This window comes from Hydractinia symbiolongicarpus, chromosome 10, assembly GCF_029227915.1.
Source record: "Hydractinia symbiolongicarpus strain clone_291-10 chromosome 10, HSymV2.1, whole genome shotgun sequence".
Classification (NCBI taxonomy): domain Eukaryota; kingdom Metazoa; phylum Cnidaria; class Hydrozoa; order Anthoathecata; family Hydractiniidae; genus Hydractinia; species Hydractinia symbiolongicarpus.
The window spans coordinates 20,445,275-20,577,890 of NC_079884.1; the positions used below are offsets into that span (position 1 = coordinate 20,445,275).

A 132,616-nucleotide genomic window follows, 5' to 3' on the forward strand; every position below is an offset into this window, starting at 1 on the left:
ACTCCACATGTGCTCATGTAAAAGTTAATTGAAAAGCTATACCGATCAAATTCGAGTATAAATACCTAATATGCAAGAAGTACACCACACAATACTTGCAAGTCAAAAATCTTCAATATTATGGTATCTGTTGAAAATCAGTGTTCACTGCAGTCCCGGGTAATAACACTGTTTAAAAACTTATTTCAATGAAATTAAAATACTACTCACAACGCGTTCACTTACGTGGCAGCTCAAAGGTAAGCAAACTATTTTCTTCAAAAAAGTATTTGTGTCCCCCTTAAGGTAACAGTGCAATATAACTTACTAGTTCTCACCTGGCAGTCTGTTTTTTTTGTTAACCTACAATTGTTGACCTACAATTTATATTACATCACCTTTCAAATGGTTTATTTACTAACGACGTTAATGCTCCATTTAATTCAATACAATTTATTTCCGAAGTTTAATGGAAGCATACAATTATTTTAACTGCAAATACATTCCTTATAGCTAAATGTCTACGAGTTTACCTTAATGGTAATATAACGCGAAGCTCTTGTAGTACCATAAACTTCATCAGAACGTCTGTTCCTACATCACTTCGCGTGAGAGTACCTGGAATATACGTTAGTGATATTGCTATATGGTATGCTTTGTTGTTAGATGAGCAAATTCTTCAGCTGTATCGGTCAGGTATTCACTTATTTGACGAGTTAGTTTTCTTTTTATCTTATCAATACAGATCTCTATTGCAAATTCCCGCTGTAAACTTCCCTAATAATCGAGAGAAAAATTAAAAAGTTAAATCGGGTTTTTAAGTAGCTACGTAAGAGAAGACATACAAAGCAAAAGTTAAACTTGAATAAAAGTTTCGAAAATCAAATCGGGTAAACAACTATATACGCCCAGTAAAGTTGAAAAAAATGTGCATTTCTTACCGGAATGTTCAAAGTTATGAATCGACTTTTTCAGCGTTTATTACGATTTTTTTTTAAATTATTGAACTCAGCTATAACGTACTAAGAGTTTCTTTCACGAAAGAATTGACTTAGATTGGTTTTCGTAGATTCCTAATACAAAATGATTTGGCCTAACATTGTCCTAAAAACAAAAGTTTTAACTGTAAAGACTGCTTAATCTCGTGTTATTACAGGGAGGCGTGTATTCTGTATTGTACGGATATAATAACATGTCGCTATTATAGACAATACTGCTCCCGATTGGCGAAAGAAATTTAACTTTGGTTCAGTGACAGAATCCTCATGCGAAGAACTGAGGAGACAACGACCATACACATCTTCTGGTTATTACTGGATCAGATTAAATGGAAAAATGATAAGTGTCTACTGCGACATGGTAACTGATGGAGGTAGGAATTTGTATCAATAGAAAATCACAAGAGATGATGCGTTTAAATTTAATATTTAATTCTTACAAGCTCTTAACTTCGTACTGGACCCATTATCTATGCAGTATGACGTCAACCATTATTTTAGGTCATAAAAAGACAGTATTTAAATATTACAACCTATAAGTCGTAATCACGTGTTCAAAACTTCGATCTCAAAATGAAAAAATGCAAATAATATAATTATCATTGTTTTTGCCATTTTATTCAAGCGCGAGCAAATAAATTAGATAACTAGAGTAGACGTCCGTTAATTCGAACACGCAAGAGACTAAATTTTTTGTTCGAATTAACGAATGTTCGGATTATCGGAAGTTCAGAAAAAACAAGAATTTTAATAAACGTTTAAAGGTTTTATGCTAATATAACTTTATTACAACTTTACTACAACCTTTTTTTTTTTGCTTGGCGATGGGCAAGGCCTCCAAATTCCATGTAAACTTCATTTTATTAAAAATGCCAATTTAATTGATAAATTGAAGGAAATTTTGCCACCATTGATGCAATAAAAATGAATAAAAATGAAAACGTTTTTTTTATTTTTCCATAAGATTTTATTTATCGATACACAAAAGTTCGAATTAACGAGCATAATGCAGACTTGGGATTAAAAAATTGTTCGAATTAGCGAAATGTTCGAATTAGCGGAATTCGAATTAAGCAGCTCAAAATATAAGATTTTATTAAACCAAACTCAAGGGACTTGGCAATTTGTTCGAAATAGCGGAAAGTTCGAATTAAGCGGCATTCGAATTAACGCACGTCTAATGTAATCCATTTTCATTTCTATCAACAACATTATATTGTTTTGGCAAAACTATTTTCGTAGATTTAAGTAATTATTCATTCTTTTATATACTTTTATTTACCTTTAGGTGGATGGACACAAATAACTCATTGGCTCGCATCAAAAAAAATTTATCACGTTGCAAATATCTATGAAATGAACCTAACCTCCTCCAAAAACAGCGCATATACTTCTGGTCACTTCCGTCACTTAAAAACAATTCTTGATTTTAAACAATTTCGAATACGCTGCACCAAACCAGCATATCATAACAGAATTGTTGACATAGCAACCACAACGTCATCTGTCATCGATTACTTTACCTTGGCGACAAACGAAAGACCATACGCATGCGGTGGATTCTATCCATTGGAAGAAGATAACTCGATCTTGTCTGAGAGATGTCAAGAATGGCTAGATGGAAAGTTCTCAGATCCCCTAAAAGTTTCTTCTGGTCGATTTTTTCGTCATTTGATGCATATACCGAACGTAGCAACTGTAGATTTACCCGAAGCAAGATGTGATGATCTTCAGGGTAGTGATATTATTTTTCAAATGTACGTCCGTTGAATTTGCACTGATGTCAATGAACTTATTAAATCCGACAACTACAGAAACAGGGTTAAAATGAATTTTAAGACTACCATGTCGTTATGTTACCTGCATTTTTAATACTGAATCAAATTATTATTTTTGTTGTTGTTGTCGTTGTTGTTGCCACTGTCGTTTTTGTTGCCACTGTCGTTATTGTTGCCACTGCCGTTGTCGTTGTTGTTGTCGTTGTTGTTGTCGTTGTTGTTGTCGTTGTTGTTGTTGTTGTTGTTGTTGCCACTGTCGTTATTGTTATTGTTGTTGTTGTTGCTTCTATCTAACTATCGAAAATGTAAATAGTAACTTACACGACCTGTTTGTGTGAAACATGATTTTTATTTTGCACGCTTTTCAAGAATTTTTTTCTTCTTCTGAAATTGCAGCAAATTCAAGAAAGTTTGAAATTTTTTATAGACGTCAAACAGGCTACTTTCAAAAGGTGCTTAAAGTCACAATGGTTTTGAGAAAATAGTACAGAAAATCAGAAAGAGGTATTGTAAAATGATGCGTTTTATGTTATCGCGGGAGCCACGTGTCACGGCATGAATTCCCGCGACAAAGTTCCACAGGCGCCTTAGTTTTTATAGGCCTTTTGGAACGTACACGCAAAAATGTTAAGTCCCTTAGCGTCCCCTTTTCTTCTCTATATAAGTGAATGTGTAAATATAATTAGTTAGTTAACAACAAGATTTATGAGTTCTTCAAATCCATCATCAAATCAAGTTGACTCCACGCGCAGCGTAATATATGTCAACTTTTTTTTTTCTAGTAATAAACAGATTTAGGCTGGTATTGTTCCAATTTTTAACAACAATTAAAACAAAATATATGAAAACAAGACAGCTTAATCGTCTTACGAATATCCGATTCTACCTTGCTGAATATCTGCTTCTTATCATGCACCTCACGCGGGATCATCTGATGGAATATTTTTGGATATTCGTGCAGTCGTTAGCCGAGAGTTGAAAATCTCAGCCGATATCCCAAATCAAATATCTGCTCGAGATATTTGATAGTTTCTTTGGCACGCATATTTCGCTTATATATATATAGTTCCTTTATAAAATTACATGCAATTCAATCATTGGAGAGTTAAAACTAATTAAAAAATAAAGAAGTTATCAAACAAAGGATGTATTATATCGCACTCTACCTTTTATTGTTCTTGATAGAAGTATACAAAAGATAAGAAATCAAATGATATGTTTTGGAACAACAAGAAACAAGAAAAACGAAAAAGGCAAAAACAAATAATAATCCAATGACGCATGATAAAACAGATATTCAGCGCGGTAAAATCAGATATCGTAATTATTCATTTCTGCCCAATCTTCCTCAAGTATCATCTAGGAACAAAATAAACAATAGTGTAGTATCATAATGATGACAGTACAGTATCTTTCCAAGTGAGTCCCATAGCGATTTGATGACTGCGTGAAAATAAAAATAATAACCAGTGTTAAACATCGTAACATTTAAGCCTAGTTCTCACCAAATGCGTTTATTATTAAACATGTGTTTATTACTAAACTGAATGATTTTATTTTCATCTAAATAATTGACCTAAACCTTGTTCATACCCTAGTTTTAATCTCTCTCTTGTCTGCCCATTTCCTTATTTCCATTGTCTACTTTATCATAGAGACAGCTCAGACAGTGCTTTCTTTGCCACTATTCCTAATTTAGATTTCATCATGTATTATTATTTTCGTTTTTTGTCACTGTCGTTTTTTCTACTCGTGCAGTGCTCTCATGAAAGCCACTCTCACTTTGAGCATTGGCGGTAAAAACAAAAGATTTCTGTGATGTTGAATAAACTCGTGTTTATTGCATGTAAAATCGTCATGCGTTTATTTTTAGCATTCTCACCTAAAGTTTAACTTTAAAACTTTTAAAATATACAGTTTGTCAATAAACGCATTGGTGGGAACCAGGCTTACAGTTGTAGTTAACTTTCCAGCAAAATGAAAGATTGAGGAATATAGCATGTCAAACATGGCTTATTTATGAGAATTATTGCGCCTGCGTGCGTGCTGCGCACTGCGCATGTGTAGCGGAAACGATAAACATTCGTGCAGAATCGTCAAGAAAATCGATTTCCGACTATCTTCGATTGTAGAAAATTCCGTGTCTCGCTTATTTATATTCGATTCCGCTGCGCGTCGTCGAATATCACAAGCTCGACTGAATAATAAGCAGATATTTAACAAGGTAAAATCGGATATCCGTAATTATTTAGTCGAGCTTGTAATATTCAACGACGCGGAGTCGAATATAAACAAAGCTGAATATCTGTTTTATTATGCACCATTGGAAAGGAATCATTATCTTAAGCGGCGAACCTCTTCATATTTTATTTTATTTTATTTTGTTTTGTTTTTGTCTTTTTCGTTGTTCTTGTTTCTTGTTGTTTTAAAAGTTCGCGCTTCAGTTATTTTCAGCTACCCATCTGATTGCTTATCCTTTGTGTACTACTATCGAGAACAATTAGAAGATGGAGTACAATATAATACATTCCTTGTTTAGTTTTAACTCACCATCTGATTGACTTGCAAGTAATTTTTTAAAGAAACTATATATATGAAAGAAATATAAGTGCCGCAGAGACTATCGAATATCTCGAGCAGATATTCGATATGGCATATGGAAAAAGTGGGATGCGGGATGCGGGATGCTGACCGGGACACGGAATGCGGGATGTAGGATGCGGGATTCAAGATGCGGGATGCGGGATGCAAAAAATCATCGAAATAAAATAATGACCGAGCCAATGTTATTTTTCCTCGCATACGAAAAACTTGATAATGAATGAATACATTTTGTTTATTTTTAACAGACTTAACAAAGTATAACGAAAAATTTTAACAAGTTCAAAAAAATGTTAATTATGAAAAACACAAAGGATATAGGGAAGGCAACTTTGCTTTAAAAATTTTTAAGTGGGTAGAAAGGATATCCTTCAAAAAGGGATTACTTCTGGCTGGTATTAATCAGTACAAATAATAACCAAAATTAATTTCTGACCTTTTGAAAGAATTTTCAAACTTTATATAAGCATATTTCAATAATAAAGTGAACCAAGTCAATTTCGTTTCCATGGAATTATCAATAAAAAGACAAAAGACAAAATGAAACACTGTGTGAAGAGCGCGATTACGACATATTTTTCTTCTTCTTCAAAGTTGCAATGGTCCACCTACTCATTTTATATTTTACTCATATATTTTATGTATAACAATCAATCATATTTACAAATAGTTCTATCAAAGAAGTTGCTCGCGTGTTTTTTGATGATGAAAAAAAAAGATTTTGCAGAAGCATTCATTTCTTTCGTTATGGTACACAGCAAATGATCAAAAAAGTTGCGCGAAATCAAATCGAAACCAAAATATACCATGTGCATAGAAACCAGGTTCCTTGAAGAAAAAAATGTCTAGACGTAGGTGAAAGTTGGGCTGTCTATAACACAGTAGTCGTTAGCCCGTGAAAAAATCCACGGGTTCGCCCGTCCTTTAAATTTACCCGTAGCAAAATAGATAAAAATATATCGCATTTGATATTTGTGTTTCCGTAGCACGATATTCTAACTCAGCGGGGGGTCCGCGCAGAGACAGACAGACGAAGGCTATTATTATAGAGACTCGCGGTATTTTTTTAAGCACACGCTCAAGTGGAGAGCAATCAATTCATCAATAAATAGTAGTTACCTGTGTAGCGCAAAACCACATAAATTCAAAATGTGTAAAATCGTGCCCAGTTCAAAAGCTAAATCCAAAAACCAGTTACAAAATCATGTCCATTAGAACAATCAAAATGTGTTCAAAATCAAAATTCTAAAATCCAATTACAAAATCGTGTCCAGTAGAATAATCGAAATGCGTTTAAATCCAGAATCGAGTTTCACAATACAAAATAATATTCACAATGATAAAAATAACAGCTTGCAATCATAAAACGCCTCAAACACACTACACTGGCAAACTATTTGCGCGTGATTAATTTTTCTAATCATTTTGATCGGAAGACCGTAATTTGTAGCGCGGATAGTTGAAAAACGAGAAAACGAGATGCAGAGTTGTGTCTACCTTCTATATCCTATAAGCTGTGAAAACCTGGTTTTTACTTCTGGTTTTTATTAAAAAGAAAAAGGGAAATTTGTATTTACGAAAATTTTCTTTTTCTTACTCAATGAAAAAAACACTTACACATAGACTTGTTTCTGTTTCTCAGAGTGTATAGCTCGAAAGCACTACTTTTTCAGATCGGAGGCATTTACATTTGTTGATTGACCTTCACCTCGCCAAAGGATACTTAAAAGTTCAATGTCAAACAAGTTGTTTCGTAGGTTCACCAACCAAGCGAAAAAAAATCAAGTCATGCATTTCTAACTGTTACATTCTTTTTAGAAAAATTCCGGCGTAGTATATTATAATGTAATTATATTGTCTTATATAATATATATATAATTATATTATATTATATTACATTATAATGTCTACGCGATGATCGGTAACGGCATGGTCAGTATTTTATTTCGATGAATTTTTTGCATTTCGCATCCCGCATCCCGCTTCGTTCATCTCTCATCCGGCATCCCGCATTCCACTTTTCCGATATGCCATTCGTTATCGGATATCTGTTGAGATATTCGACTCTCGGCTAACGACTGCACGAATATCCAAAAATTTTGTGGCTGTTAAAAAAGATTTTTTTGTTCGTCTCTCCTTTAAAGAAAAAATAATTACAAATCTGTTTTTAAAATTCAAAAATACTTTTTGCCCTTACAACCCTCTTAAGCAAAATATGCAAAAAGTTTCCGCGTAGAAAAACACAACGTGCTATGTAGCTCTCTTTCGGCGGGGCACGATGATGATTTTAAAAGTCCATGTAATGAAAATAACAACGTTTTCATTTGAACATTTTTTTCACATTACCTGCATCCAGAAATATTACTGATACTAAAACATTCTAACAATTTTTACATGCAATTAATTGAATATACTTCTTTTCGGAAGAAAAATCAAAAGTATATTTCGCACAAAAAGAATCTAAATTATTTATTAATTTTTAGTTGCTTTTTCGGATTTTATAAACAATGTTAAAGTTACATATCCAGACTCGATAAAGGTGAAAAGACCTCAGGATGCTAATGCAACGGAAGTGGTCAAAATATGTTATTAAACAAACGCATTTCAGTAAACAAAAACCGAAAAAGGTTTTTCAATATTAAACAACAAGTTTATAAAAACAGTAATTTGAGGTATAAAGCTGGATTTACAACGAGAATACCACGTTTTGTATCGCTATGCATTACTTTGATATTATTGGTTGGCTAAAAAGATATCTTTTATTAATTATTATCTTGTTCAGATAACTTCAAATCAACTAATTTTCTTACGAAAAACTTATATTATTATTTTCATTGGTAATCCAGCTTAGAAGATTCAAACGCAACTTTTTAATGGTCATACTGTAAATAATGGTAGGTAATAAATGTAAACAAACCAAATATTTTACCTTAACTACTAAAACCTGACAAAATAATCTATACATGTAGGCCCCCTGAAATGATTTAGAAAGTGGAGGGTTCAATATAGTGAATAAGGATAGTCGCACCATAGCTGAAACTGCCTTAATATTTTTTTGAAATTTAACACTTCCGGGCTAATTGCTATTCAGGTTTAAAGGTTTACTGTGTTAAGAAGAAGAAAAAATGTTTTCTAAGCTATTAAAGCTGCCTCTGAAAATCAGAAGCGTGGAGTACCTCCCTATTGTTGTCGGACCTTCTATGACAGCATAAATTCGTTTCACATTACATACCAACAATTTCTTCAAAGCGAATTCGAAGTTACGCAATAGAATTTACTCTTGTTCTATTGTTTGAATATTACAAGTACGCAACGAATCTTCCGTTTTCAGAAGTATGTCTAGAGAATTTCAACTTGGTGTGAAAATCAAAGAAGAATTCATGCGGCACATCAAGGATATTGAATACAAAAGAAGTTTTTTTCAGTTGGTCGTCTGCATTACACATCCTGTTTTTCATTTAACTTGTAGAAGGCGGCTTCAACACTAAATGTAACATAAAAAGTTGTTTTGATTATTATTTGTGGTCTAACAAAAGACTCGTGGGTTTTTTTTGAACTTGTCGATTCACGAATTGAACGCTGCTTACTTTATCAGACTAAAAAATTAGAACGAAACCAGTTAATAGCCGGTGGCAAACCCATGAGGAGTTTTGTTCTTCGTATATATTTCGTGCATCTTTTACATAAAATAGCGACAGTCATTTCAACAGCCATAAAAGAAATCTTTATATGCTGTTTCTAATGAAAAAATATATTTCCATATACTTACACTTTGGTAGATATCTGTTCATATATTCTTGCTTTTGATAGATTTCTTTTAAGCCTGTTTTCAGTCCTTTCCCAAATGCGTCTTGTTTACCTTCCACGCTACCTGTTGTATTCAAAACAGATTCGAGGATAGACATTTGACTTCTTCTGTCATTCTGATGATATTTTTCTTCAATCTCATGGACGACATTTTCAATTCCAGTCAAGCGTCTTTCAGCGATATGAAGATTAGAAAGCGCATTGTCAAGTTTATGATACTCTTCTATATTCTCTGATGTAACGACCTAATGAAAGATGTCAAGAAAAACGTAGGGAATTCAGAATTCTGACAGCAAGATACATTCAAAAGACAAAAAAAGACAGGCAAGATAATATGATTGTTATTTCTTACCAACATTATTTCGCACAATCTTCCAATAAGGACTGGGCATATGAGAGCAAATGTTTAATCGCTCGGCCCTGCATTCAACTCGTTTTTTTTTCAAAAAACTACCGTACGTCTGAAAAACTTATTAACAATACCATAAGATATCTTCAGTGACCTCAAGGATTTCGGTTTTTTGATTGGTTGTTATTAAACCGTTGGGTGTCGATGTGTACTCCAGTACTGCAAACATCTTGGTTTTAAGTAAAAGCTTTTCTAATACTCCACAACAGTTTAGAATGGACATATATAACACATGTATTTTTTACATACTACGAAAAACGAGTCCTGTGATACACAATATGGACATCGTCATTTCGTGTATCCTTAACATGAAGTAGCGAGCCGGCTATGATTTTGAGCAAAAACAAAGGGAAAGATACTTACCAGAGGATTGCAGCTTTTTTTATAATAAGAAGCAAGTTTAGCTTTATCTCTTTTGCTCAAATTCTTCTCCAGTTGCAACACAACAGAGGCTTGTAGTAAAGAGGCTTCTGCAACACATTGTCTGAAGTTTGTCGTGAATTTTGACGTAATTAACGCCACAAAAACCGCAAATAATATAAATGTTCCAAACACGTGGAAAAGAGCAATCAAAATTTGTCCTGTAATTTTCTCTATCAACGCATACTCATATATAAGTTCTTGACCAAGCGATGATTCGTATACAGTGTAAATCTAAAACAAACAGTATTTTAACAACAGTCTGTAAAAACGTCGGCCTAACAATGTCGGCAGTAGTTTTTAATAGGGAAAAATATGAGTCACTTTTTCACTGACCAACCTTTAATAACACAGTTTTCCAACTATATTTAAGATAATTCTTTTTTTTCTCTAAGCTAGGACAGAATTAAAAATGTATAAATAACATTGAAATAAGAAATCAAACAAGCAAAATAAATTCAATCCCCTTTTCATATCAAAAATAGTCGATAGCCCATAGAAAATCCACTGAGGCAGAAGAACAATAAAATAGGTCGCAGATTTAAGGAATTTTAAAGACGTCAGCAGTGTATATACTTCCATGATTTAGAAATTTGTTAACCCGTTGCATCCATTATTTCCACCCGTCTTAATTTTATTTGGTCATAAACTTAAAAGTGTGCAGCAATGGCTTCATAAATGTTTTTTAAAAACATTGACGTCAATCTAACATATAGACGTTGCAACGTAACGTCAAAAAAACTAATCTGTCACTTGGCAATTAAGATATAGTTTCTCGCTTATTTTCAAGGGAAAAAAATGCATGTCAAATTTCCCCTCAAAAAATACACTGAAATTATTAGAAGGGACTCTGGAACAATCCACGTAAGCGGAGGAACAATGTTTAAAATAAAAGTTGGTTTAAGAGTTTTGATAACGTCAACATTATATTCACAAGCAATTTATTTTAAGAAGTTTGTTATTATAGGGTAAATTTAGGCTAATATAGGTTCTCGACGTCATTCAACTGATATGAGGATGCCAACAAACTATCTTACTGTTCTATAGTATTTTTATATTTTTATGGATGTGTTTATTCAAAGAATTGTTTCTTATGAGGAACAATACAATATTCATATTCCAGTCACTTACTATTGTATCAAGGTTATTTAAAGTTTGAAACGTGTCTATGTTAATGAATGTACTGCCAATATTAAAAGAAGTCGTCGTGTTGCTTGAATTGACCAGTACCCGATCAATTTTTTTCTGACCGTTGCTATCGCCGAACATCAGCCAGAATGCAGCTACAAATGGGACAAATAACTGTAGGTACAGAAACGTGATTTGGATAAATGATGTGATGGCGAGACCTAAATTGAAAATATTACGTAAAATAAAACAGCGATGCGCAGGCATGCACGCACACTGGCGCATATCTGTAGTTGTTGCATTTACACTGTTTTCTTTTGTGGTAGCGGATATATGTTAGAAAGAGGACCAGATTTCTAAAATTTTCCTTATGTTTTAATATGAGTTTTGAATCATACCGTTTTGAGATTGAGATTTTTATCATATTATTTAGCTGAGGACAGTCAAAACACGGACATGACGTCACGTCTGTTGCCATGGTGGTCCATCGGTTACTTGGTGGTGGTCAGGGGGGAAAATCAGACATGCTTTCTCTTTAAAGAAACCTAGTAACAACTCACACTAAAGACTTTCTTATTTGTAACATATCGTATCGAAAATATGTTTCATCGTTCTGACTTTTTTCAGTTTCAAAAATATACATGAAGACATTTCTTAAAAGAATGACATCCTTAATTTATTCAAAAAACAAATTCTCCACCATTGTGCTATGAAACATTTTTGTGTGAAGTTTCGCAGCAATACGATTCATTACTTTTATATGTCTGTGGGCTTTTATAAGTTATTTTTTTAGATTTTAGATTTAAATTGATACTAATTTTTCTTAACATTTGTACGCCTTATTTCTTTGAATTTGCGGATTTTTATGTTTTATAACTTAGCATTGCAAAAATTGCGACTTTTATTGCCATTAAGCTAACCTACACCACGCTCAAAGTATGTCCTGTACAATCTAGCTATCGGCTGCAGAGTACCAGTCAATTCATCCTGCTTGGCAATTTTGAAAAACAAATAAAAAAAATTTCAGTCTAATTCTACTTTAAAAACATTTTTACTTGCCTATTAACCAAATGAAAAAATGACAGTTCTTAGGGTATTTTTCTGTTGGAAAAAATCTTTTTTTATTTTGTGACGCCAATGTACGGTGAAATGGCAAGATACTTCGTCCCTGTAACAATAATGGACAGGGCGGGTAAATGTGCAAAGAGGGCGGGTGAATGTGTAAAGAGGGCGAATGAATGTGAAGAGGCCCAACCATACCAACCAACCATCGAAACTGAGACATAAGCTGAAACGCTATCCCAATTCAACTCTGATGGAACATATTATTAAAAAGTGAATTGACAAAGTTGAAGTAAGTTTTATATTTTCTATCTTGCTTGCTTTTTTGCTGGAGCCTGGCATGATTAAGTTTAGTTAGTTTAGTTAGTTTAGTTTTGAATCAATCCGAGCTCTCAAACACACCGACATATATACTTCGTGCTAGTTAAATAGTAGTTCCAGATATCACAGAATGTTAAACTTACTGGCTATTTTAAGGAACACAGCAAAATATCGGAATCGGATACAAATTTTTAAGACACGAGCGAACGAGACTAGCATTCCCAAACCAAACACACATTTATGTGCGATAAACATTCCAGTTTCGTCGAGTAACATGTCTAAAACTCGTGTGATGATGATGGCAGCTAAAATGATCAACATAATCCACTCATAAGCAAACCAAAATTTCTCTCTTCCTGCTAAACTTGGTACAGAACGAATCCTTTCTGTTTCAGATTCTAAATTTTCTCGATCACCTGGCCACGCAGGATGGCAGTTCAGGTAATTAGATCGAACCAAATGTTGTCTCCATTCAACCCAGGCTCTGTGATACTTAATTGCATCTTTCTTCACAGCAAAATCCTAAAAACATAAGAAAATAGTCTCAAAAGCAATCAAATTATCTACCCTGGAACATTTCTAGCACGTGTTCAATACATTAAAACAAAAAATAACAAACTGTACTATTTTTAGTAGATTATTCTTAAACACGTGTAGAAACAAACTTCACCTTATAAAAGAAATAGCTGGCAAAAATAATTATCAACGCCTCTGGTACAATTTTCCATGCATATTTATCATAGGGTTTATAATATTCTCTTTCCTTGCTGTCACTGAATGTAGAAGCAAGAATAAGCCAGCAAGTCAAGTAGAGGAAGGTTATGAACAACTTTCGCAGAGTGTCGTTTCTACCAAACAAATTCCACTTGACTTCAATCGCTTTCTGTATGACAGGATGCATTATCAAGTTGATATCTTCATATATTGTGATGATCTAAATACAAAAACAATTCGGTTCATTACCAGCGTATAGTTCATCTAACAAGTCGTGTTCATTAAAAGCGCTGGTGCGACGCTTTATTTAGGTTTTACGGTTAAGGGACGCAATAAATTTCCCGTTTTTTTCAGTCGTTTTTATAAGGAATTCCATTGCACAGTGATGATTATCCTATCCTATCCTAAACGTCCTAAAAGTTGTTACAATGATACGACTATTTACATGCTTTGTTTACTTTCGTGAATGTTAATTTTACCTCCAATGGGCTTTTAGATACCATGGCAGCCTTCCCCTTTGTATTGCTTTCCAAATAGCTTAAATACATTTCACTTCGTTTCGACGACATATTTGTTATAATGAGTTGATAAAGTGCTCGATTCGCAACATGTGGCATTTTTTCTAACAAGTGACCAATCAGAGAATTTCCTTCACTGTCATAAACTCCGGCAGGTGCACCAATATCCAGCAAAAATTTTGCGGTTTCAATGCTTCCTAAATAACAGTTAATATTATATTTTATTTCGTAAAATTTCTTACTAAGGAATTAGGGTCAACAGCTGATGAACCACAGCTAGTGGGTTACAACCAACCTACATTCTTGCACCCTTATATCTGGAGGTGAGGGGAGGGGATATGGTGAGGGGTACAAAATGCACGCGGCAACTTTTATTAGGTATAACACTGCATGACACTAGTAGTTGTTTTGACTTTTTCTAACTTTAATATAAATCCTGATAATTTTCTGGAATTTTCCATCATTTTATTGGCATTAAGTGTACCCAACCAATTGTCAACAGGAGCATTGTTACGTTGTTATGTTTCTTTATATGCTAATGAAAGTCGTTACCAAGAATATATGCCAGTCAATGTATATAATGCAGTTGTTCCATCATTGTCACAAGGTACAGCCCATAAGCATTTCTAGTCCAAGACACGTGCGACACGGACCAATGAAGCACAGGTATATTAGGGTTTAAATTATAGCTTACTTACTTAAGGATTTTGAATTTTTTAAATTGTGGGAAACCTTCCATGCAGGAACAGGCGATATATCCGCTATTCAGTTAGAAAGTATCGCATTATACAGGTAATTCTAGACTGTAGCCAGAAGCCGTTGTACCTTTGACATAAGCTTACCTGATTCTGCAGCTAAAAATAAGACCGTCTTATTCTTCCCATCCCTTTGAGTGATACTTGCTTGGAATCGAATAAGCATTTTCATGGTCTCTAATGAGTTGAATTTTGCGGCATAATGAATTGGTGTTTGATTGGTATTTTTTGTTTGTACATCAACTCTAGCTGAAAAAAGAGAGTACGACTGAAAAATAAATAAGAAAATACAGACATTATATGTGTTTTATTACTTCGATTACCAAGATATCGCTAAAACGTTGTTATGACGAACCGATAGGAATGCATATAGTCAATGTTATAATGCGAAAAAAAGACTACTATTATCTTGTTTTTTGCATTCGTGGTGTTAAGAAGCATCAAAGCACGATATAACCAAACATGTACTGGACGAGAATTTAGTATTGACTTTAGAACGGTTAACCAAATGCCGCGGGAAGCCTAGTCGCAAGTTTTTTTATAATTTAGAAGCAAAATTTCAAAAGAAAATAATAAAAACTTTAAGCAGCGTGCCACGCCCAATTTCTAAAGTATAATTCTATATATTTTGAATTTCTAAAGTATAATTCTATATATTTTGAATTTCTAAAGTATAATTCTATATATTTTGAATTTCTAAAGTATAATTCTATATATTTTGAATTTCTAAAGTATAATTCTATATATTTTGAATTTCTAAAGTATAATTCTATATATTTTGAATTTCTAAAGTATAATTCTATACATTGTGAATTTCTAAAGTATAATTCTATATAATTTTGAATTTCTTGTGGTGTTGGTACATTTATAGCCAGTGATATCACGGCGAGTTATCGACCATGAAAAATCTGCGGTTTTGGTGATATGCGAAATAATTGGAAATTTTTTGCGTCTTGCATTTTGCTTGCTGTGTGCACGCAATTGTTTATGCATAAAAGAGTTTTTGTCAAGGTATAGCATGTGATAAAAAAGTTCAGCATACCGTAGCTTAAATGAGATTTTAATGATGTTTTAGGAACATATTAAGTCCAAACATTTTGATGCCAGATTCTTGGTTACATGATTTTTATTTGCATTGTGTTGCACATTTTTGTGTTAAGTTAAAAGGTTAGTACGAAATTTTGACCACCCACCGGCATGGTTAATGCAACGCGGAACTAATTTTGCTACGTTCTACAATTATAATTAAATGTTTATGTAGCTGTAACGTAATTTTCCCATGGCTAAATTATTCTGTTTTTTTGTGTATTCGCTTGTAATAGATAAATGGTGTAAAAAAACAATCCTAGCTGAAAACTAGCGTTTTACCTATCTAAAAAAATCGGCAGGTACATGTAAAAATTCTATATATTCTATAATTTTTTTAAAGCTGTAAATTAATAATTCACGTGAGTCACGTGATAAAAAGCGTGACGTCAATAGTACTTCAACATTCTCATTTTGGTGCAAACCCAAGGTACACTGCCTTCTCTTATCTACTGCAAGGCAACTACTGTAGAAATAACCTCTACATACGACTTTATCGCTGGTAAAATAAAACTCGCTGGTTTACCAATATTTATTCATTCCAAGCATCTTTCTCTCGTGCCACAATCTTTCAATATGAATATTTAACCTTAACTTTTGCGCAAGTGCTCTCGCATTTGTGATTTCATCATCTTAGAACTTAACCTCATATCTCCCTTAAAAAGTGTATAATTTTTTGGTAACACTTCTATTTTTATGGTAGGAAAATAATTATAAGAAAAAATTAAGAAGTGAATTTTGACCTCCATTCTCCTTTAGTGAATACATGTGTAAATAAATAGAAATCACGTGACAGCAGAAATAACGAAAACAGTTGATACTTAAAGCATTAGTAGCAAATTAAATAAATAATGGTTTTCTTTATTAAACTTTTACATTGAACGAGGAACCAAGAAATTTTAAATTAATCAGTTTGGCAGCGCCTCTTACCTCCATTTAAGAGTAAAAGTCGTGTAGTTTCAGCTCCGTTTAGTGCTGCTGCCAGATGCAAGGGTGACCTTCCCAAATTATCTTGTGCATTCACATCAGCATTATTCCGTATAGCAAATAAAACCACGTCAGTATGCCAATCTCTTACAATAGCATGTAAAATTGTCTGCCCGTGTTCGTCACGGCAATTGATATTGACACCTGAGTCAACTAGTGACTGCAAAAAACTCAAATCGATTTCTTGTTTATCATGTTGATCTGTGAATGTCCACATGTACGTTAACAGACCAAATTCAAGTGACTTTGAATGGGGATCTGGAATGACTGACAACTTAGCTGGTTTATGCTCGTCAACATAAGCCAGTCTTGATTTTGTGATAAAGGACGGACCAATGCGATATTTTCCAGCAGCATCGTAGCGTCTCTTGCGGTTATACTTATCGTTTACATTTAAAACTTCAGTTTTAGTGGACTGAATTAAAACCGACTTTAAATTGTTTTTCGTTTTGTATGAAGGTACCGGATACTTACCTTCATTCACTTCTGCTACCTGTTTATTATTGCTAGTTGAATTTGTAATTTTCTTTCTGAACTGGTCGATCTCGTCTAGCAAGTTGAACGATTTGTCGGCTTTCTCATCTACCACTGCTTCATTTACTGTGCCGATGGAATCTTCGTCGTCGGCCTCAGACGAAACGTCGTCGTTTCTACTTGTCACGATAGAATCTCGTGAAGATCTTCTGCTTGTCATCTTCCTAATAGTGTCCATGTCTCTATCCTTTTTTTGTAAATTTCATATAGCATCGATCAACTTAAGTTTACAAAATGTGCTTCCATCGTAGTGTTTTTATCTAATAATTAGAATTTAATACATGCTGTGTTTGTTCTGTGAGAAGGAGAACTATTATTTATAAAATACATTACGGGTACAATAGAAGCTGAATAACTTAATTAGCCTGTGTATTCTAAGTACTAATTGATAGTCAGTTGCCATTCACGACAGTATGAAATGAAATGATGCAGAACGCATCTGACTTATGTAAAAACTATTAGTTGATAACACATTTAGGATTGTTAATCATTAGTGGTGTTTCCTTCTCATAGTTGATGCGAACTTTTCCTTAAGCTTTTAAAAATGCGCAAGTGAGACAAAATTCGTAGATTCTTTCATTGATTAATTTGCAAATACAAACACTCTTTTCGTGTATCTACGAAATACAATTTTTAGTTTGTGGGCTTTTTCCACAAGCTTATACTTTGCATTTCGAAATCATACTCTTCAAGCAAAACAGCGGGAAAAAAATTACGCTTGATCAAACTTACTTTAACAAAATCCAATATGAATCTGTCTTCGAGTCAGCTGCTTGAAGTTTAAAGCTCATTTTTCACTTTAAAACGAGTTGATTTCAAACAAAAGAGCTTGGAGATTTGCCTAGGAAATGGATCATAAAAATAAAAAGATTCGTGCATCACTTTCCACGCTATTTCATGGTAATCAACTTGTTTTTAACAGGTAGCTAAGCTGTATTTAATTCAGTATTTAATAATAAGGGTGGTGAGCCTAGTATTTCATACCGAAAGGACTCTTGTAAAAAATGATGCAAAGTAACTGGAAGTGTATTTTCTACCTTTAATTATTAAATTAACTTATAAATATCATAATACAGCTACAATCAGGAAATGAGGATTACGAGAAAGAGAAGAAATTTAAAGATGGTGGCCACAAGTACGCTGTTTCTATATTGAATCAGAAGACGTGGAAATTTCACGAAAATTCGCACGTTGCATCAAATTCTATACAAAATATTTTTTACTTTTAGTTTAGGTTTCGTGCGTCGTGTAGAATGATCCGGCTATGTTCGACAGAGAGACAACGATTATTAATATTGACACGCCCAAACCTTATGTTCTTAATGCCCATAACGAACGTATTAGTTCGTTTATTAGTTGTAAAGAATGGTAAGAATGACATTCTCTTGTGCGACGTTATCATGTCCCAATTTTTATCCTGACTCTACGAACGCGTACAATGTTTGTATTGGGTGGGTGTAAACGGGTAAACAACTCAATTTAAAGGCTGCTCACTTGGATGCATCTAACAAAAATGGCTGCACAGTATTGGTGATTAGTTGTGGTTTGTAGCTTCTTATTATGGTCAAAACTTTCGCACGAATTTCCGATCGAAGTTATGTGATTCGATATAATTTTTACTCGAAACTATTTTATTAGGAAACGTGTTTATCATTTCAATAAACATTCCACTTGAAATTATGACTGCTTGTAATTCTGACAGGGTGACATATTTTTCATAAAACATTACTCGAGTTATTATATTTATACTACCATATAAGAATAGTCATAGTAATCTAAAACGTGGACCTTCTGTTATCAGATATTGAAATAAACGATGGAAAAACAGGGGGAACAGATTTCCCTTTCATTATGTAGAAATTCTAATTAGTTTCTGCCTGCAGTATTTACTGCTAATAGAGTTTCAATTGACAGGCAAAATTCGTCCAAACAACCTCTACAAACTCAGCTAAGTTACATTATTTGTATAGCATGCACAAAAATGCAAAACTTTAAAAATAAAACAATATTTCAAGTTGCAACCTACATCAATGGAACATTAGTCACCAAAGCAGGTGAGTACAATCCTTAAAAATATTTCCTTATCCTTACTGATCTAATTTTTCATTTTCGCTTCTCATTTCTTTCTCTTCTTCATGGAGAAAGTTACCAATAATCGCATTTAATGCAACAACCCTTAAAACATGATTTCCAATGATAAAATAACCACAATATATAAATATTTGTTTGTAATATCATCAACGTTTGTGGTAAAATAAATTACATTTGCTATTTCCCAATATATTCACTTAAAGATATGTCCATCAGCAATCATCCTAAAAAAAAATACATAGTTTAGCCTCCAAAGTTACCAAAATTTAATAAAATTAAAAAAAATTATTATGTTTTTATAAAACGATTTTTCCAAGGTCGCATTTAAGTAAAAATATCATAATTTATTATGTCAATTAATATTTTACCACCAATACACTTTCGGTCATGATTCAATAACGAAACATGAGTGCTTTTTGAAACAATATCTATCCTATTTTTTAACTTAAGGGTTTTTATTTCACATTAGGGAAAAGTTAGGTGGACTATACTTTCTGTCTTTTTTTTCATTATATGCCCTGCACGAACTGCGGTCTCAAATTCTGCATACTTACATAATATTAAACGAAAAAAAACTTACATTCTATGATCGGGTTCACATTTTTTTATATAATCCTTATTTGTCGGTACAAATGTAGCTACTTTTGAGCAATAACCAATTTCATCGTATTTTGTTTTAATACAGTTATAACGCCATCGATCTTTGTATTTAAATGGAAAAACACAACCTTCACCTCCTGTAAAAAAGTGTATCAATGGTCAAATTAACAAAGAAAGTAAAAAATTCAGTTGAATTTTTGATAATTTTGTTTACACAAAACTAATTGAGGCACCAAATTAAACAGTTTACTGGATTAATCCGTGTTTTTGAAAAAGAGAGATAGACCAGTTTATTTTTATAATCTCATAAGTGCAATCGATGACAATATAGACGGGAAAGCTATTACTGATACACGGTGCATTTGTTGCCATTCGTTAGACCAAAGTCATTATATTCTTACCCACTGGGCATTTTCTTCGTCTACCTTTGTAAAATTTATCTTTAGAACACCACGCCCTGCCAAAATCTTCATGAGTGCAAGATGTAAACACCTTTCCATTGTAATGAAATGGGAATATACAATCTGTTTCACCTGGAATATTGTGAATCATTAAGTATGAAACTGTTACTAGGCAGGCACCATGGCTAAAGGTGGTCTGCTTAGCAATAAAATAACAATTTGAAAAGAGGAAAAGATTACACCAGGCACAGAAATTGTGAATGAATGTATAGTACAAAAAAAGTTAATAAATTATTTCGTTTTACTTGAAGTGCATTTCTTAGACCTTCCATCAAAAACAGCGTCTTGTGAACACCATAAATCTTCGCCATTATCGCGCGTGCAGTCATTGTAAATTTGACCACGATACTTGAATGGGAAAACACACCCTTCACCACCTACAGAAAATAGACATATGAGTTATATGCTTGCTAAATGACTTTTGGGAGGGTGATATTTGCAATTTCTCATTATTTTGTAGTTTTTTTGTTGAAGTAAAAACAGTTAATTGTTTTGTTTCGGAAATGATGCGAAAGTGGAAAGAGTAGATAAGGAGGAAAATCACTAGAAGCTTACGCTAGATATAAATTCTTAACATTGTTTGACATAACTAATTCTGAACTCTCTTTAACTGTTTTACATAACGCAATGACAAAGTAGAACAATAGACCAAAATTACAAAACGATTTGAGCATACTTGTACGAACAGGTTTATCATTAGCTAAAATGGACAATACCTCTCGGACAATATTTCCATTTATCTTTGAATACAGCATCTTTTGAACACCAAGGTTTTTCTGAATCTCGCATTGTGCATCCTTTGTATTCAATACCCTCATAGATGAATGGAAATACACAATGTTTGTCATTGGTAACTTCTAAGTCTATAAGAATATTATTTTTTCTTCAAACGTCATTTTTTAGGTCCCTTTTATATAAAGAAGTACCAAAAAACAAATACCTTCCTTGGACTTGCAAAATTTCCAGTTGCCCATAAACACTGGGTCTTTAGAACACCATAGTGATTCTCTGTCGTTTGTAATGCATCTTTCATACCATGTTCCACGATAACGAAATGGGAAAACACAATCTTCTCCTCCTAAATATTTATTCAAGGTGAATTTTATAAACAAAATCTAAATTGTTTTTAAACTGACTACCACACTGCACAGTATATTCTTGATGTACTTATATTATTACAAAATCTACAATCCTGTGCAAAATAAATGGAGGAAAGGACAAATTATACTTTCTTTTTAGCTAGTCGATGTTTACTGCGATCACATGAGATTTCGCTCTGCAATTTTTTGGTTTGATGCAAAATCGTAAGTGTAGTCGATTTTGCTGACGTCAGCATAGTTACGGGTATTCGATATTTATGCTCTGTTATGTTGTCATGTTGGAAAATGAAACAAGGCCTTTTTGTACACTGTTTACTTAGTAAATATATCTTAAATTAAAACAGCATACTGGCTGCTGTGTGATTACTAGTTTTTTTTGTATGACAGTTTTGAGAAATTTCCTTAGAAATAACTATTCGCCTAATGAACCAAATATTCTTCCTAAATTGAAGTTAAACTTAATTAACAAAATAATATATGTTACAAAGATATCACAATGTGTTGATGAACCATTTGTGATCACCATATATTGGAGGTAAAGCCAGCATGAGCGTGTTTCTTCAAAAATAAAATTTAAAAAGAATTTAAAAAATTAGAGAATAAAAGGTGACGTTAAGATTCTTGTCACCACGCATGCGTCAATTACCAGAAGCTTGTTATTAGATGCATAAAATGCATATGGATAATATAACTACCTGATGGACAGTCTTTCCATCTGTCTCGGTACTTAGAATCTAAAGAGCACCACGCCTGACCTTTGTTTTCAACCGTTGTGCACGATTTGTATGTGACGTTTTTGAATTCAAAAGGAAAAATGCAATCCACCTCATCTAAATAAAAGAAAGAATGAGAAACAGTTATTTTAAAAATTCTTTAAATTCTGCATTTATCTATCTTTTTAACCACAAAAATAGAGTAAAACAGAAGCTAAAGAATAACCATCTGCGTTATATTTTCTACGCGACATATTCTATAGCAAAATGTGGGACTGTTCTCATATGATACCTAAGACTGTAAATTATTGCGGAGAAAAATTATTTCGACAAAAATTATTGCGTCACAACGATAATAGTTTTTGCCTAAAACATTGTACGTAAAATGCAAGCTTTTTTCATAAACACCCAAAATAAAATTCCTAAACCAATAAAAAAAATAAAGAAGCCGAAATAATGTCGTAAAATGAATAAAAAAATGTGTATTTCATTTCTATTGTTTTAGCAGGTAAAGATTTTTATTAATAAATGAAAACATTGACGATGATACCTGATAAACAATTCTTCCAATTATTTTTAAAAATTTTGTCCTTTGAACACCAGAGTGTGTAATGATCCTTTCTAGTACAAGTTTTGTATATTATGCCTTTGTAGCTGAACGGAAAGACACACCCTTCTCCACCTAAAAAATAAAATTATATATGCTCCGACACTGATTGTCTACTACAGAAAATTATATTCAGTTTTGAAGGTTATATTTTTATTTTATTGATCTTACAAGAGTGCGATATTGCCTTTTCAAAATATTGATATTGGTAATTTTTTTACTCTGTCGTCAATGTATTTATAACTTTCTCATATTCCTTCTTTACGTGCTGTTTCAGATTAATATCAAGGCGTTTTAACTATAATTTTTTTAATGTTTTGAGTGTTTTAAGAAAATACAATGTTGGAAGAAGCTTAATCTAGTTTTTTTAAGACCTAGTTCATAAGATGCTCAGATGTTACCTAATATTGAGAATAATCTCAGAATATGATCAGCCTGTGATCCTTTATTGCTTATAAGAACAACATAAAATAAATAATGAATTACTAGGAAACAATTGTTTTGGAACAGCATTTCATTGTATACTATATCTTTTGCAACAAGTTTTTTTTGTCATCTATTTTATGCAATCCTAAAAACACTCATCATCATAAAGAAATTTGAACAATTTGTAAACTGAACATCTATCCCTAAGTTTTCGGAAAACAAAAGATAGGAACATTTATGGCTGAAAAAGTTGCAATAATAACAAGCACATCCAACCTAAGCTGAAATTTTAACATTGTTATAAAAAAAGTGTACAGACTTTCATAGTTGAAATTATATCTGGACAAAATCATAAATTAAAATTATTAGGACCACTTAGCACACGTCATGATAATAGTACCTGACATGTGCTTTACTAAAAAAAAGAAATCGATAATTACAACTAAAATATTTACCGATAGGGCATTTTCTCCATCTGTTATTGAACACCTTGTCCACAGAACACCAAGGTTCGTCCTCTGAAGATAATGTAGTACATGTTTGATGACTCCTTCCATTGTATTGAAATGGAAATTTGCACTGGGTGACGCCTATTGAAAAATTTATTTGACAATTGAAAATTAAATAGATGTCTTACTGGTTCGCAAACGTAAATAATCCCTCAAAAAATACCGCTGCGGCTTGTTGCAAAATTTAAAAGACAAATTAGAAGAAGTCGACGATCCACCCACGTACAAGAATAATTAAATCGAAGAAATGAACATGGAATTCTACAACACACTCCAAGAAGAGTTTCGTCTGGAAATTTAAGTCGAACGTTTTTTATTAGTCTCTATGTTTTTTTCCAGGGATTGTTATTTCTGTCTTTATGACATTATTTAAAATATGCCGTCCGCAAAAACAAGTATTCACGAAGTAAGTCTTATCACAGACTCAGTAGAGGTACAGCCACGCCGCAGATTATTTTTTCTCCCAACACTCACTTACTTGCGTAGCATGTTTTCCGACGGCCTTTGTAACGATAACTTGGAGAACACCATGGTTCACTTTCATCCTTTGTTCTAATGCAGTTATAGTATTTTTTATTATTGTATATAAAAGGAAATTTACATCCATCGCTACCTAAATACAAACAAACAAGATTTTTTGATCTTATTACTTTCAATTAAGTTTTTTCGAATATAAGAATTTTATTTATGTGTGGAATAAAAATTTGTAACTTACCTATCGGGCAATTTTTGTATCTGTTCTTGAACGTTGTATCAATCGAGCACCACGCGCGATAATGATCAAAATCAGTGCAACCATGATACGTTTTACTCTTATATGTGAATGGGAACTTGCATTCTGTTGATCTGGCATCTAAAAAACAGAAAAAAGGTGTGTCTTTTAAATAAGCATTTCCCTTGCTCCAAAAAAGAGAATCCATTTAAAGTTCTGAGTAAATATTTAAACTTTTAAACAGGCCATTTCTAGAAATCAACAGAAGAGACAATTGCAATTTAATGACAGGCTGAGTTTATTGGATGAAATCGCGTGTTGGGAAAAGTGAAAAAAGCGCGACTAATACGAATATAAAACGTTACATACAAATTTACGGGAATTTTGTTTAAGTGAAAGTTTGTGTTTTAGTGTTTTCCTATTTTCATGTTTTGTGATATAGTGGCAACAAGCAAGTTTCCAAGAAGTTTTTAAGTTTACACGAAAAAAAAAAATCCAATTATTAAATCATAAGTGACGAATTTGCATAGCAAATATAATCTAATAGAACCACAAGAGATGTCTTTTGGTCAGCAGTATCCCCCATTTTAGAACATTCTTACTTTTAAAACGTTGGAAACAAGAGTGAAATGCGTCTTATTTTTTAACCTACAAACACGGCTTCAATAAACTAAGGTTCGCTTTCTATTACGGTGTTCTTGGATTCACATCCCAGCATTTAGTATCTGGCTTTGTGTATGAGAATTTTTTCTTTGGACGCAATGTCTGTAGGGAACTGTGGAACTTAAGACGAGTCAACAATTCAACGTTTACAGACAGACAGTTTTTCAGCGACCAATAAAAACTCGAAAACACTACTGTCTTTTATGTAATGTTTATACTCTGGAAGATGCGGCGATGAATGCAGCCTTAAGCTTACAACCTCGTCCACAGGGTATCTTTTCACTTTTCTGACACCAGGACGGCGATACGAACATGACCATGGTACAGGCCTGTTCACGTGACCATTTTACAATTCAGAATCTGTTATTATATTTATTAAGATTTTTCTTAATAACGGAAAAGTGGTGGCGAAACCAAAAGCTAGTGAAAGGAACAGTATGTTTTTTCTTCAAAAAAACAGAGTTGGCCAGGATCATACTGATCTTTGGTTTTGTTATGTTACGGCGATAAAAAAAGTATATATACATTTTAAAATATGTTGTGGCGAAAATTAGGTTAGCTACCTATCTATCTGATACTACTGTAAGCTAGTTAGCTGTAATGTTTTTTACTTCTGTTAATTTTAGTAACTATATTCAAGGTTTTTTTTTCTAAAATTTCAGCTATTGAGACAGTGTAGAAGTCATTTTCTGAATATCAAAAATACAATAAATTGAGATCAACCAGGGTTATTGACTTGAACATTGTTATGAGGTGATTTTACCTCAATGTAAATAAGTTAGCTTGAAAAAATGTTTTGTATCAGCTATATTTTCTAAGTTTCAGAATTTAAACATTTTAGGGGATGGCGATAAAATCTTACGAAGAAAAAAGTGCTTTTGATCAAATAACAAAGATATAGGTATATACAATTTGTTAAACAAAATGATTTGTTCAAAGCCAGTGCATAACGCTTAGACATTTCAGTCAAACTGTGCTTGCTAGCATCTTTTTGGGCCAAATGGTAATAAAGCTCAACTTGGCACATTTTTATATTTCTTGACATATGGTAATGCATTATAAACTACAATTCGATTCATTGTATCTCTTACTTTTCAGCTATCACATGTCGTCACTAAATACTGTGATTAAAGGGTGTGCTACTTCAAGGTCTGGATTAACCACCCCTCCCTCCCCGCTTATTTTTGGGGAAATTTTTCGGATGATACAAGATTTGAGTATTTGTAGAAAATAAAGGACCCTCAATTATGAACTATGTCTTTTAAACAAATGAAACATAAAGAAAAACTTAAAAATCTGACATTAGAAATTTCGTTAAAAATTTATTACCGTATACAAGCTAGCTATTTGAATTTCCGCGCCCGAAGGCGTAGGAAATTCTTTAAAACCGTCGTTTTTTTCTTTCGGAGCATTTTTTGAGAAAAAATCGACCATGGAATTTCACTTTGCTCAGTCACAGATGTAAACTTCGTACCCAAGCTCCTTAACTACTGGGAAGTCTCGTATTGACGTTTCAGGCCAAAATTGGTATTTGTTTTCGACAAAATTTGGCACAGTTAACAAAAAGAGTATGCTGAACATAATGGTGACATAATAATTTTGATTTTTGTCACCTAAATGTCATTTTAGGCCAACATTGGTCCAAAAATTAAAACTACTTCATTTTCAACAAAAATTGGCAAAGTTAGCAAAAAAAGTATGCTGAACATAATGGTGACATCAAAATTTTGATTTTTGTCACCTAAATGCTATTTTAGGCCAAAATTGGTCCAAAAATTAAAACCACTTTATTTTCGGCTAAATCTGGCACAGTTAACAAATAAAGTATGCTGAAAATGATGGTGGTACAAAAGTTTGATTTTTTGTCACCTAAATGTCATTTCAGGACAAAATTTATCCAAAAATTAAAACTGCTTTATTTTCGACAAAAATTGACACAGTTAATAAAAAAGTATGCTAAAAATGATGGTCACATCAAAATTTTGATTTTTTGTCAACTAATGCCGTTTAAGACCATAAACGTTTCAATCGCAAGACTTTCAACCATGAATGATAGGCCGTATTTTTTGTTAGCAATTTCTTTTAAAATGTGAGTTTAATGACACGTTTCGATTTGTTTGCGTTTGTTGTAAGATATAATGTCAGTGGTATGCTTTATCTTCAGAGGTTCATGCACCGAACCCCTTCGAATGTTTGGCACAATAACACAACGAATTAGCAAATAATCAAATATTTTGGTAGCGCGCGGAAATTCTTAGAGCCCCCAGGGCTTCTTGTTCAGTATTAGTATTTAATCAAATTAGTTGCGTTGATATTTAAAAAAAAATTGTTTATATGTGTTTGAAATCTTCTGTTACGTTTTTCTCTTCTAAAGTTTGGTATGTCAAGAATACTTACTTAGTGCGAAATTGGAATTGAAATTTCGGTATTTCACGACTCATTTAAAATAGAATTAATAGCCTGCGTCGTACAAAGCTGTAACACAATTCATTGAGAATCTTAGTCTCTATAATAATAGCCGTATTCCGTCTGTCTGTCTCTGCGCGGACCCCCCGCTGAGTTAGAAAATTATGTTACGGAAACACGAATATCAAATGCGATATATTTTTATCCACTTTGTTGCGACGGGTAAATATAAAGCACGGGCAAACCTGTAGATTTTTCCACGGGCTAACGGCTAGTTTTAAAATAATATCCATCATTAAAGCCTCCAAAAATGTGTCAAAAGTAATCTTGTAAAAATAATACTTCTACTTTGTTTTATAGCTAAAACTGCGGTAACTAATATTATAATCACTATTGGAAAGTCCATAAAGAGTTTTTGATTGGCATAAAAATAAGGCTGTCAAAACGACCATACTTGACAAATTACACTGCCGTTAAAAAAGTTATTTATCCATACTCTGGTCAGCAAAGACATCTGTCTAGTACCTTCTACTAACTATACTACTAAGGACTTACTTAGGTGGTATATGTTATCCCTGACCATTAGAGTTTTTTCTCCATATTTTTTCCTAAAAAGAATATGATCTAACTAGCTATATAGCTAGTCAGCTAGCATGCTAGCTATATAAATTACTTAACTGTCACTTTTAAATATTTACACCAATTAGCTATACAAAATATCGAACACTAGATTTGAATTGCCCATAATATTTTTTTCAATTTTTATGGGTAAAAACAAATTCGATTATCAAAAGTTTCTAGCTAAACCTCCATTTGTCTTTTATTTTAACCACGGCGGAGGATAGCAATTTAATCAAATTCGCCACGTTAACGCATAGTGACATCAGTCCATCCAATCACAGCACAATACATAGGCCTGCGCGAGGATCATGTTCGTATCGGCATTCAGGTGTCAGAAATATACAAGATGCTTATACAAGATGCTTATACAAGGTGATTATACAAGATGCTTATACAATTAAAGTAAATGAATTTAGGATAGGGTGTTAAAAAAGTAAATATGTCGCATCCCTTTTGCAATGTCTTATTATCGCCTACACTTAAAAAAAACTCAAGTAAAATCTCACTTTCGGTACAGTTTTTCCAAAAACCATTATAAACTTCATCTCTGGAACACCAAGATTTTTGCATTCCAGGTCCCGAAGAAATTTTGATGCAGTCATTGTAAAGTTTGCCTTTGTATTTAAAAGGGAAGACGCATCCTTCCCCACCTAAATAAAAATATAGTATATTGGAAAATCTCAATAAAAAACATGGAAACATCGATAAAAAAATGGTTTGATACTTTTCTATCTCCTAAACACAACATGCACTTTTACTTTAATCATGGTATATATCCTCCATAAATGTCTTCTTTATACGTCAATAATTCCAGTAAAAAGAAACCCCCAAAGGCTCTAATTGTACCAATTTGCATATTTTATTATTTATAACATTAACCTTTAGGACAGCTAAGATATCGGTCAGTGTAAACTTTATCCAAAGAGCACCATGCTTGTCCGTTGTTATCTGCAGTTGTACAAGTTCTGTAAAGTTGACCCTTGTACATGAAAGGAAATATGCATTTTTGATCTAGGAAGAAAATATAATACTTTAGCAACCTGTTTAGTGTTTATTTACAAAGCTATCTGCTACACTGCTATGAAGAAAAAAAACTTTTATACTTACTGACATTGCATATGTGTCGTTTTATTTTAGTAGCATCCTGCGAACACCAAAATATATTTCCTTCTTTAATGCATTTGTTATGCTTCTTCCCTTTATATGTGAATGGAAAGACGCATCCTTCGCTTCCTATAACGAGTTATTATATTTATATGTTTAGGTGTGGAAAATTATTATAATTGGAACAAATTTTTTCAATTTCGCAACGTCTGCTAACTAGATATCATACTCTAAATTCCACATATCCATTATGCTTTACAATCATAATTGGATAGATAACATACCAACTGGACAATTTTTCCATCTGTCATTTCTAAACTCTGCATCAAAAGCACACCAAGCTTGGTCATTATCAATTCTTGTACATCCTCGATACACTACACCATTGTATTTAAATGGGAACACACAATCTAATTGCTCACCTATTGAATATCCAGTTGAAACATTAACGTAAAGTGCTTTGCAAGTAAATTCACTCTTACACAATTGTGAGTAGAAGCAATGGAGTTTCTAGATCTATATTGGCCGGCACAAAAACATCGCAAAGAGGCTGTAAGGACGTCCGCTTGAAGACGAAAAACAGCGTCGGCAGACCTTAAAACGACGTTGTAACTATGTATTAAATGTGGCAACATAACAATAACATCGTGTACCACCTTGGACAAAAAACTTGCTGGTAATAAACTAACTTAACCCACAGTTTCTACTTACCTTCTTTTGTTGCCAATAATAACAACACCACTTTTAGAAGAAGAGTGTAGTTCATGTCTTCAAAAGTAAAATAACAAGTTAGATTTTAAACATCATAATAATTTTAACAAGTGATGAAAGTAAAAAATTATTTAACGCTCAATCGATTTTTGTAATGTGTTAAAGATGAAATCACGGTAATGAAGAAGACAATCAGAGGAAAGCGAACCTAATTACTTGATCTTTCGTAGTTTAAGAAATTCACATTTAGTATTATTACTATTCAAACATATTTTTTAACATTTGTCTGTCTAATTAGTTTATAAGACACCACCATTTACTTCACAGTAAAATACGGTAGCTGTTCAGCTGTGAATGCACTGGTCGATGAACTGGTCATTTAAAAAAATGCCAGGGTATATACGACTAATGGTATTGTTTCAAACATTTTATTAAACTTTATTGAATGCTAAAAAACTTTGAACGGTCTACCATAAATACAACTACCTTTGAATACGAAATTCCTGTGTATCTTGTGATGTGCTCGTACATTTTAGTGAAAATAACAATACGATAAGTTTTCTTTGTGATCAACATAAAATTCCTGAATTCCTACTTCCGGGTTTTATTGCAGAATGTGAGAAAAATGTTATCACGTGAATCCAATAAACCGTGAAAACATGTGGCTTATCAACTAAAATCTCTAATTATGATTTCGTGAAATACTGTCTCAAAAGTAAGATTTTTACCTGCCAAATTGAAGTTATATCACTCACATATGAGAGAGATTAAAGTTACAACATCCACATGTTAGAGAGATTAAAGTTACAACATCCACATGTTAGAGAGATTAAAGTTACAACATCCACATGTGAGAGAGATTAAAGTTACAACATCCACATGTTAGAGAGATTAAAGTTACAACATCCACATATGAGAGAGATTAAAGTTACAACATCCACATGTTAGAGAGATTAAAGTTACAACATCCGCATATGAGAGAGATTATAGCTACAACATCCACATGTGAGAGAAATTAGAGCTACAAAATCCACATGTGAGAGAGATTAAAGGTACAACATCCACATGTTAGAGAGATTAAAGTTACAACATCCACATGTTAGAGAGATTAAAGTTACAACATCCACATATGAGAGAGAATAAAGTTACAACATCCACATGTTAGAGAGATTAAAGTTACAACATCCACATATGAGAGAGATTATAGCTACAACATCCACATGTGAGAGAAATTAGAGCTACAAAATCCACATGTGAGAGAGATTAAAGTTACAACATCCACATGTGAGAGAAATTAGAGCTACAAAATCCACATGTGAGAGAGATTAGAGCTACAAAATCCACATGTGAGAGAGATTAAAGTTACAACATCCACATGTTAGAGAGATTAAAGGTACAACATCCACATGTTAGAGAGATTAAAGTTACAACATCCACATGTTAGAGAGATTAAAGTTACAACACCCACATGTAAGAGAGATTAAAGTTACAACACCCACATGTAAGAGAGATTAAAGTTACAACATCCACATGTTAGAGAGATTAAAGTTACAACATCCACATGTAAGAGAGATTAGAGCTACAACACCCACATGTTAGAGAGATTAAAGTTACAACATCCACATGTTAGAGAGATTAAAGTTACAACATCCACATGTGAGAGAGATTAAAGTTACAACATCCACATGTTAGAGAGATTAGAGCTACAACATCCACATGTTAGAGAAATTAAAGTTACAACATCCACATGTGAGAGAGATTAAAGTTACAACATCCACATGTTAGAGAGATTAAAGTTACAACATCCACATGTTAGAGAGATTAAAGTTACAACATCCACATGTGAGAGAGATTAAAGTTACAACATCCACATGTAAGAGAGATTAGAACTACAACATCCACATATAAGACAAATTGAAACTGTAACAGTCACTTTGGCATCGAATATTTATAGTGTGGAGAAATTTTGTGAGAAAAATGAAATTTACTTCGGGAAATAAAAATAAGTCAAATCTTCTTTGTTTTGAACGATACCGACAAAAAAATTCTGAAGAAATTGTATAAAGAGATCTAGTAACATCAACAATGGTTACTGATAGCTGCATTAATGTAAGAAGTGTGATATTGGTAAGTTGTAGCTAAATGTTCAGAGGTGGGCAGGCCAAAAGACCTGTTGCAACTATCTTGGTCTAACAACTGTCTGAAAAATTATATGCAAAATAAGCCAGGTTATATCATAGAGATATAATAAAAGAGAAGAGATGAATAATATCTCTATGGTTATATGGAATGTTTTATTGAAAAAAAGATAATTTAACTACGCCGATGTCAAAACTATTTCGCGGTTACAAGATGGTAGCCGGCGCTATGAACAACCCCTGTTTTTAGCGCGCCTTTAAAATAATAGATTCAAAATTATCATTGTCCTGTGCCAAATCTTTATTGTAACATTTTTGCTAAGTGGATTGACTGGACCAATTTCCTCGTTTTAAAATGTCGGAAATAGAAAAACCAGCAGAAAAAGCTTTAGAACTTGATGCAGATCTAGTAGAATGTGCCAACATCAATACATGTATTATTAAGTACTTACGTAATTCACCCTGCAATAGTTGACTTAACAAACCCTTTATGAGGATGTACAAACTTAATAACAATTGAGAATTTTTATTTTCAGATCTACACTGTTTTGTGCAATGTCCTCATGTAAGACCTAAATGACAAAGATGGTGGCCGTTGGCCTTTCCTCCAAGATTTTGTTTATTTTGTAAAAGCAAACGTTTTTTCTGATTCTCTTATTTATCTGATATCCAATAAAGCATCCCGTGGATGCTGCAGTCAAGGCTAGCAAAATAGTTGATTTTAAGGTCAGCAATTTATCTGATAATGATTCAGCTTTGCCTAAACTTTTTATATAAATGAGTACTTTTTCAGCCGATTGGTGAGCAGAAATTGAATTTTCCCTTCTGGAATTTCAGACAAATTTTGCATCCCTTTCTGAAATTCCTTTTGCTGCCAGTCGTGCCCTGAGACCTTCCACACCGCTTCCACATCCTTGCATTGAGGCATCTGTTGACATACAAAGGTCCGCTGGAGGTAGAATTAAACACCGTCCATTGCACAGATGTTGTTTAACCACCACCGTAGCTCCTCCCTGGAATGCTTGTTTAACATCAATGGTGTTTGATACGACTTTTTATATTTAAGACTTGTATTTGATGACTTTGTAAGTGACGCATTTGTATTCTTTGGCAGGGAGGACTGCCATGATAGTGGAGGTTAACGTTTCTGACAACTGTGTTAATCCCCTTACAGTTATCCAACGCTTGTTGGCAAGTTTCTGACACTGGGAGGCTACCTGTACAATCTTGTCCTCTGGGAGTGATATCTCCATTTTAACAGAGTTTACTGTCATTCCTAGAAACTGGATCTGTTGGGTAGGACACAAAATTGACTTTTTTTACATTGATTATGAATCCCAGATTTTGTAGAACACAGATTATGGTATCCCTGTGCCTCAGGGTCTTCTCTTCTGTGCGATCCATGACTAACATATCGTCTAGAAAAATTACTAAGCCAATGTTTATCCGACGTAAAACTGATACTTAGTAAAAATCAGAGGAGCAGGCCCTAGAGCAAAACTTCTCATAAGAATCCAGATACTTTCTCGAGACCTGGTTTATTGGAATCGTGAAATATGCATCCTTCATATCCAATTTTACCATGTAATCCTCCTGTTGAAGAAGCTCCTTTAACATATGTAGCCCCTCCATTTTGAATTGTTGATAAGGAATAAATGCATTCATGCTTTTTAAATTTATTACTTGCTTGTTACCCCATCCTTTTAGCTCACAAGAAAAACACTGCTGGGGAACTCTCCTTGAGTATGCTACACCTTCTGAATTGCCCCCTTCCCTAACAAATCCTGAAAGTCCTGGTTCACTAATTCGTATTGAGCTATATTTAATCCTGGACTGTGTGGAATCTGCCTCCGGTGAGGTTTTTCTATAAACTGTATTGAGTAACCCTTCACCATTTCCAGTATAGTTGGGTCTTGGGTCAATTTCTCCCAACTTTTTGGAAAATATTGAATTCGACTTGCTAAAGGAATATTTCTCGACAGATTGTTTAAAAATAAAGTTTCTATTGATAGGTGGACATTTTGTATATTTCCAAATCCAGGAGATTTTGGAATATGTCGATGAGAGGTCCCTTTAAGATATTTAGTCTTACCTGAGGTATAGCTTTGTGCCTGATGATTACTTTGAAACGTTGCCTTCTAAAAGACATTTCTCGCCCTCCACTCCCACGTTCGCCTGAGGGAGGGCTTGTTCAAAAGGGCTTAAACTTACTAGTATTCAAGCTCTTGAATAAATCTTCAGATTTCTACCTGGTCTTAACGTTATATGTAATATATATACTTGAAACTTTTCACCAAAGAGTATTCGATGTTCTTCCTTTAAAATGTTTTTTTTTCTTAGAGTTTCTTTAACTTTTTGTGGTATTTTACTACAGCGTCTAAAGCGTTAATTCGTCTGTAGTATGCCATAGCTTGAAAGGCTTGTCCAACAAGCAACACAGTTTTCTCAATATTTTGACAAAGGTCTGGTAACGACATATCGGCTGATTATCATGACCAGACTTATAATCCTCTACTACCTTCCGAACTTTGCCAAGAGGACCTAAAACATTAGTCACTTTTTGTTGAACTTTTTCCAATGACATATCAATGGCCACTCTAGCTTTGGACATAACGGGTGCAACAAAATCGTGCAGTTTCTGAGGTTTGTCTACGTTTGAAGGTACTTGACTTTCTGAAAGTATTGACTCATGTTGACTTGTCTAAAAATGCCCTACCCCATAACTTCCCTTGTATTAGGTTTTGACTTGTAAAATTTGTACGAATGTTGTCTGTCTCATCTTAAAAATAATGTTACGCCAACGTAACAAATATTATTCACACTTGAAAATAAGTCAAATATATATGCACACTTGGTTAGAAACATAGTTCATAGATTGATTCTATATATTTTTTATTAAGACATTAACATTTTAAGTCCAATGTAATATTATACCAAAATGCTAAAAATAATTGAAACAGTGCCTTTCAAAATGGGCGTGGAACACTAACTGCTGTAAATTTCTTGGAATATTTTTTCTCCATATTTCTGATCCAAAATGATAAAAAGTCATCTACTAGGAGTTTTTAGGGTAATGCCAGTTATGGCTCCACAGTTGTTAACGAAATTATGCCAGGTAGTTATAACATCCTCGAAAAAAGCTTAGTTAGACTAGACTAAAAAAGTAGCTAGTTTTACTGGGCTACTTTGAAAAAGATGAACTTACTCGACTTTTTCAAACCGGATGTTTTCTTTCGAGCTTGAGAAATTAAAGGAAATTCAAGAAAAATGTCAGCAATTGCGCAATCCATTTTATTCAAGAAAAATATAATTCTTTTCTGCACCTTTTTATTGTGTAACGAGAGAAGAACAAAAGTTACAAGTTCGTAAATTCTTTTTACATCTTTCTGACAAACACAAAAATTAGTTGACAAATTTAAGTAAATAAAAACTGTCTCCTTCTAAAAATGTTTTTTCATCTTTTTTAGTTGTTGTTTCCTGTCTTCTTTTAAAAGACTACCATAAAAGCATAGAAGGGACAGAGCCTTATTGAATCGTTGTGTAGCCCCTCTAAGAGAATGATTAAGCTTTTAAAAAATATGTGTTAAAAGTGAGTTATTAGTAAGGGTATATCAATATGGTAACAGAGTGTGACAATTTCGGTTGTTATGGAACAATGTTGTGTTGTTGATGATGTTGCCATTGTGGAATAGAGGACAAGCATTATAAGGGCGCACTCACTTCAGTTAAATGAGAAATTTTGATTTATTATTTCCATTATTATATTTTATTATTCAAACGTTGTTTTGTTTATGGCAATGGCAACAATATTGAAGGCTCCAAGGTGTTCAGTGAAGAGAATGATTATATAGCTTAGAAAAATGACATTAAGATTGTTTGACAACAATAACTAATCAATTGATGCACTATTTTTGTGCGAAAAAAATACAAGGGTGTAAATGCATTTAAAGATTTTTTGACTTCCAGTAAAAAATAATTAGACTTTAATATTCGGTTCGAGAAATTGTATAATAATATAAAGAAGTATGAAATGGAATTATCATAGGTCTAACTCCTTACTAAATGGTGAAAACATGACTGATGATAATGTTGAGGAGAACAACATGCAGTGAGCTGACTTTTAGCAACATAAAAGAAAAATTATAATAAAAGTAATTAGAGATAGCAGTGATAATAAACAACCAAATCCGCCGATCAAACAAAAATGTAGAGTTGGTCATGAACCAGTTCTCTTTATTTAGTTCAAGATTAGTCACTCGTAGAGGCTATAGTCTCCAAGGTAATCCTTGACACTGGATGCACAAAAACTGTCTCCGGTAAAATTAGGATTATTGAATATGTGCCAATCTTGCCAGCGAAGTTAAAAAAAACTTCCGGTGATTTTGCAAGCCTGTTCAACTCAAGTTTGGTGATGGAAAATAATGTATACCTGATGAAAATATTTAGTCATATCTGTCAAATCGGACAGAAATTGTACGGAAACCACCTTTGGTTACCAGAAATTCAATGAAATAATTCTGATACAACTTAGAACACGGTCCGTCCACAGACGGGATGGACTATCTTTAGACACGGTGACTCATCTTTAAACGCATTGCCTCATTGTTTCATATGCTGCTTTGTCAATTGACATAACCAACTCTTATATGGTGGTATAATGTATTTTCATATTGCATTTAACGTAAAATCACTCCAAGAAATTGAAAAAACTGCTGTAACTTTCTATGTTGTATTTTGATATATAGCTAGCTGAGATTAAATTGAGTCATGCATTTTAAGTTTATTTTAGTACGCCCTGCACAAAGCTGAGTGATAATAGGGGAGAATTTAAGAATAAAGAAAACATAGAGTTGGGAGAAAAATTTGGTTTTGAGATTAGAAATACTGATGTAAAGTCACCATTCAGTAATGGAATTGTAGAAAGTCACAATAAAGTAATATATGAAATTATGATAAAAACCATTGATGATTTTGACTGGGATTCAGATATAACTCTGCCATATGTACGACTGCAAAAACCTTCAAAATAAGATTAGCTTCTAAATCAGTTGAACTTCAATACCTCGTCAGTGATTTACGACAACGTTCCTGTTTTAGATGCGGTAACGTCAAGTGATGATGTTCTCATCAATTTGAATGCCTTGTCTCTGGCTAAAAAGAATGTTATTGGAACTGAGTCTAGTTGTAGGATTTAACGAACATTATTACACTAACTTAAAACATATTCAGAAGAAGTGTATGGAAATAGAGATGGAGTATTTTGTAGATGTAAAAAAGGCTGAAAGGGACAAACAGTAGGTCACTATAAAGTGCAATCTAACCAAATGAGGCATACCAATGACAAAAAGCGACAAATTAATAAAGTTAAATTAGCTACGATAGTTATAGATGACAATTCAGAAAGAGGTCTGTTTGTGGCAGAGAAAATGCTGGAGATAAACACAAAACAATAGAAACAACTCGCATACCGCACAAAAAATAAAGGTATTTTTGAGAACAACATTAAAGAAAATGTCAACGCACCAGAAAGGCAAAGCACAAAAAAATGAAGGTACTGTCGTGAACAACATTGAAGAAGATACCATTGCACTAAAAAAACTAACACAAACCCTTCATTATTTTTAAAACCTCGAATTTTTGTAATAATGTTCTGCTCACGACAAACTTGGGCACGATGAACAAAAAAGCATATTGAAAATAATAAAGATGTCAAAATCTTGATTTTTTGTTAACTTGAGATTGTTTTCAGCCAATTCAAAAATTACAAACACTTTGTTTTTGATCAAATTTAGCACAACAAACAAAATAAGTAGCGATACTGGAACATGTTGACTGCGTTAAAATTTTATTTTAGCTACTTTGTCAACAATTAGTCTAAGTATTCAAGCCACTTTATCTTTGACAAAATTTACCATAGCGAATAAGAAATTAAAATGGTAATTTTTTTCAAATTTGGGCAAAATGGGCAATAATCAATATTTAACACTCAGTTAATTTGATGGGCCAGGAATTTTAGAATTTTTTCACTCAATTAGCATGAAATAAGCTGATAGATTTTGGTGGTTGCTTTGATAAGTTTTTTCATGATGAAACAAAAGGCTACGCATGCTTTTTTGTATTTTACGAGGGCAAAGATACTTCGTAAAACGAACATTAATATGTGCATTTATTCTAATTACATCATCGCTGACAAAATTTCGTCATTCGAATTATCTAAAGCGATTATTCAGCAATTAAAAAATCATAAAATCTCTCGTGGTCTATTTTTTTCTTCAGTAATGGACGCAATAAAATTTAAAGTTGAAAGATGATTGTAAAATATAATTAAAATTAGTTGCAAAAGGAAAACATAATATGTCGTTAGCTGTCATTAAAATTTCTCAAATGTCAATAATTTAAGGCTAGCGTCTTAATAATAATATTTCCACGTTTTTTGTTATTTTCGAGGTTCTCTAACTCTTGTGCAGTTTGAGAATTGTTCAAATCTTGCGAATTTTGTAGTACTTACTGTTGTGGAGTTGGGCAATATTCGTTAAAATAAGTTAAACAAAAAATATTTTCGGCGACCAATTAGCAAAAACAAATTCTGAAATCCCCTTTTTTTCAAAAACATACGGTCCCAATGTCATAATGGTAAAAATTTTACCATAAAATCCAGCAAAGATTTCTCCAGTATTAGTTAAATCACGCCCCAAATAAGAGTGGTTTATTAAAACAGGCTCTCGCACGGTAAGATTGTTTTTTCTGACCTCATTTTAAATCATATATCTCATTTTCAATGATAAAAACGTCAAAAAAATTGGATTTTTTTCACCTACCGCTAAGGTCAAAATTAACTCAAAATTAGAAAAAAATCTTTCGTTTTCAACAAAATTTTGCACGGTTCATAGCATCTTTAACACAGTAACATTTAATTTTTGGTTTTTATCATGTATGCCAAAATTAGTCCAGATATTAAATTAAATTCTCCCAACAAACGAGATCTACCTTGAAGTTTGTTAAAATTTTATAATTAAATTATCCCCAAGGATAGCCAGAATCGCAAAACCAGGCTTCACAGCAATGGCAGCTTACTCACTGAAATGTCAAAGCAGCGATGGAGGAGAGTAAAGGTGGGAATACCGTTTTTAAGCTGGTACGAGATTTGTCATTAGTGAATGTTTAAAGTACAGAAAACTCTTTTAATGTGATTTAAGCAAAAACTTCTTGTAAACTTGTTACTGTGCAGGAATATTAATATCGTTGTGTGTATATAACATTAAAAGTTGTTCAACAAATGCAGGGACATATCACTTCACAATGTTGCACCACAAACTTTTTGCAAAATTGTCGCTCTACGAACATGTCAAGATTATCATTATAAATACATGTCATTTTAAATTGTTGCACAGTTTGAAAAACCGCCCCTCATGGCTTATTAAAAAAAGTGATATATAAAAAAAAGGGTGGACGCTTCATCGAGAGGGACACTTATGTAATCACTTACGGTAATTTCATTTTTATATACGTCGAAATTAAGGACGCGATTCTTACGCCCATTCTTATTAGTGGGCTTAAGTTTGCGCAATAGCATCGATATAATAATATATTATTAATATCCATTATCATATCAGCTTGTGTATCAAAACAACTAGTTACAACGGAGATGGTTTAGTGGTAGCGCATTCGGGTTGTAATCATATGGCTTAGGTTCGAATCCCCACTCCGCCGCACTTTATATGTAGTTTTGTCAGTCCATTTGATGCCATCTACTGACGCTGACCGGCTCGTGTCTAGGCAACCAAACTAGAGCAATACTATACGTACCTCAGGCGGTAATGTAACATAGTTCCAGTCGAAGGAGAGAAAGTGCGAGCCACTATGGATGGAATCCCCGAGGACAATAAAACTTTCCGTTACTCACTTAGATCGGTATGTTTTTTAAATCCAGCCTTTTTTCACCTGCCTTTGAAAATTAGATCGAAACATGGAAAAATAATGAGTGTAAAAATAGATTGGGCGCCAAAATAAAGAGAATAAGTACAATATTAATAATAATTCTCGTCCTGAGAAAAGGCTTCGAGAGAGAAAAAATTGTTTAATTTTCGCACGGTTTACATAATCGGCCTATTAAGATTTCTATAGATCGTTGTTATCATACACGGGAACAACGTGAATAAGATTTTTACCAGCCATGGTTACTCAGGGGACTTCTGGCGCAATCCCAGAAATCTCGTGTATCAAGTAATAAAAACAATGGCATTGTAATCAAAACTTCGATTTTTTTATAACAATACCCACTATCCCTGCATATAGTGAGAAAAAATCAGTTTTTAAAAGCGCGGGAAAGGCGCGTTTTGGTAACTTCGTTAGGGATACTAAATGGGCTTCGAGTACGATAGATGTAATTGCAAACTTTCCTAAGAAGGCTTCTTTCTCGTGAAGTAAAATAGAACCATTTAAAAGTCAAATGAAGTTTCTTATGGTATAAAACATTTTCGGTAATTTTTTCGATTTAGCTCAAAAAAAAAAAATAAATAAAAGAGAAAGTAAGTTTAAGTGACAAAAGTACTGGGAACTAAGTTATCAAGTTCATTTCCTCTTGTTCCACCAAGGAGATTTGTCCAACACAGTCTTGCCTAAAATATGCTATCACATTTTTTTAAAAAATGCGCTGCTGGACCCAAGTCGAAAAACATACTTTTTTTTTCTTGTTCTACAATAATATATAATACAATATGACAATAACTTCGAAATAAAAAAAATAAAAACATTTGTTAGCATAATTTAGCCCCAGGTTTCAGATACAGAAGATTTCCTGCGAAATGAAACGGACAGGAAGAAGCTTTTGGGGATGAAGATAGTTTCTTAATTATCTTTGAAGGTAGCTTTTTTATGAAACGATTACCAGGATGTTTGCTTGCTACTATTACAATTCAAATTGAATACGACTTTTATAGTTATCGTTTCTAAACACTGAAATAACATCTTCCTATAAGAAGTAGCTGATCATTATTTTGTTGAGAAAACAAATAAGGGAAGATCATTTTTCCATAGAATATGTCATTACTTTCGGCTAATGTAAGCTGTGATAATAAGAACTAGTAAAAGTGGCATCTAGCGGTAGGTGAATGAATATCAACATTCAAATTGCAACGGTAGTATCCATACATGAAACACGATTTTTTCTAAATATTTGAGATTATTTTATTTAGATGGTAAATATTTACAGAATATTAATTTAGAATGAAAACAATAATAAGTCAGAAACATTGTGGTTCCATGTAATATTGAAATCAAAATGACCAACAATGATTATATTTATTAAACAATATATTTCGGAAATTTATTCCATCTTCAGGTCTAAAATATAAAAAACATATTCAGTAAAAACTGTTAAAAACATTAAAATAATAAAGTTTTTTTTATCATACATATCATACATAGCATCATACACTGTACACAAATCAGAAAAAAAAAAAAAAAAAAAAAAAAACTGATGGTAATTAAATCGTAATTACCCACGTCATAATTAAAATTTAACACTAAACAACAATAACAAAATACAATAAAACAATAATACAATAAAAACAGTAATACAAAAACAATAATACGATAAATATGAAGAGAGTAGGAAAAATGTAAAATATCAAAAATTTTCGAGGATTTAAAACGAGATAAACCCTCCACATGTGACACATAAGCGTAAGATAGCATGCCGTCTATTAACCATAACTTGTGGTCACCTTTGAGATACGAAAATGATGCACGTATGAACGGGAATTAAATATCTTTTTCAGTGGTACCTAAACGTCGCTCACGTTGGAAAAGCAAGTGACTAGAAATCGGGTTCAATGATGGGAGTCGGAACTAAAAAATTGAGATTGTTTTTGATTCTCTTCTTCAGACTTTTAATAATATAATATAAGGAGGTCTGTGAGCTTTATGTTGCAACAATGCTAACCTAATAAAATACTCTTGTTTTTCATTATTATTATCCGCGGTTTGTCACTGAGATTGATAGCAAAAACTCCCTTAACAGGAGAAGGGATGAATATCACTTAGGCAGAACATAGCTAGAAAAAAATTCCTTTTGATGCGTCAATGACATTTCCGAGTTGCATATGACGTCAGTATAACATACAATAAGTATATTAGTAAATAAGAAAGTAAACATAACATAAATAAGGTTGAATTGTCAGTTTTAATATTTCCTATTTATGTGAGTATTATTGCAATGGTTAACCATACACTTCTGATTGAACAAATACACAATTACTAAGTGTATTGAAAAAACTGATAAAACGCATAATTCCAATTGTTTGATTGACACAAAACGTGATTATTACAAGATAGTGATGGACAAATTTTGATTATAATATATACAAAAACAATGGTTACCACAGGCAACGTGGTGACAATGGGAAATATGATAAACAAATATATGAAAAATAAAGTGAAATGACATTGATGATGGAAAAAGCATTTGAGTGGCTATAGAAACATTGACAAACTTTCGTGTGGTAATGTTGGAAAACAAACAAATAAACCAACAAATAAAAATAATGTAACTAATTTCAAATTTCTTTTAGTCTTAGAAAGGAGAATGATAAAAGATAAATCTTCTGCATTTCGTGAGAATAAATAATTAGATGCCAATCATTAGTTTTGAAATAAAAAAACTTTCCTGCTTACTCTTTTGTTTTTTCATTCCGAACAAATTCATTTTTGGTCAATAGGTAAAAAATAAAAAGCTCTAAAAACAAAGCTGCACGAAATGGCGAGTTTGGAAAAATAAACATTTGGTGTTTGCAATGATTTCCCGCCATTTTTACACTTGTTGAATACCATTCTGGTGCAAAATGATTCCACTTTGAAAAGGAAAGATCCGATACAGAAATTGTTCCGAGACACCACCAATTGCTAAGTGCCAAAGTAATCTCTTGCTGAATTGAATAATCTGTTGATATTTGTAAAATAATTATCTTAGAGAAGATTGCCAAATTGTGAGTGAAGTTTGTCTCTTGTCTGCTTTAATTTTCTATCAGCTTGCCTTACCGTTAACAAAGATTTTCACTAAAAAAATATGTCACCTGACCAAAATTTAGTCACTTTTAACTGGCTAAAGTTATAAATAGCTGTAAACTTTAAAAATATAAATCATAACAGAGAAAATTTTTCTTTTCATATATAACTTCAACTAAAAAAATCAAACTGAAATTATCTGAACTTTATCTTAGAAAATCGATAATCCTTGTTAACAAGATATTAGTCTCCATTTAACCGACTACCATTTTTTGCTGGATATTTTTTACCATTTTCACTATTTACTTATTTTTCAATTCAATATCTATGAGGCCATAACCAATAAAGAGAACACGAAAAATAGTCTTGTATCAGTTTCTGCACTCATCTTCTTTCTAAATAACGTTTCAAGTCAGCGCAGCAGAGGAAAAGGACGAAGTAAAAAGACGAAAGAAGAGAAAATGTTGAAATGAAAGAATATGAACAAATAATAATAGATATTAACTGATTTATATAGCTTTTATTGTCCTTTTGTCCTTGTTTTTATTGTCCTTTTGTCCTGAATTGGAAATTCATTTTCGATTTGAAAATTATTCAGCAAAAGGTGGTTAAATTCAAAATTATGTCAAAGTGACTAAGTTTTATTGACGACATTTTTTAACGATAAGGTAGTGTGCTTTTGGCGTTTTTTTTGAAGATAATAAGAAAACTGTACGACTATTTCCGCGATAAATATTTCCTTTTCCATCTCTTAATAACGTCTGAACAAACAGAAAATATTTTGCAAATTACACTATGAATATATCATCATGATATCACATCTCTCAAGTTCAATTAAGCGGGGGATATTTAGATTTTTAAATTTTCCAATCCTTTCCAAGCAATGTCCATCTTTATATTAACAAGAAGCCCTGGGTGCTATAAGAATTTCCGCTCGCTACCAAAATATTTGATGACAACCTGCTAATTGACAAGTGACATTACATCTTACAACAAACGCAAACAAAACGAAACGTGTCATAATAAACTCACACTTTAAAAGAAACTGCGAACAAAAATTATAGCCTATCATTCATGGTTGAAAGTCTTCCGATTGAAACGTTTATGGTCTTAAACGGCATTTAGCTAGTTGAGAAAAAAGAAATTTTGATGCCACCATCATGTTCAGCATACTTTTTTATTAACTGTGCCAAATTTTGTGGAAAATAAAGTAGTTTTAATTTTTGAACCAATTTTGGCCTAAAATGACATTTAGGTAACAAAAAATCAGAGGAACGTGAAATCCCAGGGTCGATTTTTTCTCAAAAAATGCTCCAAAAGAAAAAACGACGGTTTTAAAGAATTTCCTACGCCTTCGGGCGCGGAAATTCAATAATACCCGTATTCTGTCTGTTTGTGCTGAATAGCAAACGCGATATGTTCTTGTCACCTTTGCTGAACACGTGGATTTTCTCACAGGCCTACGAGTTTTACTTTCACTATGCATTCTGCGTTTGTTTTAATGTTTTGCTTTTAGGACTTAATAATCTGTACAAGCAAGGGTGTTGTTTTGAACTCGTATGATTACCAGTAGCAGCTAAGAAAGAGTCTTTCATGAAGGTTCTCGAAGGGTACAAATTGAATGGAAAACAAAGTCTTATTGTTTGAAACATAGATTAGATCTGGCTTTACATTATATTGTGGTTATGTTCCGACCAGTCTTTCAAATCACCAACCACATGAGTCTAGAAGGTAGAAATAGAGTCTAGTTATCTATTTTTGTGTTTTTTTCGTCAACAGATGTCGTTGTTTCAGCAGCTTTTTACAGCATTTTCTTTGCAAACGGAAATTCGGAGTGATTTTATTAGAAACTAAGTTCTATTTAAAACTTGAACAACATTTTTTTTTCTTACACTTTTTATGGCTCCTTATTTTTAATAATCACTTTATTTTTTTCGTCAACACTAAAGGAGAACATCTTCGTTCCCAGGAACCTTTCTACTTTTACTTCACAAACAGATCATTGTCAAAATTAGGAGATATATAAGGTAGTAGCTGTAACATTTGAAAAATTTAAAGTGAGTACGAAGTTGCTAAAGAAGACTGGTTTTTGTTCGTTCAAGACATAGGGTCAAAAGTTGAAAATGTAATGCCTGACCACAGATATACATTCAAATTTTCCAAGAAAATTAGAAACAACGTTTAATTCTTCGTTTTACTCCATAATGAGCCCATAAAGCGATCATTTAATTTTCTCACTCCAATGCATTTCTATTTAAAGATTTCAAATATACTTTGGCGGCGCCTTTAAGTTATCGAGAGTCATCCAAAGTTAAGGAGTCTTCGTCTGCAACTTGAAAAAAGAACTGAAGTGGCCAACTTCACTTCTAAGAGTGCAACACAGAAATAGGCAAACATTAATAATATTCTGTTATCTACAATTTTTATAACCTTTTAATTTTAAATCTGTCATTGATTTATAAATTATAACTGTAGCTCATATTCAACGCCACAACTGGCTGTTTATACTTTTCTAACCGAGCCTCGTTGATTCATTCAAAATGTTTAAGTGTATATTTCTACTTATAAAACTGTACGCCATAAAGTCAAATTAATTCAATGATATTGCAAAAATGGAATTGGTTACGAGGGGCGAATTCACTACCGACTATTTTTCCATACCACAATTCTTTTTAAAAAAAGTTGAGCAATCAAGATTTATGACCAATAGATGCATGTCCGTACTTAGGTTTTTCTTTGATGTTGTTCAGACTCTTAAGGGTCACGACGTCATATCATTATACTAAGAACTAACTAAGAACATGGGTAAAAAATCAAGAAATTGCTTATCTTGCAATTAATTTTTTTTTTTCAAAAATAAAATGTCTTGAAATTAAAAGTGGACAACGTAAGGAACGCCTAAAGCTTTATTAGAATCCGGTTTGTCATGAAATAAACGTGTTTTAAAACATGACTTAACCCCTAGCTGCCAACGGCGACGGTTGTCGCATGAACCAATAAGGTATTGTAAAATAATCGCTTACAACATGATTAGGTCTTTGTAATTCACACCTAAAATTTTATAACTACTAAGGCTGGTTTCTACTAAATGTAAATTGATTAAATTTATCGCTAAAAAAGTAGGATTTAATCCTGCTTTTGGACTTGATCGACATCAAGGAGGATCGATTCGCTGGGTTGACGAAACCACGGTGAGCGGGGAGAGAGAAGGAAATGATTCCCTTTTTTTTCTTAGATAGCTTTAAAAAAAACTATTTTCTCTATTCTTAGATTTTGAAAATTTTCTAAGGCAGTCCGACCAGGTGGAGCCTATACTTTGTCACTATATTTGCCCTCGTCCTTCGAAACCAATTCGTTGGCCCTGATTCGAACGATCGGGCTTTAAATTATAGAGAAAAAAAATCACTTTTGTGTTTTTTATTTGAGACTTCCCAAGCATTTTAAACACTGCCTTAAGGCATCATTTTTCGCCTTTTGCACAGCTTGACATCACGTATGGAATTTATGAAAGAAAACGAAAACCTCTCTTATTTCTTACGTGATAAGGATTGTTATTAAAAAAACGTTAGACCACGACAAACAATTTTTTTTCTGTGTAGCTACATTAATTGTCAAAGTTAATTTATTCTAATTATTTTATTATTCTTATCGATGCATAATTAATTTGTTTTATATTTTTCAAATCGAGACACGTTTTAGGGCTGTGAATGTTTACGTGGATTCTAACATAATTGTTTGCAATAATATTTCCTACGTTTCACTATAACATGCATTTATGTCAATAACGAAATACTTTGACAGACATAAACTCTTTCAACTATTTTTCTTCTAATCCTTACATAAACAATTGCACAAAGAGATTTTTACTTTTTCGTAATTAAATTATGCATAACAAATGGAAACAGTAATTTTATCATCAAGTCATAAATTACCACAAATAGCTTATGATAATGAATAGCTATTTGCTAATGATACTCTGCTAGCTATAAAATCAAGAACAACATGTAACTAGAAACACTTTGCATCGACAGCTCAGTAGAATAACATAGTTGATTCATGACGTTTTACATAACAGTTTGGCACAGAAGAAAAACTTAGTAAACATCGCATGCTTGTATGGTTATATGGCTTAAAACGTTTACCAACTCTATAGTTTTTCTTGAATTAATTTAAATGTACAAAAGCTATGAATATGTATCAGACACCAACAGTTGCTGTGTTTGCGATATTTATGATATGTTTGTTGTACACTGTAGTCGCAGAGAAAACGATAACAAAACGAAAAGGAGATTTTTGCGATACGTTGCCTTTTAACCAAACAATTAGCGCTGATGGCTGTGAGACCAAATATATGGAGAATAATTTATGTTATGGTCAATGCAATTCGAAGTATACGCCAGGTTTTAAAACTGGTTATATAAAATGTGCAGCATGTCGGCCCACGAATCCCACGGTTAGAAAAATAACGTTGAAATGTAAATATGGAACTAAGAAAGTGTTAGATGTTCAGTATTTTGAATTCTGTCAATGTTTACATCGATCGTGCCGGAAGATCAACAAAGTCAACGCACTCTCTCACTTATTATCTATACGGCGTGGCCAAGCGCCAGGTAAAAGATTAAAAGGGAGAAGAGCATCCAAAAGGCGACGTCGTTGTCGAAAAAAGCGCGGGAAAAAAAAGAAAACATGTTTGGAAAGATGGCGGCAAGATAAGAAGCGAGAAAAACGCAGGAGAAATAAAAATCGAAATGAACTTCTTGAAGACGGACAAATTTTATGAGGATTTTACTCATGCAATTTTATGCTTGAACACTTCATTTGAAAAACCGCATCTTTGAATTTTTCTTCCGTTGTTATTAGCAACACAAAATGATCTGTGCTCACTAATAAAGATGTTAAGCATAAACAAAGTTAAGAATCAGAACAGTGACTCTACCTAAAATGTCTTTCACTAAACTTTATTTATTTATTTGAAATACCTCATTGGCTTTTTTTACGCCGATTTTTCGTGGTCATATTTTTTGAAGCTTGCAATCAAAGTCTCATAGGCGAGCATATGACGTTTTTAAGCCAGTAAAAAGGATCGCAATTAAAGTTTCAATATAAGATTTCGTACTATATATTAGAAATTTTTTGGAAGTAAAAACTTGCTTTTTGAATTTCAATGTTCCCCTCTTTGGTGTGATATCAGAGTGTGTTTCTTAACGAATCCATTAAAAAAATATTTAAGTACATTTTGCGCTTTTGTCTTCCCTTCCGCATTAAGTACGCTGTCAGAACATCCCTTTTTCAGGGTCATATAGAGCGGTTATTTTTTTGGAATATTTTTTTGTTTATTTTAGGAATTATTTATTTCATTGTTTATACAGGATTGATAGACTTCATTATTTTAAAAATTAATAACTAAAAAAGTATGTTAACAATATTGTGACAATATTATTGTGTAGTATTTAATAATGGGATAAAATATAAAATGTTTACCTTAATTTTATCTGTAATTTTATTCCCTTATCTTTCTGGGTCAGTCTGAATATCTCGTTGTACTGAGATAAAAGGTTTATTTGCATCCTACAAAGTGTTCATAGACCAACATGTTAATCAGTGTAGCCATGTTTTACTAAAAGAAACTTCTTGAGTAACAGTGTACATACCTTCAGTTATGAGTTTAGATTCCAACAATGTCTTAAAAATCTTGGCTTTCACATTAATCAAGAGCCTTTCATGTAGCAAGAGTTAAAAATGAGCCAGAGCTTAAATATAACATAGTTCTTTAGTTTTTATAGTTCCCTTTCCTCCCTCAACAGCGTTCTTACCTGACCCTTTGGGGGGCAATAAGCGGCAAGTACCAAAGCAACCATTAGCTAAATCTTTTTTTCCCTCTAAACCTAGCACTAGATGAAAAAAATAGCGTTTTCCATTTAGCAAGAAATTAGACTGAATGTAGTTTTCAGATTTTATTAAATATTACTATTTTCTACTTAAATAAAAGTATGCATTTATAAATTTTGTACAAATTTAACCCCTCTCACTATCTTGTTGTTGTCGCATTAAAGAAAAAAGATATACGTTTGTTTTTAAACAATTTTTAGCCTAAGGTAAATGACATCTTTTTTGTACAATCTCAGTTGAACAGTTACTTTAAAATGTCAAGGTCGAAATAGTGAACAGATATTGTATGTTTCTTTGTTTAATATCAAGATAAGGCCAAGAGTGAATGAAACTGACATTCAACAAATGAACGTCTGTTTTATTATGTAATCTATTCATTGTTGGTTGCTACTTTTGAATTGCTTTGTAAGAAATAAACGCGTTTGTAGATTTTCAGAAACTCCATACCCGAACCATTTTAGAATATCTATCAAGGGAGCTACCCATTAAATGTGAAATGAGCAATAAACGGTTTTAAATTTTTATTATAAAATTTACGAGTTTTAAGCGTCTTGGCGACATCAATTAACTTCTGAAGCACCTCCGCGCCTAAAGACTTAAGTGTTACGTGCACAAAACCGACGGCTTCAACTGTAGCAACTCGTGTAAAATTAACATTTTTACATGGAATCCTATACTAGGAGCTCCTAAAATACAGAGTACGGATTAAAACCCTCCTAACACAGGTAAAGCAGCGAAAAAGGTTGCTACGGCGTTGCTATGCAGAAAATAATTTGGTTGGTCCGGGAAGGGCTTTAACGCTATATTCAAACCTAGTATAATCAAGAATTTATCCTTTTTATTGAAGCCTTTAAAAATGTTTGTGTCATTTAGACGCCATAAAAATGTTTTACGAATTGTCGAGATTTTGAAGGTAGTTTCGCTTTAAACAGGAAAATGCTAATTGAAAATTTGGTGTTTAGTGATAAGCACGTGAATTTGATGTTCAGTGATATGCACGTGAATTTGATGTTCAGTGATATGCACGTGAATTTGATGCTCAGTGATATGCACCTGAATTTGATGCTCAGTGATATGCACGTGAATTTGATGTCTGAAAACACGTAGAAGACACTAATAGGGGTGGAATATCATATTTTCCTTCTTCTGTGCAAATTGATTGAGTTGAATAAAAAATATGTAAATTACGAGTAAAATGGAAATGAGAAGATAGTAAATTTCAAAATTCTAAGCAACAGCTTTGCAATTAAAACAATTTTTTACATTAACTACTTGATCAACTTTCGTCTTTTATGTTAAGAGTATTTCATGTTGGATTTTAACTCATTTTCAAGAATATTGTAGCGGTATATGAATAGGTAGCTATGCGCACGGGGGTTCATATTTATGCATACCATTGCATTTCGCCATTGAATCTAAAGGATTAGCATTTTAAGGCCAGTTGTCGCGATAAATGCTCAGGATTTTATAGAAAATATCATTTTTATTCAAGAGATGTTTGTATCATTTGCCATTAGTCAACACATTAGCTCCTCCAACAACATATTAATTATAATTGTCATCAGAAGTTTCAAAACCACAACTCCTCCCTGCGCCGTTTAAAAAGAAATTCTCCAAGAGAGATAATTGTTCGAACTATTAGAGATTTGTTAAAAAAAGTATTTTTAAAACAGGTCGTACAATTCACATTTTTTTTAATAGAAACCTATTACCAAGTTTAAAATGTATATCACAGGTATAATAAAATATTTCCAAAATATCGCTACACCACAAGCAATGATATTTAATAAACGGATATACTAAAACGTCTTCGTTTCTTTATTATAAATGTTAAGTGTTGTGCTGTATTGTTAAAGTATTAATTTTCACAAATCACTTTTGTATATTTGTACTACATGAAACATTTTGCAAGTTCAAGATAATACCACGGGATAATACCTATTTATTTCAAATAACGGAGCAACATTGTAGAACTACTGTACAAAACAGGCTACTGGCAACCTTAGGTATAGGGAAAAATTACACACGAACAAGAATCTGAAATCTTGTGTGAAAATCAGTGTGTTATTCCCTCTTGCTTTCCCCATCGTACATTGAACAATCAAATTATTAAAACATGAGCGAAGAGGCTAGAAGACCTCTTTTACTTTGTTTTATCTCATTTCGCGATTAGTTTCAAAATTAATTTCTGCTTAAAATAAGAAGGACTAATTCGTATGCATACATAGGACAAAATGTGACGGGGGCTAAAAGATGTGCTGTATAATAAAATTGTTGTTACTTTTTACTTCTTAGAACTGTTTCAGAAAAACTTAATAGATTGTGTATACAACCAAATCATGTGCAGTGAAGTCAGAAAAACACAGTCTTGTCGTTCAACCGTTCGGGTAGAAGGTGCGTCTTTCTTTAAGTTCGTGCTAGAGGATAGTTTTTTAAAACAAAAATGAACTTAAACCTAGAATTTGTTGAGCTCAATGCTAGCTTAAAATTTAGGTGGACATAGTTTGTGTTAGTAATTGCTCATTTTGCGTGTTCTACTAAAAAAACAGTCCAACTCCCCCTCTGCCCCCTGCCCTACCTCCCGCACCAAAGCCACGTTACCTTCTGGGATCTGTTTGCTTTTGTAATAAAGAAAAATTATCGATTAGCAGAACGCCTTTTTTAACGCACAGTTGTTTTTAAAACCAGAGGTTCGGTGAGAAAAATTCGAGTTAGTTATAATTATAGGTTGATGCAATTAATTATAAATCTTTTAAAATAACGCGAGTTGTAAATACTAACAACACACATCACTAGGCACTGCATACCACAAGCAGAAAAATATAAAAAACAACATGTTTAAGGGATTAAAAGGACCCCGTGATAGCATAAAAAAAACAGTTCGGTGGCAAGGAGATAAGCTGCATCGTAATTTTAAAGAAATGAGTTGTGGTTACTGAACTAAAATTACGTTGTAGTTCGAGAAGAATCGGAGTGAAATGTTAAAATGTTCTCCTAGTATTCTTGCTTGCTTAGGGATGTTCTCTTTTTGCAATTGTTATTTTTTAAGGCCATCTTTTGATCAAGTTTATATGGAGTTAAATTTACTTACAATTTTATCTGTAATTTTAACAAATCTCGCAGTTTTCCAATGAAATTGGCGAAATTAAGTAATGGATGGATTAAGTCGAATATTTAACATGTATTTTTGCCTCATAAAAAGATTGACATTCTACTGTGAAAATTAAAGTGATGAAAAAAAATTCAAAGTTTATCATTTCTTGAACATGATAGTTTAGTAGGCGACGTTTCGGGAGATCCTTCTGCCATCATCGGATTATGGGAGAAGGATCTCCCGAAACGTCGCCTACTAAACTATCATATTCAAGAAATGATAAAATTTCCACAGTAATATGAATACTGAACAGACAAACCGAAATAATATCTTCAATAAAAAAAAATTGAGTCGCTATTTTTATTAAAAAATTTTTTAAAATAGAAAATCCGTAAAAATATATTCCCGCAATACCTTAAAAATCTAGTTCCTTTTTTCACTTTCAAATTCTGTGAAAAATTATGAAAACTTGACAATCTGCAAGTTTCTGTCTACACGATACGTAAAGATTCCGCACTGATAATAATAAAAACATTCAGTCTAGTCGCGCCTTCTCATGAGCAATATTTGTGAAAAAAAACGTGTAGTTTATATGCTAAATTTTTGGAAATATTTCTTTTTAAGGTAAAGACACGTTAAAACACTATAATTTTCCACTATTCAGTGTCCTTGAGTAGAATTTTGATTGGAGTACTTTAAAATGCTACTAATCATGTTTAGTATATTTGAAATTTTTGGAACAAAATCCTTTACTAAGGCGAGGTATCCAAAAAATAAATAAAAAAAGAAAAATTTTTCATGTGAATAGGTCACCCTGATTACTCGGAGGGCGGGATAAATTATTGTTTAGTCAGCGTAATTTTGATTTACCAAAATAGATTATTATGAGGTAATATTTGCTCATCTCGGAAATGTATCTTGGCTAAATCAAATACACTGAAAACCAATTTAGTCAAAACCCCAGTTACCGCAGTAATGTTTTCATATAAACACCCCACAAATGTTCCAACTAATCAAAACGTCAATCAAAAACGTCAACCGATCAATCAATCAATTAACCAATCCATTTGAATTGACAATGCGTACTATGACTGGACAATGGTGACACACAGACCACACTTCAAAAATACCAGATAGTTTTAAGTAAACTTATAAACTATGTCCTTGTATGTGTTTCTGTTGATCGGTATGTCTGATTATTAGGCAACTAATTAATGAGGCGTTTTTCTTTCGTTAAAACAAAACTTTGGCGGTATTAGATTAGTTTTGTGCAATTAACAACCTAGACCACACAACAAGTTCGACAACAAAACACTACCAAAAAAACTGCAATGTCTATAAATATTTTTTTATTAATAAATAATATCCAAAAGTTAAAATTGCTCATACGCCAAAAAAATAAAGTGTAGCGCCTCCCACTAAAACGTCCAGTTTTTATTTAAAAAAGGTGTATTTATATAAGTTGACTTATGCACACACAAATAAGAACAAACAATAGCCGAAGTCTTCTCCTGCTGCTCTGTACATTAACCCAAATGTTCAACCCAGAGGATGAGTCTGCCAATTAATTTTTTAAATTTTCATGTTTTTTTTGGTGAGGTCAAAATTTAAAAAAAGTAAAAAAAAAAACATACAAAACTGTTTTTTTTTAGGAGGAAATGAGCAGTTGCTTACAATCAAAGCTTTCCTAATACATGCACTGGTTATTTTTTATTTCAAAAAGTGATTAAAGAAAAGTATAGAACTAATTTAAAAGGAAAAAAAAGCATATCAGCATACTTAATTTTAGGGAATCGACAATTTGGCCCAAATTTTGATTATTTAGATTGTACAAGCATCTCCTTTTTCAGTTTATTTAGGAAATGCACCTGCAAAAGCTACACCAAAAAACCGATTACCAGGTGAGTAAAGCGTCTGACTGAACGTTTTAGGTTTAACTTTACAAAACATTTTAACTTTCAAAAACGAAACCTAAATCATGTCACTCCGTAAAATTAGATCTGTATATCGACAGGATACTCGAAAAGATTGATTTTCGAACATGTACTTTTATGCCATCATGTCTTCACAATATGGCTAATTTTGTCGAGTTCTACAAAAATAAAGTCCAAGGTCGACATTGCTCGGGTCTATCTATTTTGACTATTGTTCCATAGATTACACATCCGGCTGTTTTTTGCGACGGGATGAATGCGTTACAATACCGTGCTAACATAATGATTCCATGTAAACACTTTTGCAACTATTACAGCGGAATATTCCGTATTTTCAAGATGGTTTTAACAAGGTTCTGATCTGAAGATGGTTCCGTCGCTTTTTCCTGTAAACTAAAACACAAACAAAAAAACGTAACAAAACCTTGGAATACAAGGTGCACAACCGATTTGAAATGTTTGCTTCAAGTAAATAAAATGCACAAGTCAAAAATAGAATGAATTCTTAAGCTTGGTTCCCACCTGGCACTAAAGAGCATTAACGAGCGATATCTTATGAGCTTTTTTCAATAAGTGACAATCATTTCCAACGCTTCATCGTGCTTACTACCGCTCGTTAGTGCTCTTTTTTGCGCATTAAGGTTTGGTGCTGCTTAGTGCTTTTATCAAACAATTTCAAACAATTTTTATTACAGCACTAAAAAATTAGTGCTCATTCCGTTTTTTTCTTCAAAGATCAGGCGCCGAAAGTTTATGCAAAAGTGTTTGTACAGAACATAATTTCAATACTGTCCGAAGCGGTGAGAAAATCTTTCAGGGCTCATACAAAAATACTCAAAAGTATTCTCTGTCCCTTGCCCGTCATTCTTTAATAAATTGGCAAATTCTCTTTTTTCATTGCACTATTTTTTAAGAACAATTAGTCAGTACCTCGTGGCAGCTGCTCATAACTGTTACTTTACTACGACCTTCTACTATATTAATGAGACAAACGCAGTTTCTGGGTTCACATTTTGGTGCTGACATATCCAGGAGTTTTTGCATTCGTTATATAACTTTATATATTATAATTAAATTTGCTAAATAAAAGATGCATTTACTGCATAAAAAAGGGAGTGACAAACGTAAAATTGTTTGGTCGCTCATAGAGAATTACTTGGGAGGAGTCTTGGACAAGAGATCAAATTGATGTGACCACAGAAGTAAGTGGGCCAATGTAAACATCTCCGAAGTTTGACTTTATTAAAAAAGGTGGTCACACGCAAGAAAGTTGAAAGCAATATGGTGTAATAAACATAACAGTAGAGATATCATCTAATATAACACGAGCTTGCTGTAAGGCTCAAAGAATAACCTATTCAAAGCAGGATGTCTATTTAGGAAATATATAACTTTGTTAACGTCATCATTGGCTGACGTCATCAACTTTTTGCTTAAGTTCTTTTACTGTTCCTTTTATACTGGATGAGAAACCTAATAAAACAATATATAAGATCATGAACTTTTCATGAAGGTTTGAAGACATATTTGTGTTGCCAAGTTGTTGACTCTGTTTCGGTGAATCACGCAAATAACAACAACAACAACAGCAACAACAACAACAACAGCAAAGGTGTTCCTAGCAACAAGTGAAACAAAACACAAAGACAATTAAAAACCAGCAAACCATCGGATGTGGCAGGATATTTAAGTAACAAGCCACATTTCCAAACCTCGACCATATGATATATTAATTGGTTTGAAATTAGTCGATTTAATTAGTCTATAATTAGATCGTTTCATTAATTAACGACAAAAGAGACCTCGCCTCCAATGAAAATGTTATTTTTAAACAAAGCCAAAGCATCGATTTCTCTCATTTTATTATTTCCAATACAAGTCATGGGAATTTATATATTTCCTAATTTTACCGGACGGGAAAAAAAGAAAATCAATACTTTCAGTAAACAAAAAGTATGTTAAAAATGCATCACAGCTATTTTTCCGAAATTGGTTATTTTTTTGTGACCATTGACCCAAATGCTTTTCTTGGTAAAACGTCATGGTTTGCAGGTATGTCAGAAGATTTACATTACACAATTGTCACACTTCATGAATCTGACTTTTCCCCACGTTTTTCCTAACTTTAGAAGAAGAAAACCAAAATAGTGAAAGTTTCATAATAGTTAAAAGGGAAGGTAAAAAGATTTGATGATACAATTAACGCAATAAGTGGCTGATCTAAATCTAGCCAATCTTTGTTTACTCTACATTGATATCTTCTCGGTTCAAAAACTTCATTTTGCGGGTATTAATTTTCGCGAATTACGTAAAAAAGGTTATTAAATAAAACATTGACACAAGTACACTTTTAATGAGCCATTGTTACGATTTTGGTTTTTTTTTTTTATTTTTGTGTGGCTGAAATAAATTATTAGCATTTGCTGATTTTTCCCAATTATTTAATTTCGCGAATGGGATTTTGAAGATTTAGCGCGCAAATAACTTTGGAAATTTTTTGCAAATTCGCGAAATTAATTTATTTAATTATCTAGCTCCTATGGTTTTATTTACCCGGTTTTTTATAACTTTGCGGGAATGACGATGTCTTCAACGCGCTCATATTTCTACCACAACTTCGTATTTCTACCACAACTTCAATATTTTAAACAACAATGAACAGACGTTCAATAAACAACATCAAAGAATCGCCGCTGTCTCTCTTCTTCTTAAAAGATATTGTGCAAAATTTGGCAAAGAACGAGCAGTTAAAAATTTTGCAAATGAGAATTACTTAGTAAGAAGAAGTGTATCGCCACATTGTCTGAACGCAACAATGTCATTTGTACACCTACGCTCGAATCTAAAGAAAGTGAAGAAAAATATTTTCGTTATGAGGAAAAAAAATGTAGTGCACTTCAACGAAATGTATCGAAAGGGAAGGGAACGTAATATTTTGATGTCATGATTTGTTGAAAGATTGAGTACAAAAAATTTAATGCTGCTAATTAAACTGTCTGTAATCTAAAGCTTTCCAATTTCATGAAATTTCGATCGTTATTTTAAATAGGACTTGTTTATGACACCGCGGTTTAGACCTGGAATATATGTAAACATTCTTCTAATCCTGTTTTCTGAGCAACGTGTCTAGTTCAAACAATGTGGAGAAAAGCTATAGTAGCTTAAAAATACCGTCGGAGGGTACGCTAGTTAATTTAATCCATCAAGTAAATTTTTACGTCAGTATTTTAGTACCTTAAGTGCGTCGGAATCTCTAAAAAGCCGACTTTTTTGATTTTGAACGACATTAATCATTTTTCCATAAAAAGCAAAGTTATAACTAATTTGTAAGTAATTCTCGTTAATAAAGGAAAGGATTCAATTTAGAGCGGCTACAAAACAGGCTGTTAATTTTCAACTGCTGTGACACAAAAGCCGCTAAAAAAAATCTTAAAATTCATGTGTAAAAAAAGAACTCATTTTGGGAAAAGATTGCCAGATTTTTGTATGCATGAGTTCGTTTTTACGTTGGTGGAAATTTTAGAGATGTCTCTAGCTAAAATGAAAGCTTCAGAATCGCCTTTGTGATCCCTCCCGGAAACAATTGACAAGAAGAGATTCTTTTTTTTTTAAATCTTTTTTTTCATGACAGAAGGTCAACTTCTCTCATCGACTGACTATCTTCACACAAATCTTGCATAAGAAAACACACGGAAATTTTCAGCACAACGACAGTTGAGACAATGGAAACCATAACCTTCTTCAAAGATGCGTCATACTACTCAGTACCTACAGGTCTTCACTTTAGGTACATCGTCATATCACAAGGTATAAGGTAAACCTTGGGTTACATTTTCTTAGGGTTTATTTCAAGCGTGCAAAGGGGGATTCAATGGGGACAACATATCCGAGATGACAATAAGATTTACACGATAAAAAATGTGAAAATATCACTTCTCAAACAACTAAGGAAAAGTAGCAACAGTAGCTAAAACACGAAGATTCGTCAAATTTTCGGACATTTAATGGGATGACTAATTGCGTGAACACCTCTATAAAGGTATATATAACAGAACAAATCATTAGCAAGCGGAACTCTTTTTATAATTCTCATTTTACAATTATTAAATATAGCAATGCTATTAAAAAAAATTAAAAAATAGAGATATTAGTTTCTTCGTGTAACAATGTTGGATTTTAACAGAACTGCAAGCTTTCCGATCACTATCAATGGTAATACATTAAAACAACGAATAGATTGTTAGCTGTTTTGTCATTAGATGTTTTTTTTTTACGACCGCTTTGCACATTTGTCTGAAAACTAATGTGTCTAACCACAAAAAATAAGAAAAAATTCAGAATTCCGAAAAGAGAAAAAAACACCGAAAACTTGGAAAAAAGAGAAACCATAATCATGTCTTCAAAGAAAGGATTATTTTCGTTTTTGTTTTTTGTTTAGGATATAATTTCTAAATTCTTTTATAAATATTTTTCCTTAACTTTTACTTGTGGAAACCTCAATCACCAATATTTCGACACCACGAGACAACGAAGAGAAAAAAACGCTCACGCGTGATCATATTTTGAAAAGAGCGATTTCAAAGATATAATAAGTATTGTGTAGCAAATGGTTTGCTAAATGTACTCTTGGAAACGCCTCATAAGTTGGCAATATACGAATATTTCAGAGCAGATTATACCTTGCACAGTCACTGGCTAAGGGGATTCATATGAGCCTGGTTGGCCGGGCTGGAATCAGCTTGCTATTACATAAAGTTTTCTCAGTTTCTTATATATATTTATTGTTCCTAATGCATAAAATTACTTTTTATCAAAAACTTTATTTTTAACGAAATAAAATACAAAAATATTGAAGAATAAACTGTTATCAACAAATTTATTCTTCAATATTTTTGTTTTTAATGTACAGAATGTACCGTGCCAGAGCTGTCATGGTAAAAATTCAGACCGCCTTGCCGGGATCTTAGTTGAAAAAAGTGAGATCCCGGTTAGCTAGCTATCTCGTTTTCCATAGAACAGGTTGTTTATTTTTAGGAGAATTTGTTAAGAGAACAGAGATTACAAGCGGGCTGATTTCATCTCGTAAACCGAGCCAGACAAGGTACCAGGCTCCTATGAACTTTCTAACGACAAGATCAGCAACAATATCGTTTTTGTCTACTCAGCAAAAAAACAAAACAACAAATAAACAACAAAACCAAAAGAGATCAACAAAACAACCACAAAAAGAATAACTTCAAAAAGACGTAAAAAAGCAATCTTTTTGAAATACGTGAGAGATACACGTTGTTGACAACTGGGTTTGGCCATTATTTTTTGATTGCGTAATGTTTGAAGACAGGAAGTACGGCTATGTAATTAAATGATGTTTCAAAATGCGTTGTGTGTAGAAATAAATTCCTGTGGAGTAAAGATATTGGAAACGTCTCTCCTGACGTGATTAAGAAACACCTTAAACGCGTTCAGTCGAGACAACCGCATTTGACGCTTTCAGCTGACCATAAAAGTAAATCTAATGCGTCGTTGGGGGTCGCATGGTATAAAAAAGGTCATAATTATGACATGTATAATTTATGTGCGCTAAGATAATTTATGTGCGCTAAGATAATTTATGCCGATTGTTTTACTGACCGCGTTCACACACACTGTAGTAAATAATTGCGTTAAATGCTATCCACAAATATGATACTAAGTCTTTTGTCCACGAAAAATTTATATGTGCATCACTTCTCTGTAAATTAAAAAATGTCTCTAAACTAACCTCGTTTTCATGTTAGTATGTTTATTTCGGCTGTGTATTTTGCGGAATGAAAATAAATATTGAAATAGGCTTATTAAAAATATGATTATTGTTGTAGAAGGGGCTGATGACCAGCCCTTGCATTCACCAAACAGCTTACCTCTTTGCATCTACTTCTAACAATTCCTCAATAGTCTTGAGCTCGTCACTTGGTTGAATTTCTAAAGCTGCTAGTATGTTGAAAAAGTAATCTAAAAATTAAAGAGAATACAGACTTGATGAAAAAAGTTGGCACTAAATTTTGACATGGACATATAACTTTAGCGTTCAAAAATTAAAAAAACCAAGTGAAATGTCGGCATCAAACGTCAACTTTGAAAAAAAATTTTGACGTCCACAAACAAACTTTGATGTCAAATCATATTGTAAAAGATATTCTTTATCAGCATACCTATATCAGCACTCAATTGTCGACGAGAATGCCCCGTGAGAAGTTTAATTTTCAAAATACTTTCTGTGTACACGTTTACGGCACCGAAAGCAAAGCTCTCCAACCAATGATGATCATAATGAGCACCTGTCGAATCTAAAGTAAAAAAAGCCTTTCTAATTCAAATTGCAAAAAATTAACGACGTGAAATAATAAATAAAAAAAGCGAGGAGTCGTTTTTTGTAGTTAAAGGTTGATACACACTATCCGGGTAGGTTACGTGTGATCGTTCACATATGGCTACACGTAGTGTGTAGTGCGTTTGTTTTCGGCTCAAAGTTTTACCGACTGTGGTAGAATCCTGCTTGCTGCCAGCAGTGTGTTGGTCGTGCACAAAGTAGCTCTGCACCAATTTAAAAGCCTTTGTTTCACGAGCAGGTATTAAGACAAAAACATTTACACAACTATCACAGTTAACAACAAAACAAATCTTTTTAATAAAATGTATCTATGCATACTTCCAGCATCTTGGTAAGGTATTCGCCCCGCTTTCAACGCAATGATCAATGACTCGTTATCTTGACTAAAATACTGCTCTAATTGTTGAGGTAGTGTAAGAAGGGAATCACCAACCTATGAAATGTTGACGAAAGGGTAAAAAAATGTTTCAGAGGGAAATCACTAACCTATAAGATGTTATTAAAAGGGGTTGAAAAACAACAAACACGTCCCAAACAGCTCATAGCAGATTATAAGAGAGAAAAGACATTACATGTGTGATGTAGGGTAAGGGTGACAAACTGAATGTCGGTAGCTCGCCATCCACGGCTTCTCGTTCACTCTCGCACCAAATCTAGAAGTAAATTTAGAGCGATTTGTCACAGTTGCGTCACGGTAACAATAACAACTCAACGCAACAATAACTGACATCAACAACAACAAATTTCATACTTTAAAGGAAAAAAATGAATAAAAAAACTTTCGCGAATGATCCCTTTCGAATCTGACTATCGTGAAAGATGAAGCTACTTATGGGAAACAAACTAGAGAGAATAGGGAACAAATTCGTCCTATCTTTGTTTTTAATCTTTTATAATCTATTGATCACAACCTAAATACTTCGCATGATTCAATTGAAGAACTATAAAGTGACGTGACCTGAAAAATTTAATCCATGATTACGAACTTGTTAACAACGGAATTGTGAGAGAATTAATGAGATGCTGTAGTGAAAAAAATAACCAAAATTTAAGTGTTAGAGAAGATTACCTTTAATTTCTGTTCTAATTTGAAAATATGAAAAATCTACCTATTTATCTAAAATAGTTTTTTGACGTGAAAAAAATCAATATATTATTTCACATAAAGCCAGCTTTTTTGTTCACTGTACTAATTTTTGGACCAAAGTGAAAAAAAATCAATATGTTATTTCACACTAAGCCAGCTTTTTTGTTCACTGTACTAATTTTTGGACCAAAGTGAAAAAAAAAATGATTGTCACCATAATATTTTTAGTATGTTTTTTTGTTTTCTGTGTCAAGTATTGTAAAAAAACGAAGTTAATTTTTGGACGAATGTTGGTCTAAAAACTGTATTTAAATGACAAAAGAAATAAAAACATTGTCATCGTCGTATTTTTTGTTTACTATGGCAAATTTTATCAAAAATAAAAACGAGCCATGGTCAATAACTCAAATCTGTAAAAACACCATATACGTATTTCGTGAAACAAATTTTGAGATTATGCCTTTTCAACAGTACGCGAGGTCTAATTTCTACGATATTATCAAATATTGCGTAATCGCAAAAGTTCGTTTCGCGAAAGTGTGTTTCTTTGAAGTTACAAGAACGTAAGCACCATAAATGTAACCATATTCCTATTCTGGTCCAAAATTCCCTGGGATAGGAAAATCCACATCCAATAACTATTAAATCAGCTTTTTTTCTTATTCGTGTTCTGCTGATATACAGACCTGATTGTAAGCAATACTTGACTTGATACTTACAGGCAAATTTGGAACAGCTAGTAACTGCCTTCTCAAATGAATAAAAATCACATCAAACGCAAATTTGAGTGCATGTTCATTCAATTTTGCGATATTGTCTCGTGTTAAAGGAAGAACAGCTTCGACGCCATCTTTAAAAAAAAACAAATTAAACAAATCATAAATAACATAGCTAATAACATAAAAATATTCTCGCCTTTGTTGCTTAAATAATAATTATTCATAGTTTTTACTTTTACAAAATGAAATCAAGGACAATTGAAAAATAAATAAATAAACAGCTGTCAATTTTATTCAGTATCGATTTCTTACTAAGCCCTTGTTCGTATGAAACGACGCCCATAGCCTTTATACAGTGGGACTTATTAGTAATTACTTATTAAAAATTCACCGGAAATCGTTTTTGCATTCCAAAAAGTAATTGCAACCAGGGTTGGCGTTTAAAAGTGATGTACTTACTCGAAATGAATTTTTCATGCAGTTCGACAACTTTGTCCCACTCCATAGGTCTAGATGCTTTCAGATAGTTCTCATTGTATCTACTCTGTGAGTGTGATTCTTGAAAGATGTTCGTTAACTCTTTTTGAAGCTCAGTAGATAGTTTTATTCGAAACTCCTCCATTTTTGTCATGAGAACTCCTGGAATGTGTTACAGATTGGTATTGGAGCACAAAAATATTACGTGAAAGAAGAATAGGAAGGGGTAACCTTCTTTGACATTATAAAATTGAAAAAACAAAACATGAAGAAATTCAACTAGTGTGCTTAAGAATGTCTCGTAAAAAATATTCTTCTCACCGCATATCTCTATAATTTTGAAAGCATGTTGAAAGTTTGACCACTGGTTGGAACTGTCATCGTCAGCATGGTGTGAGTCGTCATCCAAGTGACAGTGCTTCCTCAGATCAACTAATACACAGTCCAGACGACCAAAGTAGGCGGAGAAAAAAATCTAGTAAGAAACAAAAAACATATTTGATCTGCAGAAGTTTATTTTGTCTTAAAATATATGTTAAACAGTTTATCATGTTGTTACTGACAAGTCCTTTACCTTATCAAAATTAGTTCATATACCATTTTAATGGTATTAAATTTCGTTGTCATATATTATTGAAAAAATTTGTATAGTAATAACATGGTTTCGAGGAGGGCTAATTGGGTTAATAAGCTCGAGTTTCATTTGTAATGTTGACAAAGTTTTACATCAAACTATAACGTGCATAATAATGTGCTATATTTGGATTAATTTCAATTTTTCCTCTTAAATTCAGTTGGGCATTTCTCAGGTCACACTTGTTTACATAACAAGTATAATATACAGATGAAGCATCATAATGTCTTAAACAATCAGAGCGCAAGGATTATTCATCACAGAAATGCAACCAACAACAAGTAAAAAGTAGAAGACCTGAACATACCTGATCCTATAGGTGCTGAGGTCTTATACAAAACAAATAAAGTAAAGTTTATTGTCTGATAATTGTTAAATGAGAAAAGCATGTTATTGCCTGTAAAATATATGATTAAAAACTATTTTTTTGTAAAGTTTTTTATGGGGCTCGTTTTGAGGAAAATTACAAATTTATGAAATGTACATAATTTCGCGATTTCAACTAAAACCGCCGAATACCCACTGTTGATATCTGCACGATGAGACTTTCATCATTATCAGCCTAAAGTATTTAGGGTTAAAATATGTTTCCTCACCTTATTTATTTTTTTATTTATTTATTGTCTCTTTCAGACAAAATAAGCAATACAAACAGTGATAGTTGTGCATTTTTCTATCACACATTATGTAGTTTTCATGTGCTTGATTTTTCTACAACCTTTATTTACATGCCACTGCTAGTTCAAATTGGTTCAAGTTCTGCGCAATTGAAAATTGTATTCATGACAGTGCATTGGAGATTGGAGAAATGCGTTTAGTGGATTATCTGTTCGTTAAATTTTGAAGTTACGCAAGTTATTGACTTAGAACCAGTTTAATAAGATCAAAATACTGTCATTATTATAAAAAACAAACAAACAAATAAATAAAATACACGACCAATCACCTGTAAAGCTTCCATTAAACCAGCTGAACCGTATCCATTAGTAAATTTTACACATGATTCCAAAGCCTATATGACAAATATTTTTTAAAATTGTAAGGTTACACCTGTTACAGGACCCCCAACACTCAGGCTTATATATAACATTATTGCTGTGGATCTAACTATTGTAACATGCGTGGTTGTGATCACAGACAAGGACAAAGTGAGCTGCTTAGAATAGAAATAATAAAAAAAAAAAATAATAAAAAAATAATAGGATAGAAATAATAGGATCAGAAAAACGAAAGATAAGATGCCAACCACGTATTCTTTATAAGGGGATAAAGAATACAGTAGACTCTCGATATAACGAACCCCCAAGGGGAATGGAAAAAAGTTGGTTATATTGAGGGTTCGTTATATCGAGAGATCAGAAAAAATGGAAATTTTCCGTAATTTTCCCAAAATCGCTTAAATTTTTGTCCATTAAAAATCAGCTTCTTAAGGTCGTTGTTGGTCCTCTTTTTTATTTTGTTTAGACTGGAGTTGAATTGACCTGATTGATAAGCTTCGGTTATTTTTCTTTTATTTTGCAGCATTTGATACTTTGAGTTCGTTATATAGGTTTTATTGGTTCAGGGGACAGAAAATTTGGTTCGCTAAATCGAGGGTTCATTATATCGGGGATTCGTTATATAGAGGGAATAGACCTATTTCCATATCCATTTTCGTTCCGCAGAATATACATACCAAAATACCAAATAACATAAAAACGAGATTAATTATGAGCAAATTTTTAATTTGCAGCGAAGTAGTGCAGATATGGTTTGTTTACTTGCAATATTTGCAAAATTAATTTGTCATACAGATTGTTATTAACATTTAGTGATAATATGGGGTACTAGCATGTATCATTGGGCCAATGCTTTTGTTTATTATCCTTGGTGTTAAATGAGCTAGGTATTAGCTAGCTTTGAATATAATGATATGAGTAGCTTAGCTGGTTGGCTGGCTCACTTGTGCCAAACAAACGTGAAATTTCAACCAAAATTAGTGTTGTTGCTGGTATATATCCTGTGTTTCCAGTTATTGAGTGTACCTTATTTTTTAAACAACATCTGTGTTAAATAACATTAGCAAGGCTTACTGATGACCACGTGGTTTTAAAATAGTAGTTGAGTTGACCTTGTGGGTGTCTTACCCCGTTTATTTTTTCCCAAGGGAGGGTAGTTTTGGAAGTATTTATAACTCACATTTTACACATTTGTGATTTCAGAATTTATATACTAATTTTAAGAGTTGTTGGGAAAAGTTGGACTTTAAACTTTCATTGGAATGTTCTTGCTTATTTGCGTCACATTTTAAGTCTCTATCGTAAATTGTATTTGGTAAAAAAAATTATTTAAAATTCCAAAAATAAGGTTAAGGTTAACAAAAGGAAATTCTTAAAAAAAAATTTTTCCTTGAGAGGATCACTTCACAAAATGATTACTGAGGTAACTGCCTAGAAAATAAATTTTCCGTAAAATTTAGTCCACAAAATGCTTATCATGTTGAACTTTAACTTTAATAAGTGAAAACAATGTGAAATTTTTGGTTTTATATTTTTACAAATCGACACTCGAAAAATTTCATCCAGTTTATTTTCTGTAAATAAACAATTTGAACAATTCTGCATTCATGTAAGCAAGAAAACAAAATACATTAGGGACCTGGTTTTTAAGAACACTGACTGAGATTTTGACAAAAATTAAGCAGGTTAACAGCTGAAATCCAGAGATTCTTATAAGAAAAAGTATGTTATTTCATTTTCCTTGTTTTGGATAAAAACCTAAAAAAATAGGGTGTCATTCAAAAAAAGACTTTCCAATTCATATTACTTACAAAAATTTGTGGTAGAGTTGTGTGGTAAAGTTAACCATCACAATGCTTGATACAAATGTACGATTCTTGACAGTCAGTAGGAGAGAAATTAGTGACAGAGGGAGTGTGACAGTTTCATAATCACAACAACAGCCGATAGTTTGAAAATGTTGAAAAATGATTTGTTGGTTACTTATGCAGCTAAGCTATAAGCAACAACACTGGAAAAAATACTTGTGAAGATGCTATAAGTAAATCTTTGGTTTGTAAAATGGAGGTTTTCGTTATATCGGGGGTTCGTTATATCGAGAGTCTACTGTAAGCAGAGAGGGGGAAAAAATTTCTATGTCACGGTTCGCTGACGGCAAGGAAATTATACTTGTTGTTGAAGGAAATTTTGATTTAGAATATGTTTTACACATAGTTGACTCACTTTTCGTCTATAAAAAATGATCCATTCACTGATGTGTATCTTAACAATTGTGTACCCAGGAAGGCAGCACAGTTCAAAATTTAGGACTTATTTGCAGTAACTGAAGATGGGGACAGAACCAACTGTTGTTGCTAAAATGTTTCCAAGGTTGAACAATGTTGTTAAGGTTTAGCTAATGTCTAACAGGAGTTGTATGAAGTTGTCTTGGTCACAGAAAACAGATTGTCAATCAAAATGGAAGATCCAAAGCTCGTTAAAAAAAACCTGAAGAATCTCCAAAGATGTATTCATTCGTAAGATACTTCTACATATAATTGGCTGGAAAAAACTGTTTAAGGATAAAAATTAAATACATTACCTCACCACTAGCTCGAAATGCTTGACTTATCGAGTCCAACATACTTTCAGCAGTATCTGCTAAATCTTTAGTATTCTAAAATAGTCAATGAAATTTTCACTACAATAAACTTTTAATGATTTTGTCTACCCATGCCGTTGTGGTAAGTAGCAAAACATGTTGCGCACACGTAAAAATGTTCTATGTTAATTGAAATCATACGTAGAAATATTTTTGGTGGTTGCAATCATACGTAGAAATGTTTTATGTTGGTTCCAATTATAGGTAAAATGTTCTATGTTAGTTGAAATCATACGTAGAAATGTTCTATGTTGGTTGCAATCATACGTAAAATGTTCCATGTTAGTTGAAATCATATGTAGAAATGTTCTATGTTGGTTGCAATCATACGTAAAATGATCTATGTTAGTTACAATCATACGTAGAAATGTTCTATGTTGGTTGCAATCATACGTAGAAATGTTCTATGTTAGTTGAAATCATACGTAGAAATGTTCTATGTTAGTTGAAATCATACGTAAAATGTTCTATGCTGGTTGCAATCATACATAAAATGTTCTATGTTGGTTGCAATCATACGCAGAAATGTTCTATGTTAGTTGAAATCATACGTAGAAATGTTCTATGTTAGTTGAAATCATACGTAGAAATGTTCTATGTTGGTTGCAATCATCGATCAAGAAATGTATTACGGCATAGTTTTTGTACCTTGTATGATAGTTAATAATCTTTTATTTTTTAGTTAAAAGTTATTACATATCTTTTGATGACACACACGTTGCATCTCTCAAGTATAAGCTTTTTTTGTACAAAACATGAAAGCCAAATTATAGACTTTGGTCAATCTGAAGATCTAAAATTTGAAAATTTTCTGCCTCCTCAGCCACAATCGTGGTGGGACCCCATTAGATACTTAGATTCTAAAGATTTGTACCCACTCCACTGTCAAAATTACTTCCTGTCTAGTCACACAGCTTAATAATTTTTACATGAGAATGAAACTGAGATAAAAATATTATCATTTTTGCCTTTTGTGATTTCTTTAGCGGGTATTTATTTTAACTAGAATAATATTTTTAATTTTGTACAAATACCACTAAAAGTGTGAAAGTTAATAAACTGCAAATTCCATTAAGATCCGTGAGCTGTTACTGTGACTGCAGATGTACATCAATCAAACAATGAACAAACATGCACATTTCAAAATAGGAACAAAATACAAGTGAATTCACACATCACTAAATTACAATTAATTCATTCCACAGGTACAGTAAGACCTGAATTCTAGATTTAACTACAACTAATCTAAAAAACATGAAAAATGACGAAAACCTTACCATGGTCAAAGAATCAAGCACCTCCATCAAAGTAGTTTGCTGCAAGGTTGAGTATTGCAGTAAATAAGAAGAGTATGGAGATTGGACAACATCTATCAATTCACACAATGCATCATTGAATTTGTTAGGTGTAGCTAAGAAGAAACAAGAAAAAAAATGTAATATCAGCACTAAATTTTTTTTAACGCATAAAGTGATTTCATTTGCCTATAATTTTAAAAGATCACGAGACTTCTCCCTTTTTAATTGAGAATTTAGTTTCTAAACCCTATCAATAAATATTTTTTGTGCATACATCCGTACTAAAAAAACAACAAAACAAATACTTATAAAGACATAAACCTTGAAACATTTCCACTGCCTTTTCCAATCCCTGCACAAATCTTTGTGTAATAACTTGCAATTGAATAAGTAGTTGCAATGAGTTTTCTTCTTCATTCAGAGAGTCTTTTATACAATTTTGCATGGACGGGTGTAAACTTTTGATAGTTTGCGCCAACAAAGAACACAATGCTCGCACAGGTTCAGGAAAAACCTGACCACACCAAGTGATCTAAAAAGGAGAAGTGAAACAGGTATTTAATAAAAAAGAATACATACATCACAAAACTCGTTCTGTCACACACACCACAAAAGTTCATTAGTCTGCGAAATTGATGTGAGCACATTCACATATTATTTTTTTACATTTCCAGAAAAAAATATCTTGTCTATAACTTTTTCGTTAAAATTTCACTGTCCTAATCAAGACGTTAAAATAAAAGACAACCAAAAGTCAACCTTTTTTTTTAGTATACTACAAATTTAAATTTTCCTTGTTCGAATTACCTCTCTATGCCACAATGCTAAAAGATGATCAAAGAATGTTGGCAACCAAGAAAGAATGGATTGGTTTGGATCATCTCTGATTTCGCTCCATGTTCTCATCAAAGAGGACTAAAGAAAAGAGGGAATTAAAACAAAAAGGATTGTGTAAAAGAAGCACAGAAATGTAACCAATGGAGTACACTTAATTTAAAAGTTAAATGACTAAATTAAAGGACAATAATGCATAATGCAGAATAGATTTTTGTCAAATCCAAGAAAAGTTATCCTTATATAATTACCTCTGTAAAAAACAAAATCGAAGTACTTCACTTTCCGAAAAAAAAAAAAAATTCCAGCATCCAAAAATATTGTGAATGAGTCTTGATGGTATAAAAAATAAAAAATAAAAATTTACAAAAAGCATATTTTTCTTTTGTTGTTAAGGAAGGTTAAAAAATTAAATTACAAAAAATCAATGACATATCCATTTTGTGCATTTTTGTGGCAAAATTTTGGGTTCATTATTTACACAAACAAATTGTCATAAATCCTCACCTTATGGCAGTTATTGTAATATGTTTGTAACTGAGAAAGTCTATCAAGTTCGGAAAAGATATTCACATAATATTTTGCATCATCTGAAAAAACATAATTCAGACTAAGGGGCTATTTCTTTCGCACACAAGAATCGGTTCTGAATGCTCCAAGTGCTCCAACTATCATTTCTTTGGTAATTTGGGGCATTCAGAATCGAATCTGGATGAACTCCTCGAGGAGCAGTTCACTTGGAGCATTTAGAGCACTCAGAACTAATAATTTGACTTACTACGGTAAAGCCTTCTTGCTCCGAAAACCCATTTCTTTGGCGCACATTTTTTCGCTAGTGAAACTCTTGCAGTGAAAAACCATTTTGAATACTTTACATAAATTAAAAAACCACGGGAGACGGAACTTAATTATACGGAAAAATAAACAAACAGGACAGCTTCAAATGTAAACACAACTTGATTAAAAGTGAAAGCGCGATGTCATTTAACACTTCTTGCGAAGATTACGGTTTTTATTTACAGAATATATGGGGAGGAAATGATGAAACAGGAGAATTATCTACGATAGATACCAGCGCCATATGTCAGTCGCCGTCTCCACCGAAAAAAAAATTAAAAATGACTTTTAAATTAAACGGGGTGGATAAAAAAAGTAACAAAAACAAGAAAAATAAAACAGGTGAAATAGTTGACCAAAGCGTGCTATCAAATGCTTGTACAACAGTGGAGGATGAACCTATCCCAATTTATTGGAAACAAGAGGCAACCAATATCCTAATTGCAGAATATGAGAAATCCGTCGAAAAATTTAAAAATTTAAAGTATAAAGCAAAAGAAGTATGGCAAATTATAGCGCATGAAGTTAAAAAGGAATTGTTAAAATTAAAGTATACAAATTTTCCATCTTGGCAACAATGCAACTCAAGATGGAAAACTATTACCAAAATATATAGGAAAACAGTCGACCATAATAATAAATCAGGAAATGATAAAAAAAGTTGCCAATTTTATGAGGAACTAAAAAATGTTTATGATTATCGCCCAAACGTCAAGCCCATGTGCACCGTTAGTTCGTCGGGTATGGGTAATGTTCAAAGAAAAAATGAAGTCGATGAGGAAGAAGTCAGAAAAGAAAAAAAAAGGAAAAGGAAGTACCTTTCAAGTGCTACCAAATCCACTAACTCAATTTTAACGTGGCTTGAGACGTACCAAGTTAAGAAGGATGAAAAAGAAAAAGCACTTGAAAATAAGCGAGACGAACAACATCTGGAAAAAAAGGATTTATTTAAAATGCTAATTGAAAAACTTTAAACAACTTTTTGACTTTGTTAATTGCTTGTTTTTTAGTTGTATGCCTAAATAATGTTTTTTGTATTTGTGGCTATAAAAATAGCCGTTTTATTTGGGATTAATTAATTACAGTCCTTTTGCAATGTCAGATCTTTTTCTTTCTGCGTCTTTTGATGATGACCCAAAACAGATGAAATTATTGACTTCTTCATCAACCTCGATTAAAAAGTCAAATTCTTCTTTTTCCCCAAATCAAATATCTTCATCAATACAGAAGTTGTGAATGGAACATATGGCGATGATGAGCGAACAAATATTATTCACGTCGGTGATATCAACAAGCTTGAGTCAAGGAAAACGCGATTTTAATAAAGCAAATGCACTTTCTATAATGTTGCGTGTTACGGATTGGGTGTAATTATATTTTTTCTTAATAGAATCAAGAGCGTTGATACATTTGTAAGGTGTCATCATAAATGTTTCCAGCTTGTATGCTGCGTCGCCAACCATAAAGGTGCCATTGGGTACCATGGTACGTGGATCATTACTGATGCGTTGAAGAAGGTCGCTATTGCCAAATACCCTAGCATCGTGTACAGAACCAGGCCACCCTGTATAACAATCTGTAAATCTCATGTTATGGTCGCACACTCCCTGAAGAATTATCGACGAAAAGCCTTTTCTGTTGATATAATTCTCATTACAAAATGATTGGCCTGATATCTCAATGTGCGTGCCATCTATCGCCCCAATCACACCTTCCATCCCTTTTAGAAATTTAAAACCATTAGCTACTTCGATTATGGAGCTTCCAGAAGGCCAAACAATGTTAACTGGGACCAAACAACACATAATTGCCTTCGATACTCAACGTATAATTCTGAGTACTGTTGACTCGGTAACATCGAAGCGATTAGCAATGCTACGAAGTGGTTCCTTTGATGCACAATACCACAGGAAAATACATACTTGTTTGTGCAACTTGACCATTGGTCTTCCACCACTATTTGATTTAAAAAACTGATCGAAGTTGCCAATCTTTAAACACAATGATTCAACTGATGTTTTTCTCAACCTAAAATGGCTTTTAAATGTGTCATCGGTATACAAGGGCATCACTGTCTCAAAGTATCCTGGTATCCTAACAGCATCGACACGATCGGTAGAACTAATTGAAGCAACCAATGGCAAAATTAATTCAGTGATATCCTCTGCATTTCTTTTATCTTCTTCATTTTCTAATTCGCTGAAGGCTAAAAGCGCTAGCGCTTTCGCTTTTGAAACAGCCATATTTGTTTACAAATGAGCCGTGGTTTCTTAATTATGCAAAAATTATGCAAAAATTTAAGCTATATTTTTAAACCACATAAAAATGTCGGAGCACTTGGATTCGGTTCTGTGTTGTTTCTTTGGTTACCGGAGCAGTTGGAGCATACAGATTTGAATCTCAGGTATGAAAGAAATAGCCCCTAATTTGATTTTCAAGAAGTTTGCGTACAATTTGAAAAAGTACGCCAACAGCATATTATTTTAAGAGAAGAAATTATTTGCAGAGGGGGATTAAAGTTTTGCAAAAGGACCTCCGAATTAATTGTCGCAAACACCTTATTCCAGGAAATTAACAAGGCACCAAATTAGTGCGAATATTCTAAATCAGATTCTTATAATCTTACTGTTCTGGCTGTTACTACTTTTTCCTATTCTACGTTTTTGAGGACCCCAGGTCAACACACATGAATACTTCTTTCTCCTTCTGTTTGATTGATGAAAATTTAGTATAGTTTTATTTAGTTTACTTACCCAATGTGATTAGGGCAAGCTGCAGGGCATCTGATATTGCTAACGTTTTGAAGAAAACAAGAAAAACTGGTTGTATATGAACCCATTCTCCCCTTATTTAATGCTTTTTAAATGTCACTTGAGCTAAATCACGTTTATTAATTTTTTTTTTAAATTGTCATCTGCATCTGCATTAATTTTCTTCATGTTAACTTTGTATACTGTTAATTTGCTGGAATAAGGTTATTTTAGTTACATCCTATGTCTAAAGTGGATTCTACACAAAATTTACAGTTGGGTTGCAAAATAAAGAAGAAGAATTTAAGTTTGCAGATGAATAATTTAAGATTGCAGATACAAGTTTGCAGACATTAATTCTGCATTAGTTTTTCCTGTAGACTTTTGCTCTGCATTCATTTCTTTCCTTAAGATATATCCAAAGTAAGGGCCAAGTGTATTTGTTTTAGAGAATGATAAAAAGGTATGGTTTTACCTAAATCATGATTGTTAAAAGTCTTTACTAGTTTAGTGCTTAACAATGCTTCAAGACGATTCTTTAGGTTTTCCAACATTCTGGACCTTTCAGAATAATCTGGAACATCTTGAAGAACTTGCTAAAGCAAAATAGATATGTATAGATATGTTCAAAAAAAAATAAAAGTCACACCTAAAACTTAGTACATAATAAAAAATATGCATTTCCAGAGGACATCATAAATAAGTTTTAGAATGGTTTTAAATAATTTTGAAATTTTGTTTTTAAACATCAAAATGTGATCCAAATTTTTCTAAATTCTAAAAGTAATGGTGTATGACATCGCTCAATTCCCCAACGCACTGGCTATTCTCTTCATTTTAAGTAAAAAAGCGTAACTGCATAAGAAGGCTGTACTCACCAAGCTTTTCTGCATACCGATAAGTTTATCAGCAATCTAAAACAAAAACAATAAAAATAAAGTATACAGTACCAAAAGGTTTTTGTGTGTCTGTAGTTAGCAGATAAGACTGAAAAGTGCAGCATTTAAAATTCAAAGTGTGAGCAAACTTTTTTGCTATTTATCTTTTTTCTATAAGTTACCTTATATGGAATAATTTTCATATGGACTTATTGTTGCGAATGTACACCTTACAAATGAGCTTATCATAAAAATTTGTGCTAGCTACATTTTCATTAAGGAAATATAACAAAAAACAAATAAAATTTTACTGTAAATCATTCGTTCAAATTACTGTTGTTTACAATTCATATGTATTGATAATGATTTTACGTGGGAGGAGTGTGATGATGTGATTTTTGTTAGAACACTCATCTTTTGCAATGACAGTTTGTGAAGTGTTCAAGTTCACTAATGCTGTAAGAAAAGTGTGGAAACCAAACGAGGGCCAACATCTTAATTGTTCTCTGGACCATAAATGTGTTTCGCACTTTGACAATTAAAGTATTAAGCAGATTGTACCGCACAAAATTTCCAGAAATACGAAATATATTATTGAACAAGGGCTGACAGTGATACTTTAGCTTATAGTAGAAGGTCACTATTGGTACAAGGTGGCTTAGAAATGAGATGCAAGATATGGATTAAAACAGGAGTTAATTTTATTAAGCTGTTTTGAAATGCTACCATGCACTAGCAGCCCAGCTATATGTTGAACCAAATCCTTAGTTTATTCTTTTTAATAGAAGATGGTGAACATTGTGACAAAGATGATGCTGTGGCAATACCACCAATACCACCAAAGAAAGAAGAAACATTCAAATTTTGCATTTGTAGCACTGATAAAGTAATTCAAAATAATTAATTGTAAAGCGAATTTTTTCTTGAGAAATGCATGTTTATCAGACTTAAATTCAACATTTTGTATTGATTTTCGTTAATGACAAGGTTAAAAATTTTTTAGCTTTCCTAGGGCTGACGTCTTAGACCGATCAGCCATCTATCCATGGGATGAATCATTACTCTGGCCTAGTTTTAGGGGCTATTCCTTTCACGCCCTAGAATCAGTTCTGAATGTTCAAGTGCTCTAATTACCATTTCTTTGGTAATTTGTGGCATTCAGAATCAAATTAGGATGAATTCCTGGAGGAGTCGTTCACTTGGAGCATTTAGAGCACTCAGAACTAATAATTTGACTTACTACGGTCAAAGCCTTCTTGCTCCGAAAACCCATTTATTTTTGGCACATTTTTTCGCCAGGGAAACATAAATTACAAAACCACGGGAGACAGAACTGAATTATGCGGAACAATAAACAAACAGGACAGCTTCAAATGTAAACACTAGCACTTTTGCTTTGGAAAACAGCAATATTTGTTTACAAAAAGAGCCGTGGTTTCTTAATTATGCAAAAATTATGCAAAAAAAAATAAGCTGCGTTTGTAAACCACATTGAAATGTCTAAGCAGTTGGATTTGGTGCTGCATTGTTTTTTGGTCACCAGAGCACTTGGAGCAGTTAAACCAGGAGGTTTTCTCTTTTTTACTTAAAAAAAACCAAAAAGATTTTTGTATTACTTGGCTTATATCTCCTTCTTCAAAATATTCATCAACTTCTGAAGACAGTGTTGACCAATTATCAGCTTCCTAAAAATGATATTATGATAGTTTTACAGCAATCAACTTTAAATAACTTTTATAGTCTAAAAAACCAAGCATTGTTTAATTCTACATAATTATAAAATATAACAGCAGGGAACTTTTAATTGCAAGTACCATGTTTTGCATTGACTAGGTGGACGTATATAGCTACCCACAATACAGGTTCTGATATCTAAACACGATATACTTTCAGAATTTTGCAACTCTATAATCAGTTCCTCAAATGTAACAAATTAATACTTGGAATTGCTTTACCTTTAAAGCATTGGATGCACCTTGCATACGAGACTTTACTTCATCAATCTCAACTAGCCTTCTCATTGATTGAGCTGTATCTTCTTCAACCTTCAAAGACCACCAAAAGTTACATTCCCCAGGTACACCCAGTAAGAAAATATTTTTGTGGAATATAAAGATTTTTTACATAAGGAAAGTTAAACTTAACAAAACATATGTTCATATGCATCTTTTATCACACATTATTTATATTGTGTTTTGACCTTCTTGATTTTTAATGGCTTTATAAGTACTTTAATATTTTTTGTGCTTCGTCAGTACTTTACAACTGACAGGCTACTAATTCTTACATTTATATACCCAGGTGGACAGCATTTAAAATCTGCTAGTCGCACTTCTATGTCTCAAATATTCCAAATATGCATTCTAGAGGGCCTTTTTCAGTAATATAAGATAATATGATTTTAACACCATCAAATCCTAAGGAAGTAATAAAAGGCTATAATGTCATTTCATACTTTTCTGATATCATCCTTAACCATCATCATCTGATTTTTCAGCAATGATGTTTCTGTTTTGATAGATTCAACTTCACGAAGCACTCTTTATAAAAACATAAATACATTATTCTCACTTTATCACTGTACCAATTACCAGTAGTTGAGTTTAAGTTACAGTTATCATTAAAATAGTTACCTTGGAATATTATTCAGAGCCACTTGACTTGTTTCTTCTAGTGACTTGCTCACTTCCTGAATATAAAACATAAAGATAATTTTTTACAGAAAACAACTTTGAAGCTTTTTGCTTTGAGCAAAAAACTGGTTACACTGTTCACGAAAGGATACATGAAGCAACTAACTGCTTTAGATTCTTGCAGGATTCAAATTTTAACTGAAAGTTTGGGCATACGCTTACTTGAATGAATAGTTGCAATTTCATAACAAGATTTGAAGTATGAACCTAAGAGAAAATAAATAAGGCTAACCTTAACGGTGAATTAAAGAATACTGATAGATATTAAATATAGTCACTCATCTTCAAAAAAAATTTGTTTATCTGGTAAGTTTTTAAAAGTGATGACCAATATGGTTGTTACATAACTATAATTTAAGCATAAATGAAAATTTATGAAGCTTCAGTTGAGGCCCCAGCAACCATACAATACAAACGGCCTTTACGCCCTGGATACCACCCTTGATCTACCTTGCTAAATATCTTGACCAACTTAAATAAATTCCTTTACCTGCCCCAGATTGTATTATTTTATTACTTTATGCATAGTAAATATAAAGAAACTATTTATTTAGAAATTGTAAACACATCCATAATTAAATTTGTCACCAATTTTTTTTAAATGCAACAGGAGATGAAAAAAAAAACATTAGCAATATACCTCATCATTATTTTTTTAATTTTAAATGAAGTTTGTGTTAAAACAGATTCAAATTTTTTTACCATAAAAAACAACATCAAAAAAGATAGAAAGATAGGAACTTTATTAAATAATGAAGCAAATAAAATATTTCTGATGGTATGCACACAAAACAAAAAATATCCAGAAGTACATGCTTTTCATCATTACTCACTGGAGGTCCACATATTTTACAGTTTAGGGGTCAAGGAGCAACAGTACACTAACGATTTTTTCTTTTTCTTGAAAAAATTATGTACATTACAAATATATATTATTTCTTCTTTAAAACTAGAGTGACCATAACCACGTTGCAGCTACAAGCTTTATGCTTATGTAATTGTCTGATAGCAATATCAAACACAATGTGAATAGAGGATGTGCATGTTTTCTGAGGGTGCCAATGAGGAGAAAAAAGTCATTAAATTCATTCCATCTTAGACATGCTTTCAACCTAAAACATTTCACATTTCTCTGACAGTGGTAACTAAAACCTGTTTTAGACTGCACAAACTACAGAGATGATTGTAATTTGTAGTTTCCTCAACCCTAATCAATCCAGGGGTCAGGGGGTCCAGTTGATTCTTTAATAACTCTTTTTTGCTCAGCTGCATGACTAGGATACTTTGAGTTTTAATATTTATCTATAGGACACCAGCATGCCAAATTTTTAGGTTCCATACCTCTCAGAGAAGTGAATATTGGCTATTTCTCAAAACTATCCCTAAAAAGCTCTATGATATCCATATAATCATGAAACTGTAATAACTTTGTTTTTAAAAAAAACCCGAATCGAATAGGGATTGAGTGGCCGTTATATACACAAAGTTTGACGATAACATTAATATTGAAGTTTAAATTGACAGCAGCAAAAATTTAACATTCAATTAACAAGTTTAATTTAAAACTGTATTAAAGTGATAAATCTACAATAATACGGTATATTATTTCACAATAAACAAAATTTCTTACATCTACAGAAGTTGTACTGTCACTGTGCCTTCTTAATGCATTATTAATCCATTCCTTCATATCAAAGTTATCATCGGAAAATTTAGAAAAGTCCTAAAAGAAAATTGCTAATTAACAAACAGAATACCTAATTACAAAACTGGGCAAAAAAAAGTTGAGGCAATCACACTCCTATCCAGACACATTAGTTGATTTAACTGTGAAGAGGAATTTACACAGGATTTGTGGTGGGTTATTTTGAAAGTGCATTAAACATGTGCTTCTTATGGCAACCCTTTAAAATTTGTTTACAGAATTCAAGATAATGCTTGCCTGATCTTGTTTTGACAGATATTTTTTAGCACATGCAGAAATGGTTTAAGGAGATTTTAACTAAACATCTTCTGTGTAAATTAGACAAGTTTGACTGCATGAGTAGTAAGGTTTTTTAAAGTTTCCATAGGCTTAAAGGAATATATATATACGTCTATTTACAAAAAAAAACGATAAAAAAGTAGTGCAGGATTGTTTTTCAAAAAATAATTTCACAAAATTTTTCAGGTCTCTAATTTGTGAAAATGAGTTAACCATTCAGGGTGAAAAGTTGACCTTTTGTCTATAAGGCATTGAAGTTCCAAAATTCTATATGTCCCAAAGTGTCAATTAAAGTTTCCCAGGGTTTCTTTTTAATATATTTTATTCAAAACTTTTCTCTGACCTTTACTATACTTTATTTGGTTCTTTTTACTGCTTACTTGCTGAAATTAACTTTTTAGAATTTATTTTAAACTATACAGTAAAAGTTTTTATTGCATTATTTTTTCCAAAAGCAAACATAATGCCACATACATACACGCATACCCTGAAGAAAGTTCAATAAATTTATATTTCTCTGTATCATTTTCCCTGATTTATAGAATGGAACAGAAATTTTGATGCCTTGAGGCACAACCTGTTATTTCTTCCTTTATTCAACGGTTAATTTTACACACTTAATAAACTCAAGGGTACTTTTGTATTAGCTAAATATCAAATAGATTAGGACAATGTTAAAAACAAATTATAAAAAAACTACGTACCATTGCATGTGTGTAAGTTTGAAATATATAAACACGTTGCTTGTTTTCCTGTCAAGACAAACATTTTAGAAACAAATATATACACAAAAAAATTGTAAAACATAAAAATTCTTATTACACACAGCATCAAGAGAAAAAATTATTTTTTGTAAATTATAGAGGATACAAATTATTTAAATAATATCTAGAAGTCCTTTAAAAATCTTTTTTATTATTATAGCATATAATATTTTGCCATTTTTTGCAAAAAAAATCAGTGGCACAACATTGCAAGTATAATTTTAGAAGCTAGATTTTAGACTATATTTTAGTTCCTTGTTGCGTATGATTTTATATTATAAGAGAAGATTCTAGATTATCTTATTGCACCTAATACTAATTCTAAAGTCCTTTGTGACTTGTCTAACCCTAGGTATAAAAATGAGGGTTTATACAAAGTGAATCTTCTCAGATCTATACAAATGAAGCCTAGTGAATTGTACCACTGCCACAAAGAAAATAACGTCAGCAGGCCGGGTAAAAAAGAAAATTCAGATGAGTGAATGTTTACAAAGTTCTGCTCTTGTGGGTACATCCTGACAGGCAAGAAAAGGAAGACCACACAGCCTAATTGGCTATTTAGGTTAATTAATAGAATTTTAGGAACTATATATATTTATTCACATTTGTGAAAAAATTCAAAATAAAATCAGATATAAATTGGAAAAAACAGTCTGAAAAATGATAAAAACTGTTAACAGGTTTGCCAGTAAGATGCGTTCAATCCTCCGTTCAGTATGACTGTGCCACCAAAGGATTCCTGAGCATCGTCGACAGAAGTTTCCCGGGCAATCACAAGTTTAGAAAATTTTTTAACAGAAACACTCTAAATGTCAGCTATGGTTGTGTTCCACACATGGCCAAAATTGTTTCCATTCACAACAAAAATATCCTGAGTGATGCCCTCAAAAGAAACCAAGAAAAAAAGACATATAATTGCCAAAATAAAAATAATTGCCCACTAAATGATACGTCTTGATGAGAACGTAATCTACGAGTAGATTACGATATCTGCTAATTATAGGGAAAACATTACATTGGACTAACTGGTGAAACATTTAAGGACCATTGATCTCAATGCAAAATTAAAACATTTTGCCATGCCACAAATCATATAGCGACCCACCATAATTTTCTTCCCTTGTCCCAACATTAAAGAAATGTACATTATAGGAAGTAAGTTTCAAGCCAGCAGGTTATAGTGGCGAGAACGAAATTTACTTCTCATTGGCAAAATTGTCTGTTGAAATTGGTGACTACAGTATACCTGTTACCTTGTGCTGGAGACTGGGTTCATAATCCCCTAGGTGGCAATACAATATGAGCGAGTCAATGATACCAGGGGTAACCATAAGCATTTGGAGGACGTGATCACACACTGCAGGGAGTTGTCTGGTAGACCTCAGACCCTATAGTGAGGGTAAACATAGAGAGCTAGTTGAGACAGAACTATTAACTTAAGAAGTACACCATCAGGAAGGTAGGTCATTTTAATGACGTCATCAATTTTAATGAAGGTGGGTATTTAATAGAAATACGTTTTAGAGTTACATTTTAACACAGAAGAACAATTATGTATTGGGTATACTGCAGTGATTTTTTTCCTGCAGTTTATTTACATGGTCATTTTTTCATGAGACATCAAATGTTTGGCTACTAATAGAGGCAGTTGTACTTAAAATTTGCATGTTTCCATAAATTTTAATACTGAGTTTAAACACGATAAAAAAATCATATTAAATTGGATCCAAGAATATATTTTGATTGTGAGATCCCACATGTAGCAGTTTGCCTGACTGCATTTTATTTATCTACTGCAGGGTTTGGGCAAAGTTTCAGGGATTGTTGAATTCTTGCAGGTGGAATAAGTTAAACACTCCGGATAGCACTGTCCCTAATTTCCCTTACATGGCTTGGGTTATATAACTAAGGGCTATGGTAACATCATACATTCCAACCCTACTAAGTCGAGTGGAAGACCCTTGATATTTGGGCAATACTCTCAATCTAACGATGGAATGGTAGAGTTTCTGATTTTTTCCACGGATCAATAAATTTCCCTTCATCAAAAAGTAATATAATGTATATAGCTAGTCAAAATGTAAATTTAAAAATTCAAAATCTGGGGACGAGGTGGAGCAAAACAGAATTTGATCGAATCAAGGGGCACTGGAAACAAATTTGTAAAAATCAAGCTACAGCTACGCAAATTTTTTGTTGTTAAATCATCAGGAAAAAGATCAAAGATGGGGTTTTCTGGCTTTCTACAAAATACAAATCTCAATTTTTTTTCCTTCAGGCCTCTACCCATAGTTAGGATCTAATGCAGGTCAATTTAGGCATCATTATATCGATTTTGGGGATATCCAATTTGAGCGCCCAAAATAGAGAGATGAAAACTGCGTTACTTCTTGTAATGATGGATAGGGAAAAAATGTTGTGGTAACAGTTTTAGATCTTGTAAGTTCACTTTAAAATATTACCTGTTTGATAGAAACTAATTAAGTTTCTTGTTTCCTGAAAAGGTTGAAAGAGAATTTGAGCGCCCAAAATAGAGAGATGAAAACTGCGTTACTTCTTGTAATGATTGATAGGGAAAAAATGTTGTGGTAACAGTTTTAGATCTTGTAAGTTCACTTTAAAATATTACCTGTTTGATAGAAACTAATTAAGTTTCTTGTTTCCTGAAAAGGTTGAAAGAGAATTTAGGGGATTACTGACCCCCAAAGTAATTTCCTGGATTAACCCCTGATAGTAGGCCCTCAGAAAGACTCTACTTAAACAAATCTAAAGGCTGAAATGTAACATTTACTTGCCCATATTAAATCTGCACCAAGTGAAATCAAACCCCCAGTGTCCCACACAAAGTAAGAGTTACTGTGGGCCGTTTGATGTCGAAGGGAGTTTTCTGGTATGGCGCAGACTTTAATATTGGGTTTGCGTAGCTCAAAATGAGCATTAAATATTAAGTCATTCTTCTGGTCGCCAAATATCACGCAATACTTTTTAGGGTAGGCATTATGATTTAAGGGAAAACATGTCGTTTACGCAGTAAGTTTTTTAATATATCAGGTGTAAATTCCTCTTAAAATCTTTGTTTAAGGTGAGTTTTTGCTAATTTAGCTTTACTTTACTTCAGATATATCTGTATAGTTCTTGTTTAATCTTGTTTAATTAATTTCTCCTATGAGAGTTTTATCGTAGAAGATTGTGTTTTCCCTTAACTGAAAGTGGCACCACGTGACACTCTGACACTGAGAGAGTGGCCTATCCTAGAAATAAGAGAGTGTATATATTAATATATCCCTCGATATTTGTGGGGATAGCCATCTAAATAAAATATGCAAATCATCTATCTCTAATGGCATGAATAACATTAAGCTTGAACAGTATTTGGTACAATAGCTTTTTTGGTACAACATTTTTTCAAATGGGGACAACGTAGTGTATATTCGTACGCACTTTTGCCCATTTTTGCGTATGTATATGTTCATCCTCTATTCGTACGTAAAGTGCTTTAGGGTTAGGGTTAGGGTTAGGATTCTTTTTCCTTTTTTCTACGTATGAATAGCGCTACGCACTATTAATACGCACTTTATGTCATATTAAAGTGCGTACGAATATACAGTTCCTGGGGACAACACAACAACAACATTAATCGCCATTATTATTATCATCACGTGTAAACAACATATCGAAAAGATCCGAAAAATCCCGAATATTTTAGTCACACAACTTCGCTTCCGCGACCCCCTTCTGTCTATGGATGGTACAACCAACCGGGCAGTAGGTTCGCGATAAAAGAAAAAACACTTTATTTGATCTATTTAACACAAGTTTGTTAGTTAAACTCTTAATTAGAAAGCCTCGGATTTTTTTTGACATTGAAGAATTTATGTCGTAGCATCTAGTGGGCGTTAATTTTTTAGCATTTGGTTTTGGACATTAATCACGAAGGGGCGTGAAGAGAAGTCCGCAAATAACCTCTCAACCTTCAACTGAGCATTCCTGGAAAAATATCTTTTGCAGTATAAGGTCTTCTCCACCCTTGAATTGGTGTTTAGGCAGAATTAAGATTACATTTCCATTTCATATGTCTAAATAGTTTATTTTCATTTCAGAATGAAATTAAAATTCTCAGCAGAAAATTTAAAATCCGCCATTCAAAATTCATTCAGCATGAAATTAAAAAAAAAAAACAGAAATTCCACGTTGACTATGTATAGCGTTGTGTTTACAAAAAGTAACGTATGCTCACGTAATTAAAGTGCTGAAATAGCGATAGTGTGTTGGTCAAAGACATGTTGATATTAGATATGTTAACATCCCGCCGCAATGATCTTGATCCACGCAGGCATAGCAATGTCGATTCGGACTAACGAAAAGCAAATTTTCGTTCTGACAAACGTCATAGCGATAAACGTTGGTATACCACGTTTATCTGCTATCAAGACGTTGATAGAATCTCTTGCATTCTCTTCCCAACCCACCGTGCGTAGAAAACACCAAACGTGTAAAAGAACCATTTTCAACCTGCAAAACCCTTTCGTTGTATGACCTTTTCTTTTCTTGCTCATTCCTTTCATAGCAACGTTTGATTTCTGTGTTCCTATACCTCTGGGCGTTAAGGTCAAAGACTCTGACATCGCAGAATACCCGTTGGTCAGGAATCCAGAAACCAAGTGCGCTTATATCTAATCGAGCTTCATTGGATGTGATCGCACTTTTCTGGATCAAAGCGTTCGTTTTGTAATGAAGCAAGCATGGATTCAATTCGTACGTCTTTACACACTTTTTTCAAAAGCTGAGCAGTTATATCACGAACTTTGTTATGACGTTGTGTGACAAACCCACCCTTTTTGAAGGATAACGCATGAGCAACATCCAACATGCACATTCAAATGGTAACCTGGGTAATTCCCAGTTATATCGAATTCTCAATGCGTCGAAAAACTGCTCCTTTGTGAGGTAGTAACCACTCTATTTTATTGGTAGAGTCGTCAACCAGTTTGACGCACCTACTTCTTAATTTGCTTCGTTCTGCCTTTTAGCACTTTTATCCATTTGGACCACAGTCCTTGTAAAATGTTTTGATGGCTTTTATTTCTCTCAGAGTTTATTTGGCTTTTCGTTTTGCTGATCTCGTTCGCATTTTCACTTTGTCTGAGAAGAATATTTACGAGCTCCGTCGTCATTTTCCGAGAATTCTCGTATTCTGTGTCAGAAACATTCTCAAGGATTTTTATTCCTAGGCCCCAAGACCCGTGGTGGCAAGGACATTAGCTTCCTCTCTACAGCGTTTACAATATGACACCAGTAATCGCCGGCAGCAGTTGGTGTCTTATTACACTTTCCGCTGGTCGCAGTAATGATGATATTACTGGGATGGTCCGTAAATAGTATGTGAAGCGATGTTGATATCCACTAACATAGGAAGTGTAAGTTGCTTGTGGGTCGATAACAACTATTTCTGAAATTATTGTGATTTCTTTCACCCATTTCACGACAATGTCTTCAACGTACTCGTTTCGGAAAGTCTCACTCCCAATAACTGTTCCGAGATGTCGTTCTCCTGTACATTGGATGTTTGTTTCTTTGAAGTGTGTTTTTGCTCCTTCAATGTTCTTATCTTTGACAATTTGCCATGATTTCTTTGGCTGTGGTTGGCAATCGAATTTTGGGCCTTCCACAATGAGCTCGTCCCACCATTTCCGAATGGTGGGAAAATTTTAAATAGCAGTTAGGTCGTCAGCAAAAGCTACCAATTTCATATCAATATTAGCAATGTTTTTCATTCTATCAAGTAATAATGTGAGTCCTATTGCGTAAATGGCCATCCCCAACGGGTCGCTTGAGTGGTACCTTCTCTTGAACTCAGTTCAGTTCCACCAATCACAAAAAATCTCGCAGGCTTTATGTAGCAGTTGTTGATGTATGTTGCTAGAATCGGGCAAATGATCTTGGTATTATTAAGTGTTGCACTACGGTTCAAGCTATTGAAGGCATTTGCAGCATCAACTAATAAGACACATTCGGCTTCTTCACTAGAGTATGCATCTTTCATTGCATGTATAGCAGCTTCGCACCCAGATTCACGACCGGAGCACATCTGAATTTTTGAACAAGATTCAATAACATCATTCTTTGATGCGTACTACGTCTTTTCCAATAATGCGTCTAAAACCTCTCCTACTCCGATAGGTCTAAGACCAGGGTTCTTCTCTAAAGGCACAAAACGACATCCTAAATACGCCTCTAAAGAATTATCGTTTAAAGTCTGGTAAAGTCTTCTTGCAAACTTAGCTATCGCTTTCTGTAAATCTGTTCCAGTGTCTCCATAAACTTTAGACGCTATGATTTTGATCCATCCATTCGCATCCATTCCAGATGGTCCGGAACCGCCTTTTGTTGTCTTCGCTGCTCGCATTATTATGTCTTCGTCAATGACGTCATGTACAACGGCATTAACTGATTTTATCGGACCTTGTATTACCGTGTCTTCGTTTGATTCACTTCCTTCAGGATGTTTTTGTCGTAGTATTTCAAGAGTTTCGTCATTCAAAGGAAGTATCCCTCCAGTGATATTGTTCGTCACCACATTAATCGCTTTATGAACATCTCCTTTTTTGCATGTGGTACCGGAACTTCCTGAAAATAACTGCAATATCTTGCTTTTTTATTACTTTAGGTAGTCGGCTTTGAATCGTCTGTACCTCATCCATTAAGCTCATAAAATCTCCTTTAAACCATTGTGTTAGACGTCTGTTTAATGCTTCTACGTGCTCCTTAAATTTCAATGCTTGTGATGGTTTTTGCATCAGCAGAGCAGGCATGATATGTATAGCTTTTAGAGGTGTGTTTTCAATTCAGGAATTGAGCAATCTTGTGGTCTCACGTATGTAGAATTTACCTGCGTTTCCATTACACAGCATAAACAAGTTTCGTTTCCTATAAACAATTCTGCTGTAACATTCCTCGATGTCTTTGACTGCTTCACTGTCTTTAACAGTACTCCAATAAAACTTTTCTGGAGCATCAGAAAAATGATGTAGAGATGAAGCTGCGTCTTCGGGAACGCTTTATTGTTGATTTGTATCCTGTTGTGTTTGTGCAATGTTCTGTGTCAACAATTTACAATACTCTATGCGTTTTAAACTTTCGGTGACATTTCATACACGGGAAAGTCTCTTGACTCTGCTCAACACTATCAATTCTTGAATTAGATGACGATGGTTGCGTATGACCTCTTTTATCCATTTTCATCCAACAAACTGAAAATGATGTTTCGTCGTTACTTCAATCAATTCTTCGCCTTTTGACACTTAATTGAAACTTGCATGACGGATCATTTACTTCGTTCGGATCAATCGGCATTGGAGACGTCCGTTATCTTTAACCGTTTTTTCGTCTTCATTTCACCATGGGCCTAAAAAAACTCGCTTGTTCATAAAATGATAATATCTATATTGTTCAACGACAATGACCGAACAGATGATGGTAATATTTTTAAGCTACAAGGTTCTTTTTTTATTGTTTTTTTATTTTTAAAAAAGCTGAGACAAACGATTTAAAGGGTTAATGGCAAAGAGAGAAAATACAATTAAAATTGAATACGTATTTTCTAAAAATATAGCTACAAAGGTTTCCGTTGATATGAGTACACTCTCTAGTTCATGAACATAATGCTTTTGAGAAGACATGAGAATTCTCAAAAGTATGGTAAAAATATAAATCAAAAAAGACACCAAAATGCTTTCAAAAAGAGTTGCCAGCAGAGTCAAACTTTCTGCGAAATTTGATTTCTGAAAACTCTTAATGATGAGCCCTTCGTATAAGTATTAAAAACAATCCAGTATTTACAAAAATTATTTATAAAAGAAAGCAACGTGTTATAAATAAAATGAAATACAAAAATGATTTTGAAACAAAAAAAAGCTTATAAATAATAAAATTAAAAATACACAATTTTATCGCAACAAACAAACCATGTTGTTGAGCAAAACAATTATAAACCACAGTTATTTCTTGACGTGAAGATCGACGCAGAATTTTTGTACTGTAACAGACATTTACCGAATTTTAATTGTAGTAAACAGTTACACCCAAATAATGTCAAAAACCTTTTCAGACAAAAGAATTGTAATAATGTTCCGTGATATGCTCTTTCGCTCCCCTAGTCAATTTTGTCGGGTTTTTTACCTTACGCTATCTCGACGAAAAGGAAATTGGAATTGCGTAAAAATTAAAGTGCAGTGGCTGAGTTTTTGACAAGGTTACATTTTGACGTTATTCACGAACACAAATTATTGCCTACTGGTAAAAAAAATCCAACAGTTTTTAACATTATTTAAATGCGCCGCCGGAAATTTCAAGAAAAATATTTTTTTTATTGATAAATAAATCAATCACCATCTGTAGTCAACGTGTGTTAATTAGTGACACAAGTTAATTATAAAAAACAAATCATGAAATATAAAAACCTAGCTAAGAAATAAAATCATGTGTTAGGATTTGCTCTTGGTTTGTTCTTCTTCGGTCTGCTTTTGCGACCGGCTTGTTTTGTTGCAGCAGCATTTGTTTTCAACTGATTTAAAGTGTTATGTGTGTAGGTCACAGCGTTGTACGTGTATGAAGCGTTCTTTTTTTGCTCTTGATATTTTTGACGTGCAGCACCCTCCAATCGCTGGTATTTGTTACTTCTGAAATACAACAAAGGTAAGTAAGATTACGAATGTCAAAAACATGAAATAATAGCAGAAAAAAGAAACTTATCAGCACAACTTTCATCTTTTTAAGTGAGACCGTGTACGAAAGGGTAAAACGTATGCCTATTTGCATAAGAGCTTGATCAGTAAGGACGACATAAATAAATTAGTCCTATAATATTAGGTCTCCAAAAAACATCATATAATAACAAGACCGGCCTAACTCCCAAGGAATGTTAATATTTTCGCAACGATAGTTCAAATTTAGGTCCTGTGGGAAGTATGGCTTTCGGCAGCCGTAACTCTGCAAGACGAGATCTAAACGTCTGGCCTGAAATCTAATCAGAAGATTTTAAAAAAGAGCAAAAACTTGATATTGTAGGCTCGAGATACAGTAAGAAATTTTTTCACGTTTTAAGATCGAAAAAAATTTTGCAGTCCGGAAAAATTAAATGGAAATTCGATTTTTTTCAAAACATTTCAGCATTGTAAAGGCAGTTTTGTCCCATGTTTGATGCTACAAAAAAGCTTGGAATAGATACATCAATTTCAAGACAAAAAAGAAAAAGTTCTTAAAAATCTCAATACGAGATTGACTTTTCTATGATCGACAATATGTGTCAAATATTTTTCGTAATAACAATGAAACATCACGCTTACCTGACTAGACAAGTTAAAAAAAAGTACAACAATGCTAACATGATAACAATAACAGATGAGATCAACGTCTTCACACCAAAGCATAAGCTTAATGGAGGTATTACAGATCTAAGAAACAAAAATAAATAAATAAATAAATAAATGGAGCACAAAAAATAAGTGGATTTTCAACACACAAGACTCAAAAACTTGATGTTAATACATTCACGCAAGTTGTGGCTGTGAACGCATATAAATATTTATAAAAGTAGAATTCTTTTGAGTGTACTTAACTTCCGGATTATGAGAATATATGAAAATACACTTACACAAAATACATCAAACCTCTCGCCCAAAATGGAAATTTTGTTTCGAATTTATCACAGCAGTTATTCTTAGCACCTGGACAAATACAGCACGCACACTCCATAATGATTATTACAATACCTACAACTCTAAAATAAGAAGTATAAAGACGAAATGTATAAACAAAATAAGTTTGTCGCCCAATGACTAAAGCAATTATAAAATTAGTGAATTTACATTGTATAAAAATGCCGAATAAAAGTTATGTCCAGTCAAAGGGACCACCGGCACTTTGTCACGTACAAATAGGGTTAAACCTAAAGTTCTTGACAATTTTCTTACAGATCAAAGAAATCGCTAATATTTCAGACTTTTCCAACATTTTTCAAAATGTTGGAAAATTCTTGATATGCCTGAAAGAATGGACACTTTGTCCTCAGCTAGAGAGGAACGAGAGGGTCTAAAATATCACAAAGTCAATCTTGGATGACTAAGGATGATCTCAGCGAACTAATAATTCCGCAAAGCCACCGTCTGTAAGAAACCAGATATAATGTATGGTTAAAAGATGTTTTAAATTTTCCATACAAATGAACGAATGTAGTTTCTTAATAAAAAGAAAAAATGCAAAAAACTGTATATATAAAGAAGAATGAAACAAGGTTGAGATACGGTGGCTTTCCTGAATGATCATATTGTAGAGGTAACCATGAACAACAGCTGCACAACATGCACTGAAAGCTTTCACACAAAAGTAACTTACATCATATATGCTCCAGCTCCTTGGCATTTTCCATCAGCGCCAGACTGAACTAATAAATACCCACCGTTACTAACGTACGCTAAAAATAGATCAAAAAATGAGTTTATACGACAGTTCCAAAAATATATATATACATATCAATGCAACTTTTCTTAAATTATCACTGTTGATAATGAAATGGTTGTTGTTGTAGCTGTTGTTGCTATTATTGTTACTGAAACACAGTTTGAAGTTGCAAAATATTATTATCCCTAACATATCAAGGTCAATTACTTTCACTTGGTTGCTCAGATTTCGATGAAAGACATGTCCATCAATTAATTAGTGATAAATCTGAATGAAATTTTTGTCCATAGTCACGACATTAAAGCTACTTGTTTACCGTGCAAGAAAAAACGTATATTTTTACAAAAACAAAAGGTAAGGAGTGACTGCAAGCGTTTGCATGATGATAAACGAGTGCACGAGCTTATCGTCTTGCTGCAACACTTAGGTCAAATTGGAAGATGGCAAACTTAACAGATTTAAGCAGGTATATTACTTCACAATAATGACAGGAAACAATTTTTAAAAATATGGATTTATGAACTATTCACCGGAATAAATATTAGGATTCAAAGCTTTTGTTGTTGTTTCCACTTTTTACTTGATCTCGATTGAGTTAGATCAACTTAAATCATAAAATTCAGGAAAAGTCAGGTAATAAAAATATACAATAGTCACACAAATCACACACACAATCATAGTCATACACAGACTACTCACAAATTCCAGATATTAAACCCCAAACGCGTGCTACAATTCGTGGCAAGCCAACATCTCGATCACGCTCAGCATGGCGGGACTCCACATTAGCAACATTCTTGTTTGCATTTCTTGTTTGTTTAGACATTATGCACTATATAGCAAACAATTTAATTTAAAAACAATCACATATACACGAAACACAAATCGTCAAATACATTTTTCTAACCTTAATGTTCCATTATTAGTACATAAAACTTCTATTATAAAGCAGTCTTCACATTTTGCAATATGCACATCAATTTGACAATGAAGAAGAGTTAAAGTTAACCTGATCAGTTGTAATATACAGATCAAAAAATATCATCAACAAATACATCATGTCACTGATGTCTAACATATCATTCGTTACATAAACAGTTTCTCTTACACATAAGGTCGAACACAAAAGCTTTACAAGAGTTCTTATATTTAAATATTATCAAATGCATATCAAAAACATTTTCTGTTTGTTTACATAATAAACACATAAGAACTCCACCTTAAATGTCAAATAAAATGTCTGGTACCTGTAATGAACACTCCAATAGCACGTAACTGTTAAATACTCGTCACACATATAACAGTTGGGAAATTATATCATAATAAAAATGTCGATATTAAGTATAGCGTACTTACAGATCACAGTTAATGAATATTCTACGTTTGCTTAATAAACAATAATGTGAGTGAATTTAAACAGGTCATCCATTTCTTATGTTTTATTAATCCGTCTTTAAAATTTGATAAACAAAAATTTTTTGTCTTCTGGTACATACAAAAATGCCTTTGTAAACATGTCAAAAAGATATGCTACTTAATATATCCTAAAAATACTAATGGATTTTTATAATACACGAAATTAAGGACTAAACTTGTAGTTAAATAACTGTCTAATATCATTTTCACACAAAAAATATTTTATAAAAATAAGATTCTATATTCATTCTTCTAATAAATACATAATTTAAAAAGTAAACCCAGCATAATTCACCAGCATATACATACAGATGTATATGAGCAATATAGAACAGAAAAATACACAGAAGTGGAAACCAAAATCAAGATTATTATTCTAGTTTCTTGCAAGTGGACTTTCAGCAGATGTATAGATATCCAACTACGATCGATTTGAGTGACTTTTCCCAAAATTTCTTCCAAAGTGTTTTTTCCACATAACTCTTCATACCCATTTCGAATTTGAGCACTTAAATTTTCATTTATTTCTTGCTTTTGACAACAATGGAAACTAAAGTTGAGATTTTATAAATAATTCAGATAAATATATCTATTACAAATACAGAGGCTGATACAGAAATTATTTTTGGGTGTCTGACGGGGAAGTGTTGTTAACATAATGGTATTAATTTATCTAATTGCTTTGTCGGCACAGCGAGATGTTTAGAAAAATATGTATGCATGGATTAAATATGTTTTGTTTTAGTCTTCTGCGTATATTGTCTCTTCCTAAAAATATATGTTCTCCATAGCTAAAAATCTGAAAATATTCTTAGTAAAAAACATTTTTCAAACATTTTAAAACTGTCTCTATTTTGGATGCCCAAATGAAATGTACTCAAAATTGATATACCAATCTCTAAATTGACCTCAACCAGCTCCTAGCACAAAAATTGTTTTAAAAACTACATATGAATTGAATTTATATAAAAATACATATATCATGAACAGTAGATATGCTAGAATAGTATTAAGGGAATGAATTAATGGTTCTATTGAGAAAGGTGGCTTCAACAGCATTTATTATGGCAAAACTATTTACCACATATTCCTTCTCATTGATAAACCTATTAATATCTTGTCTCATCTTGTCTGCTATGTTAAAACATAGATATGAATGTTTTGTAATTTTACCATGTTATATGTAGCTATAGTAATGATTTTAAGTTAACCTTGAATGACAGCCTACGTGTTAACCTACATTGCCTTTGAAATTATTTTAGCATGATTTTTTTGACACAAATAACTTACTGATCACAACAAGTAAGACTGCTGCCACAACTGAACCAAATATCGCTTTCATCTTAAAGAAAAATAAATATCAGTAAAACAATTGCACTTGTATATTTTTGTATTAAATTGCAGATTATGTCCTAAATTTTCTGCTACCAATGAAAGTGGAGTCTTTCCAATTCAATTTATTTCATATTAGCAAAAAAGTGCAGATCTAACATGTCATTTGCCTGCTTTATGTCAGCAAACCTGTGTTTCATGACATATATATATATTTGTTTAGCAATTGCATGCAACTATACACAAACAGCAGTTAAATTAAGAGAGGAAATGAGAGCAAAACTTTCGTATAAGTTCAAGTTTCATCCATATTAAAAAAGAAAACATGTCGGAAAAATTTGCCAACATCAATCACAAATTTTTATTAACACGTCTGTATTGCTAAGTGCTGATGTAAATTAGAAAGGTCGAAGTAACATATCATGACCTAAAGAGGTTTATGCATAGAAATTGGACATTCGAATGAAAAATACAGACATTCCCGAATAAGGTTTAGTTATTCAGTGTAAAGGTCTGATGGAGTAGGATAATTTATAAGATGTATTTAAACGATTCTAGTGAGAGTAAGACCAGAATTAACACTATATAAGGTTAGGATGTAGTCATTTTCAAACCTTTCCACCAGACAAGGTGGACAAGGGATTGGTTCATAGTACATACTTCTAATTCAAGCCCTATAATTTCTGTCGCACTTTATAAAAAGGAGAGAAAATAGCAGTGTAGAACCAGATTGAAAAAGAATATATCTACCTTGCAGTTCTGCCACCACAGTCGATTTTGGAGCTTTGTTGATGAGTTTTTAAACTGGAAGGCATTCATTTCAAAACTTTCTATAAAATTGTAAATGTCACTTTACAGAACTGGTAGGTTATTTTTTGCTAATAGATGATCATAGTAGCATAACAAAATAAAGATCAATTACCTGATTTCGCTTCTAGATCCTCAAGCCTTTCTCCACGATCTAAAACTTTGCCTAAATTTGTTCTCATAACATTCATTGCACCTTCCAGTTCATGTTTCACCTTTGAAATTGTATCAGGTTTTTTCTTGGGGGAATTTGAACGTTCGTATCTAAATAATTAAAGTTTATAAAAAGTAAAGTTTGTAAAGTTTATTACATATCATATGACTTCTTACTACCAAGGGGAGGGGCACAAAAATACAGAATACATTTCTTATTAGGGAAAAATTAATGTCAGCCTTTGGCTTTTATTACCCACTGTTTAGTGTTTTTAATATTGAAATATTTCTACACTAATAAAATTATTAAAACAAGATTCTAGAAAGCTTAAGTATTGTTGTTAAAGTTTATAATTAAATAATGGTAATGTAATGTGATCCTAAAACATTCTGTATTCTGTACCATTCTGTATTCTCATACTACCATCCAACTAATCATATTCTTGTTAGCTCATTTTTTTTTTCCATTTAAATTTAATGAGATCGTATGAAGCCTAATATCACCATTATCGCACCAGAAAGCAATTACAAATAGATTACATTATATATTTTACAAATTACTGGTTATAAACTTCCACGTCTAACAAAAAACCCAGAACAGGTTTTATGTCACTGCAAATATCTTATGGAGAAACATAGACAATAAAATTTTTTTTCCACACAGTGTGCTGGTAAAAAATAGGCTTCTTCTTGTTTTGCTTGAAAAGAGAAATCTTCAAAAAGATGTAATATCTGGGGCTGAAAATTACTTTGTTTTGCTCTTCACAATCACATTAACAAAACGAAATAAGAATAGTGCTAGTAATTAGTTGGTTAGATAAATGGACTTATATATTGTTTAGTTTTTTCTCTTGAATTAAAAACACATTAAGCCACAGCCAAGCACTGTATATTGGAGGCACTAACCTGACTATATTGGCCTCCCTCACAAATAATTTCAACATCAGCCCATATTCTCAAGTAACATTCCCATAGACAGTTACCATTTCATATGTATTTCAATGTATAAATAAATAGGTATACTTACAGTTCTTCTTCACTGTCATCGTCATTTCCAGACAACAATGGAACCTGCTGACAAAACAGATTTAGAGTCAGAGTTGGTAAGGATTTTACCTGTTAAGTAATTACCAATTAGCATAGCTATTTTAATAAAACACTGCATTTATTTTTGAAGTTAAAGTCTATTACTATCAAGACTTTTATTTCTACAGTAAAAACATTTATTTTCTTACACAAGGTTGGATGCATCACTAAAAATTTTCATTTAGACACACCAAAAAGTCCTTATAAGGACTTGAGGTGGGCAGGATTGTCAACATGCTTTGTCAAATAACAGAGTTCAATTCGATATACAAATAATCTATTTTACCCTTGTGTAGCCAGTATCACTTCTTGATCCAAATACCATGATTACTTTTTTACGTCATCTAAAGTACAAAAATTGATAAATACCCATATTGACATATTAAAAACAACAAGTGTAGCTAAAATTTATACCAATTCTATAATTTTACATAATATACAACTTGTTTCTGCCAAAAACTTAATTTGATCATGTTGTTTTAGGTTTTCATATGATTTCAATGGCCCTTTTTTATGCAATGATTTTGTATGCATATCTTGAAAGACCCTTAATGTTAACTTCAAATTAACAAGAAAATATTTATAAGTGCATACAAGGGCCAGGGCATTAGGACCAGCTTGAAATCAGAATTTTGTACGATGTTGTTCTTCAATAGGCTTCAATAACAGCAGTGACCTTAAATTTAGAAAGTTGAAATCAGGCCAGTTGGTCTCCTTTATTCTATTTTCCTTTTTGAACAAACCCATGTAAACATTGTTTTTTTATAAGCAACTGGTTGCTACAAAACTGGGGCTGAAATATGGTCAAAAATTAAGCAACTGCCTAGGCTGAGTTTTGGCAGAGTGGTAAGCAACTTAGGCTGAATTCTACTACACACTTAGATCAGTCTTCCACAAGAAGAATCTGTACAAAAAATTGCAAAAACAACATTGGTTACTGACCATAACCCTCTTCTGTCCTTGATATTTACTAAATCAGAATTTTTTTCCCACATATTTATTTGAGTGAAATAAAAAATAGTTGTAATGTTGATTTACCCTATTTGATGCTACTTTAAACTCATTGCATGTGTCTGCTTTTTTACTTGCTCAATGAGATTCCAGGTTATATTACAGATGTATTTGTACAAATGAAGCAACCATTAAGCAACTTTGAGGCTGAAATTGCAAAAACGCCTTAGCAACCCCAGGCTGAAATGGAGTTGCTTATAAAAACAACAATGTTTACTTGGAAAAAGGGGAAAGCACTATACAGTACCGCCTGAATGTAATGTTACATGTACACGCATTTCACAATGTCGCGTAACGATGTGATGTTTACATAAAAAAAACTTTATGTGTCTATTGTTATCACACGTATTTTGCATGTTTCTATTGTTATCTATAGGTGTGTGTGTTAACAATAAAATATCAGGCCTATCAATAAGAGGCGCACGATCGCTCCCGCGCACGCAAACACGCGCCTAATTCTGAAATATGCTGATCAATAAGAGGCGCACGATCGCTCCCGCGCACGCAAACACGCGCCTAATTCTGAAATATGAGGCCTCTGTGGAGTGATTTTTCACTCGCCTAGATTGATTCCATGTTATGTAGCTGAGCGATAATATCCTAAATTCCTGAGATTGTATTTTCTATTTTAGATAGAGTAGTTCATTTTACTAATCATAAACTGACCAACCATTCACGTTAGGTGCGAAGCGAAAACATATCGTTCCAGTAATGACCTTTAGATATTCCGTTTTGTGAATCTACTTTGTTACCAGACCCCGACATGCTGAAATCGGAATCGTACGAAGATACATCGACATGAAAAAGTTAGAAGTGGATGATGTTTATAGTCACATGGTCAAACGATGTTTTTGTAACGTAACAATTATGATTGATTCCATTTGTTTGTGAATGAAATATATTTCTTTTGTTTTCGTACTTTCAGTTATCAAATGTTGTTTTTTTCTATAGTTGTGTAACAAGACTTGTAATTTGTTTTGTTGATCACACCACGCGTATTTATGTGGAACCTGTTCTTGTAATAAACAAGAAAATGAGTAATGTATTTCTTTTGTTTTACATAACACTCCATCTCCCTGTTTCTCCATTCATTCAAAAATAGTTTTGTTATGGGAACATTCCTGGGTGAGAGCGTTCGAAACGTTATTCTAAAATAGAATAGAATACAGCAGGATCGTATGTTTTGAAAACTCGATTGCTATATTTATCTGAAATCATTATCGCGACATGTCTTCGTCAAAAAAAAGTATCAAAGGGAACAAAATCCAATTATACTTTCATGAAATGGGGTATTGATGATATTATCGGACATAAAACTTTAGAAGAAAATGGAAATAGATTTGTTAACTTCGTTTGGTGCAAACTTTGTGCGAAAAACAAGCCTGCTATTCTTCAGCATCTGAATTGCAAGGGACCAGTGAAGGAAGCTGTCCTGACATATATTGATGGGACAAGTTTCGTAACAAAACACTCTGTTACGCGACATATTTCCGGCGAAGGTCATTCTCTCGCACTATCGTGTGAGAAAAGTAAACCAAAGGAAGATCGATTACCATCAATCACATGTGTTAAGACGGGAGCTAGCGTTGACAAGGTTTGTTTCTACAAAATAGGGTTTTTCAAGTTTTATTTACTTTCACTCTAACACAATTACGTTCACTTCATATTTCATAGATCCAAACGACTATTGAATCAGCAAACGCAAAATCCGCGGCTGAGGCATATACGAAGCTTATTAAATGTGCGTATCACATGGCGATGGAACCGACAATGCCACACAAACACTTTGGTGTTTTGGTAAGTTGCCCTTATAAATATGTTTAAAGTTTTCGAAATAGGTAGAAACCATGTTCGAGTATTGTTTGAGTACGACCATTATTGTTTTATCTATCTGACTTTTCAGGTTAAATGCTGCAAGGAGAATGGTGTGCGACTCATAGAGAGGAAAGAAGACGGTCGTTCTGGACGTGAGTTTGTTAATTGCATAGCTGAGGCTGTCAGGGAAAAATGTGCAGTTGTACTTGCAAGTGGTTATTTTATGTCGATTCTATCAGATGGTAGCCAAGCCAGAAAAACTGAAAGGGAAAAAGAACTTGTTTTAGTGAGAACTGAGAGGAGCGGTGTTCCAGTTTACGTGGTTGCGAGTTTGCTGGAAGTGGCTAGGTTCGGTGGGGGTGATGCTTGTTCGATTGTTGCCGGTATTGAAAGTATTTTCCGTGACGACAATAGTGCGCTTTTGATGGACCAAGAGAGCTTCACTAAAAAGGTTGTCAGTTGTACGGCGGACGGAGCCAGTGTTAACTTTGGTAAATACAAGGGCGTTTTGACGCAGATGAAGGATCAGGGGCGGCCATGGATGTTGATGATTCACTGTGCAAACCACCGCATAGAACTCGCAGTTAAGGAAGCATTCAATATAAACAAGATGAACGAGGTTGATCAGTTCTACACAACAAATTTTTATCTCTTGCGAAATAGTGGCAAACTAAAATCTGAAGTTGCAGAATGTGCAAAGGCGTTAGGTATCACATACTATAACATATCGAAGATCACAGGAACAAGGTTTGTTGGGCATCGTAGGCGGGGATTTCAGAATATCCTTGAATCATGGCCAGCGTACATAACAGCATACGAAAATTACATCGCGGACGATAAAGGGAGTAATGCTACTACGAAAGCGAAAGTTTCAGGCCTTCTTAAAAAGTTCAAATCCTATGAATTTTTGTTGACTATAGCAACTTACCTCGATATGCTTGAAATGGTTGTTCCTGTCTCAAAAATATTTGAATCAAATGAACTTTTACCTTACTCAGTCAATTCGATTATCGACCAAACAACTTCTGAACTGAATGAAAACATTGACGAAATTGGGGGTGATTTGGAGTTTTTGGACAGTTATGTTGGACGTTACAGTGTTAGTACCAAAGCGGGTGATCAGAATTGGTTGAGTGGAGCATTAGAGGGTCAATTCATTAAAGCTGGCGAAAAGCGGAAAAAAGATAAAACCTTCGTCACCGTAAAATTCCAAACTAATAAAATCAATCAAGACCATGCCATTGATGTTGTTCAAGCTCTGAAAAAAAAGTTGTGCGAGTCACTGATTAAAGTTCTCAAGGAGCGCTTTTGTGATTATAAGAGGGACAAGGAATTGTATACATCAATGAGATTCATCGACATGGAATATTGGGAATCTGATAGAGATTACGGTAATCGGGAAACAATTCTTCTACATAATCATTTCGCCACGCCCCTTGTGTATGCAGGATTCGACTTGAACCGATCATTGGTCGAATGGAAAAAGTTCAAAATACACGCAGCGACTCACTACAATAAAATGGCAGTACGCGACATGTGGAAGTCGCTGTTGACATACAAAAGAGAATCATTTCCCAACGTGAGCCTTCTTGTCTCTTTGATTCTCAGCATATCCGGATCAAACTCCAGTGTTGAACGGTGCTTTAGTACTGTCACTTCCATTCTATCAGACCGGCGACTTTCAATGGCTCACGATACATTGGAGGATACTTTGATCATTTCTGGCAACGATAATCTGTGGTCACCTCAGGAGCGGGAAGAAATCATCGAAAGAGCGAGAGTGCTCTACATGGCAAAACGCAGGCGGCTCAAGTTGAATACGTCAGAACCAAACCGTATCGATAATATAACTGATGATGATCGCTCAGATGATGATAGTTGTTCAAGTGACGAGAGCTGGGACAGCGAGGACGATCTCTATTTGTAAAACTATAATGAAACACTTTCTATAAATAGTTATCTTCAAATATATATATACGAACCTAAAAAAAAAATAGAATTTTGTTATATTAATTAAGCACCACAAGTAGATAAAAAGAGATTAACATATATACATGATACAATTTTCGTAACGAATGAAGTCAAGATAAAGGCTTTCGAGTCTCCAGTGTTTAGGGGTTCACTGGTTAAATCGTCCCCCGACTTCAGAAATTAATGTTTCTTTTCTCTTTTTGTCTTAATTTTGGAACTGTAAGATCGCTCGCACGAACAGAATTTCCCCCTCTCAGCGCGCGCGTTTTGTCGCGCGGGAGCTTTTTTCTTATTGATAGGCCTGAAATATACGAAAAACTTTTGTTCGAATTTAAGACATGCATGTTATTGTTTGAATGTGTTAACAATCACAAAATATCAACTGTAATATTCGGGAATAATATTAACACTCTTTTTACTGTGCTTAAAATTTTAGATATTTATAATCATAAAAAATAAAAAAGTTTTTTTGCAAGTGTTTTTTCTTATCGCGCTAAAAAGTTTTATTTATATATTCTAAGAAATATTTATTTTTTTCATCAGGCTAAAAAGTTTTTTTAAGATAAATATTTAATGAAAACTTTGTTCTTGAACTTTTAAAATGCGATCTAAAAATCGTTTCGTTCTTAAATTTTTAAAACGCGATCTAACGAAGCTTTTCTATCGCTGTTCTTCCTTCTTAAACTTTTAAAACGCGATCTAAAAAATCATATCTATCGCCGTTTTTCGCTCTTAAACTTTTAAAATGCGATCTAACGAAGCTTTTCTTTCGCCGTTTTTCGTTCTTAAACTTTTAAAATGCGATCTAACGAAGCTTTTCTATCGCCGTTCTTCGTTCTTAAATTTTAAAAACGCGATCTAAAAAATCATATCTATCGCCGCTTTTTGTTCTTGAACTTTTAAAATGCGATCTAATGAAGCTTTTCTATCGCCATTTTTCATTCTAAAGTTTTAAAATGCGATCTAACGAAGCTTTTCTATCGCCGTTCTTCGTTCTTAAATTTTAAAAACGCAATCTAAAAAATCATATCTATCGCCGCTTTTCGTTCTTAAATCTTTATAACTCGTTGCATGCATAGACAAAACATATAACACTTCTTTCGTGTGCAGAACAATAACATTCCCTTACGTGTTTACGAATTTGGAGATACTTTAACAAATAAATACATGTGTGAATAAAAGATGTTCGTGTGCTGAAACAATGGAGACACGAAGAGTAATTCACTTTTTAAACATTTTTTTGTGTTAATCCCTTAGCAGCTGCAGTAATTATAAAAAACAAAAAACCACACGAAAATTTCATTCGATCGTTAAATGTCACGTGTGGGACACGAACTCTATTGTTTTGACATGCAAAAATAGATTATGTATTTAACAATGAATATAATAAAAACGAAAGTTCTGACGCTACCGAAAGCTCATGTAAAGGTGATAACTATCGTGCACATGTAACATTACATTCAGGCGGTACTGTAGCTAGAAAAGTCAGCAATTTCAATAAATCCAAAATTGTTCCTAGCAACTGGTTTGTTATGCATTGTTATGCAAAGAGTTCTATACTTTGTTAAATTTAAAACAATTTAAAACAAATCAGAAAATAATAAAACAATTTCTAAATGTTATGTTAATAAAAATGACACAATATGTAACAATTTTTTCAGAGATGATCCCTTATTACATTAGAAAATGCATAGATAAATGAGTTATTAATGTTTAGACAAGTAGACAGGTTTCCTTTAATGGCGATTCAATATAGGCAATTGAATATTACCATAGCCCTGAGTTAGCCCAAGCCATGTGAGGGAAATTGGGGAGACGGCACACTGTGTGGGCCGTTGGATGTTGCAGGGGAGTTGTCTGGCAGAGTGCTGACCCTAATTGAGTGTAGCTCAAAGAGAGCATTAAATACTCCAGGACTCCCCATCAAAGCCATGGCCCCATCCTGGAAATAATAGACAGGGTATATCCCTCGATATTTGTGAGGCTAGCTAGTCATGTAAAATATGCACATCTATCTATATTATTTCCAGAGAGCGGCAGTGTCTATCTTTGTGAAGCTCTTAGAAAACCCTTTATGTATATGATAACAGTTTTAACCACTTAGCAGATAGCCATATATACTATACTCTACAAATCGTATATTTATCGACAGAACAAAAGACAAATAGCTGCAATGCAATAAAAATGTAGTTGGCGCTTTGTACCATTTTAGTAAACTACCATCTTGCTTTGATGACGTAAAAATTATGAAAACAAACTAGATTGCCGGTACAGATTTTTGAGATTTAAATAACCTCGTTCCTAGGGCCTATTGTCTTTTCGTATAGTATGTTGAAACAATGGCGTGCAAGACGAAGAATAAGCTCCAAAAAAGTTAAATTTCAAAAAATTCCTTCCCACGCCACTAAAATTTAACCCCTCCACTTTCATTAGTGGATCGAGATTAAAAAAATACGTACTCAATAAATGGCCGCAACACCAGTAAAAACACAAATAAAGTAACAATAACTGTTAACGTGAGCAAGGGTAAACTTAACAAAGTATTAACGAATGGTAACTTAATGTCCCCTTCCTCCCTTTTGGAAGTAGGTGGAAGAGGTTTAAATATCTAACCTTGACACTTTCGTTTGCTTTTATTAATTAAAACAAAAAATACTTTTCCATCCCAATAATTCCTAATTTCAATACCGGATATAACTCGAATTATCCCGTTCTTGAACAGTTTTTGGAATTTCCTTGAATTCTACCTCAATGCTTTCTTACTTTTCTGGGTAACTGGACTACCGTATAATCCGAATGTTTTCATATTTGAACAATTCCCTGCCACATTCTTCTGGCAACAATCTGAAGTAGGTAAATCTCGCTGTCATAAGTACAAGTTCAAAACACCTTATAAAGATCATATTTAGTAGGCGGCATTTGATGTTCTAATAATATGAAATTACGGAGACCATGCCAGCTATTTGTTTGTTGTTATCAACGCCTTTAATAGAAACTATGACGAAACCTTTCACACGATATACTTATTCGCCTGGTGCATCGTAAGACGGTATACTCGTTCCTCACCTCTTTGGGATAATCCTCAAAAGTGCGGAAATGTTCTGAGAATATAAAACCGACTCGGTGGTTAAACAGCACTGTATTCCATTTTTCGGTTTTTTGACTAAAATATTTATCTGTAGTTCTAATATCTAAAATAATTTTTTGGGGGTTCACACTAGAATTTTGAAAGCATGCTATAAATTTAAAGCACAATTTAAAGCGTGCTTAATAATGTGAACGTATTTTTGCTTTATTGCAATGTCTTTCAAATTATGTTTACTTGCTTTAAACATGCTTTAAATAAAGCAAAAATAAGGAGTGCTTCGAGTCACTCTTAATTTTTGCGAATTGGTTTGCCATCATTTTATTGAGCCAATTTTGATCGTAAAATTTCTTCTTGTTCTGATAACAAGAAGAAATTTTCTTTCTTAGCCACATTAGCATTTCTCCATCTTTAATGACCAAAGATTTATCAAACGAAGAGTTTTTGTGTCATATCTGATTTCTATTCTCCGAAATAAATAATAGAATCGCACATTTACACACAAAACCAAAATATAGAAATGCACAAAACCAATCAAAAATTATGATAAGCTTCTCGAAAAAATGAAACAAAGAAATGAAATGTCACTTTTTATAACTAAAAATACACACTCTTCAGTGCAAAAACATGTTGGCAGAATTTCTCCCAATAAATGGCGTTTTTTTTTTTCAGTCTGTTCTTTCTGGTTCAGAGCTGGGCATTTATGGATTATTACATGAGATATAACGCTTTTTTATAAGAACCAGGATTGGCTTTTAGGGTGAGATTTTTTTTTTATGTTTATTATTTTTTGGTGCCATTTTAATAAAAGCGCGAAATATGTATACAAATCTTGTAAAGCGCGTTCCGTCTCTAAATTTGTACCCTCTGAAAATTTAGTGAAAGCGCAACCCACGCAATACAATCGAATCCTCCTATCTCGAACTCTTAATAGACCGGAAAAAATTTCGAGAAAGCACGACTGCGAGATAATGGTAACACCAGCAAAATGTAAGATAGTGTGGATTTAAGTTTTTAAATAGTTGCGGTATAATTCAGAAAACAGAATATGAAAAAAAAACTCGCCACTTCGAAAGATTAAAAACATTTGAAAATCATTCAAAAATTTGTAAACTGAAATTGTTCGAACACACAAATCTTCATAATGGGCTGGTTGAAAGATAACTTCAGAAAAGTTCGAGATAACAACTGTATTTTGTCGTTAGGGACAAAAAATTAGTTCGAGATATCAAATAATTCAAGAAAGCGGTGTTCGAGACAACGGGACAAACTTTAGGATGTAAAATGCTGGACCAAGGTTTTTGTTCGAGATAGCGCTTAAGTTCGAGACAGCGTCAAGGTGAGTCAACTGTGTTACTAAGCTTCCATTTACTTTCTTGACATCAAATCAGACTCTCAAATCTCGTTTGCAACAACCAGATTTTTGGGTTAATTATTTCTTTCTCTTCTAAGGTCAAAAAATTCGTGCAAATTAACAAAAAAATAACACGCTCTCAAGTTACAATATTTTTTCACTGTTTAAAGATTTCCCCTCGTTATTAGTTGCTGGAAAAAAAATGTGTTTCACCAAGTTTTCTTTAACGCAAAAATAATTTGTTCCAACTTTTTATGGATTTACATTTTTCACACTTTCAGCTCAAACCATAACAATTACTCAATGTTTAAATTTTTTTTTAGTTTAACACTTAGGCAAGGTAAAAACAAGTTTCACCGAAATTACTGATGCTTAGAAAGTGTATGATATAATTAACTTCGTGTTCCGCTTACGGCACACATTTTTGTACAGTGGAACACCTCAAGATCAAAAAGTATGATATGTCTCGTTACTTGTAAATATTTTCGTTTTTGGTTTTGTTGTTGTTCTTATTACTTGTTCGCGCTTTCCAAAACATAAATAGAGTTTGTTAAAGTTAATTGTACAGTAATTATATTTACTATGAGATGTTGTCGTTTCTAGTGAATTACGTATATGCGCACAGTGCATGTTCTTCCAACCCTAAATGCGGATACAATTTAGTCATCAAGCAATTATAGTTGGGGTTTTAATCTCAAAGAGATTTAAAACCGCTTTTTTATTTTTTACTGCTTTTGTGATCAAAAAGAGCTAATTCTTTTTGATCATGCAAAAAAATCCAGGTGTACCATGAGATAAGATTGAAGTTCCGACCTGTGATTTTATGGGTATAGAATCAGTTGATTATTTTCCAAATTGGTTTACGTGAAATTAAAACACTGGATATAGTTATGAAGAGCATCAACGAAAAAAACGTAATTTTTGTATAGAACAATGCTTTTTTATGGAATGTTTTTGTTAATTTCTAGTTATTGGAACGGTATTATTTGCATGTAGTGTTGCAGTAAATTTTGCATAATTAGCGAGAATTAAGACTCATTACTTCAAAAACAAATAATGATTTTTCAAAAAAATAAAAAGATTTATAAGCAATATTTCAAGTTCTTTCATATGAAACTAACTTGTTGTTTAAGTAAACTTTTAAGAAATATGCCCGCTATGTCTACTGCAAACACTTTTGAAGTTGGTCAAATGTGTGTATAAACACTTAATGGTGGAAGCTGTAGCAAAGAAAACTTTAATAGAAAGCGAATCTTCATGTTTTCACTAAGTATTGTTGTATTTCTTTTTAAGCCATGATTTGTAGCTTTATCCTGACAAGCTTTCACCTCTTATTACTATCACCTTACGTCACATCGTTTCCTGTAAAAAGTCTTAGTCTGAGCAAAGGTGTATTTGAATGTAAAAATCAAGAAAAGATACCAAGAGGATGGCAATGCGATGGCGAAACAGATTGTCAAGATGGGTCGGATGAGATCAATTGCTCCTTCATTAAAAGACCTTGCAACGATGCTTTAGGTAAGGGTAGAGTTTCATTGCAGATTTGCATGCAATTTATGCGTAAGTTTCACCCCATTCTCGGCCTCCCCACAGGGCTTTGTATGTTATTTATGTTGGCTATAGACTGTAGTTTTGTACAGAATTTTGCTTACTTTCTTATTATTCTAAACAATAGTAGACTTATTGTTTTTAAACTGGAATCTCAGCTTGTTATTAATATGAAACATCTTCTTATAAAAGAAAAAAGCTTGTATTACATGCTTTTCTCTTTTGATTTTTTTATCGACTCCATTGTTTAAGTATACCTACATATAATTGTTCTTATCAGGTGTTTCAAATGCACAGATCATCTCTGACAGCAATTTCCACGCCAGTTCGTCTTGTCAATCCTCAGAAGGCACCACCTTTCATCCATGGTATGCACGCTTGTTTCAAACAGAACAAGATAATGGAGCTGGTTCCTGGTGTGCAAGCACAATGTCACTAGAACCACATTGGATTGCAGTCAATCTGGGGAAAGAATTTGTTGTAACTAAAATAGCAACACAAGGTAGGTTTCAGTTTACCATTCATGGGACCCCTACATTGGTATTTTTAAAATTCCTTAGATTTAATTTACTCTAAATGTGGCACGTATATAGCGTATATAACCAGTAATAATGTTTTTCATCGGGAAATCTGTTGAGCAGTAATTGTATGAAAAGGTGTGAAAAAGCAGAAATTGTTTTTCCAGAGTGTCCTGATTGACCACGTTGTCTCACTTAACCGAGACCTCGCTACGTGTTTGTATGGAAAGCGAGCCAGCCAACCTAACCGGGTTAGCCAATGAACAGTCCCTTATTAATAATGTTTGTTTTTCCCCAGCTTGTTACAATTTACGCTTGTACTCTTTACTAAGACATAATTTCAATCCTTTTTTAGGTAGATCTTGTATGTCGGAATACGTCACGAAGTTTAAGCTCCAACTTAGTGTCGATGATGTAAATTGGGAAGTTTACAAATATTATGGCCATCCAAGGGTAAAGAAGGATATTTTGTGATTCCATTACACTTTTTTCCTTTATAATAATATGCTTTATAAGAACATCCAATTTCACCAATTGGATTTTTAACTGCTGCTTCATTAGGATTATAAATCCCATTATAGTATAGTCACTATTTTGCACGATTATCACAAGCTTACCTGAACGTCTCATGCTACTCTGCTGAAGCTGAAATTGAAACAAGATTGATTGACTTACTGGTCTATTCTCTAACACATATGGACAGAACTGTTTTACACTGAAACAGACCACTCTATCTGTTAATTAGAAAAAAATCTTTTAATAATTTATTTATTTCTATTTCAGATATTTAGTGGTAGCAGCGATTCGAATACAGTCGTTTATAACAAACTAGAGCACCCAATAAAAGCCAAATCAATTAGAATATTCGTTATGGAGTATCATTCGAAGCCTTGTTTACGATTTGAAGTTTACGGATGCGACACGTGCATAACTAAGCCTAACCAAGATTGTTGTTGCTGTTGCAACAAATGTGAGCCCTGTACTTGCGTTCCCACGTGTTGCGAAAAGCCGTGTGACGTATCGTGTTGCGATAAACAATGTCACTGCTCTTGCTGTGAAAATAAATGTTTATCACCTGACCCATGTGAGATACCGTGTGAGATTAGAAAACCATGTTTGAATCATTGTACATGCTGCAACGGACAAGATCTGATGCCACATCAAGATATATCCCCAGTATCTTGTTGCAAGGATCCATGCCCAACAACTTGCTATCCATGCCCCGGAACATGTTGTAAAAAACCTGACCAAGCAATTTGTTGTAAAAACCCGGCAACTTGTAAAGAACCATGTCCGACGACATGTTGTAAAGAGCAATGTCCAAATAACTGCTGTGAGAAGCCTTGTCCACAAAATTGTGACGAGAACTTACATAAAACAACATGCTGTGAGAAACCAAACTTACCACAGGAATGCAAAAATCTATGTGAGAAGTCAAATTGCGAAAAATACAACAATGATATGTCTCCTAAAGGACCCTGCCGAAATCAGTGTTGTTGTGAATCGTGTCCTACAACCTGTTGTACAACCTGTTGTACAAGGCCTTGTACGGAATGTCCATGCACTCCCTGTCCAACTGTCCCACCAACAACTCCGACAACAACGACTATGCATCCTCCAATTCACATAACCACACCACCTCCCACATTACCGTACTGTCCACCGTCTTATTGCACAAGTGGGTGTATTTGTTTAGATCCTCAGCCCGGAAGATGATATTGTCTGTCTAATAAATAGGACAATGTAATGACGCTTTTTAATTGGAAAGTAAACAATTTTTTCTTGTTTGCATAATAATAATATTAAAAATGTCAATTGGTTTTCCTTTTCAGTTTACTACTGAGAATAATTGCACACTTTCATGAAACGTTGCAGTTTGAGGGGCATAATTTAATAGAATAATTTTAAAAAATTCCCCACCTTTTTTTATCATCCAAAATTAGACTTCTTCTGACGGACCTGATTTTGTGCGTATTAATAAGATGTAGACAAAGAAACTCGATTTAGTGCCACATTTTTGTACCCCTGCGATGCTACATTTCTCCATTGCACGCGCGTCTTTTTTTGTGCAGCGAAAAAAAAATGTTTATAAAAAAATTTTATAGTGTCACGAAATTGTCCTAACGCTAATAGCGTATAGGTATGTTCTAAACAGTATATACGTAAAAGCCTTAAAACTTTCTTGTTATATTTTTAAATGTCGCAGTCTTCCTTATTTTGTCGTGACCATTGTTCTTTTGCCTTAAAACTTTTAGAATATTTTAAACGACGTACATACACAATAATTAATCATAATCATTCATTGTGTTTTGTCGTGCAAAGAACGGTTAAAAAGGAAGACAAACTCTTTTAACCAGTGCATTTTCTCTACAAATTGCTATACAATTATATCTACTAATATTTACATACAATTTATCATATCTTTCAATTTTTATAGTAATACGGTTCAAAACATAAATATAACCACTACATACTTTTACTGTTCCTTTACTAATAATAAGTATAAAATGTTAGTTTTTCAACATAAGTCGACGAAATTCTGTTTGTGGAAAATAACCGCAATGGGGAAATGGTGTCAACGTAGCGTACTGTGTATTATAGTGCGCCTGATAAACGTGAACACAAAGCATGCTTTCAGTTTTCACTTTGATGTAGCTTTTTTCTTCTGTTCCTACAAATTCAAATTTCCAGCTTGAAGCACAATCTTCAGTGAGACGAAACTCGTCATTAACAGCATGGACACAAAGATTGCCAGCCATCAATGTCCCATATGTATCGATTTGAAAATATGTGTATTTAGAGGAACAGAAATCAAGCTTTAACGTTGATTCTTCATATGAGATACAAAACTGTTGTCCATGTGTTAGTTGTATCTTAAAATTTTGATGTGAGGAAGTGTAGAATGTGTAACCAAGTGCGTATTCCAGTTTTGTGTTGCACAATTCTGCTGTGATCAAACTACAAGAAAACGTGTCGTTGTTTTCATGGTGATAGATCTGTGTACATGCGCATCGCAGGGTATTAATGCAATCCCAAAAGCAGCCTGTCAAACGATTCGTCCGAGTTGTAGATAAGACACCAGAATGTGATACTTTCATATCATCAGCAACATGGTGTAAGGTTAGCTGGCGATATTCTGCCAGTGATGTGGAGATATATGTGATGAACCAAAGCAGTTTTCGCATCTTTCAATTCCTTCCTAACACTTCTGTTTCTATGTTTTGTAGAAAAAAAATGAATAATAGTTGAGGAAAATAATATGTGTAAAAATTTAATGATCACTGTACATTGAGAGAAAAAGTGGGGCAGTAACATACATTCAATGAATTGATTTAATTTTGTATTTAATAATACTCTGAATATTACATTTTAAATTGAACCAAGATTGATTGACTTACTGGTCTATTCTCTAACACATATGGACAGAACTGTTTTACACTGAAACAGACCACTCTATCTGTTAATTAGAAAAAAATCTTTTAATAATTTATTTATTTCTATTTCAGATATTTAGTGGTAGCAGCGATTCGAATACAGTCGTTTATAACAAACTAGAGCACCCAATAAAAGCCAAATCAATTAGAATATTCGTTATGGAGTATCATTCGAAGCCTTGTTTACGATTTGAAGTTTACGGATGCGACACGTGCATAACTAAGCCTAACCAAGATTGTTGTTGCTGTTGCAACAATTGTGAGCCCTGTACTTGCGTTCCCACGTGTTGCGAAAAGCCGTGTGACGTATCGTGTTGCGATAAACAACGTCACTGTTCTTGCTGTGAAAATAAATGTTTATCACCTGACCCATGTGACATACCGTGTGAGATTAAAAAACCATGTTTGAATCATTGTACATGCTGCAACGGACAAGATCTGATGCCACATCAAGATATATCCCCAGTATCTTGTTGCAAGGATCCATGCCCAACAACTTGCTATCCATGCCCCGGAACATGTTGTAAAAAACCTGACCAAGCAATTTGTTGTAAAAACTCGGCAACTTGTAAAGAACCATGTCCGACGACATGTTGTAAAGAGCAATGTCCAAATAACTGCTGTGAGAAGCCTTGTCCACAAAATTGTGACGAGAACTTACATAAAACAACATGCTGTGAGAAACCAAACTTACCACAGGAATGCAAAAATCTATGTAAGAAGTCAAATTTCGAAAAATGCAACAATGATATGTCTCCTAAAGGACCCTGCCGAAATCAGTGTTGTTGTGAATCGTGTCCTACAACCTGTTGTACAACCTGTTGTACAAGGCCTTGTCCGGAATTTCCATGCACTCCATGTCCAACTGTCCCACAAACAACTCCGACAACAACGACTATGCATCCTCCAATTCACATAACCACACCACCTCCCACATTACCGTACTGTCTACCGTCTTATTGCACAAGTGGGTGTATTTGTTTAGATCCTCAGCCCGGAAGATGATATTGTCTGTCTGATAAATAGGACAATGTAATGACTCTTTTTAATTGGAAATTAACCAATTTTTCTTGTTTGCATAATAATATATATTAAAAATGTCAATTGGTTTTCCTTTTCAGTTTACTACTGATAATAATTGCACACTTTCATGGAACGTTGCAGTTTGAGGGGCATAATTTAATAGCATAATTTTAAAAAATTCCCCACCTTTTTTTATCATCCAAAATTAGACTTCTTCTGACGGACCTGATTTTGTGCGTATTAATAAGATGTAGACAAAGAAACTCGATTTAGTGCCACATTTTTGTACCCCTGCGATGCTACATTTCTCCATTGCACGCGCGTCTTTTTTTGTGCAGCGAAAAAAAAATGTTTATAAAAAATTTTTATAGTGTCACGAAATTGTCCCAACGCTAATAGCGTATAGGTATGTTCTAAACAGTATATACGTAAAAGCCTTAAAACTTTCTTGTTATATTTTTAAGTGTCGCAGTCTTCCTTATTTTGTCGTGACCATTGTTCTTTTGCCTTAAAACTTTTAGAATATTTTAAACGACGTACATACACAATAATTAATCATAATCATTCATTGTGTTTTGTCGTGCAAAGAACGGTTAAAAAGGAAGATAAACTCTTTTAACCAGTGCATTTTCTCTACACATTGCTATACAATTATATCTACTAATATTTACATACAATTTATCATATCTTTCAATTTTTATAGTAATACGGTTCAAAACATAAATATAACCACTACATACTTTTACTGTTCTTTTACTAATAATAAGTATAAAATGTTAGTTTTCCAACATAAGTCGACGAAATTCTGTTTGTGGAAAATAACCGCAATGGGGAAATGGTGTCAACGTAGCATACTGTGTATCATAGTGCGCCTGATAAACGTGAACACAAAGCATGCTTTCAGTTTTCACTTTGATGTAGCTTTTTTCTTCTGTTCCTACAAATTCAAATTTCCAGCTTGAAGCACAATCTTCAGGGAGAAGAGAAGAAGGTAAGAAATCAAAGTTGGGGATTGAATTTAGTAAGGGTACGTGAAAACATAGTTTCACGGCATACGCGACATATGAGTTGTCTTGTTATACCAGGAAAAGTATATTACTTAAATCAGTTTTTCAAACTCGTCTTCCCAATCAGTAATACGCATTTTTGTTTTTAAAAAAATAGTTATCACTTTCTACATAATTGGAAACGAAGCCAACATCGTTCCTAGGACTCTTTTACGGCTTTAATGTTCTGACAGGTCGCCTTGTCGGATAATATAGGCGTAGAAGCACTGGGGACGAGGTTGGGAATAAAAAAAGCATGGAAAAAGAGAGGTTAAACATCAACAACACCCTCTTTCCTGGGTTTTTACCTTTTTTGGATCAGAGAAGACGGCATAAAACAACCTGATATCGTTGAGCATTTTGGTTTTATTCTCTCATATTAGACTGCTGGGGTAGCCCTTTTATTACAACTCTTTTAGCATATGGCTTTATTTACTAAATTATATATAATGATAACCTATATCATGTTGCAAAGATTAGATATGCGACCTCGTTCCCAGAGCTTTCTGTCTCTCATCTGCGCTGCGCTTATTACTAGGTCTGAGGAAAAAGGCCTCACTGTCCAATGTACAAAAAGAAACAGCAGGTCCTGGGATCGAGGTTGATGACCATGCTCACCCAACAAATCACTGGTAATTCACCTCCCTTCATTTATTTTAGTTTCCTAGAAGTCATTGGTGATTAAGAGTATTGTTGCAGCTGAGTAACGCGATGAAGTGAGGTCTGATAAAGTCTAAAATAACCCGCACAGACTCACTTAAATGTTTAAAGAAGAACAGCTCGCTAAGTTACTCAGATTTATACTGACAGCACTCTATGATTTCGTTTACTTAACATTTGTAAAGAGTTGTAAATGGTTAATTAAGTTGGCTTTATTGCTATACAAATTTTTCTTTTTTCCTTCTTTTTTCAACAATTTTAACCCCAAAACCACCACAACGATACAGAATACAGACATTGGACTTGGGTTGACGATCTAAGGATTTGAACTAATGGTTTTAGCGAAGCTTTTGGTCTAAATGTCAAAAATCGCCGAATGAATACGGTGCAGAGAAGTTATAAGAACCTTTACTACAATCCTAAATAAAATATAACAAAAGTCCTGACACAAAACTGAATGTTGCATATAAAAAACCGGCTCCTTCTCTACCCTTTCTCAAATGTCAAAAACATTAGTGACAAGAGAACGACATTAAGAAGAAAATAGTTTTTGTCATTGACACTAAAGCAAGGTCATTGAACTGGAACGGCACGGTTAATTAAACCTATTCGGTGTGAACGTAGAATCGAAAAAAGGAGCTTAATTTTATTTTTATTAATTATTTTTACATTATCTGCGAAGGAGTGTTCAGGGTAAATTTGAATGGTTCTTGCCCTTCTTCCGATAAGTTAATATGCGGTTTACCGTCTGACGTTAGTTGCGTCGGCCGTCATTGTTTACATTTCTACATGATGATGTTGGTTTATTTTCAAGTAATGAAAGTGAGAATGGTCAGTCTATTTATAATTTGTAAATTACAGCATTTGTAAAGAATAAAGACGAAGTGATAAATAAATAAAATGTATTTTTTACTGTCATTTATCTTTATATTAAATAATTTTTTATGTTTACAAACAATAACCATACAAAATAATTATCTTGTTCCTTTCAAGAAAAAGAAGACGGACCTCTTTTAAAGATGATGCCATAAGTAGACGCTACAAAATGTAGAGTTTCGATTTTCAACTTTTGTCTCCTACACAGAATGGGAAATAAGTTAAAAGAAAAGAAATAAACACATTCGCAGTGAAGAACAATAAATAAATTCATTCGAGAACCACTAATGTGAAAGGCGAATTACGGGTATTAATATAACAGACAGCCTATGGAAAATCAAAGAGAATTTGCACGTCAATAAACAAAATCGACAAAAATATATCGCATTTGTTATTTTTAGCGTAAAGATAGATAGATAGATAGATGTGCATATTTTACATGGCTAGCCTCACAAATATCGAGGGATATACCCTGTCTATTATTTCCAGGAGGGGCCATGGCGTAGATGGAGAGTCCTAGAGTATTTAATGCTCATTTTGAGCTACGCAGACCCAATTAGAGCCCGCGCTCTACTAGACAACTCCCGGCAACATCCAACGGCCCACACAGTGTGCCATCTTCCCAATTTCCCTCACATGGCTTGGGTTAACCCGGGGCTATGGTAACATTCACTCGCCCATGTTGAATCGCCGTCAAGAGGAATCGAACCCCGGTCTCCCGCACAGAGTACGAGAGCTATAACCACTAATCTACGGCGCCAGTAGATTTCGTACGTCACCCAGTCTTGGCTGACAGACAGACAATGACTAGTATTATAGAGATTGTATGCTTGCTAAAATTGTGTGTTATTGTCAATATAAACATGTTGGGCTGACTATATACATATTTTTCCACTGACGCTTTTCACTGTATTTGGATCATAACAATTTCATTTAGTTATTTTCACTTGGAAGTGCTTCTTTAAACTGATGGTGTGGTTGTTTTCTTTTAATGTCTAAACAATACGGAAGTGGCGACAAGTATGATATAAACAAAACATCCATCTACCTGTACCTGTTTATTCTCGGATATATAAATGTGTATTAAATTTTCATGAAATGAGAAAAGTAAAAAAATAGACAAGCTTCGAAGTACAAGAGTTTACTTTGTAATAAGAATAATTTATTCCAAATTTAAGTTTTGTCATTAATTTATAATTTATCAATTAGAGATCTTTTTTTTCTTCACTTCTTTTATGAATTTCTATATATTTCACATATCTCAGCCACATCCATCCACACCGGCTAATCACATTTCCACCTGTGCCCAAAACTCTTATGGGACAGAGTAAACATAGAACAAATAGGGAAAAGAAAAGGAAAAAAAATTCCTTTCATTAACTTTTTTTTAAATCTTTTTCCCACACTCTGGTATACCCATCTTTTCATGCAAAAAACTACACACAACGGTAAACAACAACGGACTCATTAAAATTCAGTTCCGTTACTAAAATCCCAAGAGGTTTTCCTTATCGAAATAAAATTTTTAATAACTTTTGTTTTAGAAATCCCAAGACTTATATAGCTAAGTGGATATCTAACGTCAACCTTACCGCCTTTGTACAGTCATATATGATGGAACCCTTTTAATAGAACATAAAGTTATGCTCCAATTTCAACAGACGGTGTTAACACGCGCAATTTTACGCCTTAGCTTTCTTTCCTTTGGACTTTCAATCCTGTTCTTTCACGATATTTCTAATACAAGTGGGAGTTTTAAGTGCTTCGTATCATCTTCATTGATAGCAGTACCATATATGCTTAGAGGTTGTCCTGGGTGAATAATCATAATGAGTTGGTTTTATGTTGATATTTATTCGATGTTTTAAGGAGTGATTTTAATATTTTAATTTGGAATGCTTTTTGTTTCCGCTATTTTATGAATTACAACCAATATGGTGGATTATAGAAAGCGCATAAGCTGTTTTGAGATTTAGCAAGAAAAAAAATGACACGCAGATACTGTTCTGAAAACGGTAAGAGGTTTCAAAGGAGGATTTCCACTAGGTGACTTAGGATGGCTGTAACGGAAACTCAAACTTGACTGAATGTTGTTAGAACTTAATACACGTTTGTTTGTTTTTTTGTAAGGAAATAAGAACTTATTAACACTGTGAGGCTGGAATCCTTCAAAAAACGAAGCAAAGCAAGAGTCAGGCTGAAGTGAGAAAATATGAAAAAGAAGAAACAGCAGAAGTTTTAAAAACAACAATAGTTTCTGAGAATTTTCTCTTTTCATATAGCGATAAAACAAGTGAATTGGTCTTTCCAACCAGTAACAAGTAACAGTTGAGCCTGTAAAAGACAGAAGAAACTTAACCAACAACAAGCGTCCGTCAAAATTGCGTGTTGCTTTTACAAAAAGTGTGTGCACTTTTTCGTATAAAAGCGGATTTCCAGGAGGAAAATCCGACGGCGAAATGTTTGTGAACTCTCACAGTTTATTTGTTTTGAGTTTAAGTAGAAAAGTAGAAACAAGTTTCTGATTTTATTACTCGGACGAAATCGTTGTTATTGTTTTTTTTAGAAATCACTTTACTGGTAGGAATTTAAAACTATTATTTTTGAACCAAAAACTGCGTTTATATTTAACATTTTAAATTTGCCCCATACTTTTTAATTATTTGTGGAAATCAAAAGAGTTTTTCGCAATTAATACGCTATTTACAATTCGGGAAAATATGAAACTTGTCTAACAAGCTTGAACATTGTGTAAAAGAAAACCGCAAGACAATGACATTTTATAAAAAAGCGGGAAACTTTTTTAAGTGACGACATACAAACAACTGTGATATCATTATATATTTTTTTTATTTGCTGACAACATTTTTAAACTAATTATTTGATTCTGTTGGAGTAAAACGTATGAAGTTTGTTGACTTTAACAGCTTTCATATAACATGAGGAAGTTCTATTATTAAATCTGACTCATCAAGAACAATAAGCAATAAGACCTTGATCAATCAATCTTTTTTGCAACAGTTTCAAAAATCAACAAAATTCTAATCAAAACAAAATCTATAAATTATCTCCACCGTGTGAACAATCGAAATCTTGTCAAATTTTACAAGCTATCAAAATGTTATGCTAAAAAATTAGAAGTTTTTAAAAGTATTAACATATATACAACCGAAGTTTTCAGACAGCTTAACATAAAAATTCCTACATTACAAACCATATTTGTAGAGTATTTATTCTATAAAAAGAAGTTTTTCTAGGGGGAAAACATCCACTTTCTTAGTTCTAACGTCAAAACTTGTCAACAGCCTGTAGTGTTATAGGTAGCTATAGTTCAACTATTTACGCATGCTTGGGAAGAATTGAATAAACGAAATAAAAATTTGAATAGAAATAAGTGACTTTGATCAATTGTTGATATGAATCATACCCCCGTTTTTGACACCGGATACTTAAATCTGTTGTTTTTTCTTCAATAGGGAGTAATCGTCAACAAAAGCCATAAACCTTTTTTCTTTTCAACTAAAAACACAATAAACAGCTTGTTATTTTAACACGATAACAAAATATCCTTTTGCATACATAAACTGTGACTATAAACACTAAACTGAAGCGTGGTTTTCTTGTTGTTGCTATCTTTTGTCATCAACCGCTTCTTGTTTTACATTCTAAGAGAACGTAATTCTTATTAATATCAGGACAGGAGAATTGAGCACACAAGATGCGTTGACGCTGCAATTTAAATCAAAAGCAAAAATTTATGTTTGAAACCTATCACTTTACTTAGTATTTGATTTTTGTTATTTAAGAATGGATTTAACATTCGGAAAGACACTCGTCATATTAATGGCTTTTTTTGGAAACTTTATATCGGCTCAAGATCTCCCTGATAGCACAGAATATCAATATGGAAGAGCTATAAAATGCAAAAGCGACGAAGGTGTATTACAACGGTGCATGCCTGTATTTGAAAACATTGCCTTTAATAAGGATATAACAGCTAATAATACATGTGGTCTAACTGAACCCAGCAAATACTGTGTCCAAACTGGAACATCAGGAGCTAAGAAAATATGCGATGTTTGCGATAATAGATATCAAGGACAGAGACATCCTGCCAACTTAATGACAGATATAAAACTTGATGATCAACCCACATGGTGGCAATCTGAAACGCTGTTAGAGAACAAGTACGGTGTGCATTTGATTTTGGATTTTAAAAAGAAGTACAATGTGGCTTTCGTTAGGATTCGATTTCATACAATACGTCCTCATTCTTTTGCAATTTACAAGAAAACAACGTACGATCCAAACGCCAGATGGATCCCTTATCAGTTTTATTCACGGACTTGCAACGAAACATACGGGGTTCCAAATCGTCAAACTTTAACGTTAGCCAATCAAAAGATAGCATTGTGTACAGACAAAGCGAGCGGCATGATTCCATTAAGTGGTGGTAATGTAGCCTATCTCACTCTTGATCATCGTCCTGGCAAAAAAGAATTTGACAAATATCCCGCTTTACAAGATTGGGTGACAGTCACTGCATTAAAATTTAGTTTGGATAGAGTAAATACATTTGGTGATGAAGTATTTGGAGATCCTAAAGTACTGAAGAGTTACTATTTTGCTATATCAGATATCGCAGTAGGAGGTAGGTTGTTGGTTTTATCTCATCAATGTTTATCAAAATAATTTTTAGTAGCTAATTTAATTTTATTGCAATAACATGTTACATCTTTTAGGTCGATGTAAATGCAATGGTCATGCTTCAGCCTGTACCAAAACTGACACCAGCTACCATTGTAAGTGTGACCATAACACAGCTGGTAAAGATTGTGAAAAATGTCTACCATTATATAATGACCAGCCATGGTCTACAGCACTAGGTCGAGACCCAAAACCGTGTAAAAGTAAGTTTGACCTGTACTTTTTATAATTTTTTTTGTCTTCTCTATTTTTTTATTTTTTTTTATTTTTTTTTTTTTCACTTCTTTGTTTGAGCTTCGTGATTTTTGATGAAACGAAATCTTCAGCCTAAAATAATTCTTGAAGTGATTCTTAAATATTCTTTAAAAAAACGACACTATAATTGTTTAAAAGTCTGATGAATCGTAGTTGGATGAGAAGATTCAGTTTATAGCACATTTTGGGTACATGATTGGTCTCACGACAATAATATTGCTGCTTGGTGTCGAATGATCGAGATTATTATTCTTAAAATTCAATTGAGCCTTTAAAAAATTGCTGGCGCCTTTTAACCATCCATTGAATGTGACATTATAGACGATGATCCTATATTATTGACTGATAAAAAACATGACAGACTAAAGGTTAACAAGCTCTGGTATTTGAGCTATTTTTTCCCTTCATTCATCTTTTTTTGTTGTTTTTTTTACCAATTGTTTGAAGTCTTTTTTAACTCTTTACATCTTTTTTTTTCATCGCTGTTGTTTAATTTTTTTTCTTAGATCTTTTTTTTTTCCTTGACGTGTTAAATAAAAACAAAACTTCGAAACTGTGATCGTGTCGTCTGTACTGTGATAAGTCAAGTTGAATTCTGGTCATGAATTTATAACGATAATTGGCAGACCTAGTACTAGCATAAAGGATTTTGATAAAAATTGGGAGCTTGGACTGATCATATGTAGTTTTCATGAAATCAAAAGTTTAAAAAAAAAGTATAATGCGAAAAATTATCAGAGTTGACAGAGTTTTTCTAAGCGAGTTTTTTTCTTTGGATTTTCTACAATATTAAAAAATAGGTGCCGTGTTTTAATTCGATAATTAGTCGAATTGTTCTATTGAAATACCGTGCAGGTATCCAGTTTAGTTTAGTCTTCGTTTTGTGTTTTTCCTAAAATATATATATAAAAAAATACTTTCAATTTATGTGTTAAGTCCAGCAGAGGATGTTTAACAACGCTCTTGCGGATATTTAATATTTTTGATTGGTTAAGAACATCAAAAACTTAGGATGTGATTGGGTTAAAAAAAATAAACAAACAAATTTTGTCTGTCGTTAAAAAGAATAATCACAAAAACATTTTTTTATGGTTTCCTAATGTTATGTTAAGAATTACGTTTCATGTTGAAACAATGTCAATATATGGTAATGATATAAACAGTTCTCACCTTCGATGTTTTTACTTTGTTTTTATTTCCATTTTCCCACTGATTGATTCGGAAGCCAACGACGGATGTGTAACAAAAGAGAAAGAAAAAAGTTCTCTTTTAATAAATACGTAAATTGGATATCGTTTTTAAAAAGGAATGAGAAATCATAGAATATTTATCCTTGTGAGGTTTCTTGGGTACTATAATTTTAGTTCTAAAATTTTAGACAGTTGGTTTCGTTCATAGCACTCGACACAGTAAAATTTAACAAGAAAAAGGATCTACCTCGTTTCCAGGACCTATACCTTGTTGTATTTAGAGGGAATCTGTTTAAGTATAAAAAAAACCTAACAAGCCCTAAGTCGAAGTTGGCTACTGCTTAATTATCAAACACCAATTCTATTGGCATGCGAGATTCGAATAATATAAATAAATATTTCTGCAACATTCCTTTTAAAAAAAATTGGTGCTATCATTTGGTTATTTAATCATTTTTTTTATTTAGGTTCAAACAAAAAATATGCAAAAATTTGCTGATAAAGTTTTACTCTCGTTTCCTTCAGCTCTAAAGCACTGCCTAAATAAACTGGAAAGTGTTAGACAAAATCTAATGATTTCATTGGTTCACGCTTATGGAACATAACAACGTAAAATTTAATTCGCAGCGTATTAAGTATTTCGCCTGTGAAACTCTTACTCCACCATATCTGCACTGTATTTTAAATCTTACCAAAAAATAATACTATTTAAGAATAAAAGGTTTTAAAATGTTGCACGAGTAAGCATGCCTGTAAAAAACGTAGATTGATCAAAATTCTATTTTTATCACTATTTTTATCAAGTTTTTGTTACTCAAGAGGTCAAAAATAGTCATTACTTTTTTTAAAGAATTTTTCATCCTCAATGCTGGCAAGAGAGAAAACATTTTGGATAAATTTTCGCGAATTAAACAGCTAGAAAGTTGGTACAGAATATACATTCGTGAATAGTCATTTTTAAAATTTTCGCGAGTCGGTGGCGCAAAATTGCAAAATTTTCCGGAAGTTTCTATTTAGATAATACCTACATTTATTTCTTTGCTACTTAATGTTTTCTAAATTCTCAGAATGTGAGTGTAACGGTCTGGCAGATGAATGCGTGTTTGATGAACAGTTATATATCGATTCCAACAAAGTCTCAGGTGGTCGTTGTATCAACTGTCAAGAAAACACAGACGGCGTGCATTGTGAAAGGTGCAAGGACTACCATTACAGAGAGAACAGACGTGCAGCGTGCAAGCCTTGTAGTTGTGACAAAGATGGCTCACAATCTCTGAGTTGTAACAGTCAGGGACAGTGCGCTTGCAAACCAGGTGTTGATGGAGATAAATGCAATAGGTGTCGTGAAGGTTATTATGGTTTCTCTGCAGCAGGATGCAGGTGAGTTTCACCTCTAATGTATCTGTGCGTATGTGTTTTGTGGTATATAATTCTGCCATTGTAGACATTTTACATCATTTCGAGGCTTCTACAGTACATTAAGACTGTATTCCTTTTTTTCAGTGTCATTATTTATTTTTAATTATTATCATTATTATTATTAGATACACCACAAATCCAAGTACTCCATATACTCTACTAAACTGTACTGAATTATAATGATTGAGATTTTATCCTATAGGTACTTATTCATTCAAAACCTTCATTTTCTAAGCTTTATTTTAAGTTTGCATTTATTTCGCTTTCAGAGCTTGCAGATGTAATCCTGAAGGCAGCAAAGGTATCAACTGTAATGCAATAGGACAATGTGAATGCAAGGAGAATGTAGTTGGTTTAAGATGTGACCAATGTAAAGCTCAACACTTTGATTTGAACGAAACGAATCCAAAAGGATGCAAGCAATGTTTTTGCTATGGTCATGGGGTTTCGTGCACTGCTCTTGAAGGAATTGGGTCAAGGTATATCAGATCATCTTTCGAAAGTGATTTTGAAGGTTGGACTGTTGAGGACGAATTTGGTAAGTGTAGAAATATGGTTTGTGTTTTGCCTATTGTTAGCTTGTATTGTCTTGTAATTTGGTGTCCTAATTTACAATGTTTCATTCTTAGGAAATGATCACTCAGCTTCGGCATTGTTTTATGATAAAGATAGCCATTATGTATATGTTAAACCTAGGAGATTCCGGGAACTATATCTAGTAGCACCAAGAAGTTATCTTGGAAACCGTTTAAGCAGTTACGCTAAGACTTTTAAATTCCGTTATGGGACATATTTACGTCAGGAGAATGAGGTACCCCAAACGAGCAGGAAGGATATTATTTTTGAGGGTGCTGGACTAACTGCAACCTACGAGCTTACTGATCAAGGCAATATATTGCCAGAAGGAAGATTTGTCCCATACAACTACAAGCTTATTGAACCAGCAGGCATGACCACTTTCAACTTTCAACGTTTATTATCTGATTTAACTGCAATTAAAATTCGAATGACCTACTTTCCTGGTTCGTTAAGAAGAAAAGTTCTTGATGACGTTGCGTTGGAATCGACTACATATATTTCCAGAAATTCCCCCGAACAAGTTAGTTGGAGTGAAAAATGCGAGTGTGAGCGAGGTTATACAGGTGATCAATGTGAGAAATGTGATTTTGGATATACCAGAGCAGCTGGTGAATCTGGTCCTTATAGACGGTATGAATATTTTTATTCTATTTTTAAACCGCACTTACTGTAGTATTTTTACTATCTTAAAAAAAGACCATAAATATATTATATCTGATTTTTTGTTTATCAAGCTTGATATTTTACAGGTGCGTACCGTGTGAATGCAACAATCATGGCTCACAATGTGACCCGGAGACGGGTGTTTGTGTATGTAAGGATAACACAACTGGAAGGAACTGCGAAGAATGCTTAGAAGGTTTCTATGGAAATCCTACTAGAGGAAAACCAGATGACTGTAAGCCATGTCCATGTATCTTTGCAAATAAATGCATCTTGATTGGATCACGTATCACTTGTACTGATTGTCCTAAAGGACACACTGGTGACCGGTGTGAAAAATGCGAGGATGGGTATTTTGGCGATCCAACTGGAAAATTAGGAAATGCTACTCGGTACGTTTTCCATATTTTTTTTAGCCTTTGGAGTGCAATAGAGAGTTTTCAATGTGTGTTTCAAAAGAAGTTATTTTTATTCTTAAAAGAAATAAACCTATTTAACAGTACCATACTTGTTGTTTACGGGTTAAATTTATAAAAGCTGTCAATTTACCGTAAATATCAAAATATCACCTATGCTTTGTAGCTGCCAAAAGTGTGATTGCAATGGAAATGTCAATCCTGAAGCAAAAGGAAACTGTGATGGTCTCACAGGTGGCTGCTTACAATGTATTCACAACACAACAAATGGTCCATCACAAAGTTGTGAAGAATGTGCTAAAGGTTTTTATGGAGATGCTTTAGCAAAACCCATAGCGAATTGTTCAGGTAGTATTGTATTAAAGAATAACATTAACCTGTCGTAAAGTGTTAATAAAAGTTTTTACCTTTAATAAAACATTGCCGTTTATCATTATTTTTATTACCCTTTTAGCTTGCAATTGCTTTGAAAATGGTACCTTAACACCCCCAGGACACTCTTCAGGAGATCAGATACCTTGTGATAAAAACGGAAAATGCCAATGTCGAGACAACGTTATCGGACAAAGATGTAACAAGTGTCCAGCTGGTCACTGGAATGTAGCATCAGGAAAAGGTTGTGAAAAGTGCAATTGCAACCCAGACGGTTCAATTGGCAATGATTGTGATGTTAACACAGGGCAGTGTAAATGCAAGCCTGGTGTAGCAGGCAGGACTTGCAATCAATGCGCTACTGGTCATTACAAATTCTCTCCAACCGGATGCAGACGTGAGTAGACGAATTCTGGTTTTCACAAACTAAAATCAATAGATGCATAACTATATCATTACTTTATGTTTGCGAATATAGTTCGTTTGCAAATTTTGAATGCCAAGATTTGTGTAAATATTTTTTAGATTTGCGTTTACATGTATTATGTAAGTATTAACATAAAGTTTTTGTTGTTAGCTTGCAAATGTCATCCAGATGGCTCAAAACATCAGAATTGTACCAGTAAAGGAGTTTGCGAATGTTTGCCAGGAGTACTTGGTATAAAATGCGATCAATGTCCGGAAAATAAATATAACCTCTCAGTAGGGTGTATTGGTAAGTACGGAAGCTGGTTTCTCATATTGGGTTAGTTCAGTTTAAACTTTCTGTTTAAGTTTAATTTTCTTTCTTTTGTTTAGCTTGTCCGAAATGCTTTGATCTGATCCAAGTGGCTGTTAACGAATTACGCGAAAAACTATTAACATTTAACTTTACCAAAGGAAATTTTACGGATAAAAATCCAGGTATAGATGTTCGTGATAAAAATTTTGAAGCTGCAATCAAGGCATTAGATAAAGAAATACAAGAACTTCGCAAGAAAACGGAAGGTCTACTCAAAGGTGATCAAGAGCTTTATTCATTCTTCCAGTCACTATCGCAGCAATTCAATAGACTTTTCGAAAGGTTCGATGATCTTAAAAATATGGTGGAGAAATCTAAAGGCGCATCAAAAACTGGTCAAGCAGAAATTCAAAAGGCTGAAGAGGTTATTGATTTAATCAAGTCGTTATTAAAAGACGCAGAGGATAGATTGAAAAGAGAAGGCTTTGAAATATATAAAAATGCAATATCAAGTGCTGATGACTTGAGTGACGCAGCTAAGAGAATGAGAGAAATTGCTGAAGAGGTATAGCGCGTTGGAATTTTTTATATTTTTTCTGTTATCGTTCATGTGATTAATCAAGGTAATTAGAGTTGTCCATTACTTTATACAGGCACGAAAGCTAGCTGAAAAGCACGAAAAAGATGCTGCAGATATTAAAATGACGACCGATATGGCTTACAACACGTCCGTTGATGCTCATAAAACTGCTACAGAAGCGCGGATAAAGGAAGAGACAATAAACAAAGATTTACAAGACATGGTTAAAGATGGTGATGAAGCCAGTCTTTTGGCAAAGGAATCGAGAATATTGATCAAACAAGCTGAAAATACTTCCACAACAGCCTTAAAGGAAGCTGAAGAATTAATAGAGGAAGCTAGAAAACCATTGCCTGACTTTGGTATCAATGCTACGAAAGGTATTTTGTTGTATTTTGAAACCCTAAAAGACAAACAAACAAGCAAGAAAAATAAAGTAACTAACTATAAGAGTTCTCTTATAAAATGAACCGATACCTTCGTAAACAACTATTTCAAACGATTGAAAGTTTTTCTCGATGCTTTGTTTTTAAAAACATAAACCATGAAATAGAAGTATTTTTATCTAAACTTTATATCTAAACGATATTTTTATCTATTTATCGAAAACATTTTTAGGCTTTTAAAGCTTAAGAATGCTTTCCTAGCATTATCATGTAGGTAAAAAAACATGTAGCTAAAACATTTTTTGCATTGTTTTTAGCAAAAGCCGACAATATAACCAATAGTGCTCAAAATATCCATACTTCATCTGAGAAGTTAATTACCGACAACGAACCAGTGGTAGTGCAACTGAAGAAAGATGATATTGAAGGTAGAAAATTGATCGCTGAAGGTAGAAAGCTTCAAGAGAAGGCAAACAATATGTATATTATTGCAAAGAATGCCAGCGATAATGCCAAAGCTGCACAGGAAGATGGCTCAAAAGTTGCAACTGAAGCAAAGGAAATGTTGGAAACTTTACAAGTAAAATTTACAATTATTTTAATAACGTCTAAGTATTGTTAATTTAGGATTTTTTTTATGGAATTGGCAATTTTTATAGGGTTTTAATGATATCATCAAAAGATCAAAAAAAAACGCTACCAAAGCATTGGAATTAGTTGACCTTATTAAAAAATTGATCAAAGAAGCAAATGATACCGCATTAACAGCATCTGCAAACGCTGGTATGGCGGAAGGAGATGCGAATATGTCTCTAGACATTGCTCAAAAAGCTAATGCAACGACTCATGCTGCCAAAAAGGTATTTTTACCAATTTACTGCAAAGAAACTTATAAATGCATTATCTAATTAGTCTAATTTTATAATCGATTGCTTAAAATGTCTGTTAGAACTTAAATGTACTGGACTACAATCGTGATTAAACATATTACGACAAAACAGCAACTACAAAAATAATTTTTTTTGTAACTGGTTATAGTTCACTTGTTAATGTTCAGAGCGGACTTAGGATCTTAAGTTATTTGGTTAAATTCAAACACTTAAAGTATGCTTATTGATGATGATGATGATGGTAGCATGACCCTTTTTAATGAACTATGGATATTGTGACGTGAATTATTCTATAACGCGGTAGGTTAAAAATGCGAGTAGCTGATTTTAAATGTTGTCTACCAGACTTGCAAATTTATTTTATTTTCTACAGCACTAAAGCATCGACCATTCGACGCTTCAGATCATATTTGAGAATGGCTAAAAACTGTCACTGTTCCAATTATTTTGACTAAGATTTTTAGCAGGAAAAAATTAAGTGTGGACGTTAAAGAGTATTAATTCCATTTCACATGTACCTCATTGCAGTTTAATTCTTGTTCAAATTAAGCCACTGTAACGTGTTTTGTTTTTATTAACCAGGAAATTGATGATATAATGCAGGAGGCTCTCAAGCTTTTGAATGAAACTATGAGTTTCATCATGAATGAGCTTCAGGACACAAAGAACGCTGTGAACACGACTGATATTGCACTGGATGGCTATAAAATGCAAGCTGAAAATGATGCAAAGTCGGTGGATAGTGCTTACAATGAATCTGTTCTTGCTGGTAACGCAGCTGCAAAGGCGAAGAACGATTTGCAAAAGTCGTTGCAAGATGTGGAAGAGCTGATGGTAAGTATTGATGGGCTTGATCAAATTGACTATGCAACTTTGGAAGATGCTGAAAAAAGGTTTCAGATTGCCAAAGATATCATCGAAGATAACATAACGGCTGAGATTGAAATCTTGGAAAGGAAAGTTCTCGAACAGGAAAATACGATAAAACAGTATGAATTGGATTTAACACCTTTAGAAAATCAAATCGCTGAAAGAGAAAAGATTACTTCTGCATTGCCAACCTATCAGTGTTTCAGACAAAAAACTAGGTTAGAGAAGACAGATGAATAGGTCGCAACAACATTGTGTAGTATTTTTATTATCTATTTATTGTGGATCTGCAATCCAAGAACTTAAAAGTAAAGGAAACAATTTAAACAATTTATCAACAATTAGATATTAGAACACCATCAGACACTGGCAAATCCTAACAACATATTTTTTCCATGATTTTCACGGTTTTTTGTTTGTTTGTTTTTGTGTTGTTAGTGTTTCTACGAGATGTGTTTAAAAAAGTCCTAACAATCTTGTCTTTTGTGGTCTAGTTAAAATTGGAAACCGCATTTGTTAGCAAAAAAATATTTGAAGTTTAAAGGTTGTTAGTGTAGTATTTAAAACTAATGTTGTCTTGTATAATGTGTAATATTTTAACTTTTAAAATGATTTTGGCTAAACCCAACAAATTTTTTATTTACAAAAATTATTGATTTAGCTATATTTTTACCAGAAGGACTCCTTTCATTCACGTATTTATCCATCGCAAAAAAATAAAGTAATTACCTTACAGAATATATTTTTTGTAAATTGTTGTTGACCGAAATAAATTTTTCGTCAAAATCCATCTGATTTACAAGTTGCTATGAAAGTAGATTTGGTATACAGACCAATACATGACGATTTTAATATATAATTATATCAACAACTACTTTTACCAATAAGTAACTCCTTTTGTACGTTATATGTAACATTTACATCGTGTTAAACATATCCAGATATGTTATTCTTATTGAAAAAAACGTGCCACAAGGCACTTCAGTAGGATAGAAGAGCCGTAGCGACCTAAGGATCCGAGGGACACGCCCTATTTGAAAAATTCATTTCGATCATGGTTAGGATGCGTTTTTACCCAATCTAGGAGGTTAAAATCACAAAACCTCCTTAAGCTCCACAAAAAAGGGTGTCAGCTACGGCCCTGGGATATGATGGCATATCTTCGTTTCATAAAGTTATACTTATTTTATGAAATAATATTTTGTTTTTATTTATAGGACTATGGTATCTAATAAATTTAAATGTCTTTCGGTTTGTAAGATACTGTTGTTATAAAGAGTTTAGACAACTTACACTGTTCAATCTTTTAATTCTCAAACTGGGCATTTCAACTTTGAATAAACGTCGTGTTCCGTCGTGTCAGAATAGAAATGTCCCTGCAAAAACTTATGTACAGATCAAATTACGCTCATAGATTTCAGCAAAACACACCATGCACACTTTGTCTCTGATAAGAATATGTTTTATAAGAATATCAGACTGAGATTTCAGATTAAAAACAATACGTCTATTGTTTAAAGCAATAGAGAAATAAGAATAATGACCAGCCTGGTTAGAATTTTTATATTCTTTCTAAAAAAGCGTCTTTATTGTAAAGATGTTGCCTGATCTTTTATACCTATACCTGTTTTATAATCTGATGATAGTTTCTCTCCTGACAGCATCCATTAGAGATCACATATTCACATAAGAATTGTGTATTGCGAACAATACACAATTGATCTTTAAGACATTCGTCTCCAGGTTAGATTCAAATAAGAAGTGAAGACGATCCGTGTTTTCATCTTGTTTGTAAGATCTGTTACTTAGAGCCGGTATTAAAGGAGATTAAGACTCGAAGAAAATGAAGAATCCCGAAGAATTCCTTCTGCAAAGTGTTTTTCTAACCCGTTGGTGCTTGTGGAAATAAATTTCAGCAGTAGAAAATACGTTCTGTGTCGGCTGTGGAAATAAATAAATTTAAATGATGATATTATACCACCTTTAAGCACTCATTATCCTTCTACAAACAAACCACTTTCCTTTTCTGATTTTGTGGTTTTACAAAAGCCTTTGTTTAATTAAAAAATCTTTTTACGCAAAAGTCATGGGTGATTAATTTTTATTGTTCTTTGTTATAAATACGCGTATGGATACAGTTTGGGACAATTGACAATAAGTAGTCAATTTCGTTTAAAAACTATTCGCGCCTTTTCAAAGAAATTAACATAAACTAGATGAAGAGAACAGCAATAAGTTTGAAAGCCTTTTTTGTAAGTGGATTTTTTTGTTATTGACTATATTTTTTCCATCATCGATTGAAATTAACAAGTCGAATTACAATAATAAAAATGTTTTTATACTTACTAAATATAAATTCAAATTTATTTCGTGAATTTTGTGTGATCGTTAACCATTTACATTTTGTATTAGAACTGGATATGCCCACTTTTTATTAAAAATGTTTTGTTAATTTTTTTTTTTTTTTTTTTTCGTGTTTTTAATTGAACAACCTGTTTATTCTGAACAAAATCCTAATTACTCTGGGATACATTGAGAGATATTTTAACTCAAAATTTTAACAAGCATACCCAAAGTATTACCAAAAAAGTTAAATGTAAAAAATCACCATGGTTGAACACAGTAAAAAAACTCCTGCAGGAAACAGCAAAATGATCCTAAACGATTTAGGAAAACATTGAAAAAGAAATTTCCCTTAAAAAAAAAAATCTCAACAGTTAACGTTTATTTTTGATGGCATTAAAAACTCAAAGGCAAAACCTATCGCATCACTTTTTGTCCTTATTTCTCTACCATCGCTTCGAAACTGAAAGCCAAGGCAACGCCACTGACAAATTTTATCTGGGCAAAACCAAAAGAAAGTAATTTGAAAACAAGTACTACCCTTAAATTCACAGAGGTCACAGTTAATGAATTTTTCATTCATCTCAGGAAACTCTAACGTAGTAAAGCCTGTGGTTCTGACGATCTTTCACCAGGCATGTTGAATGACAGCGCAAAACACAAAGCCTCTTTGCCATGTCATCAATGCCTCACTAAGAACTGGTATTATACCGTCCGATCTAAAGCGGGGAAAAGTGACGCCTATTCCTAAAGATGGCATGGACAATTATCGTCCAATTACCGTCTTGCCTGCCTGTTCGGAAATTCTGGACTAGCATATTTCTATTTATTATTTTAAATTTTAATGCAATTTTAACTGCTCCTTTTTCAATTTTTTCATTTTATTTACACAACCCTGCTCTTATTTTCTTTCAACCATCTATTTCCTTCAGTGTATTATATGTAACATAGTCGTTGTTGATAGGGGTTTGGAAACAAGACCCATGGAAGAACAGAAATTTTGTAGATATATGTACTGTATATTTTACTAATTTTTAAATGGCCATTCCGTATAAATATTCGTGATAAATAAATAAATAGAACAACTAAAAAAATGAAAAGATTTAGCTCTGTAAAGTTATTTACGGCTTCTCTTTCTTAACCCATATCCGGCGGTAGAAAGGCATTAGTTATTTTTCCTGTTTATATGTGACAATAATAAAGCATAACATTATTTTTATTTATTTTTTCGTAAATTTTATGAGCTTAAGAATTCGCTTGAGGCTCTGTATGATCTTAATGTGTTCTGAAAAACTAGGGCCTAATTAAAGAACGTATATTTTGTTATAATTCAGTTTAGTGAGGGCTGCTATGTTCTGATATAAAGCTTCGTGTGCACATGTGTGTTAAAAGTGATTTTTTGATTTAAAGTTGTTCCTTAGGTCCCAAATTACCAAAAAAATATGGGTGGCAAAATTTTTTGTCCCATCAGACCAAATTAGATGACGTCATCACTTTTACAGTCAGCAAAAAAATAATTTCACATTTATATGTCATATTATATATCGTTGGAAAGAGGAGATCGAGTGGATCAAAAAAGATGTAGAAACCATGTCTTCAAAACGTAACGTTCGAAAGATATTACTATTCAAACTTTGTACAAATTACAGACCGGTAATTTACTGACCCAGCACAAAAATGACTATAACCTGCTCAATAGCGAAGTTTTTTTGTTGAATTTTAGTATGGGTCACCCTAATGTCTTTCTGTTTGATCAAAATTTATTGTTCAAATCACTTCAAGAGATAATTTACAGACCAGTAATTTACAGACCAAAGCACGTGTTTAGTTGTTTACTTTAGTTTTGAAAAGCAAGTAGCGAATTTCACTTAGACATTTTGTATGTATTAGTATCAGTATAATAACAAGTTTTGTTTTATAATTGTTCGATTTCATAGACATAGACATAGAATTCGAATGTTCTATTTCTAGAAAACATTCTATTGTTCAATTTCATAGCTAGACTGTTTAATTTCGAAGTGTTAGTGAAGTGTAATGTGAAGTTTATAGTATAGACATACATGCATAATAATAAAATGAATAGACCGAATTAAAATGGATGTTAACTGTGTAAAAACAATAAATGTGCTGGATTTTGGGAAATGTATAGTGTGTCAGAAAGATACATCAAAAAAGGTACCGCCTTACTTAAACATTTTTTCCCATTCCTGTTCTGAGTTCTGAGAGTTTTGAGAGAAAGATTTTTGTTTGATACTTTGACCAAGATGTCGTATTTTGTTTAGAATGTTGGCAACCCAAAAGAGCAGTATTTGAAAAAGTTATTATCATGTCTGGAGGAAAGAGTTAGTTGTGGTGATTCGAAGTATCTAGATTGTTGGGAAAAACTGAAGTACAGCTTGTTGAAGGAAAGTCTTCATACCATTCTGATTGTTACAAAATGGCCACAAATAAAACAGAGATAGACAGGTTAAAGAAACGGCCAGTATTAAAAGAGTCTTCAGACAGTTTTAGCCCATCATTTGTTGTATCTGTGAAACAAAATGAAAAAAAAAAAATTGCGCTCAAGTGGAATTATGTTTCAAAAACACCTTTGCATTATTTGTCAAGAAAGGGGAGGAAAGATACATAAAGTTATGTCTAAGACGGTAGCAACAAAGATGCTGGAGGTCTCGAAGCTTATAGCAGATAAATCATTTTTCATCCGTATGAACAATATTCCTAACGCTGATGCTATAGCAAATTATGCCCAATATCATTTAGCATGTTGGGTGAAGGTTCAGAGAGAGGCTTTAGCATTACATCAAGACATATCACAGCTACAAAATATGGAAGATACAGACCGCGCACTTGCAGATGTTGAAATAATTAACATAATCAAACATTTATTGGGGGAATCACACAACAACGTAATAAGTATGAACGATGTTAACTATACATACAACAACTTAATGGGAAACTCCGAAAGCAACCAAATCAATTACAAGCGATATTTAAAGCACTTGTTAACAGAAAATATTGAGGACATAGTGTTTTCAAGACCTCCATCAAGAACAGAATCAGAAAGAATTTGTACAACCCAGACGCAATCAAAAGCAATCGAGTTGAACTTTCAAAACCCCGTAGATGATGTCGCTACAATATTCGAGTGCGCAAAACTAGTGCGTGAACAACTTCTCAAACAACAACCATGGCAATTTAATGGCAGTTATGACGGATTTGTTGTACCAAAGTTGTTGCAGTCACCCATCAGATGGTTGATAATTGGTCCAAGAAAAAGCATTGACACTTCAAACAGAAGAGCATCTTCGATCGACAACTGTGTTAGTAACATATGTCAAGTCATTATTAATTGTTTGAAAACAAATAGGCAAAGCAACCACAAGCCAAAAATAGGAACCAGTGATGGAGGATTCAGAAATAATTGTGAAACACCCTTCACGGTCGGATTAGGTCTTCATATCTATAAAGAGACTAGGAGTAAAAAGGTGTTAGATTGTTTATCTGATCTTAACTTAACTGTTAGCTACGATAAAATCGTGAAAATTGAAACAGAATTAGCTAATGCAGTTTCAGAGAAAATGAAAGAAAATGACGGGATATATGTTCCCCCAAATATCAAAAAAGGAGTGCCAATTCACTTTGCAGTTGATAATACTGATTTCAAAAATGACACTCCAGATGGTAAAAATGAATTTCATGGAACTGGTCAAATACTTTTTCAAAAGGGTATAAAGAGCATCGAACATCTTGAAATTCCACGCCATAGTGATACAGGTAAGGTAATGAAGGTCACTGGAGGCATTAAAGGACTGTTACAACAACCATCTACATTGAACAGATTTTGCCTTGTTTCTCCTATACTTGCATCATTATCGAAAGAGTTTTGTGATATACAAAATGTCAATGTTGATTAAAGAAAGCAACACTACCAATTGAGTGGCTCAACATGTAGCAGGATAGCTTCTACCGTCAATAAATTGCTTTGTACCATGGATGACTTCGATGTCAACTTCCGACAATCCGATTGTGTATTTAATGTTGTTTCAAAAGCTGTTCTTCACAATTCACAAATACTTCAACATGCTGATATTGGCTCAAAATGTTATAAAGAATTTGTCACGGAGAGGATAAAAGGAACAAAATCGATATGGGTACCGTTAAAAAAAGTGAAAATAGTAACTTTCAAAGATCTTGGAAAATCTATCAAAAAGAGAGTAGGGGATAAAGTTATACAACTCAAAGAGGAAAAAACGCTACTATCAAGATTTTTAATCACTGCACGGAAACGTCCCGAGTTGGATTTGGAGCACTGTATTGGCAACTTTGAGTTTTCTGTTGTACCAAAAGCCTTGTTCAGTGCTGATGGAATTCCATTGGCTTGTTTAGACAAATCAAAATTGATTCACGGTATAGAGGAATTAGCCAGCAAAGGACAAACGACCAATGGTTTATCTGGAAAAGTCGAAACAAACAAAGTAATCATTATAGATGGAATGGCTGTTGTGAATCAAACAGATAATGAGGTGGTTCTGGCATTATCGACACTTGGAAGTACTGTCGAACTTCCTAATCTGGAAACACTGGAAAGCTTAGAACGTTTCGTGGTTTCAATGTATAAGGGGAATAAATGTCCTGCAGACGTGGTATCACTATCTCAATTGCGTTGGCATTTATTCTCCAAATTTCAGTGTGATGCTGATATGTTGCCACCAACATTAGCTGCATTGAAGTACAAAATATTCAGGTGTCACTTCATTTCAATGGTTTTACGAAGCTCGCATATCCTCA

General features: G+C 33.2%; 12 protein-coding genes across 17 annotated transcripts; 5 read left to right on the plus strand and 7 right to left on the minus strand.

Annotated features, from left to right (window-relative positions):
* The first annotated feature begins 401 nt into the window (after window positions 1–401).
* On the plus strand, window positions 402–3,240 carry LOC130612953 (uncharacterized). Its single transcript, XM_057434284.1, has 3 exons — window positions 402–1,351; window positions 2,266–2,734; window positions 3,183–3,240. Exons 1-3 carry the CDS (start codon window positions 1,315–1,317, stop codon window positions 3,238–3,240), a joined length of 564 nt encoding a protein of 187 aa, XP_057290267.1. The 5' UTR covers window positions 402–1,314.
* Window positions 3,241–6,582: 3,342 nt separating this feature from the next.
* LOC130612325 (uncharacterized) lies at window positions 6,583–17,349 on the minus strand. The gene is made up of 9 exons (XM_057433632.1): window positions 16,507–17,349; window positions 14,578–14,739; window positions 13,697–13,932; window positions 13,174–13,437; window positions 12,647–13,025; window positions 11,124–11,341; window positions 9,936–10,226; window positions 9,126–9,408; window positions 6,583–8,840 (listed from the first exon to the last, which is right to left on the minus strand). Exons 1-9 carry the CDS (start codon window positions 17,273–17,275, stop codon window positions 8,815–8,817), a joined length of 2,628 nt encoding a protein of 875 aa, XP_057289615.1. The 5' UTR covers window positions 17,276–17,349; the 3' UTR covers window positions 6,583–8,814.
* A 2,814-nt stretch (window positions 17,350–20,163) lies between these two features.
* On the minus strand, window positions 20,164–22,316 carry LOC130612954 (epididymal sperm-binding protein 1-like). The gene is made up of 7 exons (XM_057434285.1): window positions 22,289–22,316; window positions 21,996–22,179; window positions 21,699–21,790; window positions 21,190–21,327; window positions 20,966–21,112; window positions 20,495–20,626; window positions 20,164–20,321 (listed from the first exon to the last, which is right to left on the minus strand). The coding sequence occupies exons 1-7, from the start codon at window positions 22,314–22,316 to the stop codon at window positions 20,164–20,166; spliced, it is 879 nt and encodes a 292-aa protein (XP_057290268.1).
* Window positions 22,317–22,428: 112 nt separating this feature from the next.
* On the minus strand, window positions 22,429–25,293 carry LOC130612955 (epididymal sperm-binding protein 1-like). Its single transcript, XM_057434286.1, has 8 exons — window positions 25,198–25,293; window positions 25,008–25,099; window positions 24,551–24,567; window positions 24,320–24,457; window positions 24,083–24,217; window positions 23,551–23,685; window positions 22,613–22,744; window positions 22,429–22,484 (listed from the first exon to the last, which is right to left on the minus strand). The coding sequence occupies exons 1-8, from the start codon at window positions 25,291–25,293 to the stop codon at window positions 22,429–22,431; spliced, it is 801 nt and encodes a 266-aa protein (XP_057290269.1).
* A 15,648-nt stretch (window positions 25,294–40,941) lies between these two features.
* LOC130662411 (conserved oligomeric Golgi complex subunit 7-like) lies at window positions 40,942–78,856 on the minus strand. 4 transcript variants are annotated; one of them, XM_057461280.1, is made up of 23 exons: window positions 78,785–78,856; window positions 77,727–77,819; window positions 76,259–76,303; window positions 76,037–76,092; window positions 75,859–75,943; window positions 75,359–75,448; window positions 75,020–75,088; window positions 73,404–73,439; window positions 73,001–73,121; window positions 69,446–69,528; window positions 68,912–69,019; window positions 68,426–68,636; window positions 68,084–68,217; window positions 66,747–66,821; window positions 64,114–64,179; window positions 62,855–63,008; window positions 62,516–62,695; window positions 62,057–62,187; window positions 60,823–60,903; window positions 60,569–60,683; window positions 60,072–60,206; window positions 59,781–59,871; window positions 40,942–41,126 (listed from the first exon to the last, which is right to left on the minus strand). In XM_057461280.1, the coding sequence occupies exons 1-23, from the start codon at window positions 78,785–78,787 to the stop codon at window positions 41,084–41,086; spliced, it is 2,205 nt and encodes a 734-aa protein (XP_057317263.1). In that variant the 5' UTR covers window positions 78,788–78,856; the 3' UTR covers window positions 40,942–41,083. The 4 variants fall into 4 exon arrangements, with proteins under 4 accessions (XP_057317263.1, XP_057317262.1, XP_057317264.1 ...); XM_057461279.1 differs by lacking the exon at window positions 40,942–41,126 and adding an exon at window positions 41,220–41,301; XM_057461281.1 differs by lacking the exon at window positions 40,942–41,126 and adding an exon at window positions 44,166–44,687 and having other exon boundaries at window positions 78,785–78,855.
* LOC130662412 (uncharacterized) lies at window positions 46,963–48,449 on the plus strand. The gene has a single exon (XM_057461282.1). It carries the CDS (start codon window positions 47,150–47,152, stop codon window positions 47,741–47,743), a length of 594 nt encoding a protein of 197 aa, XP_057317265.1. The 5' UTR covers window positions 46,963–47,149; the 3' UTR covers window positions 47,744–48,449.
* On the minus strand, window positions 69,564–71,803 carry LOC130662413 (putative nuclease HARBI1). The gene has a single exon (XM_057461283.1). It carries the CDS (start codon window positions 71,578–71,580, stop codon window positions 71,077–71,079), a length of 504 nt encoding a protein of 167 aa, XP_057317266.1. The 5' UTR covers window positions 71,581–71,803; the 3' UTR covers window positions 69,564–71,076.
* A 7,569-nt stretch (window positions 78,857–86,425) lies between the features above and the next one.
* LOC130662771 (calcium channel flower-like) lies at window positions 86,426–90,340 on the minus strand. Of its 2 annotated transcripts, XM_057461699.1 has the most exons (6): window positions 90,210–90,340; window positions 90,002–90,134; window positions 89,237–89,315; window positions 88,497–88,622; window positions 88,189–88,296; window positions 86,426–87,522 (listed from the first exon to the last, which is right to left on the minus strand). In XM_057461699.1, exons 2-6 carry the CDS (start codon window positions 90,126–90,128, stop codon window positions 87,321–87,323), a joined length of 642 nt encoding a protein of 213 aa, XP_057317682.1. In that variant the 5' UTR covers window positions 90,129–90,134; window positions 90,210–90,340; the 3' UTR covers window positions 86,426–87,320. The 2 variants fall into 2 exon arrangements, with proteins under 2 accessions (XP_057317682.1, XP_057317681.1); XM_057461698.1 differs by lacking the exon at window positions 90,210–90,340 and having other exon boundaries at window positions 90,002–90,140.
* Window positions 90,341–90,363: 23 nt separating this feature from the next.
* Window positions 90,364–94,524, minus strand: LOC130662772 (vesicle-associated membrane protein 4-like). Of its 2 annotated transcripts, none has more exons than XM_057461701.1 (6): window positions 94,383–94,524; window positions 94,038–94,081; window positions 92,973–93,121; window positions 92,801–92,880; window positions 92,009–92,060; window positions 90,364–91,268 (listed from the first exon to the last, which is right to left on the minus strand). In XM_057461701.1, the coding sequence occupies exons 1-6, from the start codon at window positions 94,419–94,421 to the stop codon at window positions 91,240–91,242; spliced, it is 393 nt and encodes a 130-aa protein (XP_057317684.1). In that variant the 5' UTR covers window positions 94,422–94,524; the 3' UTR covers window positions 90,364–91,239. The 2 variants fall into 2 exon arrangements, with proteins under 2 accessions (XP_057317684.1, XP_057317683.1); XM_057461700.1 differs by having other exon boundaries at window positions 94,038–94,084; window positions 94,383–94,447.
* A 9,789-nt stretch (window positions 94,525–104,313) lies between these two features.
* LOC130613218 (low-density lipoprotein receptor-related protein 1B-like) lies at window positions 104,314–106,076 on the plus strand. Its single transcript, XM_057434554.1, has 2 exons — window positions 104,314–104,850; window positions 105,161–106,076. The coding sequence occupies exons 1-2, from the start codon at window positions 104,628–104,630 to the stop codon at window positions 105,454–105,456; spliced, it is 519 nt and encodes a 172-aa protein (XP_057290537.1). The 5' UTR covers window positions 104,314–104,627; the 3' UTR covers window positions 105,457–106,076.
* A 2,581-nt stretch (window positions 106,077–108,657) lies between these two features.
* Window positions 108,658–110,474, plus strand: LOC130612957 (keratin-associated protein 9-1-like). The gene is made up of 3 exons (XM_057434287.1): window positions 108,658–108,681; window positions 108,905–109,799; window positions 110,377–110,474. Exons 1-3 carry the CDS (start codon window positions 108,658–108,660, stop codon window positions 110,472–110,474), a joined length of 1,017 nt encoding a protein of 338 aa, XP_057290270.1.
* Window positions 110,475–116,029: 5,555 nt separating this feature from the next.
* On the plus strand, window positions 116,030–126,777 carry LOC130612147 (laminin subunit gamma-1-like). Its single transcript, XM_057433444.1, has 14 exons — window positions 116,030–117,088; window positions 117,180–117,347; window positions 119,657–119,969; window positions 120,278–120,546; window positions 120,638–121,217; window positions 121,337–121,642; window positions 121,833–122,014; window positions 122,121–122,435; window positions 122,616–122,753; window positions 122,837–123,324; window positions 123,413–123,719; window positions 124,043–124,305; window positions 124,385–124,585; window positions 125,198–126,777. The coding sequence occupies exons 1-14, from the start codon at window positions 116,245–116,247 to the stop codon at window positions 125,723–125,725; spliced, it is 4,902 nt and encodes a 1,633-aa protein (XP_057289427.1). The 5' UTR covers window positions 116,030–116,244; the 3' UTR covers window positions 125,726–126,777.
* The last annotated feature ends 5,839 nt before the right edge of the window (window positions 126,778–132,616 follow it).

What these genes read in the sequence shown, in the direction of transcription:
- LOC130662411 (XM_057461278.1), bottom strand. An exon ending in GTGCATCCAATGCTTTAAAG is followed by an intron (nt 75,089 to 75,358) that starts GTAAAGCAATTC and finishes TATCATTTTTAG; the next exon opens with GAAGCTGATAATTGGTCAAC. An exon ending in CCTTACCCTACATCACACAT is followed by an intron (nt 60,684 to 60,822) that starts GTAATGTCTTTT and finishes AACATTTCATAG; the next exon opens with GTTGGTGATTCCCTTCTTAC.
- LOC130662771 (XM_057461699.1), bottom strand. Translation starts at nt 90,128, where the DNA reads ATGTCTAAACAAACAAGAAATGCAAACAAGAATGTTGCTAATGTGGAG. An exon ending in GGGTTTAATATCTGGAATTT is followed by an intron (nt 89,316 to 90,001) that starts GTGAGTAGTCTG and finishes ATCTATTTTTAG; the next exon opens with CGTACGTTAGTAACGGTGGG. An exon ending in AGAGGTTTGATGTATTTTGT is followed by an intron (nt 88,297 to 88,496) that starts GTAAGTGTATTT and finishes TTTGTTTCTTAG; the next exon opens with ATCTGTAATACCTCCATTAA.
- LOC130662412 (XM_057461282.1), top strand. Translation starts at nt 47,150, where the DNA reads ATGAATATGTATCAGACACCAACAGTTGCTGTGTTTGCGATATTTATG.
- LOC130612953 (XM_057434284.1), top strand. Translation starts at nt 1,315, where the DNA reads ATGATAAGTGTCTACTGCGACATGGTAACTGATGGAG. An exon ending in CGACATGGTAACTGATGGAG is followed by an intron (nt 1,352 to 2,265) that starts GTAGGAATTTGT and finishes ATTTACCTTTAG; the next exon opens with GTGGATGGACACAAATAACT. An exon ending in AGTGATATTATTTTTCAAAT is followed by an intron (nt 2,735 to 3,182) that starts GTACGTCCGTTG and finishes AATTTTTTATAG; the next exon opens with ACGTCAAACAGGCTACTTTC.
- LOC130662413 (XM_057461283.1), bottom strand. Translation starts at nt 71,580, where the DNA reads ATGTGTTGTTTGGTCCCAGTTAACATTGTTTGGCCTTCTGGAAGCTCC.
- LOC130612955 (XM_057434286.1), bottom strand. Translation starts at nt 25,293, where the DNA reads ATGTTCGTATCGCCGTCCTGGTGTCAGAAAAGTGAAAAGATACCCTGT. An exon ending in TCGGAAAACATGCTACGCAA is followed by an intron (nt 23,686 to 24,082) that starts GTAAGTGAGTGT and finishes ATTTTTCAATAG; the next exon opens with GCGTCACCCAGTGCAAATTT. An exon ending in TTGGAAGAATTGTTTATCAG is followed by an intron (nt 22,485 to 22,612) that starts GTATCATCGTCA and finishes TTATTGGTTTAG; the next exon opens with GAATTTTATTTTGGGTGTTT.
- LOC130612957 (XM_057434287.1), top strand. Translation starts at nt 108,658, where the DNA reads ATGTGTAAAAATTTAATGATCACT. An exon ending in GTAAAAATTTAATGATCACT is followed by an intron (nt 108,682 to 108,904) that starts GTACATTGAGAG and finishes TTTCTATTTCAG; the next exon opens with ATATTTAGTGGTAGCAGCGA. An exon ending in TCTACCGTCTTATTGCACAA is followed by an intron (nt 109,800 to 110,376) that starts GTGGGTGTATTT and finishes TAAAACTTTTAG; the next exon opens with AATATTTTAAACGACGTACA.
- LOC130612147 (XM_057433444.1), top strand. Translation starts at nt 116,245, where the DNA reads ATGGATTTAACATTCGGAAAGACACTCGTCATATTAATGGCTTTTTTT. An exon ending in CCTCTCAGTAGGGTGTATTG is followed by an intron (nt 122,754 to 122,836) that starts GTAAGTACGGAA and finishes TCTTTTGTTTAG; the next exon opens with CTTGTCCGAAATGCTTTGAT. An exon ending in TGAGAGAAATTGCTGAAGAG is followed by an intron (nt 123,325 to 123,412) that starts GTATAGCGCGTT and finishes TACTTTATACAG; the next exon opens with GCACGAAAGCTAGCTGAAAA.
- LOC130613218 (XM_057434554.1), top strand. Translation starts at nt 104,628, where the DNA reads ATGATTTGTAGCTTTATCCTGACAAGCTTTCACCTCTTATTACTATCA. An exon ending in ACCTTGCAACGATGCTTTAG is followed by an intron (nt 104,851 to 105,160) that starts GTAAGGGTAGAG and finishes TGTTCTTATCAG; the next exon opens with GTGTTTCAAATGCACAGATC.
- LOC130662772 (XM_057461700.1), bottom strand. Translation starts at nt 94,421, where the DNA reads ATGGTATTTGGATCAAGAAGTGATACTGGCTACACAAGG. An exon ending in GATGACAGTGAAGAAGAACT is followed by an intron (nt 93,122 to 94,037) that starts GTAAGTATACCT and finishes TTAATTATTTAG; the next exon opens with ATACGAACGTTCAAATTCCC. An exon ending in AGTCTTACTTGTTGTGATCA is followed by an intron (nt 91,269 to 92,008) that starts GTAAGTTATTTG and finishes TCTCAACTTTAG; the next exon opens with TTTCCATTGTTGTCAAAAGC.
- LOC130612954 (XM_057434285.1), bottom strand. Translation starts at nt 22,316, where the DNA reads ATGTCGCGTAGAAAATATAACGCAGATG. An exon ending in TAGTAATCACACAGCAGCCA is followed by an intron (nt 21,328 to 21,698) that starts GTATGCTGTTTT and finishes ATAAATATTTAG; the next exon opens with GAGGAGAAGATTGTGTTTTC. An exon ending in ATGGAAATATTGTCCGAGAG is followed by an intron (nt 20,627 to 20,965) that starts GTATTGTCCATT and finishes TATTTTCTGTAG; the next exon opens with GTGGTGAAGGGTGTGTTTTC.
- LOC130612325 (XM_057433632.1), bottom strand. Translation starts at nt 17,275, where the DNA reads ATGGACACTATTAGGAAGATGACAAGCAGAAGATCTTCACGAGATTCT. An exon ending in ATTTTTAGCTGCAGAATCAG is followed by an intron (nt 13,933 to 14,577) that starts GTAAGCTTATGT and finishes ACTGTTATTTAG; the next exon opens with GAAGCATTGAAACCGCAAAA. An exon ending in TATCTAAAAGCCCATTGGAG is followed by an intron (nt 13,438 to 13,696) that starts GTAAAATTAACA and finishes TTTTGTATTTAG; the next exon opens with ATCATCACAATATATGAAGA.